The sequence below is a fragment of the Girardinichthys multiradiatus genome, chromosome 12 (genome assembly GCF_021462225.1).
Source record: "Girardinichthys multiradiatus isolate DD_20200921_A chromosome 12, DD_fGirMul_XY1, whole genome shotgun sequence".
Taxonomy (NCBI): domain Eukaryota; kingdom Metazoa; phylum Chordata; class Actinopteri; order Cyprinodontiformes; family Goodeidae; genus Girardinichthys; species Girardinichthys multiradiatus.
In genome coordinates this window covers 53333030-53454925 of record NC_061805.1, presented here as the reverse complement: position 1 = coordinate 53454925, position 121896 = coordinate 53333030, and the positions used below count along the sequence as shown (strand labels likewise).

The 121896-nt window shown below is 43.2% G+C and overlaps 3 protein-coding genes across 6 annotated transcripts; 2 read left to right on the top strand and 1 right to left on the bottom strand.

The window, feature by feature from the left end:
* The first annotated feature begins 702 nt into the window (after positions 1 to 702).
* On the top strand, positions 703 to 69395 carry LOC124878284 (netrin-G2-like). 3 transcript variants are annotated; one of them, XM_047382151.1, is made up of 14 exons: positions 703 to 879; positions 7856 to 8271; positions 55419 to 55677; positions 55994 to 56139; positions 56247 to 56485; positions 57181 to 57353; positions 57433 to 57456; positions 60528 to 61514; positions 62471 to 62539; positions 62700 to 62774; positions 64929 to 65096; positions 68575 to 68718; positions 69022 to 69111; positions 69198 to 69395. In XM_047382151.1, the coding sequence occupies exons 2-14, from the start codon at positions 8026 to 8028 to the stop codon at positions 69326 to 69328; spliced, it is 2751 nt and encodes a 916-aa protein (XP_047238107.1). In that variant the 5' UTR covers positions 703 to 879; positions 7856 to 8025; the 3' UTR covers positions 69329 to 69395. The 3 variants fall into 3 exon arrangements, with proteins under 3 accessions (XP_047238107.1, XP_047238105.1, XP_047238106.1); XM_047382149.1 differs by having other exon boundaries at positions 59652 to 61514; XM_047382150.1 differs by lacking the exons at positions 62471 to 62539; positions 62700 to 62774 and having other exon boundaries at positions 59652 to 61514.
* A 6128-nt stretch (positions 69396 to 75523) lies between these two features.
* On the top strand, positions 75524 to 78701 carry endog (endonuclease G). 2 transcript variants are annotated; one of them, XM_047381462.1, is made up of 6 exons: positions 75524 to 75845; positions 77365 to 77558; positions 77649 to 77772; positions 78021 to 78130; positions 78244 to 78325; positions 78402 to 78701. In XM_047381462.1, the coding sequence occupies exons 1-6, from the start codon at positions 75666 to 75668 to the stop codon at positions 78597 to 78599; spliced, it is 888 nt and encodes a 295-aa protein (XP_047237418.1). In that variant the 5' UTR covers positions 75524 to 75665; the 3' UTR covers positions 78600 to 78701. The 2 variants fall into 2 exon arrangements, with proteins under 2 accessions (XP_047237418.1, XP_047237417.1); XM_047381461.1 differs by having other exon boundaries at positions 77631 to 77772.
* A 117-nt stretch (positions 78702 to 78818) lies between these two features.
* Positions 78819 to 96783, bottom strand: LOC124877865 (transcription termination factor 1-like). The gene is made up of 11 exons (XM_047381460.1): positions 96651 to 96783; positions 92661 to 93452; positions 91515 to 91639; positions 91082 to 91267; positions 90789 to 90867; positions 90546 to 90670; positions 90278 to 90473; positions 86138 to 86230; positions 85667 to 85732; positions 85463 to 85548; positions 78819 to 79152 (listed from the first exon to the last, which is right to left on the bottom strand). Exons 2-11 carry the CDS (start codon positions 93449 to 93451, stop codon positions 78974 to 78976), a joined length of 1926 nt encoding a protein of 641 aa, XP_047237416.1. The 5' UTR covers position 93452; positions 96651 to 96783; the 3' UTR covers positions 78819 to 78973.
* Between the last annotated feature and the right edge of the window lie 25113 nt (positions 96784 to 121896).

The window sequence follows — 121896 nt, the reverse complement described above, 5'->3', positions numbered from 1 at the left end:
GGGTCCCTGGCCACCCCTGATTTAGAGGACATAATTGATGGAAAATATTTGAATTTGGTAAGGACACCTGGTGGTGGAATAAGGAAGGACAGGAGTGGATATGGAGAAAGAGATCAGCTGAGAAGAAGTGGGACACTGAGAGGACTGAAGAGTCTCCAGGAGAACAGGGAGACTCAGCATAAAGTGAAGGTGGAGATAGCTAAGGCCAAACTAAGTAAGGACAGTAAGGAGGGAGAGAAGGATTTATACAGATTGGAGAGGGAGAGAGATGGAGATGGGAAGGATGTTCAGCAGGTCAGGGTGATTAAAGACCAAGATGGAGATTAACTGACAGGTGCAACAAGTGTGATGGGAAAATGGGATGCTCCTCCACATCATTAGGGTGATCCTAAAGGTTTATTCATGTTAGACCCACTGAAAGAAAACTCTGGGGTAGACCTTAAACTCTATGGCGAGATGCTGTATTCCAGAGTGATACATAAATGGACAGAGGGATGGGTAAATGAAAGAAGACATTCCTCTCAGTTTGAACAATTTGCTTAACAAAAGAATCAATGTAGCAAGCAGAAGATTTAACCAGGAGATAGAGAGAGAGAGAGGGGAGAGAGACTTAGAGAGAGAGAGAGACGGAGGTTTAACCTTTTGGGGGGTTAGATTATAGAGTCAGTAGAGATTCAGCCATCAGAGCATTCAAAGCTCTGAGGACAGGAGGAGGTGGAGGAGGAGCAAAAGGATTAAAGACACAAAGTGAGGATGAGGAGGATTAAACAGGAGGAAGAGAACAAGAGAAGATAAAAAACAAATGAGAGGAGCAGCAGGAGGTCGAGTTTATATCAGTTTATCAAGATTCAACCTGAAGATCGTCAGAGAGACAGACAGGTGCGTGACAGATTGACAGACAGACGGGTGGGTGACAGACGGGTGGGTGACAGAGAGACTGGTGGGTGACAGACAGACAGACAGGTGGGTGACAGACAGACGGACAGGTGGGTGACAAACAGACAGACAGGTGGGTGACAAACAGACAGACAGGTGGGTGACAAACAGACAGACAGGTGGGTGACAAACAGACGGGTGGGTGACAGAGTGATTGATAGACATGTGGGTGACAGAGTGACAGACAGACAAGTGGGTGACAGACAGACAGGTGGGTGACAGACAGGCGGATGGGTCACAAACAGACGGGTGGGTGACAAACAAATGGGTGGGTGACAGACGGGTGGGTGGGTGACAGACAGATGGGTGGGTGACAAAGTGACTGACAGACAACACACTTTGATCTTGGTTCAGTTAGTGAAGGAGGTCCTCACTTCTGTCTCCAGTGTGTAACGGATCTTTAGCTTTCTTGGACCAACTGACCTTAGGTCAGGTAGAGAGGCAGTTCTTGAACTTCTTTATCTGGTGTCTATTAGATGTTTGGTTCCCTTGGACCCAGCAATCTTACTCTTTTTAATGAGGCAGTTTGTAAACCTTTGTCTCCCTGGTTTGAATTGGACCAACGGCTCTGATTGACCCCACTAACATCAGATGGGTTCAGGTTTGGTGAGCCAGCTCTTCTGATGCTGATTCCTCAGATCCTAATCCAGATGCTGATCCTGATTCAGGTTATAAGTGACCGACACTGGTGTGATGAGGAGGAGAAACATTTTAATAATGATGAGTGTGAGCACGCTGGTTTTCTTCATTTTGGCTCTCAGACACAAACCGGCAAACAGACAGATGACACTTTCTTCTTTCTCAGTTTAAACTAAGGCTTGGTGGGTTCCTGTTGATGTACCTGATGAAAAATATGGTTTTGTTTTTATTCTGGATCATCAAACAAACATTTAGAATCGGTAGACATTAGCTGTTTCTCAATAGGCAAAATTGTGAAACGTATTCAACGGCGGCCCGAGTACTGTTCGAATCCTAAGAAGCAAGTACCTTCAATGTGTTTTCCCTGTTATCTGTGGCTGAATATGATATGCAAAGTGTTTGGTTCATTGTTTGGTTGAAAGGTGCAGGTACCAGAATACTCGTACTCGTACTCGTCGTCTTCCGCTTTATCCGGGACCGGGTCGCGGGGGCAGCAGACTCAGCAGAGATGCCCAGACGTCCCTCTCCCCAGACACCTCCTCCAGCTCTTCCGGGGGGAACCCAAGGCGTTCCCAGGCCAGACGAGAGACATAGTCCCTCCAGCGTGTCCTGGGCCGTCCCCTGGGCCTCCTCCCGGTGGGACGTGCCTGGAACACCTCCCGAGGAAGGCGTCCAGGAGGCATCCGGTATAGATGCCCGAGCCACCTCAACGTAGCGGCTCTACTCCGTGCCCCTCCCGGATGGCCGAGCTCCTCACCCTATCTCTAAGGGAGTGCCTGGCCACCCTACGGAGGAAGCTCATTTCTGCCGCTTGTATCCGGGATCTCGTTCTTTTGGTCATGACCCAAAGTTCATGGCCATAGGTGAGGTTAGGAACGTAGACCGACCGGTAAATCGAGAGCTTCGCTTTTCGGCTCAGCTCTCTCTTCACCACAACGGATCGGCACAGCACCCCCATTACTGTGGCAGCCGCACCGATCCGTCTGTCGATCTCCCGCTCCATTCTTCCCTCACTCGTGAACAAGACCCCGAGATACTTGAACTCCTCCACTTGAGGCAGGAACTCCCCTCCAACCTGAAGAGGACAAGCCACTCTTTTCCGGTCGAGAACCATGGCCTCGGACTTGGAGGAGCTGATCTTCATCCCTGCCGCTTCACACTCGGCAGCGAACCGCCCCAGTGCATGCTGTAGGTCTTGGCTAGAGGGGGCCAGCAGGACCACGTCATCTGCAAAAAGAAGTGATGAAATCCTCTGGTCCCCAAACCAGACCCCCTTTGGCCCTTGGCTGCGCCTAGAAATCCTATCCATAAAAGTTATGAACAGTACCGGTGACAAAGGGCAGCGCTGCTAGAGTCCAACATGCACCGGGAACAGGTCCGACTTAGTGCTGACAATGCGAACCAAACTCCTGCACCGCTTGTACAGAGATCGGATGGCCCCTAGTAAAGGGCCCCCGATTCCATACTCCTGGAGCACCCCCCACAGGGCATCACGAGGGACACAGTCGAATGCCTTCTCCAGGTCCACAAAACACATGTGGACCGGTTGGGCAAACTTCCATGAACCCTCGAGTACCCTGTAGAGGGTATAGAGCTGGTCCAGTGTTCCACGGCCGGGACAAAAACCACACTGCTCCTCCTGAAGCTGGGGTTCGACTATCGGCCGGACTCTCCTCTCCAATACCCTGGCGTAGGCCTTACCAGGGAGGCTGAGGAGTGTGATCCCCCTGTAGTTGGAACACACCCTCCTGTCACCCTTCTTATGTAGGGGGACCACCACCCCAGTCTGCCAATCCAAAGGCACTGTCCCCGACCGCCACGCAATGTTGAAGAGGCGTGTCAACCATGACAGCCCTACAACATCCAAAGACTTGAGGTACTCAGGGCGGATCTCATCCAACCCCGAAGCCCTGCCACACGGAGCTTTTTAACCACCTCGGTGACTTCAGGATTGAGGAGATCCTCGAGGTACTCCTTCCACCGCCCGATAATATCCCCAGTTGAGGTCAGCAGCTCCCCACCCCCACTGTAAACAGTGTTGGCGAAGCACTGCTTCCCCCTCCTGAGGCGCCGGATGGTTTGCCAGAATCGCTTCGGGGCCAATTGGTAGTCCTTCTCCATGGCCTCACCGAACTCCTCCCAGGTCCGGGTTTTTGCCTCTGCCACCGCCCGGGCCGCGGCACGCTTGGCCCCACGGTACCCGTCAGCCGCCTCAGGAGTCCCACAAGCCAACCACAGCCGATAGGACTCCTTCTTCAGCTTGACAGCGTCCCTTACTGCCGGTGTCCACCACCGGGTTCGGGGATTGCCGCCGCGACAGGCACCGCAGACCTTACGGCTGCAGCTACGGGCAGCAGCATCGACAATAGATGGAGAACATGGTCCACTCGGACTCTATGTCTCCAACATCCCCCGGGATCTGGTCAAAGCTCTCCCGGAGGTGAGAGTTGAATACATCCCTGGCCAAGGGGTCCGCCAGACGTTCCCAGCAGACCCTCACTATGCGCTTGGGCCTGCCGAGTCTGTCCGGCTTTCTCCTCCCCCAGCGGATCCAACTCACCACCAGGTGGTGATCAGTGGACAGCTCAGCCCCTCTCTTCACCCGAGTGTCCAAAACATGCGGCCGAAGGTCTGATGATACGACAACAAAGTCGATCATCGACCTCCTGCCTAGGGTGTCCTGGTGCCAAGTGCACTGATGGACACCCTTATGTTTGAACATGGTGTTCATTATGGACAATCCGTGACTAGCACAGAAGTCCAATAACAAAACACCGCTCGGATTCAAATCGGGGAGGCCATTCCTCCCGATCACGCCTCTCCAGGTGTCACTGTCGTTCCCCACGTGGGCGTTGAAGTCCCCCAGCAGAATAATGGAGTCCTCAGGAGGGGCACTATCCAGCACCCCCGACAGGGACGCCAAGAAGGCCGGGTACTCTGCACTACCACTCGGCCCATAGGCTGAAATGATAGTCAGAGACCTCTCCCCAACCCAAAGGCGCAGGGATACAACCCTCTCATCCACTGGGGTAAACCCCAACACGAGACGGCTGAGCTGAGGGGTAACAAGCAAACCCACCCCAGCCCGCCGCCTCTCCCCGTGGGCCACTCCAGAGTAGAAGAGAGTCCAACCCCTCTCAAGGAGATGGGTTCCAGAGCCCACGCTGTGCGTGGAGGTGAGCCCGACTATTTCTAGTCGATATCTCTCGACCTCCCGCACAAGCTCAGGCTCCTTCCCCCCCAGCGAGGTGACATTCCACGTCCCTAGAGCCACCCTAAGCATCCGGGGATCGGGCCGCTGAGGTCTCCACCTTCGTCCGCCGCCCAATCCTCTTTGCACCGGTACCAGAATATAAAATTTATAATCTTTCTGAAGAAATATGTGAAATTTTATATGAATATTAGGTATTTTAGTTTAATCAAAGTGTTTCCTCACAATACAAACTAATTTTACTTGGCTAGCTAGCTATTATTTTGGCATGTAAATTCATAATGAGCTTATATTTTAATGCAGGACTTAATGATCAATCATAGCACTTTAATCTTGTAACAGAAAAATGCCTATTAAGATTAACTGTTAATGTAAACCTGGTGGAGTATAAACTCTTCATTACTGTGCATTAAATAATGAAAAATGCTGACAGCTGTAGTAGGAGAGCCCATAGCTCAAGGTGGTCCGGTCACACATAATCTTCTGACTTCTTCTACTTCACCGTCTCCTTATTCTGTTTTAGATTTTTAAATTACATGAATACTAAATAAACAAGAAGAAGACAGAATAAAAGACAGAAAACAGCAAAGGTAAAACGGAGAAACAGTTCCATTACCTAAAATAATAAAAGCCCAATAAGGTTAAGAGCAGCTCACACTGGGTCAAAGGCCAAGGAATAAAAGCCTGACATGTAGTGGTATCATTCCACACTTTTGAGCCTACAACGGAGAAGACTCTGTCACCTCTGAGCTTGTACCGTGTGGAGGCATCAATAAAAGCACCTGCTGACCTCAGGGAGCGCTGACGGACATATGGCTGCAGCAGATCAGAGAGATAAGAGCATGCAGAACAGTTAATACATTTAGAAACATACAAAAGGATTTAAAAATGTTTACAGATGTGAACCGGAAGCCAGCGAAGGGATGTCCTAAACTGGAGAAATGTGCTCTCTTTTTCCTGTACCAGTTAAAACTGAAGCATTTTGAACCAATTGCAAACGTGCACTGGCGGTCAGATTGACTCCACAAAGAAGGGAGGAGTGAATGCTGCAAGTCACTGACTGGATGCAATCTGCTGGGTTTCCTTAGATAGAAAAACTTTTTGTCCAATTTGAATAAAAATCTAACTCCGACTGCACTGTTCAATGATTAGGATTAATTGGAATGTATGAACCTGACTGTTGCGAAGAAACTTGAGACGACATGTGTTGTGAATTGGCGCTGTATAAATAAAACTGAATTGAATTGAATTAAAAATTGAAAAGAAGTGAATTGCAGTAGTCAAGCCTGGATGTAATAAAAGAATGTATCACTTTCTCAAGGTTTTTAGTAGGCTTCCATTGTAATAGTCCCCTCTACTGTAAAAAGTAGGATTTAAAGATTAAGTTTACATGACCATTTAGTTTAATGAAAGGGTCCATTTTCACTCCCAGATTAGTGACAATCTGTTTCTAAAACAGGGCCAGAGAGGAATAATTTATGCAGAGGTTCCCATTTGTGAAACTGGATGGAAACAGCATGACTTCAGTCTTCTTCTCATTAAAATGCATGATTTTTAAAGCCCTCCAATTCCTGATGTCGACTAGGCAATCAAGGAGAGGTTGGTTAGAGCCTGCACCAGAGTGTTTCAGAGGGAAATAAATTTGACAGTCACTGGCATAGAAATGAAAATGGATGTTGAAGTCAGGATCTGCCGTTTTGGGTTTTTTGTTAGTTTAATTTTTCTCTGTCAGGTGTTTTTCTGTTTCTTCTAGTTTAGTTGTTTACTTAAGTTAAGTTCTCACTGCCTAGATTTTTGTGTTCATGTGTTTCCCTGTAGATGTATTTTTCTCAGGGTGTTGTTATTTCAGTTCAGTTCTCCTTTGTTCAGTCTCTCATGTTTATTTCCTTTCTGTTAGGTCATTATCTGTCACTGACCCCAGGCTGCAGTGTTCCACATTGCACTTCCCTCTGTTTAAAAACTCACTGATTCTCATCGTCACTTGCTGGTTTTTCCCGTTTACTACCTTCTTGTCCCTGCTGATTATCCGCGTCTTCTTTTTGTTAACCCATGTAAGTTTTTGGAAACACTTTCATTAAAAGAAGAACCTTTTCCTCATCATGCTGCTGCCCAGTGTTTGTCTGCATCCCTCACAACCTCAAACCTTGAGAGTCATGTTTACACAAAATAGCACTTAGAGGCAACAGGTACAAAGAAAAAAGAAGAGGTCCAAGAAGGGAGCCTTGTGGAGCCAAGAAGTCTTTGTTGTATTTGGAAGGACAATAAATCACTGCAGACGACAGCGTGGGATAATGACTCAGTTCAAAAAGACTCATTTAGATACTGGACTCAAGAACTGGGATGATAGCGGTTTACAGCCAAAGCTTTAAATGTTGTGACTAATCCATCATGGCGGAAAATTAAAACACCGACAGTCAGTTGGCCATTACCGATGAAGAGTTGGTCAAGGTTTTAATGCCCTGCCGGCTGCTGGCCAATTATTTGTTTTGTTTTTGTTTTTTGGTACTCTGATAAATAATACATTTACTATAAATAAGTGTAAATATCTGATATGAGTTTCCCTGATGACAAAATAGAAATGAGTTAGTCTTTATCATTGTTTAGTAGATTAGTAGTAAATGATTTAGGCAATTGTAAAGCAACAACTCTGGCCAGATGCAGGTTGGTAAACAAATAAATATTAAATGATTATAAAATGCTTTCTTACTTATGTATCCAGTGCAAACTAAGGAAATAATGGATTGAATTCATGAACTTCATAACTCTAAAGCTGCTCATCATCTTCTGTTATTTGTCAGTTGAGCCAGGAAATAATTTATTAGCCAGTAGTCCTCTAGTCTTCTGAAGGTCAAAAGGTTTTCCATTTTTAGAGGACAACCAGCACATGAAACCGTCCATGGTGCCGCTGATAATTCTGGGATCAGGTCCTGCACAGACCAGCTTAGCTGATGGTACAGAGGGAAGTCCTGGTGGAGCTCTGTTGGCTCCACAGATGTGTTGTCCCAGTTGAACCTGCTGGGCGTTAAGGTTGTTCTTGGGGTTCTGACTGTTTTTGTTGTTGTGTTTCAGGCCTGAGGGGAGCGCTGCTTCAGTCTGATGTAAACCTACAGCCTTCAAATTTTGAATCTCACTGGATTGTCATGAGAACCTGGTCGAGGTAGATGTGGAGGAGCGTAACTTCAGGAGAAAAAAATGAAGAAGTCAATGTACTTCCTGTCTAGCTGACTCTGCTACCCACCATGTCTCCCCTCTGCTGGCTCCCCCAGCTCTTCATCCTCCTCCTCATCATCTCTCTGCCTCTGTGCTCCTGTCAACTCAGCAGTCCATTCGACACCTGTAGCTCTTTGCCTGGCTTGGAGGCGGGGCCACGATGGCAGTTCTCCCCATGTCAGCCCCCTCCCACCAACATGAAGGAGTTCATGCAGATCAGAGTGGATCCCCCCGGGATCACCTGTGGAAACCCACCTGAGAGGTTCTGCACATTGGTCAGTGTGATACTCAAATACACTCAGACACACCTATAAAAAATGCTGTAAACAAAGAATGCTTTCAAAAATATAAATGATGATTTTATCAATTTACAAAATGCTAAGTGAGCAAACCCAAACATACAGCCAAAGTCATGAAGAACTATCTTCAGCGTAAAGAGGAACAAGACTTACTGGGAGTGATGGTCTGGCCCCACAGAGCCCTGATCTCAACATCATGGAGTGTCTGGGATTATATGAAGATACAGAAGGATGTGAGGAAGCCTCCATCCACAGAAGATCTGTGGTTAGTTCTCCAAGATGTTTGGAGCAACCTACCAGCCGAGTTCCTTCAAAAACTGTGTGCAAGTTTACCTAGAAGAAATGATGCTGTTCTGAAGGCAAAGGGTGGTCACACCAAATATTGATTTGATTTAGATTTCTCTTTTGTTCATTCACTGCATTTTCATTGCATTTTGTTGATTGATGGAAATAAATGATTAAAATTTTCATTTCTGAAAGCTTTCTTTGTTTACAGCATTTTTTCACACCTGCCTAAAGCTTTTGCACAGTACTGTATATACAACCTGAGGGAAGAAACTGTCTCCGTGGCGGATGTATCGACTTCCTAATGATAACCCTAAGCCGTTAATGATGCTTTTAAACTCTTGTTTGTTTTTACAACAATTAATGGCCTTGCACGGCCTTATTTGCCTGAATTACTAAGCGTTGGTCTTCGAGGTATCTGAATCAGTTTTTATTAGATATACAGGACAATGTCAAAACACAGGGGTAATTGGGTTTCTCTGTGGCAGCACCCAGACTCTGGAACCAGCTCCTCCTGAATCTACGTTCCACCACTGATCTAAGGCTTGTTACATCAAATCTCATATATTCAGGATGGCTTTGAATAGCAAGTAGGGCTGCAACACAATATTCTTGTTTTTTAAACTTTTTTGTCTGTTCTTGTGGTTTCTATGCTATTTTTTATTTATCACTTTATGTTTTTTCAGAGTTTTTAATTGTAAAGCAATTTTGGCGCCTTAATTGGCTGTTGTTACGATCCCGGCTCAAGTTAGGGCAGTGGTTCCCAAATTGTTTCTCCTGGGCCCCCCTTTGATTTATAGGCAAATGTTGCTGCCCCCCTGCCCAGCACACATCGACCCTCCAACCAGACACACACGTATTTTGTTTTCAAACTCTATTGCAATTTATTTCACAACTCAGTAAACTGTAGTAAATTACAGGTTGCAATAAAATAAACTACAGAGTCATTTAAGTAACAAAACAACAAACCATCTTTTACTGTGTAAACATTTCAAATTTAATTTTTTACAGTATAACAATATTCAACATTGCTATTAACCTGTTTTTCAAAACTGTGTAAAATGGGTCTAAAACATGAACAACTCTCGAAGAGGAAAAATAAGGTTTCTTGTGAAAACAATATCTTTCATCTTCATATCTTTTTAGTGACTGGTGTGAACCTGCTTATTGCTGCAGATCTTCTCAAATCTGGGTTGCAATTGTGAGACTGCCACTCGAAGTTCGTTTTCAACGTCCAGCTTTGATCTGTATTTTGTCTTGATTGAGGCCACTGCAGAAAAACCTATCTCACAAAGGTAGGAAGTAAGGCCAGGGCACTCTTACCTAGCAGTGGATAATCTTTCTCCACTCCAATCCAAAATGCAGACAGTCCCAGTGTAGCTGCATTGTTCAATTAGATGTGACATCAATGAACTGTTCCTCCTCTGATGTGCTGACGTTTGTAGGTAGTTTTGCACTGAAAGGATCACGGATCCAGTCATATTCTTTGGAATCCTACACCAGGAAATATCTCAGGAGAAATTTCTGAAGGGCAGAGATGTGTGCTTGCATGCATGAGATCACTGTGTTCTGCAGCTTGTTGTCTTCAGTGAATTATTTCAAGATATGATTCGTCATATTTTCTAACCTTTGACTTGGAAGGAAGTTGTTTTGGAAGCAAAACAGTTTTTCAGTTATTTATACTGTGCCCCCCCTGCAATGGCGCTGATCCCCCCCTAGGGGGCGCGCCCCCCATTTTGGGAACCTCTGAGTTAGGGGAAGAAGGGGGAATAACATTTACAATCAGATGTTGAAAGGCTTAAAATTCAATGATTTATTGTTTGGTTTTCAGCTGCTGCAGACAGCATCAACACCAGAAAAAGAGAAACAAACTGACAAGTCATTTCAGAACCGCACTAGCAGATCGAGACAATCTAGTAACACATTCCACTTTTGTCACTCTTACGAAGTGTTACAACAAGGCAAAGCCTCCAAAAACATTGAAAGGATAAACCACCCAGAAAAGAGGCAAGCTGCTCAAACAAGTACAGCTGCCCTGGTTGTGAGGGAAAGCTGGCTTAAATGTGACAGAAAACAAAGGAAGACAAAACAAAAGAAAAAGGCCAGTGGCCATAACACCTGTGTAAAGGGCATTGTAAATAATTGATTGATTGACTGATTGGACAGAAGATGCTCAGGGGATACAGGATCTGCCAATATATTAGCTGTCCACTTCCTGACTCAAGACCTATACAGGTCCTTGATGGAGGGGTGATAAACATCATAGATCTTCACTGCAGACATGATGGGATGTCAGGGCGACAGGTCTGTATTCATTTAACCCTATGATGGTTTCATGGGGACCAGGATGATGGTGGAGGGTTTTAAGCATGAGCTGCCAGGTTATGGAGCTTGCCTGATCTTCTGAGAAGGGTATAACTGCAGGATGTAAGTGGGAGGTCCGACATTGTGTGCGTGTTGTTTGATTGGTTTGTTGATTTGACCTGTTCAATACTTATTTTTTTCCTTCCATATTTTTCAGTCTCGCTCCCTAAGGGATGGGTTAAATGCAGAGGACAATTTCTCCACTGTGGGATTGTCACACTGGGAGGTGTTGGTGTGGAAAAGAAAACATTACTCTGGCTTTGCAGTACAGTAAACAAAGCTGATTTTGTTTAATTTTCATGCCATCACAATGCTTCTCAAAATGACAGACCTTAAGTCAGTCCCCTACTACGTCCACCAGTCTTCTAATATACATTCCAGACCCCACCCTAATTCAAAACAGCCAATCATCTCCGTCTTCCAGACCAGGAAAAGAAACAAAGAAGTTAATTTTCAAATAGATATTGAAGACATTAACAATTCTTTATCAATAATAAAACATTTAGCAAACATGGTATGTGTACAGATACATATTTTACAAGTCAAATAATTTTTTTTAATTACTTTGACTTTCTACACAATTTCAACCAATCAAACTCCTGCTCTCATCAGCTCACTTCCTATATAAGAGCTGGGTTTGAGGCAGGCCTCCTCTTTAGCTGAACTCCGGATGGCTGCCACAGAAGACACACCCACATGGTAAACAAACAATTCAACAGCATATGAATACACAATGTTTGCAATTAATCCCAAACTGGAACTAATGTAAAGAGGTTAAAGAAGAACTTAGTGCTTCTTAACATTTACTAATTTCTTTCCCCTCTGGTTGACAAATCTCAGGCAAATGAGAAAGGTAGTCAGCAAAAAGGTTTTTCTTACCTGGACAATGTTGTATGGTGAACTGGTATGGCTGGAGGGCGAGGCACCAACGTAATATTCGGGCATTCTGATGCTGCTTGGAGTGCATCCATGTCAATGGTATGTGATCAGTTTGTAGAATAAACTCTCTTCCAAAGAGATAATATTTTAAAAACTCCAAAGCCCACTTTATTGCCAGTCCTTCTTTTTCTACTGTAGAGTACTTTTTCTCTTGGTAAAAGAGCTTCTTACTCAAGAAAAGGACAGGCATTTCTTCACCAGCCTGTCCCTGAGCCAATACTGCTCCAAATCCAACATTTGAAGCATCCACTTATACGACAAAAGGCTTGGTAAAGTCAGGAGCTTGACATATCTGATTCTTTAAGGTTTGAAAAGCATGTTCACAGTCATCATTCCACATGATCTTAGAAGTAGATTTTTTGTTAACTCAGTCAGACTAGCTGCCAAAGTTGAGAAATGGGGAATACATCTTCTATACCATCCAATTAAACCCAAAAATGACCTCACTTGCTTCTTTGCTTTGGGTCTGGGGATTGCTTGTATAGCTTTTATCTTTTCAACTTGTGGCTTTATTTGTCCATGTCCAACAAGTTATCCCAGGTATTTCACTACTTCTTGTGCCCAGGCACACTTGTTCAAGTTCAGGGTCAAGCCAGCATTCTGGATCTTTGCCATCACAACCCTTTAGGTGTTGTATGTGATCCTCCCAAGACTCACTGTAAATCACAACATCATCCAGGTAGGCAGCAGCAAACTTTGAGTGGTCACTAAGGATAATATCCATTAACCTTTGAAAGGTAGCTGGTGCCCTATGAAGACCAAATGGTACCACCATATAATGAAATAAGCCCATTCCTGGAATCTGAAATGCTTTGTATTCTTTACAGGATGGATCTAATGGCACTTGCCAATAACCCTTACATAAATCTAAGGTTGTGATGTATTTGGCCATTCCTAGTCTTTCCAGTAGCTCATCAATGTGTGGCATGGGATAAGAATCGAAACAGGAAATGCTGTTTAACTTTCTCAAATCTGAACAAAATCGAAGTTGAGTTGAGTTTTTCTTAGGAACAAGCACAATGGGATTTGGCCACTCACTTCTTGATGGTTCTATCACTCCCATTTCCAGCATTGTCTGGACCTCCTTTTTCAAGGGTTCCATCATTCGTTCAGGAATCCTGTAAGGTTTAAGATGAACAGGTTTTGAATCTTTCAAAGTTATTTTGTGAGTTATAACATCAGTTCGCCCAGGTGCATCTGCAAAGAGAGATGGAAAAGATTGTTTAACCTCAGTCAGCTGATGCCACTGATCTTCAGTCAGATACTCAGGAGCATCTTCGGATTTGGCCACCTCTCTAGATGGACATATCTCATCTTCTCCAACTTCCAAAACGCCACTGTCCTCAGGCAGAACATCTTGTACCATCAGGATGTGCTTCACACTTGTTTCTGAAAGATTTCTCTCATGATACTCCTTTAGCAGGTTTACATGGAGCAGTTGCTTTGATTTGCGTTTGTCTGGACAGATGATTTCATATGTTACTGGACCTGTTCTTCTAGCCACTGTGTAGGGTCCTTGCCATTTGCCTAACAATTTATTTGGTACAGTTGGCAAAAGTATTTAAACTTTCTGTCCAATCTTCAGCTCTCTTTCACGGGCATGTTTATCATACCATACCGTTTGCTTGTGTTGTGCCTTCTGCATATGGTCTTTAACTTTTTCTCTGTACATTTCCAGTTTGTCTCTCATTTGCAGTATGTAGGAGACGAGGTTTGTTGTTGGCAAAGCCCATTCAGTGGATCCAGGTGCCACTCCAGCCACCCAGTATGTCCAAAGGGCCTCTAACCTGTCTTCCATAGAGTAGCTCAAAAGGAGAAAAACCAGTTGAAACCTGTGGTACGTCTCTGTATGCAAACAAAAGAAAAGGCAACCACTAAGCCCACGTTTTGCCAGGGTCATCAATAAACTTTCTCAACATTTGCTTTAATGTACCATTGGAACGTTCCACCAAACCATCTGTTTCAGGATGGTATGGAGTAGTACGAATGCCTTTTACACCAAGTTGGTCATAAAGAGTTTTCATTAATTGTAACAAAATTGGTACCTTGGTCTGTTAGAATCTCCTTTGGAATGCCAACTCTGGAAAAAAGGTCTACTAAACACCAAACAATGTGTTTGACCTGTAGAGAACGTAATGGATAGACATCTGGATATCTGGTTGCATAATCACAGAAGACTAATGCATACTTATGCCCAACACTGCTCTTCAATAATGTCCATAGGCATTCTCTCATAGGGCACAGACATTATTGGCAAAGTTTGCAATTGGGCTCTGTCTGAAACTTTGGTGGGAGCTACAAGCTGATATTCATGACATGTTTTGCAATAGTCAATCACATCTGTGTATAATCCTGGCCAATAAAAACGTTGAGCCTGTCCTAGGTGACAGGCATCATTACGGATGGTGTTGAAGGCCGAGCTGAAGTCTACAAACAGGATCCTGGCGTACGTCCCTGGGTGGTCGAGGTGTCGCAGGATGAAGTGTAGACCTAAGTTAACAGCATCATCTACCGACCTGTTTGCTCGGTAAGCAAACTGCAGGGGGTCCAGCAGGGGGCCTGTGATGTCTTTCAGGTGCTTCAACACCAGCCGCTCAAAGGATTTCATGACCACAGACATCAGGGCTACAGGCCTGTAGTCATTTAATCCTACGATGGTGGGTTTCTTGGGCACTGGGATGATGGTGGATCGTTTGAGGCAGGAGGGGACCTCACATTTCTCCAGTGATTTGTTGAAGATCCTTGTGAAGATCGGAGCAAGTTGATGTGCGCAGGCTTTCAGACATGATGGGGAGACGTTATCAGGTCCTCCAGCTTTCTTTGTTTTCATGCGCTGAAAGAGTCTGTTTACATCTTCCTCGGAGATCTTTTGTGCAGGCAGAGGATCTGAAGGTAGGGGGTCGGATGCTTTATGGTAGGAATTTGTTCCTGAATGGGATGTACTGTAGAGGAGATGATTTGAGGTGTGAATGGCTTCTTGTCATGTCTGCAGTAGAAGCCATTCAGACGGTTGGCCAGGAGACGACTCTGTTCAGGATGGGTGGAGGGGCTCCTATAGGCAGTCAGGTTTCTCAGACCAGTCCATACACCTGAAGTGTCACCAGTAGAAAGGTTGTTCTTCAGCTTCTCACTGTAGCTTCTCTTAGCTGCTTTGATCTCCTTTGTTATAGTTTGTTCCTGGCCTGCCTGTACCGCGCCCAATCTCCACTGCTGTGAGCTTCTTCCTATTCCCTGCGCAGATTCCTGAGGTGTGGAGTAAACCATGGCTTGTTGTTCCCAAAGGTGCAGAAGGTCTTGGTCTGCACACTAGAGGCTGACATTTTTTCGGGAGTCCCACGGGTCACGGGATTCCCACGGGAAACCCGCGGGACGGGAGACAGCGTCAGTAAAGATCCCGTGATTGGGACGGTACAGGATAAAAAATGAACTGGAGCAGACGGGAGCGGGAGCTAACCAATAGGAGGGAAAATAAACTAGGATCAATTGTCCTTGGAAATGTAAACTGAGACTTTGTTACAAACTTTAAGAAAAAAAAACTTGGATCGACGCCGCCATTGTGTAGTTTTTTTCCAAGAAGCCTAAACTATAATGTGCGTCAAACGAACTACACGACCCACAAGCCAACAGTGCTTCTGATCGATGTTTTCCACCTGCGTTCAGAATGGAGGGAGCAAACGCAGGTGGAGAACTGGACCTGGTAAAATTGGATTTGTAACGTAAAGTCAGAAATAAGGACTTATCTATTAAACTCATAGAGCTGACAGGAAAGTCACAAATATTACCGAACTTCAGGAGAGTTGAATGCAGCGCTGTTAACACGCAGTCTGCTGCTTGTAAAACGTGTTTAGTTGTAATCAAGTTCACCAGTGATTGAGGGACACTTGTAAAACAGATTCTGGATTAAATCAGTCCTGCTTCTCTTCATTCATCAAATCAAAAGTACCATCATGTGTCAAGTCTCATCTGACCAACAAAACTGCTGCATGTGCTCTAAAGATTTAAGAGGTAAGGTACGGAAGCCCGTGAGGGGACATGGGGAAATGTATTACTTTTGCGTCTCCACGCAATACTTTTGCGTTCGGCATTTTGGAGCAAGAGCACAGATGACAAACTGCTCATAAAACAAACACTGATATGTCATTGATATGGTTTATTTGTCATATGCAGGTTAACACGCAGTAAACAATGCGATAAAATGCTTAGGATAAGAAGAACCGTTCAAATCACGATAAAAACAAAAACACTAATGGCGTACAAAAAAAAAGTACACATCATGCAGCAGTAATAAGGAAATAAAGTGTCACAGATGTGGTTTCGTGCAGCATTATTGTTCAGTAGTTTGTTTGACAGCTTGTGGATAAAAACTGTCTTTTAGTCTGATTGAAGATAATTTTATTTAATGCTGATTTCAAAATAAAACTCAATAAATCTCAAAACGGGTGTAGTGTTTGTTTCATTTTTGCAGTTATCTGGTTTGGAAACTATCCCACAAAGTATTGCGATATAACGCAAAGACTATTGCGTGAGAACACAAAAAAGAAAAAAATCCCCCTTGTCCCCTCGTGGACCTCATAGAAAGGCTTCATCAAGGGAAGATATTAAATAAATATGTTGTGAAATAGAAAAAAATTGAATGCACCATTAAATGTACAATTTATTTAATACATCATTAAATATTAAGTGTACCACTAATTACGTCATGTTGTCTTTAAAATTATACTTAATTATTCAGTGGCATATTTAATTGCATAATAGTTCATTTCATGATATAATGGTACATTTATTGTTTCTAATGATGTATTAAATAAATAAATGGTACCTTTAATTTAATGGTACATTTAATGTTACATTTCTTTCATGTTACATTTACTTCACTTATGGGACATTAACAACATTTATTTATTTAATGATGATTTTATTGTATTAATTTTGTCCAGTTTGACCCTCCATTCTTGATGCCTGTATAGGAGGTCATGTCAGAATTTAAATCAGGTGTTCTGGATCAGACAAACATCTAAAACTAGCAGGGAAGGGGTCCCTGAGGACCAGGGCTGTGAACCATTGAGGTACAGTTTCTAAATTATGAAGGTAATGCCTTTTTGTCCTTTTGTTCACCAAGTACAGTTCTCTTACTAGGTGCATTTTTCTTTCGTTTCAGCAACTTGAAACATAAAAGTGATGTCATTGTTCAAAGGAAACAATCACTTAATAAATAAGTAAAATACAACTATGTACATTTTGTTTATTCAACTAAGATAGACATGGTCTGTTTCCTTGTTTGATATTTTATTATTTCTTCATTATTATTCTTTTTACTTTAACTGGCCTTTACTACAGCTAAAAACAGGGACCTAACTGGTCCTTCAAAGAAAGAAATTGCCAAAAGACTAAATGAAGAAAACAAAAATGGGAGAGGCACAGGAGTGGGAGTCGTTCTGAATGGGAGCGGGATGGGAGTCAATTTACCAGGAGTGGGACGGGACAGGATTTGTTTCGTTATGCTGGCCTGGGATTGGGATGGGACAAGACATTTTTCTGTGGGAGCGGGATGGGACAGGAGAGAAAATCCACTCCCGTGTCACCCTCTACTGCACACACATGTCCTCACAGAAACTGATGTATGATGTCACCACATCAGTTAGTTGGTTTAAGTCAGTGGCTGAAGTTTCAAAAACAGTCCAGTCTGTGCATTCAAAGCAGGCCTGTAGCATCTGCTTTGATTCCTCAGTCCACTTCTTAACAGTGTGAACCTTGGGTTTGGAAGCTCTTAGTCTCTGTCTGTAGGTTGGGATGAGATGGATTAGATAATGATCTGAAAAACCCAGAGCAGCCCTGGTAACAGCATGATATGAGTCCTTTAAAGCTGTGTAACAATGGTCCAGTGTGTTTTTGTCTCTGGTGGGACACTTAATATGCTGTCTGTATTTGGGGAGTTCATTTGAGAGGTTTGCTCTGTTAAAATCTCCCAGGATTATGATGAAAGAGTCCGTGTATTTTTTCTCCAGGTCTGTAATCAGCTCAGCAAGATGTTTTTCAGCAGCAGAAGTGCAGCCATGCGGTGGAAAATATGAGCCGATTATTATAAACCAGGAAAACTCTCTCAGTGAATAAAACGGTTTACAGATTATGGAAAATGACTCCAGATCAGGACTACATGTTTTTCCAGCACTTTTACGTCTCTGCACCAACCTTCATTTATATAAAAGCAGATTCCACCTCCTCGCTTCTTCCCCAATAGCTCCGCGCTGCGATCCGCTCTGAGCAGCTGGAAGTCCGGCAACAGCTGCCGCGGTCCGGGATGTTTTCACTCAGCCATGTCTCGGTGAAGCAGAGAACCGCTGATCCGTGGAGGTCCGTGTTTTTACTGGTGAGAAGAAGCAGCTCATCCATATTGTTGTTGAAAGAGCGGACATTTGCCAGGTGGATTGAAGGCAGTGGTGTGCGAAGTCCTCTTTTGCGGAGCTTTACCAGCGCGCCAGCACGCTTTCCCCTCCGCCGTTTTCGGCGCAAAATCCCATATAGAGCCGCAGCTCCACTCGCCAGGAGCTCAGGGAACCTCGGGTCAATGAAAGATGGTGAAAAAAAACCAAGAGAGGACTCTCTGATGTTGAGAAGTTCCTCTCTACTGAATGAGACCACAGGATTGTGGCCCGACACCACAGAACTGTGACTCGAAAAACATAAAAACACACAAACTACAAAAACAAATAGAGAGCCAAGCTCCGAGGCTGCCATCGTCGGCGTCATCTTGAATCTTCAAAGGAGTGTCTAGGGCCAGGTGCCCACGGACTTGTAAAACAGTGGGACCGAATTCTCCAGAAGGAGGACCTCCTGTACTGGGACAGTTGGAGACCAGATGGTGTTGAAGAGGTTCTTCAGCTCCTTCTCCCAGAGAGTTTAATGTCAGAGGTGTTGCAGGAGCTTCATCAATGTCATGGCCACCAAGGGATCGTGAAGATGACTGATGTGGTGAAGCAGAAGTATTTCTGGCCAGGGGTGGATAAAGATGTAAAGGACTGGTGCCAGCAGTGTGAGAGGTGTACCCTTGTTAAGAACACCCAGCCAAGAGTCCGAGCTCCTATGGGTTACCTTTTTTGCTTCAAGACCAAATCAGCTGCTGGCCATTGATTTTACACTGTTGAAGCCAGCCCGTAATGGCAGGGAGCTTGTGATGGATGTGTTTTCGAAGTTCACTCAAGCCATCCCCACTCGTGATCAGAAGGCAGCTACAGTGGCAAAGGTCCTGGTTTGTGAGTGGTTTTACCGTTTTGGAGTGCCGGCTCGTATCCACTCTGACCAGGGGAGGAACTTTCAGAGTGTCCTGGTGCAACAGTTGTGTGAGTTGTATGGATTTCAGAAAAGTCATACTACGCCCTACCATCCGCAAGGGAATGGGCAATGTGAACGTTTTAATAGAACTACAGGGGTTGGACAATGAAACTGAAACACCTGGTTTTAGACCACAATAATTTATTAGTATGGTGTAGGGCCTCCTTTTGTGGCCAATACAGCGTCAATTCGTCTTGGGAATGACATATACAAGTCCTGCACAGTGGTCAGAGGGATTTTAAGCCATTCTTCTTGCAGGATAGTGACCAGGTCACTACGTGATACTGGTGGAGGAAAACGTTTCCTGACTCGCTCCTCCAAAACACCCCAAAGTGGCTCAATAATATTTAGATCTGGTGACTGTGCAGGCCATGGGAGATGTTCAACTTCACTTTCATGTTCATCAAACCAATCTTTCAGCAGTCTTGCTGTGTGTATTGGTGCATTGTCATCCTGATACACGGCACCGCCTTCAGGATACAATGTTTGAACCATTGGATGCACATGGTCCTCAAGAATGATTCGGTAGTCCTTGGCAGTGACGCGCCCATCTAGCACAAGTATTGGGCCAAGGGAATGTCATGATATGGCAGCCCAAACCATCACTGATCCACCCCCATGCTTCACTCTGGGCATGCAACAGTCTGGGTGGTACGCTTCTTTGGGGCTTCTCCACACCGTAACTCTCCCAGATGTGGGGAAATCAGTAAAGGTGGACTCATCAGAGAACAATACATGTTTCACATTGTCCACAGCCCAAAATTTGTGCTCCTTGCACCATTGAAACCAACATTTGGCGTTGGCATGAGTGACCAAAGGTTTGGCTATAGCAGCCCAGCCGTGTATATTGACCCTGTGGAGCTCCCGACGGACAGTTCTGGTGGAAACAGGAGAGTTGAGGTGCACATTTAATTCTGCCGTGATTTGGGCAGCTGTGGTTTTATGTTTTTTGGATACAATCCGGGTTAGCACCCGAACATCCCTTTCAGACAGCTTCCTCTTGCGTCCACAGTTAATCCTGTTGGATGTGGTTCGTCCTTCTTGGTGGTATGCTGACATTACCCTGGATACCGTGGCTCTTGATACATCACAAAGACTTGCTGTCTTGGTCACAGATGCGCCAGCAAGACGTGCACCAACAATTTGTCCTCTTTTGAACTCTGGTATGTCACCCATAATGTTGTGTTCATTTCAATATTTTGAACAAAACTGTGCTCTTACCCTGCTAATTGAACCTTCACACTCTGCTCTTACTGGTGCAATGTGCAATCAATGAAGACTGGCTACCTGGCTGGTCCAATTTAGCCATGAAACCTCCCACACTAAAATGACAGGTGTTTCATTGTCAGTTTCATTCTCCAACCCCTGTATGTTCAACCGGCTTCGGTCCCTGGCTCCAGATGAAAAATGAAATTGGCCAGAACACCTCCCACAGCTTGTCTTCCACTATAACATTTCTGTCCATCAGTCGACTGGTGAATCGCCTCACTTCCTCATCTTTGGACAAGACCCCCACCTGCCGGTGGATTTCCTGCTTGGCCATCTTCCAGAGCCTACTGCATTCAGAGTGTGCGATTGGGTGGCAGAACACAGGAGACGCTTAACTGTGGCCATTGACGTGGTTAGGGGCAGAATGGAGTTCTGTTTCATTCCTTCCTGACTGCCAATGGCAGTAAACAAAGTGGATATGTCTCCTCGCGCTCCGCGCAGGTCGGGATTAAATGTAAAGAATGTCACGCACGTGACACGTAGCCCACCTGGGCATGGTCTATAAGTAGCACGTGGAAGGCTACGTTCGGTCTCTTTGATCTTCTCGCTGTCAACCGTTGCGTGTTTCGCAGGTTGGTCGCTCCTATAAGTCCGTGTTTCGGTACTTATTGCAGGTCTAAGAGAGGTAAGCACACTGTTGGTGTGATTCGACGTCATCCTGCCTGTGACTTCTTCGTCGGAGTGCTCTTTGTAGCCCTCTAAGGCTGTGGTTGACATTTCTCTGTTTCTGTGTTAGCAGAACTCTAGTAGCCGGAAGCTTGATGCTGGCGCTTCTTTTCCCCTGTTGAGACTGGGTGGGGAGGAGCAGATAGCTGCCGTTTTCAAGTGAGTGGAAGCTGGATGTTCTGACTGCGTTCTGTGCTGCACAGTTCTTGCTCAGATTGCCAGGCTCGTATCTGTATTGAGAAGCAGTGGATTAAAAAGAGGCCTCTGATCGCGTTCTTCAGTTTTATTGAAGTCCTCGCTCAGTTGGCCTGGTGCCTGCCTGTATTTCCCACGTCTGTGAACGGGATGCTGGCGTGCGCTTCATGTGGGGCTCCTCTACAGGTAGAGGACGGACATGATCTGTGCCCCAAATGCCTGGGCGTGGGTTATCTCAGGGAAGTTCTGACGGACCCATGCTTGAACTGCAGCATTTTGCCGTTGCCTGTTAGAGAAAACAGGCTACGTCAGGTGGAGAATCTCCTCTTCGCGGACGAGCTGCCACCCTCAGGGATGCCTCAACCATGTTCCGGGAGGCGGAGGGATGCGCCAGCGGAAAAATGCCGCAGCCCACGGAGGAAGAGGCCTCGGCTGGAGCGCCCATCTCGGCTGGAAGTGGACTCTTTGAGGGCCGAGGTGGAGCAGCTCAAGGCTCTACTCAAGGCCCCAGAACCCACGCCTGCCTTCCAAGCAGCAGCAGCTTGGGAGTCGGGGGAGAACCTGGAAGATGATGGATTCTCTGTGAGGGCCTCCAATTCAGAGTTCCAGTCCCTCGAGGACCAGCGGACCCCTTCCCAGACCCTCGGGATCGGGAGGGGGATCCCCCGCGTATAGGAGGAAATGATGGCTCAGGTAATTCCCTTAGGAGTACAGTTAGCTCTGGCCCAGGGGAGGAGCCATGCCCGCTACGGGCAATTATTTTGGCAGCCTTGGCCAAGGTTGACCTGGACGATGCACCCGTGGCCCGGCCAACAGGAAACCCGTTTTTTCGCCGGGCTCCGGCAGCCCCTCCGTTCGAGGAGCCACCGTCGTCGGCCTTCTTGGAAGAGCTTCAGCGCTGCTGGAGGGATCCTAGAAGCTTCTCCCACCATGGTCGGGACACACGGATCCTGGCGTGCATGCGCAATCCTGGGGATCATAGTCTGGACCGTATGCCCCCTGTGGATCACTGCATCGCATCACTGGTTCTTTCCCCAGATGAGGCGGTCAGGGAAAGGGCCCGCTGTCCAAGCGCCCAGTGTTGGGTGACGGACGACTTCTTGTGCCGTGCCTACGACATTGCGACTCGTATGGCACGTATTGGCAATTCCCTCTCTGTCCTCCTGTTGGCACAGTCCCAGATGCTGCAGCCGGGCATGGTGGGAGCAGCACTGGGCGACACAAATGACGCAGCTCTCCAGGCCTTTGGACTCATGTCCAGGGAACTCGGTCGCCTTTTGTCCACTCTGGTGGTCACCCGACGCCAGGTCTGGTTGGCACAGGCCCCAATCTCGGATGACTGTAGGCAGAGCTTGCGGAGGCTGCCAGTGATACCGGGCCAGCTGTTTGGACCGGAGGCCGAGAGGGCACTGGAGCGCCGTCAGCAGTCCAGCCAGGCCCCTGAAGCTTGGGGTGGTCGCAGCGGGGCCATGGGACCCCCTGCTCCGCAACCCAGGAAACGTGACATGCGGGAACCGCGGCGTCAGTTTCGAACCGCCACTCCCGCACAGTTTGCGCAGCGGAGCTGTGCTGTGGCAGGAGCTTGGCAGCAGCCCGGGGTGGAACAGGCCCCCATCGGGGGTCAGGGTGACTCCCGTCACAGATCCTGCATGAACTGTGATCTTGCTGCAGGAAATAAAGACTCTGCTGGACAAGGAGGCCATAGTGGTGGTCCCGCCACATTCGCTGGTTGACGGGTTTTACTCAACCTATTTCCTGATCCCAAAGAAGGACGGTTCCCTTCGGCCGGTGTTGGACCTGAGGGGGCTGAACCACTTTTTGAAGGTGCTGCCATTTCGGATGCTCCGCACCTGCGACGTTCTTCGGGTAATCAGTCCAGGCGAGGGGTTTACATCCGTGGACCTGAAGGACGCATACTTCCATGTCCCGATCCACCCAGGACACAGGAAGTATCTGCGAGTCACCTTCCACGGCATGGCTTACGAGTTTTCAGTCCTGCCGTTCGGCCTTCCCTTAGCCCCTCGGATTTTCACGAGGTGCATGAAGGCGGTCCTGAGCCCTCTGTGCCTGTCAGGATTAAAGATCCTGCCATATTTGGACGATTGGCTCATCTGTGCCCCCACCTCCGGCGGGGTGGATCGGGCGACGTCAAAGGTCCTGGCCCACGTCAGAGCACTGGGGATAGCAGTGAACTATCAGAAGAGTTCTCTCATCCCGGCCCAGCAGATGGTCTTTATCGGCATGGCCTTGGATTCAGTGGCCATGCTGGCTCAGCCGATCCCGGACAGGGTGGACAGGATTCAGTCCCTGCTCCAGTCTTTTTGGGTGGGGGCGGCACCCCCAGTCAAACTGTGGCTGAGACTGTTCTGGATGCTGGTGGTGGCCTCGGCTCTGACGCCTCTGGGGTTGCTTTATCTACGGCCCTTGCAGAGGTGGTTCAACAGCCTCCACATGGACCCCAGGTTGCACCGGCAGGTCAAGGTGCGGGTTACACCCGTCTGCACAGTGCTCCTCCGTCGCTGGCGGGACAGGGCATATCTGCAGGGTGGGGTCCCCCTCGGTATGGTCCCTGCAAGACGGGAGGTGGTGACTATGGAGGCCAGCTCCCCACTGGGGATGGACGCCCTAGCGAACGCATGGCCAGCCGGCCTGATGTATGCCTTTTCCCCGTTTCCGTTGCTTCTGCCCACTCTCCACAGAGTGAGGTCGTCGAGCCTGAAGGTTCTGTTGGTGGCCCCCGAGTGGCCCATGAGGGTCTGGTTCCCACTTCTCCTCAGTCTGCTGGACGGGGAGCCATGGTGGCTCCCGGTCAGGGCAGACCTGTTGTCTCAGTTGGAGGGGAAGGTTTGGCACCCATCTCCAGGCCATCTTCTCCTCACGGTGTGGCCGTTGAGGGGTGCTGGCAGCCCCTGACGGATCTGGAGTCCTCCATTCAGCGGACACTGCAGAATGCCAGAGCTCCGTCCACATTGAGGACTTATGCCCGTTGCTGGCAGCATTTTGCTGAGTGGTGCAGACGCAGAGAAGTTGACCCAATTTTGTGTTCCCTGCATAATATTTTGAGGTACCTGCAGGGTCTATTGGATGCCGGACGGGCAGCATCAACCCTGAAGGTGCACCTGGCTGCCATTTCAGCCGGCCACGACGTCGTGGATGGCAGACGAGAGGGGACACGCTATTGGGTGTCACAGTTTCTCCGGGGTGCAAGGAGGCTGCGCCCCCGTTATGGAGACCGGTGGCAGCATGGGACTTCCCACTGGTGTTGAAAGCCCTGAGTGGGCCACCTTTTGAGCCTATGGGTGCTGCCCCATTGAAACTGGTGTCTGTTAAGACTGCTTTTTTGTTGGCGGTAACAACAGCCAAGCGGGTCAGTGAGCTCCACGCACTTGCCATCACCCCTACCTGCCTGCGTTGGAAGGCAGGCGGGTCCGGAGTAATGCTGTGGCCGAACATAGCCTTTCTCCCTAAGGTTCTGCCCCCAGGCTACGTGAATACAGCCATTGAACTGGGGGCATACTGCCCTCCCCTGTTTCAATCTGAGGAACAGAGGCTGGCTAACACGCTGTGCCCGGTTCGGGAATTGCAGCTGTATAAGGTGGCTACAGGCGCTATTTGCCAGTCGGACTAGCTGTTTGTGTGCCATGGGGGACAGAACAGGGGGCGAGCCCTTTCTAAGCACAGGCTGTCGCATTGGGTCGTAGATGCTATTGCGCTGGCTTATGAGTCTGTGGGGGCAGCTGCCCCTTCTGGTGTTGTGTGCCATTCCACCAGGAGTGTGTCTACGTCCTGGGCGGCACTGAGGGGCATGCCGCTGGGCGATATCTGCGCGGCGGCGTCATGGGCAACACCGTGCACGTTTGCATGCTTCTACCGCCTCAATGTGGCACATGAGTCCGCACTGTCCTCGGCAATCCTGCCTCTGGCCCCTTCTACTAACTGAGAGGTGCGTGACTACTGCATTCCTCGTGACATTGCTGGCATAAGTCATCCACTTTGTTTACTGCCACTGGCAGTCAGGAAGGAATTCACAGAACCATAGTTACAGCGTAACTTCCGTTGGCAGCCCAGAGGAAAAAAGGTGAGGCATGACGAAAAGATCCGGTGTGAGCCACTTGAAGTTGGACAAAAGGTGTATCTGCGTGATGTTGGCCCAGGGCATAGAAAAATCAAAGATGCATGGGGGCCCACTGCGTACCAAGTTGTGTGAGCGCCCAGTTCAGGTGGTGTTGTCTATTCAATTGCTCCAGTTGATAAGCTTCACCTTGTAAGACAAATGCACCTTACATCTGTAAAACCTGTCATACCACCGCCTGATGCTTGCCTTGATGTCTGGCCACCGAATGTGCCTGATGAGGCCAGTGAGGAGGATGATGTGGAGTCTGGCTCTTGGTTGGTGTTACAAGAGGTGGTTAGCTATTCACACATATCTGTGGTACCAGAACTACCAGAAATGCCTCCAGTATGTATGCCTGCCGAAGTGTCACAAGCTTCGGCAGCTCCCCAGAGCAGTAGTATTGGCCCCAGGAAATCCACCCGTAAAACTGCTGCCAAGAACTCCAATCCCCATCACCTCCCAGCACCAGCCAGGACCAAAGGCAGTAAGGCTGCTGTTTCTCTGGTGCCGGCTGGCTACAGCTGTTTTTCGGCCTTGGTCATAGTCTCGGTTTATCAATGAGCCACCGATCCACGGAAGGGGGTAGGATGTAACCGGGTGGTTTATTAGTGTTAGAATGGTGTTTATGTAGACGTGGCTGTGAATTCCCACCCGTGTAAGGTCCATGAACACATCTATGCCCCGTTTGCCCGCCTCTGTTTTTGGGTTCCAGTGTTGTCTGGCTAGTTAGTTTATATAGGCCCCAGGTGTGCACGCTAAGCAGTTTGATTCTTTAGGGTTTTGGCGGTGTGGTTAGTTGCTGCACATGTGAATCTTTTGCTGGCTGAGTGCTGGCACCCTGCTCAACAAGTTTTGTGATGAGCCCTGGCTTACATGTGGGATATTTGTGCTGCTAGTAAGGATGTATGGGAGTGAACCGCAACTGCAGCTGTTCGCAGTTACCTGCTAGTGGGGGCTGCAACTGATTCAGATTGCTGCTGTTGCATGTTATGCTCTCACCTATTGGTCTTTAGAGGCTCTCCTGTTTGAACTCATCTGTTGAGAGGTGATTCAGAGTTCGTGCTAGGCTGAATGTTGCATTTTAGAACCCACTTCGTAGTGCAAGTCCCCTAGAACCAGCACTTTAGAACTCTTTAGGTTGCTACCAACCATAACTATACTTCATATAACATCTTTTTACAAATTTGCTGATTAATATGGTTCCACAGGACTTTGGTTTAGGCAATTTGGGATTTATTCTTTTTCTTTTTTTCTCTTCTTCTTCTTCTTGTTTATTTGGGTTTTGTTATTTGTATTATTAATTTGGTTTCTTGTGGTTTGTTTAAGCCCCAAAAGACTCCAGCTAATGATTGCCTGTGGTTGCTGGGTTTTAAATTGGAATAATCTATTTTAAATATTGTAAGGAATTGTGTTAGGTTTAAACACCAAACACTTTCACAATTCTGCACAAAGAAAGACACAGAGAAGTTAGTTCATTTTAACCTGCAGGTGAGAGTGTCTCAGAGGCTGCTCAGTTACAAGCCTCCACACCACACTCTGAAACAGCCCCTGCTCTCTCTGCCTTTTATTCATAAGAGAAGAGGCCCTGGTTACAGAATGTTCCAAGCACAAAACAGGGAGAGATGCACACTCATATTGATTAGAAACAGCTGCACTGACAGAATGTTCTAGAACATCCTGTCTCTATCTTGCAGCTCTTGTACATATAAGATATAATCACTCTGAACAGCAAGCTTCACTTCTATTAAAGTTAAAACATATATAATCATTAATTAACCCTAACATTTTCCTCCTCTTTATAAATGTTTTAAACACTTGATACATCAATCATTAACCTTTTCTTCTCAGATTTTCAGTTAAGACATCATGGTGTGTTTTATCTGTACATGTCATTAAAAAAGTAGCAGGAGGTCTTTAAGTTTACTGTATACAACTAATTGTCGTCAGGGTCAAGATACAGATCAGGGAAATGCAGAGAAGTCTCTTCTTCTTCCTGGTCATCATCATCATCATCACTGGCTCCTTCTGTCTCCTCAGGTCTCAGGAGGGCATACATCTCTGACATTTCTGTTTTGACTGGCTGAATAGCAGAGGTTATTATGCGAGTGCACAAAGCTCTTATACACGGAATACAGCAACATCCACACAATGTGAGAATAGCTGCAAAGACTGCTATTGACATAAGGATAGACAACACTAATTGTTTATATTTACCAAACATTTCTCCAAACCCATCCCACATTGTGGTGTCAACTCCAGAATGATCTTTCATTTTGCTGTTAAGTGACCTAAGGCCCTCCAGGGCCTTGGTGAGGCTCCCATCAGCTGCGGTGTTATTTGGAATAAATGTACAACATTGATGCCCAAATATTGAACATACTCCACCTTTTTCAGCTAAGAGCATATCGACAGCAATTCTATTTTGGAAAGCCATTAAAGAGGTAGCTGACAATTGTTCATGGATGGCTGAGAATCCTTCTTCAGTTTTATTTCCTAGTCGTTGCACATTGTAATGGATGTAATTTATTCTGTCAACATTTTTATTTATTGTGCACCACCAGCATATGGTGGATTCAAAACCTGCTGCTACTTGATCTGCTAACTTATATTCATCAGGAACTCCTCTTGGTATTCCTATGCTATCTATATAAGTAGGGTCGTCTTTACTCCATCCTGATCTTTTTTCTCTATTTTTCCAGGTGTGTGGAAATATGCTGGCTACTGTACCCAACAAATCTGCTACTGAGAGTGGAATAACAGACACGGGAAATATTAATGACACTGATGCACACAATCCAGTTGTGTTGTATGGCAACCTGTCATACAGTTTATCGTCTCCACACCACCACCAGATGTCGCTGCGTGCTTTAGGTTTAAAGCTGACACCTACTGCTATGATGGAGTGACATTGATCTTTATTGAGTCTGCTTATGTTTGATCCCACACCTGTTCGGTTTATACAGGAAAAATTTCCTGGAGCAACCTTATTTGAAAACATCGGTTTTTGTTTTTCGGCGGTAGTCAAAGGATAAATCTTATCCCACATAGTACAGTTTGTTGAGAGTCTTGTGCTGTTCATTACTTCTACTAAGCATTTTTCTGTCAACGTTGAGGGAACCACTTGTAGCAGGGGTCTGGCTCCCATGCATACTACACAATCTGTTTTTACTGCCTGGGCAGCCTGTTCTGCCATTAAGAGCCAGTTGTTATCTATTTTAGATATTCCTGTAGTTATTTTGAACCAGTCATCCGGGGTTACTGGTTCTGTCTTAAACTCCACTAATAGTTTTAGCCCCATATGCCATTTGTTTGTTGTGTTTTCAGGTGTGGCGGCATCATGCCGTATTACCGCAAGTGGCTTAGTAATGTTTTTAACGCATATTTGAATCTGCCAGTAATATTGGCCTTGGCTAGAATCTACATATGGTGCCGCCACAAAATCTGTACATCCCGTGTTGTTGGGGGAGATTACAGTCAAGGTTAGACCTCCTCCATCTTTTATCAGGGTCAATTGTCTTCTCCATTTAATTGCTGGACCTGTGGACCAATCAGACCAGTCCTGTCCTGTTTCTGCTACTAAGTATTTCCAACTCCACCATTGCACATCTCCATAGGTCAAATACCAATCCCATTTCTTATACATTGAGGCTTGTTCATTTGTGCCATCACGTGCTGTTCCAAGCGTTCCCCAGGGTATTTTTACTGTAGTGGTTTTCTGTACTGGTACACATAGTTTTGTGGTTCTGATGCTTACATCATTTGGGCAGGAATTAACATTTATTTGTCTTTTACTCAAATCTTTTCTTTCTTCGTAAAAACGTTCCCATAGTAAAATAGCTCCTACAATTACCACTGAGATTATTCCAGCTACTAGCACTATTTTCTTGTGTGTGGGGGTGTACATCTTACTTATAGATTGGAACCTTTCCTAAGCACCTTTAAACAGAGTTGTGGAGATCTTCACCGGTTTGAGACAATTGTAAACTATAATTACAATTCCCTTTGTAGCCGGACTTTTCTCTGTAGGTTTGTTGAAAAGTCACAATGCTACAGCAGATACCACAATGCTATGACCACAACACAAATTATGATGGTTAGAATATACACTGCTATTAAGAAACTTATTTTAGTCATGTTCTATTATTCTTTTACAATGTGTCAGATGGATCCATGAGTTTCTTTCTGCAATCTTAATTGCAGTTCCAGTGGTCAACAACACCTGATAGGGACCTTCCCACTTAGGTGAATGCCAATGCTTCTTCTTTATGCTTTTTATCAGGACCCAGTCTCCAGGTTCAACTAATGGTTTTTCCTGTGTAGACACAAAAGGCTCATGGTCACTTGCGTGTTCATCTGTTTGTTGTTTTTGCTGTAACATTTTTCTCATGTAATCTGCTAGTGTGCTTTCATCATCAGTTTCCCATTTATTTTTAAAGAATGGTAATCTATATGGCCTCCCAAACAGGGTTTCATAGGGTGTTAGTCCTCCTGTGCTTGTGATGTTTATGTAGAGCTTTACTAAGTCTAAACATTTAGTCCATGGTCTTCCTGTTTCTTCCATGCACTTTTTTAATCGATTTTTTATTGTTCCATTCATTCGTTCTACTAGACCAGCGCTTTGAGGGTGATAAGCGCAGTGATGTCTAAGATCCATTTGTAGGGCTTCTCCTATTTTTTCTATCATTTGATTGACGAAATGAGTTCCATTATCACTATATATTTTTTCTGGAATTCCATATCTAGGTATGATATCTTTACATAGTGCTTTTGCTACGGTCAATGCATCAGGATTTTGTGTAGGAAATAACTCTATCCATTTAGAAAAAGAGTCTATTATTACTAAACAGTACTTTTTTCCTTCACTTTTATTTAATTCTATGAAATCCATATGTATGTGTTGGAAAGGATATTTTGCTTTGGGGAACTGTCCCCTTTTTGGTCTGAAGTTCCCTTGTGCATTGTGTTTGGCACAGATCAAACATGTTCTACAAAAATTTTTTGAATAAGAGTTAAATCCATATGTTGTGTATATTTTGTTCACTAATCCTACCATTCCTCCTCTCGAGACATGAGAAACTCCATGACTTGATATTGCTGCCCATTTGTATAGGTTTTTTGGTAGGATAGGTTTATTTTCTGGTCAGGTGTATATTCCTTCTTTAAGTTGAGCTCTCTTTTTTAGCCAGGTTTGTATTTCATTTTGGGGTGATTGTTGTTGCATTTCCAGTAATGTTTCATCTTTTAGTTCCATTGTTACTAGGAGAAGACTACTTGGTTGTTGTTCTGCAGCTGCTTTAGCAGTTTTATCAGCAAAGGCGTTGCCTTTAGTCACAGTGTCTGTTCCTGTGGTGTGTGCTGCACATTTGCATATTGCAAGCTTTTTTGGCAGTTGGACTGCTTGCAATAGCTCTGTTAATAGTGCTGCATGTGTTACAGGTTTTCCAGTGGAGGTAATCATACCCCTATTTTTCCAATGTTGTGCAAAAGTATGCGTTGTTGCATATGCATACTGGCTATCAGTGTATATTGTTGCACTTTTTCCTGTCATTAATTTGCATGCTTCAGTTAAGGCTACTAACTCAGCAGCTTGCGCTGAGTAGTGTGAAGGGAGTGCTTCTGCTTTTAGTACTTTATTAAGAGTCACTACAGCATATCCGGTTTTTGTTTTACCTTTCTCATCCTTTTTGGAAGACCCGTCTACAAATAATATTTCTCCTTCTGTCAAAGGAGTATCTTTTAAGTCTTTTCTGCTTTTTGCTATTTCCTCAGATAATGTTTCACAATCATGAGTTTCTCCATCCTCCTCTGTGGGGATTAATGTTGCTGGGTTTAGTGCTGTACACCGTTCTATTTTGAGATGTGGTTGTGACAGCAGGATAGACATACAGGAAAGATGTCTTGCAGGTGACAGAAAACTCATTTTAGTTTGCAAAAGCAGTGCTGAAACTGCATGGGGTACTTTCAAAGTGAGTGGATGGAATAGTACAACATCTGCGCTAGACGTGACTGCTAGGGAAGCAGCCACCACTGCTCTAACGCAATGTGGAAGGGCACACGCCACTGCATCCATTTTGGTTGAATAGTAGGCTACTGGTTTATATTTACTTCCATGTAGCTGTGTCAACACGGAGGTCATGAAATTTCCTTTGCAGTCTACCATTTGTACAAAGTCTTTGTTGTAATCTGGTAATGCTAACACACAACTTCCCACCATAGTTTGTTTCAATTTACAGAGTGCATCTTCTGCTTCAGAACTCCATTTTAGGTAGTCAGACATTTTAAGTTCCTCTTTGTACATCAGGCTTTGCAAGGGTGCTGTTAGCTCTGCATAATTTGGCACCCAACTTCTACAGTAATTAGTGAGTCCTAAAAAAGACATCATTTGTTTCTTTGTCAATGGTTTTGGTGCTTGCAGAATTGCAGTTTTCCTTTCTTCCATTATTGTTTTTCCCCCTGAACTGAGCTGATGGCCCAGATATTTTACACTTTCCTTGCAAAACTGTAATTTATTTTTGCTGACTTTATGACCTTCTTTAGCCAAATGTTTCAGGAGTGCTATAGAGTCTTTTTTGCATATTTCTTCGGTTTCAGATGCAACTAGTATGTCATCCACATACGTGAGCAATTGGCTCCTTTGTGGAGGGTCAAAGGTGGCCAGGCTGGATGTAAGAACTTGGGAGTAGATGGTGGGGCTTTCACAATATCCTTGTGGTAATCTGGTATAAGTGTATCTTTTCCCTTTAAAGGTGAAAGCAAACCAGTATTGACTGTCTTTGTGTAGTGGTACAGAAAAGAATGCATTGCTTATGTCCACCACAGTGAAGTATTTTGCTTTTGGGTTCAAAGAGTTTAATAACGTGTGTGGATCTGCTACACACGGAGATCTTTGTATTACTGCATTATTTACCGCTTGTAAATCTTGAACCATCCTCCATCCCACAGATGGGGGTGCCTTTTTTACAGGGAATATTGGTGTGTTACAGGGTGATTCAGCACACTCAATTAATACTCCAGCCTTCTTTAAATCTTCAATAACAGGTTCTATTCCCACCATTGCATCTGGTTTTAGAGGATATTGTTTAACTCTGGGTCTGTACTCTGTTTTTGGTCTTATCACAACAGGAAGTGCTCCTTTTACCAGGCCAACATCAGTAGGTCCTTGTGACCATAGTCTCTCAGGAACTTGTTTAAATAGTTCCTCTTCTTCTTTTGTGAAAAAGATGTGTCATTTTTGTTTTGGGTCTAGGTGCACTCCAGCCTGGACAGTTACTGTCCAGAACAATGCCTTTTTGGTCATTTCAGTGGACTGGCTATACCATGTGTTCATGCCGGTTACCACCCAATCCCTTGCTCTTTCACCTCTGTCCACTAGTTTTGCTAAGTCTTTCCATTCTTCCTTTTTGTCTTTGCATAAGGATATGTGTGGCCCAGAAAGTTGTCTGAACAGTGGTTTGACAGTTTCTGGCAATATTACTGCAGCTGCTGCATTTGCTTCTACATCTGAGTACACATATGAGACTGTTATCTTTGTTGGGGTCATCCTGTTCAGTTCACTCATGTACTTGGTGTCTGGCTTTGCAGTATACCACATTGTCACATGTAATTCATCTGGTGACATAACATCTTGTGGGCTCCGCATTGATTGTTTGCCTTCATCCACTAACGATGCCCCTGTTGCAGTTGGCGGTTTGTTAGGGATGTCTAAAGTGTAGTAATAATTTGGTGTTCCCGTCCCTTGTACTACATAGACTTCCTCAGGTTTGCCTCTGACCACTCTCAAACCCTCTGGGGTTGGTGTTAGGCTTAGGCAGAGGGCTATTAAGCCATCTCTTCCTAATAGGTTCACTGGACATTCTGGTAACATCAAAACTGATAACTGACATGTTTTTCCTTCTGGATCTCTGATCCATAAGGGTTCTGTTTCATTTACTTGTTCGATTTTACCTTGTGCGGCCTGAACTGTGGTACATTTCCCACTGGGTCTCACATATGGTAATTGTTCTCTAATTGTTGTCCTGCAAGCTCCACTATCACAAAGAAACGTGATAGGTGTGCCTTGTACCAGCAGGGTTATTTCAGGTCTTATTTTTTCAACATAGAATAGGTCATCTAAATTTAGTATTTCCTCATCTTCTGAGGTGGTTTTCTCTTGTATTAAATTTTGATCCAATTCTGTCCCGTTTGTCTCACGATCTAGTCATGCATTTTTAGTTTGTGGGGGAGGACCTCCCCTACAATCCCTGGCTAGATGTCCTTCTTTACCGCAGGACCAACATGCTCTAAGATTTTGTGCTCCAAAGTGTCCTCTACCTCTTCCTCTACCTCGGCCTCTGCCTCTTCCCCTGCCCTGTGACTGTTGATAGTACACAGTGTTGTCCTCCTCTTGGTAAAACACTGCGTCTCTGACTGTGTCCTTTTTACCCTTTTTACTTTTTATAACTTTTTCAGCATGCAGCGCATGATTTATGTAGTCTGCAAGCGAGCCCCCACTCATTCCTATGTAGTGCCGGTTCACCCAGCCATGTATGTCGGGTGTTGAGCCTGAGTGGAGTGCATTTTTTAGTTGCTGCTGATAAGCACCATTTTCATCCTCGCTTGGTTCCAGTCCACTGTGAACTTTAAAAACTTTCGCCATTCTTACTCTGTATTCATCAAAAGGTTCATCTGGTTTTTGTTTACATCTTCCTATTTCAGTGTAATTTGCTCTCTTTTTATATTTTCCTTTTACTCTATCCAGGAGAGGATCTAACTGGGTTGTTAGCTCTCCGCTACCAGCTGCAAGAGGTGCTCCTAATGCAGTTGATGGATTATAACCTCCCTTCACGTGATACCAGTCAGGGCCTAGTTTGCACATCCATGCTTGTTGGACTTCCATTCCATTCAGATGGTAGGCTTTTCTAAGATCCTCCATCTGCCTCACACTCTCATCCACATCCTCTCTAGGGTGTGGGATTCCTTCTACAGCCTTTTTAACATCATCTTGGGTCCAAGTTCGATAAACTCTAATTATGTCTGATTGGCCTTCTGCGCCTGCTCGTGGGTTAGGGAGTTCAATGAGGGGAAAAGTTTGCACATCCCCTCCTTCATCTAGGGTCATGGGACTAACCCTAGGTAATGGAGATAATAAATGTCCCAATGTTGCAGACCATTTACCCACTGCACCAGTGCTTCGAGTAGCAATTGGTGTTCGTGGTGTATATCCAGGTGGTGATGGTGGTGGTGGAGCAGTGGGTGCATCTATATCATTTCTCCCCACTGCCCCTCCCTGTTGCTGCAGTAACTGCTGTTGCAACGCTAAGTAGGGACCAGAATATTCATTATCTTCCCTTCTGTGAAACATTATGTTCTCATGTCCTGCTTCTTTCCATTTTGCTTCCTCTTTTTCTCTCTTTTGCTCTTCTTTCTCCTTCCTCACGTTGTTTTGCTATTTTAACCCAGACTTGAGTCTGTGCATAACCTTCCTTTCTCATTTGTTTTTCATTATTTTTGCATTTAATTTTTATTTTATTTTGTAATTCTGTTAGGGCACTTGTAGACAGCTTTCCATTATAATTATAGGTTTTTATCCAATAACATAGGGGTTCTACTGCATCTTGATTTTCTTTTTCTACCGCTTTCCAATCTTTGCATGTAAGGTTATCAAGTAACTTTTGTTTCTCTTTACTTTGCCCCTTTCCCATTTTGAACTAAATTTAGATCCAGTATGTTTTTTAATACCTGGTGTATTCTAAATACTGGATTTATGTATTTGAAAACAGGATGGTGATCAAGAAGTCAGTTGTGGTAAAATCCACTTCAACCCTGTTCAGGTGGGATTTTCTTGCCTACAAGCATCCACAAAGGCTCACCATTTACTATCTGTTTTCAGTTTATATGAAAAGTAAGGACCTAATGGTCATTACGATTCCATTCACTCTTCCACACGTTTTTCAGTCACACTTTTTTTACGCGTTTTACTCTTACTGTAATTACTTTCACAAAAACATAACAGAGGACTCCGCCGTCCTGTGTAGAGTTTAATTAGTCTATTTCAACTAAGGGAGTCTACCCTCCTGCGGAATTTAACTGTCTATTTTAGTTCAACAGAGGACTCCGCCGTCCTGTGTAGAGTTTAATTAGTCTATTTCAACTAAGGGAGTCTACCCTCCTGCGGAATTTAACTGTCTATTTTAGTTCACCTGATAGTGTCTAGAATTGTCAGGGTTTCTCTATACTGTACTATTTTAGGTCATTTGCATTTCATCACTCATTCCTTTTAAATGAAAGACCTACTCACTGGTTCTCTGTGTCCTCGGGAGTACCGTCAGCCGTCAGACCCCAGCCTGTCAGGGAGGGACCAGTCCCGGAAAGGGTATTAGTACTGTGGCCACAGATTTGTCTGGAATCTCACTCACCCACTGGGATCGTCAAGCGTCTTGGTATCCGGCTCGAAGGACCATTTATGTTAGGTTTAAACACCAAACACTTTCACAATTCTGCACAAAGAAAGACACAGAGAAGTTAGTTCATTTTAACCTGCAGGTGAGAGTGTCTCAGAGGCTGCTCAGTTACAAGCCTCCACACCACACTCTGAAACAGCCCCTGCTCTCTCTGCCTTTTATTCATAAGAGAAGAGGCCCTGGTTACAGAATGTTCCAAGCACAAAACAGGGAGAGATGCACACTCATATTGATTAGAAACAGCTGCACTGACAGAATGTTCTAGAACATCCTGTCTCTATCTTGCAGCTCTTGTACATATAAGATATAATCACTCTGAACAGCAAGCTTCACTTCTATTAAAGTTAAAACATATATAATCATTAATTAACCCTAACAAATTGTAAATAAAATATATTTTGTATATTACATCTACTTTTGTCGCTTGAGGCCAGACTTACCTGGGTATTTTTTTAATAGGAAGACCCTAGGCTATCTAACATCACTTGAAGCCTACCAGTTGGCTTTAGGGCCACGTCCTCTGTCACAATCCGGGTTCTTCCCCTGGGTTACATATTCAATTCAGTTTATTTCTATAGCACCAATTCACAACACATGTCGTCTCAAGGTTCTTCACAACAGTCAGGTTCATACATTCCAATTAATCGTAACCATTGAACAGTTCAGTCAGATTCAGTTATTTATTCAAATTGGATAAAAAGTTTTTCTATCTAAGGAAACCCAGCAGATTGCATCCAGTCAGTGACTTGCAGCATTCACTCCTCGTGGATGAGCATGTAGAGACAGTGGACAGTCACTGGCGTTGACTTTGCAGCAATCCCTCATACTGAGCATGCATGTAGCGACAGTGGAGAGGAAAAAGTCCCTTTTAACAGGAAGAAACCTCCAGCAGAACCAGAACCAGGCTCAGTGTGAGCGGCCATCTGCCACGACCGACTGGGGGTTTGAGAGAACAGAGCAGAGACACAAAGAGAACAAAGAAGCACTGATCCAGGAGTACTTTCTATGGGAAGGAAAAGTAAATGTTAATGGATGTAGCTCCTTTAGTCGTTTCATCTAGAAAGAAAGAACAGATAAACTCTGAGCCAGTTTTCAAGGTTAGAGTCTGAAAGAGAGAACATAGTGTTAGTTACAGTAGAAGCTCAGTCAGTAGTCATGTCTAGGAGAGAGAAAGGGTTAAACACTAAAAGACAGGGCTATGTGGATCATCGGTAGAGGGTGAGCATTAAGTTGTTGCCAGCAGAAGCTCGGACGATTCCCCTCTCCAGAAAGGTGTCACAGGTAGACACAGAGCCAGGCCAGGTGTAGCTTCTAGGAAGAGAAAAGAGAGAGAACAAAGTTAAAAGCTGAAATAACAGCAAATAATGCAAAATCGGAGAGTAGTATGAGAATGTAGCGGAGAGGGTGAAAGTGGTCGTTATGTCCTCCAGCAGCCTAAGCCTATAGCAGCATAACTACACTGAAAGTTTCAGTTCAGATTATTTAATTAAACGGCGCTTATTTACAACAATGTCGTCTCAAGACACCACACAAAGGGTCCCACTGATGGTCATTGTTATACTAAAAACCACAAGGATCGGGGGTACCTCCCTCTGTCAGACTGATTATAACCATTGGAAAAGAGAAGGGGTCATACAGGTAACAGAGGGTGTGGTTGCACCTCAACCATAACTGAGCCGGTTTAGGCTACACCTGACTCCCCCTTACTCCAACCAACAGGGAAGAAGGCTCCCTCCCTGATAAACTAAGCCACTCTAACTATAAGCTTTATCAAAAAGGAAAGTTTTAAGCCTAGCCTTAAAAGTAGACAGGGTGTCTGCCTCACGGACTAAAACTGGGAGCTAGTTCCACAGGAGAGGAACCTGATAACTATGCTGCCTGATAATTTGACCTATTGGAAGCATATATATAGTAAAGAGAATTGGCCCAAGTACTGAACCCTGTGGTACTCCACAATTAACCCTGGAGTTTAAAGATGATTTATCATTTACATGAACAAACTGGAATCTGTCAGACAGATAAGATTTAAACCAGCCTAGCGCTGTTCCCCTGATCCCTACAGCATATTCCAGCCTTTCTAAGAGAATATTATGGTCGACTGGATCAAATGCAGCACTGAGATCTAACAGAACCAGAACAGATACAAGTCCATTATCTGAGGCCATAAGAATATCATTAGTGACTTTCAGCAGAGCTGTTTCAGTGCTATGATGAGCTCTGAAACCTGACTGAAACTCTTCAAACAGGTCATTGCTGTATAAATGTTCACACATTTGATTAGCAACTATTTTCTCAAGAATTTTAGATAAGAATGGAAGATTGGATATAGGTCTGTAATTTTTCATCTCAATTAAGCGAAGGTTTCTTAAGTAAAGGTTTAATTACAGCTACCTTAAAAGCTTGTGATTCTGATCCATTTACTAAAGATAGATTAATCATATCTAAAATGGGGCTGGTAATCAGAGGGAACACTTCCTTAAATAATTTGGTTGGGATTGGGTCTAACATACAAGTTGAAGGTTTAGATGAAGCTAATGTTTCTGATAACTCAGGAAGCTCCACAGGATCAAAACAGTCCAAACACAGATCAGGTTCTGCAGTTATTTCCAATGTTGTCTCACTTGCTGAGGAGGAAGTAATCATCTTGGAGAGTATGTCAAAGATTTTATTTTTAATAGAATCAATTTTATTTAAGAAGAATCCCATAAAGTCATGGCTGCTAAGAGCTAAGGGAATGGATGGCTCAACAGAGCTATGACTCTGTGTAAGTTTAGCAACTGTACTAAAGAGAAACCTAGGATTATTCTTGTTCTCTTCTATTAATGATGAGAAATAAGCTGTTCTAGCTTGGTGAAGTGTCTTTTTATACAACAGTAGACTATTTTTCCTTCTTTTTCAAGGGGGCTGCATTGTCTAATGAACCACGCAAAGATGAAGAAACACTATGAACAAAATAATCAATTTGTGAAGGGGCAGAAACAGAATTATTGCCCTCCATTGTGCTTTTCAGTGATGATGAGGAAATTAAAAGTGGAACAGATTCTTTAAAGGTTGTTACAGCATTGCCTGATAATGATCTACTATAATGAAATTTTCTTTCAGGTGTGGAGTACTCGGTTAAATTAAACTAAAAGATTATTAAGAAATGGTCAGACAGGACAGGGTTATGAGAAAATATTGTTATGTCTTTACACTCAATGCCATATGTCTGCACAAGGTCCAGAGAATGAAGATAAAGGTGGGTAGGTTTGTTAATGTTTTGAGCAAAGCCAATTGAGTCTAAGATAGCATTAAAGGCTATATTTAGGCTATCTCTTTCAGCGTCTACATGAATGTTAAAATCCCCCACTATAATAACTTTATCTGTATTTAACACTAAATCAGATAAAAGGTCTGAAAACTGATCTAAAAATTGAGAGTAAGGACCTGGTGGACGGTACAAAACAACAAACAGAAGTGGTTTTAGTGCTTTGCAATTTGGATGAGGAAAACTAAGGATTAGGAGACTAGAAGAAGATGGCGCCGCAGATGGTCGCCTTGGCGTGTTGGTGCGCATTGTTTTGTTTTGTTTTTTGCTTTAAAACGGTCTTCTGTGATGGTACCCGGAGCTCTCTCACCAGAGAAGAACTCATGAACATCAGGGCTACTACACCAGAGGAGTTATTTCTAACTTTTCTGCCTACTGCTCTGGAATTTGTGGACATTCTGGTCAAAGGTGCGCTCACCTTTGTTCACGCGGTGAAACGCCGGAAGAGAGGGAAACGGGCTGGGGTGCTGGTACGACTTCGCCAGCGTGGACTACGAACACCGTTACCTGGAATATTTATCTCTAACGTGCGCTCACTTCCCAACAAAATTGAGGAACTACAACTGCTGTTGGGGAAAAACTGGGACCTTTATTCATCGGCAGTTTTGTGCTTCACGGAGACGTGGCTGTGTGGATTAATACCGGACTCTGCGCTGCAGCTGGCAGGATTCCAGCTCTACAGAGCGGACTGAGACACGGAACTCTCCGGCAAAGCGAAAGGTGGAGGAATCTGTTTTTGCCTCAACAGTGGTTGGTGCAACGACGTGACAGTGATTCAGCAGCACTGTTCTCCAGACCTGGAAGCCTTCATCATAAACTGTAAGCCTTTCTATTCCCCCCGTGAGTTCGCTTTGTTCATCCTGGTCGGTGTTTACATCCCGCCGCAAGCTAACGTGCAGGTCGCACAGCGCATGCTCGCCGACCAGATACTGAGTGTGGAGCGGACCAACCGGACTTCTTAGTAATCGTCGTTGGTGACTTTAACAAAGGTAATCTCACCCACAAACTCCCCAAATATAGACAGTTTATAAAATGTCCGACCAGAGAGGACAACATTCTGGATCACTGTTACACCACCGTCAGAGACGCTTATCACGCCATCCCACGTGCTGCACTGGGCCAATCCGACCACATCATGGTCCACCTGATTCCTGCATACAGGCAGAAACTAAAGCTCGGCAAACCTGTTGTGAGGACGACAAGGAAGTGGAGCAGTGAGGCTGTGGATAATCTCCAGGCGTGTTTAGGCTGTACAGACTGGGATGTGTTCAGGACTACTACCAACAGTCTGGACGAGTACACAGAGGCTGTGACTTCCTACATCAGCTTCTGTGAGGACAGCTGTGTACCATCATGCACCAGGGTGAGTTACAACAACGACAAACCCTGGTTCACAGCTAAACTCAGAAGGTTAAGACTGGATAAGGAAGAGGCCTTCAGGAGTGGGGACAAAGACATATACAGAGAGGCAAAGTACAAGTTTGGCAAGGCAGTGAAAGAGGCCAAACGACTGTACTCTGAGAAGCTCCAAAACCAGTTCTCAGCCAACGACTCTGCGTCTGTCTGGAAAGGGCTCAAGCAAATCACCAACTACAAGCCGAAAGCCCCCCACTCCATCAACGACCGACGCCTCGCCAACGACCTGAACGAGTTCTACTGCCGCTTTGAAAGACAAAGGGACAGTCCTGCAACCATCCCCCACGACGCCCCCCAACAGCTGCAGCCACAATCCACCACTCCCATCTCTCCAACCTCAAGAGGGGCCTTGGCACCTCCAACCCCCACCCTGAAGTTCCCCCCCACCAGCCCCCTACCCACGCCGAGGACGGCTCTTTCCATCCAGGAGAGGGACGTCAACAAACTCTTCAGGAGACAGAACCCCCGGAAAGCTGCTGGTCCGGATTCTGTCTCACCAGCCAGCCTGAAGCACTGCGCTGATCAGCTTTCTCCAGTCTTCACAGACATTTTTAACACCTCACTGGAGACATGTCATGTGCCAGCCTGCTTCAAGTCCTCCACCATCGTCCCTGTCCCCAAGAAGCCAAGGACCACAGGGCTTAATGACTTCAGACCCGTCGCCCTGACCTCTGTGGTGATGAAGTCCTTTGAGCGCCTTGTGCTCTCACACCTAAAAGACATCACCGACCCCCTCCTGGACCCCCTGCAGTTTGCCTACAGAGCCAACAGGTCTGTAGATAATGCAGTCAACCTAGCCCTTCACTTCATCCTCCGGCACCTGGACTCCACAGGAACCTACGCCAGGATCCTGTTTGTGGATTTCAGCTCTGCCTTCAACACCATCGTCCCAGTTCTGCTACAGGAGAAGCTCTCCCAGCTGAGTGTGCCCGACTCCACCTGCAGGTGGATCACTGACTTCCTGTCTGACAGGAAGCAGCGCGTGAGGCTGGGGAAGCACGTCTCTGACTCCCTGACCATCAGCACCGGTTCCCCCCAAGGCTGTGTTCTCTCTCCTCTGCTCTTCTCCCTGTACACCAACAGCTGCACCTCCAGTCACCAGTCTGTCAAGCTTCTGAAGTTTGCGGACGACACCACCCTGATCGGACTCATCTCTGATGGTGACGAGTCTGCGTACAGATGGGAGGTGGACCATCTGTTGGACTGGTGCAGCCAGAACAACCTTGAGCTCAATGCTCTAAAGACAGTGGAGATGGTTGTGGACTTCAGGCAGAACCCAGCCCCACCTGCCCCATCACCCTCTGTGACTCCACAATTGACACTGTGGAATTTTTCCGCTTCCTGGGAACCATCATCTCCCAGGATCTCAAGTGGGAGCCAAACATCAGTTCCCTCATCAAGAAAGCCCAGCAGAGGATGTTCTTCCTGCGGCAGCTGAAGAAATTCAACCTGCCAAAGACTATGATGGTGCACTTCTACACAGCCATCATTGAGTCCATCCTCACCTCCTCCATCACCATCTGGTACGCCGCTGCTACAGCCAAGGATAAGGGCAGGCTGCAGCGTGTCATTCGGTCTGCTGAGAAGGTGATTGGCTGCAGTCTACTGTCGCTCCAGGAACTGTACACCTCCAGGACCCTGAAGCGGGCAGGGAAGATTCTGGCTGATCCCTCCCACCCCGGTCACAGACTCTTTGAGACTCTCCCCTCTGGCAGGAGGCTGCGGTCCATCCGGACCAAAACCTCACGCCACAAGAACAGTTTTTTCCCATCTGCCACCAGCCTTGTTAACAAAGCCCAGAAACCACCCTGACACTCTCCCTTTCACCTGTAACCTATAACTCTATGAGTTACATTAACACTCAGCTTGGACTCCTGCTTTACTTGCACAATGATCATCTGCACTGTTGTATTGCTCTTGCATCTTATACTGCTCTACTTTTACTCTCACTCACTTAAAACTGTGCACATATATTTATATTATATTGTAGATATGTTTATACAGTTTAATTTGTATTGTATTGCACCGACTATGCCAAAACAAATTCCTTGTATGTCCAAAAACGTACTTGGCAATAAAGCTTTTCTGATTCTGATTCTGATAAAGAAGCAAACAACAAAATATCTGGATGTAAAAATCAGCAACCAGGTTTCTATGAGGCAAAATAAATCAATATGATTGTCACAAATCAGGTCACTAACTAGCAAAGTCTTTGAAGAGAGAGATCTTATGTTCAGTAAGCCCCATTTAATTGTTTTATTTTTCTTTTTAGTCTGAGTTGTGTTTATTTTTATGAGATTTTCATGATTTCCTCCTTTTAGATTATTTAGATTATAGATTATAAGAGATGTCTTAATAGGGTAAAGGGTGGGTAGCAGTACAGAAGCTGCAGAGAGGAGTGTTAAACTACGACCCTGCTTCCTGGTCTGAACCCTGGGTTGTCAAATTTTTGGAGAACTAATAAATTCAGCCAGATTCCTAGAAAGAAGAACTGCTCCATCCAAAGTGGGATGGATGCCGTCTCTCCGGATCAGACCAGGTTTTCCCCAAAATGTTTGCCGGTTATCAATGTAGCCCACATTGTTTTCTGGACACCATCTAGACAGCCAGCGGTTGAATGACAGCATGCGGCTAAACATGTCATCACTGGTCAGATCGAGGAGGGGACCAGAGAAAATGACGGAGTCTGACATTGTTTTAGCAAACTTACACACCGAAGCAACACTAACTTTGGTGACCTCCGATTGACGCAACCGGGATTCATGACCGCCAGCATGAATAACAATCTTACTGTATTTACGCTGATCCTTAGCCAGCAGTTTCAGGTAGGATTTGATGTTCTGGCCCCTGGGAGACATTTGACTATGGTCGCTGGTGTCTCTAGTGTCACGTTTCTGACTATGGAGCTGCCAATTACCAGAGTTGGCTTCTCAGCAGGTGTGTCGCTGAGTGGGGAAAATCTGTTAGAAACGCAGACGGGTTGGTGGTGACCTGTGGGCTGGGATCTAGGACTATGCTTTCTATGTACCGTCACCCAGCCGGCCTGAGGCCCCGGCTGCGCGGACTCTGCTGGAGGACTGCTACGGGGAGCTACCCTCGGTGGTTCCACGCTGGCTAAGGGGCCTCAGCTATCTGCTGGTTTTTCAACAGCGCGGAGCCGGGCCTCCAATTCCGACACCCTCGCCTCCAAAGCTACAAAAATGCTAGACTTATTACACGTCCCATTATCACTAAAGGAGGCAGAGGAGTAATTGAACATCAGACACAGAGAGCAGGAGAGAGGAGGAGACTCAGAGAGAGAAACAGTAGAACGGGTAGCCAAGGTGGAGCTAAGGCTAACGCTAAGCTAGCGACCCTTTACCACTACTAGAAAAAACCGTGTAAAACACAGAGTCCCCAAACGTTAAATGCAGCAAAAGAAAGTATGTGTTTTAATGTGCTTATGTATTAGAACAAGTAAGAGATATCACAGAAGGGAGAAATCAGATCAAATGAGAGATATACATATATGTATATATGGCAGAAATTAAAAGCTTCGGCGTGGTGCTGGTGGTGTAGAGGCTGTAGTCCTCGATGCGGCTGTCCGGGGTTCGAGTCCCAGACCTAGCGACTTTTATCGAATGTCTCCCCCACACTTTGTCCTCTTTCCTGTCTACCTACTGTCAGAAAAATGAAAAAAAATAAAGCCCTCTAGTCCCGTAAAAAAAAAAGCTTCCAAACCTTTGGTTTGGACAGTTAAGAAGTGGACTGATGAGTCAAAGCAGATGTTACAGGCCTGCTTTGACTGCACATACTGGACTGTTTTTTAAACCAGCTTACTGAGGTGGTGACATCATACATCAGTTTTTGTGAGGACATGTGTGCAGACCCAGACCTTCAGCACATACAATAACAATAAACCTTGGTGCACTTCTCATCTGAGGCAGATGCGAGGGGATAAGGAAGAGGCTCACAGCAGTGGGAACCGGGCCCTATATAAGCAGGCCAGGAACAAACCGACCAAGGAGACCAAAGCAGCAAAGAGGAGCTACAGTGAGAAGCTAAAGAAAAGCTTCTCACATGGTGACGCTTCTGCTGTTTGGAAATATTTGAAAAACCTGACTGCCTACAGGAGACCTTCCCCAAACCCTTAGCAGAATCCTCACCTGACAAATCAGTTGAATGGCTTCTACTGCAGGTATGAAAATCAGCAGTTCACACTTCAACCCAACTCCTCCACATTCCGTTCAGACATTAATTCTTGCCGTACACCAACCAGGTGTGATGGTGTGGGGGTGCTTTGCTGGTGACACTGTTGGGGATTTATTCAAAACTGAAGGCATACTGAACCAGCATGGCTACCACAGCATCTTGCAGCGGCATGCTATTCCATCCGGTTTGCGTTTAGTTGGACCATCATTTATGTTTCAACAGGACAATGATCTCAAACACACCTCCAGGCTGTGTAAGGACTATTTGACCAAAAAGGAGAGTGATGGGGTGCTGCGCCAGATGACCTGACCTCCACAGTCACCGGACCAGAACCCAATTGATGGAATTATGAATCTGATAATATTATTTAATATTAATATTTTAATATTTTATCAAATAATATTTGGGTCTGTTAAGGGTTGTCCTGTGAATACCAGCCCAGTAAGGAGATGGTATTAGGACAAAATAGAAAGGTGTGAGACGAGCTCTGACATTATTGAACAGCATAAACTCTGCACATATATGGAATAAATTCACACAATTTCTTAAAATACAAGAATTTATTAACAAAAATAAGTCAACTCAAAGTCAAACATATTTCAATCAACAAACTCTTTACTTTGCTAAAACAATCCAACTAAACTACCAAGCAGAATTAAAGAATAATGAAGACTAATGGGCTATGTACAATAAAAACAAGTTGATTAAAGATGATTGGAAATTATAACCAAAAGAGTGATGCAACATTACCATGCAATGTTTATGTTTGAGAACCAAGGATTATCTTGAAGAATCTGGAAATGAAGTTAAGTTAGTCTTGGAACCAACTTAGGAAATAATCAGCAAACGTTTAGACAACCAATCACAATGTAAGATCAGATTAAATATTATTTTAATAAAATAATGTTTTAAATAATAATCTGCTGAATAAAACCAACCTTCTGGATGACCATTTCTCAACGGTGTCTAATTAGCTGCCTTTATTAAAATAATATTTAAAGAAATATTTTTAAGGGAATATTTTGGAAAAGAGCCAAATCTTTCTGGAGAAATGGGGCTTAATGGTGTTTACTTAGTTATCAAATTTAGTAAATGATGTTTAGGAACTATTATTCACTAGCTTGAAAACTAACAACTTTTCTGTTAAATACTCTTTAGTAGCTAGCACGTGTTCTAACCGGTTAGCCGTTAAGCTAACAAAAGAAGCTAATAGCTTAGCATCAGAATCAACACATACCTTTAAAATACCGTCAATAAAAGGGTTAAAATGCATAAGTGCGGACGGCGCGTTATGATCAATGTTCTGTTTAAAATCACCCTTTAAATAAAGTTTGTCTTAACTTTAAAAACACACAAAGAACACAACCTGAACACGTGTGCTGCAGATAGCGCGCTAGCACCAAGATAGCTGAGTTCAACACAAACAAAACTTCATAAAATGAAAAACGTTTCGATCATTTCATCCTAACTGTTAATCTGCCCAAACACTTAACCTCACGAACCGTGGTGATTAAACGTTGTCCAAGGGGCGAAGCTTGAAGAAACGTCCACAGTCAACAGGCGGTTAGTTTTCAGCTAACATCGGGGGTTGAAGGTGCGTTCGCTCTGGGAACAAAAGGGTTATCTCCGGAGCTGTAGCTGGGTGGCCCGTTCTATCCGTCAACCAGCTGTGCATTACCGTAAACACGGCGGTGCAGGCCATTGTCCTTCCTTCAGACTCGGCTTGTAGAAACAGCTTCTCTACTGGGGATTTCTCTGCGACAGTTTCGGCAGGCCTTGGAGAGAAAGTAAGCAATGCTTATATCTTAATTTCCCCTCTTTATGAATGAAATCACCATGTACACAAACAGTGCTCCACTCATACTTAACTTGTGCATATGATCGCGTGATCTTATGACACTCTTGGATCCAGTTTGAAGAGTTTGTCTTTTTGTCAGCAAAGAGACATCAGCGCGCTTTGTCCCCTCCTATCCCAATGATCACCAGTGGAAGAGGTCGGATGTAGCAACAGCTGTGCTTATATTCGGGTAGTGGCGTCACAGGAAGTCCGCAGTTATTCCGTTTCCTGGCTGTGCCGGAAGAATGTTAATGCACTTTATTTTGAAAGATCCAGAAAAGTCCGTACCGGAGTTTAATGTTGAAATCCATGGCTGTGGGTCCCAACACAATCGAGATGGTTTGTGGTGAGCTGGACCGCAGAGTGAAGGCAAAAGGGCCAACAAGTGCTAAGCATCTCTGGGAACTCCTTCAAGACTGTTGGAAAACCATTTCAGGCGACTACCTCTTGAAGCTCATCAACAGAATACCAAGAGTGTGTGGAGCAGTAATCAAAGCAAAAGGTGGCTACTTTGAAGAACCTACAATATAAGACATATTTTCAGTTGTTTCACACTTTTTTGTTCAGTATATAATTCCACATGTGTTAATTTATAGTTTTGATGCCTTCAGTGTGAAGCTACAATATTCATAGTCATGAAAATAAAGAAAACTCTTTGAATGAGAAGGTGTGTCCAAACCTTTGGTCTGTACTGTATATACTTCCAAAAGATCAAATTATCAGGCAGCATAGAATACATTTTCACTGTTACGCTGATGATACTCAGCTTTACTTATCCATAAATCCTGATGAGCCCAACCAGTTAGATAGACTACAAGCATGTCTTGAAGATATAAAAACTTGGATGACTTAAAATTTTCTGCTTCTAAATTCAGACATGACAAAAGTTTAATCTTAACCTGGATGGCAATAAATTGACCTCTGATAATAAAGTAAAAACCTTGGTGTTAACTTTGACCAGGACATGTTATTTAAATCCCATATTAAACAGGTTTCTAGGATCTCCTTCTTTCACTTCCAGAACATTGCCAAAATTAGAAATATTCTGTCCAGGAGTGACGCTGAAAAACTAGTCCATGCATTTGTTACTTCAAGGCTGGACTATTGTAATTCTTTACTATCAGGATGTCCACAAAATGCAGTTAAAATCCTTCAGCTGATTCAAAATGCTGCAGCAAGAGTTCTGATGAAACTTACAAAGGTTTATTATTTATTTGATTTATTTTTACATCCAGATATTTTGTTGTTTGCTTCTTTATCAGAATCAGAATCAGAAAAGCTTTATTGCCAAGTACGTTTTTGGACATACAAGGAATTTGTTTTGGCATAGTCGGTGCAATACAATACAAATTAAACAGTATAAACATATCTACAATATAATATAAATATATGTGCACAGTTTTAAGTGAGTGAGAGTAAAGTAGAGCAGTATAAGATGCAAGAGCAGTACAACAGTGCAAGTGATCATTGTGCAAGTAAAGCAGGAGTCCAAGCTGAGCGTTAATGTAACACATAGAGTTACAGGTTACAGGTGTCCTGTCAGCAAAAAAAAAGGGGGGGGGGGGGGGGGGGGAGAGTGTCATGGTGGTTTCTGGGCTTTGTTAACAAGGCTGGTGGCAGATGGGAAAAAACTGTTCTTGTGGCGTGAGGTTTTGGTCCGGATGGACCGCAGCCTCCTGCCAGAGGGGAGAGTCTCAAAGAGTCTGTGACCGGGGTGGGGGGGATCAGCCAGAATCTTCCCGGCCCGCTTCAGGGTCCTGGAGGTGTACAGTTCCTGGAGCGACAGTAGACTGCAGCCAATCACCTCAGCAGACCGAATGACACGCTGCAGCCTGCCCTTATCCTTGGCTGTAGCAGCGGCGTACCAGATGGTGATGGAGGAGGTGAGGATGGACTCAATGATGGCTGTGTAGAAGTGCACCATCATAGTCTTTGGCAGGTTGAATTTCTTCAGCTGCCGCAGGAAGAACATCCTCTGCTGGGCTTTCTTGATGAGGGAGCTGATGTTTGGCTCCCACTTGAGATCCTGGGAGATGATGGTTCCCAGGAAGTGGAAAGATTCCACAGTGTCAATTGTGGAGTCACAGAGGGTGATGGGGGCAGGTGGGGCTGGGTTCTGCCTGAAGTCCACAACCATCTCTACTGTCTTTAGAGCGTTGAGCTCAAGGTTGTTCTGGCTGCACCAGTCCAACAGATGGTCCACCTCCCATCTGTACGCGGACTCGTCACCATCAGAGATGAGTCCGATCAGGGTGGTGTCGTCCGCAAACTTCAGAAGCTTGACAGACTGGTGACTGGAGGTGCAGCTGTTGGTGTACAGGGAGAAGAGCAGAGGAGAGAGAACACAGCCTTGGGGGGAACCGGTGCTGATGGTCAGGGAGTCAGAGACGTGCTTCCCCAGCCTCACGCGCTGCTTCCTGTCAGACAGGAAGTCAGTGATCCACCGGCAGGTGGAGTCGGGCACACTCAGCTGGGAGAGCTTCTCCTGTAGCAGAACTGGGACGATGGTGTTGAAGGCAGAGCTGAAATCCACAAACAGGATCCTGGCATAGGTTCCTGTGGAGTCCAGGTGCCGGAGGATGAAGTGAAGGGCTAGGTTGACTGCATCATCTACAGACCTGTTGGCTCTGTAGGCAAACTGCAGGGGGTCCAGGAGGGGGTCGGTGATGTCTTTTAGGTGTGAGAGCACAAGGCGCTCAAAGGACTTCATCACCACAGAGGTCAGGGCGACGGGTCTGAAGTCATTAAGCCCTGTGGTCCTTGGCTTCTTGGGAACAGGGACGATGGTGGAGGACTTGAAGCAGGCTGGCACATGACATGTCTCCAGTGAGGTGTTAAAAATGTCTGTGAAGACTGGAGAAAGCTGATCAGCGCAGTGCTTCAGGCTGGCTGGTGAGACAGAATCCGGACCAGCAGCTTTCCGGGGGTTCTGTCTCCTGAAGAGTTTGTTGACGTCCCTCTCCTGGATGGAAAGAGCCGTCCTCGGCGTGGGTAGGGGGCTGGTGGGGGGGAACTTCAGGGTGGGGGTTGGAGGTGCCAAGGCTCCTCTTGAGGTTGGGGAGGTGGGGGTGGTGGATTGTGGCTGCAGCTGTTGGGGGGCGTCATGGGGGATGGTTGCAGGACTGTCCCTTTGTCTTTCAAAGCTGCAGTAGAACTCGTTCAGGTCGTTGGCGAGGCGTCGGTCGTTGATGGAGTGGGGGGCTTTCGGCTTGTAGTTGGTGATTTGCTTGAGCCCTTTCCAGACAGACGCAGAGTCGTTGGCTGAGAACTGGTTTTGGAGCTTCTCAGAGTACAGTCGTTTGGCCTCTTTCACTGCCTTGCCAAACTTGTACTTTGCCTCTCTGTATATGTCTTTGTCCCCACTCCTGAAGGCCTCTTCCTTATCCAGTCTTAACCTTCTGAGTTTAGCTGTGAACCAGGGTTTGTCGTTGTTGTAACTCACCCTGGTGCATGATGGTACACAGCTGTCCTCACAGAAGCTGATGTAGGAAGTCACAGCCTCTGTGTACTCGTCCAGACTGTTGGTAGTAGTCCTGAACACATCCCAGTCTGTACAGCCTAAACACGCCTGGAGATTCTCCACAGCCTCACTGCTCCACTTCCTTGTCGTCCTCACAACAGGTTTGCAGAGCTTTAGTTTCTGCCTGTATGCAGGAATCAGGTGGACCATGATGTGGTCGGATTGGCCAAGTGCAGCACGTGGGACGGCGTGATAAGCGTCTCTGATGGTGATGTAACAGTGATCCAGAATGTTGTCCTCTCTGGTCGGACATTTTATAAACTGTCTATGTTTGGGGAGTTCGTGGGTGAGATTACCTTTGTTAAAGTCGCCAACGACGATTACTAAGGAGTCCAGGTTGGTCCGCTCCACACTCCGTATCTGGTCGGCGAGCATGCACTGTGCGACCTGCACGTTAGCTTGCGGCGGGATGTAAACACCGACCAGGATGAACGAAGCGAACTCACGGGGGGAATAGTGCTGCTGAATCACTGTCACGTCGTTGCACCAACCACTGTTGAGGTAAAAACAGATTCCTCCACCTTTTGCTTTGCCGGAGAGTTCTGTGTCTCTGTCCGCTCTGTAGAGCTGGAATCCTGCCAGCTGCAGCGCAGAGTCCGGTATTAATCCACACAGCCACGTCTCCGTGAAGCACAAAACTGCCGATGAATAAAAGTCCCTGTTTTTCCCCAACAGCAGTTGTAGTTCCTCCATTTTGTTGGGAAGTGAGCGCACGTTAGAGAGAAATATTCCAGGTAACGGTGTTCGTAGTCCACGCTGGCGAAGACGTACCAGCAACCCAGCCCGTTTCCCTCTCTTCCGGCGTTTCACCGCGTGAACAAAGGTGAGCGCACCTTTGACCAGAATGTCCAAAAATTCCAGAGCAGTAGGCAGAAAAGTTAGAAATATCTCCTCTGGTGTAGTAGCCCTGATGTTCATGAGTTCTTCTCTGGTGAGAGAGCTCCGGGTACCATCACAGAAGACCGTTTTAAAGCAAAAAACAAAACAAAACAATGCGCACCAACACGCCGAGGCGACCATCTGCGGCACCATCTTGGATATGTACCATTACTGTAGCATTTATTCTGTGTTCGACACATTGGTCCTGTGCTTGTTTGAAGTGCTATATGGATAAAGCTGGTATGGTATAGTATACATATGTAGAAGAAACTGTCTCTGTGCCAGCTGGTCTCTGCTAATAGAGCTCTGTAGCACTGACATGAGGGTAAAAGTCTAACCAGTTTGTGTGCAGGGTGTGTGGGGTCTGCAGAGATGTTAGCTGCCCTTTTTCTTGACCCTAGACCAGTCCTGGATGGAGGGAAGGTCAGCCCTGATGAGCCTCCATGCAGACCTGATTGTTTGTTGCAGTCTGGACATGTCCTGTTTTGTTGATTACAAGTAAAGCCATAATTAAGTCATACAATGTTCCTTCCTTTAAAAGAGACTATCGGATTTATTTTATTCTTTGGTTTATTTATGATTTGTATTGAATTTAAATGAAATGTAACAACGGAAAAATAATCTCCTGTCAGTCATCCAGTGACTTCCTGCAGGGTCCTGAGCCACAGAGAGTGCATGTGTCCTGCTGTCTGTCTAATTGTTCCTTTGGGACATTAGTACTTGAATAATTAATACATGCTAAATATAATAAATTTACAAAAACCAAATGTTAATAATTGATTTGAAATGGCATGAAAAAAGGTCAAACAGAAAACGTTCAGTTTAATCAGTCTATAATGAAGCTGGTTAGTTCCCTCAGTGGTTGTTGGCAAAGGGCTGCAAGGTGGCACACTTGGTAGCGCTATTGTCTTACAGCAAGGAGGTCCCGGGTTCAAATCTTTCTTTATGGAGTTTGCAAGTTATCCCTGTGCATTGCCAGGTTCTCTCTGGGTACCCCAGCTCCCTCCCACAGCCCAAAAACATGACTGAGGTTTACTGGTCTCTCCAAATTATCCTTAGATATGTTTTTGTGTGCATGGTAATTGGTTCTGTCTGTCTCTGTGTTGTCCTGTGATGGACTGGAGACTCTACCTCTCACCTAATGAGACTCTGCAAGACACTGCAAGGACCAGTGGGTATTGGTGATGTTAAGCTGGTATGTGTTGGACTTGGTTAGGTTCATCACTCTGTGTGTGGAGATTAGTTAACCCGGGCTGTGTTAGATTTCATTAGTTAAATCATTGGGTGCTGGACACAGTCAGCTAATTGAGTTTTGGAGCTGTAGTGTGACAGTTGGCACCAGCAACTGACGTTTAGAGATAAACCTCTAACTCACTGATCAGATTAGTGTCTATGTTAATCTGTTACTTGGACCATATTACAGAGATTCTTCACTTCTGTTGTGTGTCCAGACAGCTTGTCTCTGACTGAGAGGTAACCACACCGTTCCCTCCTCAACAAGTCAAACAACCCATGATAAATCTGAAAAAAATCATTTCGTGGTCCATCTGTGATCATCAATTGTGTTTTCACTCAGGTTAGCGAGATTGTGGTGATCTATGGGTACATCTTTCCTCATCACTACAGCTGGGGCCACACTACATGATGTTTTGCCCTGATTCCCAGTTAGGGAAAGTCTGCGTCCGTTTGTACTAATTGTGGTCAGTCGGTTGTGAGGAGTAGCTCTTGGAGTGGACCCAAGAATGAGATCCGGTGAGCAAAAAATGGGTTTTAATTTCAAGAGAACAAAACTCACGCAGGCAAGGTGAAGAGGGCTTGGCCCGACAAACCAACATGGCATGATTAACAGGCAGGGACATGAACAGTATGTATCCGCGAGGAGTAAACGGAACAGTAGTGTATTTAACGGGCATGACCCAGGTGAAGACAGATACTGATTGGCATGAACAGGTGGACCGGATGAAGCTGATTACTGAGGCATGGAGTGGAAACAAAAACATGAATGGCCTAAATCCAAAGACATAATCTAACCAAAGGAAACTCTTGGAAATGTGACAGAACTAAAATGCACCATAGACAGAAATGCAAGAACAATAAGAACCATAATCAGACCAATGAACTAAACAAGTATCAGAAACAAGACCCAAAACAAAACAAACACCATTTAATCATGACATCGGCACAAAAATCTGTTAGTGTGAGAGTGGAACTGATCTGACCCAACCTCAGCCGCAATCAAACTAACATGTTTGAGTTTTTTAAGGTGGCTCTGGATGAAGTCGGGTCATGTGAACGGTTCTCAGATCCCACTGACTCTGTGTTTAGCTGTGACACCTTCCTGGATGGGTACATCAGCTGAGCTTCTGCTAGCAACAACTTAATGCTCACCCTCTACAGATGATCCACAGAGCCTTGTCTTTTAGTGTTTAACCCTTTCTCTCTCCTAGACATGGCTACTGACTGAGCTTCTACTGTAACCAACTTTATGTGCTCTCTTTCAGACTCTAACCTTGAAAACTGGTTCAGAGTTCATCTGCTTAGCTGTCCTTCTCTCCTAGATGAAGCCTCTAAAGGAGCTACAACCATTAATGTTTCACTTTCCCATAGAAAGTACTCCTGAATCAGTGCTTCTTTGTTCTCTTTGTGTCTCTGCTCTGTTCTCTCAAACCTCCAGTCGGTCGTGGCAGATGGCCGCTCACACTGAGCCTGGTTCTGGTTCTGCTGGAGGTTTCTTCCTGTTAAAAGGGACTTTTTCCTCTCCACTGTCGCTACATGCATGCTCAGTATGAGGGATTGCTGCAAAGTCAACACCAGTGACTGTCCACTGTCTCTACATGCTCATCCAGGAGGAGTGAATGCTGCAAGTCACTGACTGGATGCAATCTGCTGGGTTTCCTTAGATAGAAAAACTTTTTATCCAATTTGAATAAATAACTGAATCTGACTGAACTGTTCAATGGTTACGATTAATTGGAATGTATGAACCTGACTGTTGTGAAGAACCTTGAGACGACATGTGTTGTGAATTGGTGCTATAGAAATAAACTGAATTGAAAACTGAATTGAATATGTAACACGGGGAAAGAACCCGGATTGTGACAGAGGACGTGGCCCTAAAGCCAACTGGTAGGCTTCAAGTGATGTTAGATAGCCTAGGGTCTTCCTATTAAAAAAATACCCAGGTAAGTCTGGCCTCAAGCGACAAAAGTAGATGTAATATACAAAATATATTTTATTTACAATTCCTTACAATATTTAAAATAGATTATTCCAATTTAAAACCCAGCAACCACAGGCAATCATTAGCTGAAGTCTTTTGGGGCTTAAACAAACCACAAGAAACCAAATTAATAATACGAATAACAAAACCCAAATAAACAAGAAGAAGAAGAAGAGAAAAAAAGAAAAAGAATAAATCCCAAATTGCCTAAACCAAAGTCCTGTGGAACCGTATTAATCAGCAAATTTGTAAAAAGATGTTATATGAAGTATAGTTATGGTTGGTAGCAACCTAAAGAGTTCTAAAGTGCTGGTTCTAGGGGACTTGCACTACGAAGTGGGTTCTAAAATGCAACAATCAGCCTAGCACGAACTCTGAATCACCTCTCAACAGATGAGTTCAAACAGGAGAGCCTCTAAAGACCAATAGGTGAGAGCATAACATGCAACAGCAGCAATCTGAATCAGTTGCAGCCCCCACTAGCAGGTAACTGCGAACAGCTGCAGTTGCGGTTCACTCCCATACATCCTTACTAGCAGCACAAATATCCCACATGTAAGCCAGGGCTCATCACAAAACTTGTTGAGCAGGGTGCCAGCACTCAGCCAGCAAAAGATTCACATGTGCAGCAACTAACCACACCGCCAAAACCCTAAAGAATCAAACTGCTTAGCGTGCACACCTGGGGCCTATATAAACTAACTAGCCAGACAACACTGGAACCCAAAAACAGAGGCGGGCAAACGGGGCATAGATGTGTTCATGGACCTTACACGGGTGGGAATTCACAGCCACGTCTACATAAACACCATTCTAACACTAATAAACCACCCGGTTACAAAGTCTGTCCATAGACATTCCCACTGGCTGCTGAGTCAGTATCTTCATTCTTTTATTTAGTTTAATCCGTGTTTTATTGTAACTTGGCTGCTGCCTTACCAGGTCCCTGTTGGAAAAGAAATGTTTTATCTTAATGAGGATTTACCTGATGTTTTCATCTTGCTTTATGTGGTCTGATAAATCCTGTAATCTGTGATCCTCAGCAGATCCAGTTCTTCAATCTGGGATCCAGTCTGTTAGTGGTCTGCCAAGACTTTTCACAATCTGGTACGACCGAAGTTGTGTCGTATTATGTTGCTGTTTGTGTTCACAGGAAAACCCTTACCTGTGCAGTGATGAGTGTGACGCGTCCAGCCCTGACTTGTCTCACCCTCCTCAGCTTATGGGAGACAGGGAGAGGGGTGGGCTCATCACCTATTGGCAAACAATCACCTGGTCCAGGTATCCTGAGCCACTATTGGCTAACATCACTCTGTCATGGAACAAGAGTCTGGAGGTGGTTGATGACATCATCATTACCTTTGAATATGGGAGACCAACCAGCATGGTTCTGGAAAAATCTATGGACAAAGGTAACTGGAGGGAGCGTAGCTGCTTCATATCTGATCAGTCTGTGGGTGTAATTTATAGGAGGGAGCTTGATCTCAGTTATTTAACAGACGGCACCATGAAATCAGCAAAATAAGAAAAACTAATCGATGTTTTAAGTTTGGGATGTTATTAGTAGGAATGGTTTAAAATGTTAATGTAACATTAAAAAAAAGAAGCACACCAATATGTGCCCTATAGGAACCGTGTTGGTTTCTGTTTATCAGATACTTTTAGACCTGCTCTGTGATCTGAGCTTCAAGCTCCAACACACAGAAAATGCGGCTGTTTGTCCTGCAGGTGCAACATGGCAGCCATATCAGTACTATGCTGACGACTGCCTCGAGGCCTTCGGCATGTCACCTAAGCAAGTTTCTGATTTAGCACCAACTAACTTAACCCGTGTCATCTGCACTGAGAAGTACTCCCGCTGGGTTGGGGCTAAGGTGAGTAACTGCATCTCAAACACATCTCATTGGGTACAACCTCAGGAAGGTGCTTGAAACTCTCTGTTGGAGATTTATGTGACTATTTTGAACTGAAACTGCTCCAGGAGGAGAAGAACGTGGTGTTTGAGGTGCGTGCTCGATTTGGCGTGTTTGCTGGTCCAAAGCTTATCAACATGGATGCCCTTTACATACGGATGGAGACGATGAAAGGTCTCAGAGACTTCTTTACCTTCTCCAACCTCCGTCTGCGGCTCCTCCGCCCTGCTCTAGGAGGAACCTACGTCCAGAGAGACAACCTACTGAAGTACTTTTACGCCATTTCTAACATTGACGTTCCTGCCAGGTAAACAAACACCTGAACCTGCTGACATGTTAGAAACATCTGAAGCATTCACAGACATAATCCACTCATTCCACCAACAGTAACCCTCCATAAATACAAGCAAACGAATGCATCTAAATTCGTACCCAGGACCAGCTACAACCATTAACCAGGCAACATGTACTCCACATCTGAAAGTGCTCAGCTACATTATAAACACGTGGTCACAGAGTGTGATAACTGTCAACTACCAACAATCCAACCAACTTTAAAGGGAAAGCACCACAATGACCAGATCCACCTTACTCTCAAAGATGCGTGGTGAAGAGACTCACCTGGTTAGTGGATGCTCTGAGGTGGTTTGCGATCACACAGATTATCTAGTGCAGATAGATGGACTCCATAGCTGCTACGAATAAAATCTGAGCAAATCAACATTAAGAGTCCATAGCAATACCATCCACACGTATTCAGAACTCCCAGGATGAATCTTTGTGCCAGGCCTGGATGAGCCTTGGATGTGAAGTATGGATCTTTTGAAGCTACAGCAGGTTTTAGATTTCACTGAAAGGTTTTGCTGAGAGAAGGCCAAGAAAATGTTTCATTTCAGTAGAGAGTTTATGTTTAGCAGAGGGACAGGTGGGTTAACAGAGAGGCCAGATGTGATTAAGAGTCTGAGTTGAGGTCAGTCTCTGATTTTGATGCTTGTTTCTCAGGTGTAAATGTCACCTGCACGCATCTCAGTGTGTGTTGCGAGATGCAACTCTGCAGTGTGAATGCAAGCACAACACAGGTGGACAGGACTGTCAGCGCTGCCGGGGAGGCTTCAGGTCCCGCAGCTGGAGACCAGGCTCATACCTGCCCCTGCCCAGAGGCACTGCTAACACCTGTATGAACCACCTAACACCACCACACACACACACACAAAGTGATTTTGAAATCCATCCCTACCTTTGTATCTTTAACAGGTGAAGCAGCTGGAAGCGTAGTGCGTAAGTAACATTGATCTACCTGTTTCTTCACCTGTCTGCTCCACTGTCAGTGTTGCATCATTTTTTCCACATCTTGCTGTAAGGACTTTGTGTTCTTGTTGTTTTATTAATCAAATAGCTGAACTTACTTTAAGTTCAGCGTAGTTTTTCCATGTGGGAGAGCTATATGAGGCTTCTGCTGACTGGTTGAATGATCATGAAATTCAAACTAAAATCAGATTTCTGACCTTGATGGCTGCCTTCTCATGGGAGTGAATGTGCCAGCAGATGGTGGAGTTTAATCTGTTTTAATGGGACTTCACCCTAACACACACACAGCGGTCCTTACTTAACCATCAAGTAAACATCAGTTGATGCTATTTGTATATGATATACACTGTCAAAAACTGCTAATTTCCTCTGAGTCTCATTAAACATTAAAAATATATTTTTCACCAATGTAAATTTTTGCTCATTTCTTAACATAAGACACTCTGTAAGATGCAACAGTGGCAGAAATCAGATGTTAGATGTGAGTCAGTATATCGTGGATGTTGTGGAGCACAAGTAACAGCAGCTGGAAGCTCAAACCTCTGGATAAATATGGAGTCTGGTCTCTGAAAAGCTGGATTCTGACTGGATTCATCCAGCAGTGTTTGAATTCTGCTGCAGTTACAAAACATGGAGGTCTGAAAAGATCTCTGCAGAACACAGACTGGAGGATTGTTACCATCTTCTAACGGAACAATAGAGCTGCTGCAGAACCTCAACCAAATGCTCTGGAGGTTGTGCAGATTTAATATTAAGAGGCAGGTTGTTCCAAAGTTTGGGACCTGCCATACCAAAGGCTCTGTCTCCCCGAGAAATAAGTTTAGACCTTGGAATGGACAGCATCAGTTGTCCGCTAGACCTGGTGGTTCTTTTTGGAGCAGCTCAGACAAATAAGAGGGGCTTTACCGTGTAAGGATTTAAAAACCAAAAGTACATATTTAAATTGGATACAGTTAAAGACAGGAAGCCAGTGTAGGAATGCCAACTCTGGGGTAAGATGCACAATGCATTTTGTACCAGTCAGCAGATGAGCAGCAGCATTTTGGGCTACAGTGAGGAGATCAAGTATTTGATACACTGCTGGTTTAGCAGGTTTTCCCACTTTTCCCACAGTAGAAGTTTTTTATTTTTATCATAGGTTCTCTTCAGCTGTGAGTGATGGAATCCAAAACAAAGTAGTGAACAGGAGGGCTTCTTAAAGGACAAACAGGCCTGAGAGAGACGGCCATTCTTACTAGTTGTTAGTTGATCAAATACTGATGTCATGCAATAAAATGCAAATTAATTACTTAAAAATCACACGATGTGATTTTCTGAATTTTTGTTTTAGATTCCGTCACTCACAGCTGAAGAGCACCTATGATAAAAATTAAAGACTCCTACATGCTTTGGAGGTGGAAAAACTTGCAAAATCAGCAGTGCATCAAATACTTGTTCTCCCCACTGTAAGTGGAGACCTTGAATAGAGGACTGGTCCAAGACAAAGTACAGAGTTACAGTAGCCCAATCTGCAAGTAACGAGCAGATGAATGATATGCTCAAAGACACCGGTTTGAATGTATGGCTTAACCTTAGCGAGCTGTCTTAGATGGACTGGACCTCTGCCCACATAGTTTAAGGAAAGCATCAAGATGGACACCAAGGTTTACGGCAGGAGGATAAGTGTAAACCAAGAGTGCTCTGTGCTCCAAAACATGGATCTGGGGGAGTGGTGGCCTAGTGGTTAGAACAGGAGGTTTGCGTTCCGAAGGGGACACAAGGGGCTGGGTTCGTATCCCACAGATTGCCACTCTGGCTCCCTGAACAAGACCCTTAGCCCCAGAATGCTACCCGGGTGCGTACAATTTAACCTATCCCGATAAGGGAATGCAGAGGACAAATTTAGTTGTAATGTACATGTGCAATGACCAATAAAGATGATTTAATTTAATTATTAACAGTATCAGTATGCAGAAGGAAGAGAGATGGAGGGTACCATTGGACCTTATCAGGAACAGAACCTCTCAGTATGGCCCATAAACAAACAAAATTACTCTACATTAAGACATGAAACATCTATGAAGTAAAGGAAACTGGAACGCTCCCAGTTTAATGTTCTGCAGAGTTCAGTCAGAGTTTGTAGACAGCAATGTCACTAAAGAGTCGTAACTCTTTTTCTCTGACAGCGGCTGGTGACTCTAACTCAGCAGCATCTGATGGACCCTCTGCCTCATCAGATGGAGTGACTGACACTACTACCACTACCACTACTACGACTACTACCACTGCTACTCCTTACATTGACAGTTCTACCATGTCTGCAGTCACTGACAGCAGTACCAAAACTGATATGAACACTGTTGTTTGGACATCACCCATACTAACTGACTTTACTTTTACTGACAATCCAACAAATTCTAAAAGCGCCACTTCTAGCCCCTCTACCACCACAGATGGTATTTTGTCTATGTTTTATTATTCACTGACTACTTTTACAACCACAAAAAGTGCTCTTACACTATCAGATGCAGATAGAGGTTCTATTGCCACTAACCCACAGAGTATTACTGCTGCAGAAACAAGTACTACCACTGATAGTGTTACTACTACTGATACCTCAGTATTTAGTAGGACTAGTAGTATTTCAGTGTCTGACATGACCAGTACAATGTACTACACCAGTACTACAAATTCTGCCATGGATGTAGATGTCATCACAACATCCGACACTGGTGCTGTAGTTTTTACTGCTGTGAGTAGTACTCGTAGTACTAGTAATGCTGGTGAATTCTTTGACTCAAGCAGTACAACAGGACCTTCAGCAGATATTTCTTCATCAATTAGTACAGCCCAGGGAAAAGTTATCAACACTTCCTGTACCACCATTAGCAGCTACGGTCTAACCAGTAAGAGGTCCACAATCTCAACCAGGAACAGCGACCCGGGGGTGTCTAAGAGTCACTCGATGACAAGACCATTTGACTTCACTGCAGACTTCCCCTTGTCAGGGACTGGTAATACTGACTTGGTGACCAATAATGTTCCACCTTCTGTTGGTGTAGTGCCATCAACCAGGGCGCAGAATCCAGCAACTATTCAAGAAATCACTCCACTCAGTGAAAAGGTGTCTTCAGGAGATACACTGCCAACTGGTTCTACTCCAGCCACTCAAGAAGGAGATGGTCCACCTTCAGTCAGAGCTGAAACTTCTGTTTCTCCAGACATTCTAGTCATTCTGTTACCACCTTCAGATGTCCCATTAGATGTAAAAACTCCCCCTGATAAACCAAACCCCAAAACACCTAATGCGCTTCCCCCTGTTGTACCTCCTGAGGACCTTACCCTTTATCTACCTTCAGCAATATTACCAACTTATTTAACATCTTCAGATGTTCCACCAGGTGGCCTATCATCAAAAACTAGAGAAATTTCAACTTATTTACCCTCTACTGAAATACCCGTGCCAAAAGAACCTTCTCCTGAAGTACCTCCTTTAAAAATACCTCCAGAAATGTCATCATCTAGAGCTTCTGACAGTTTAATGGCTGTTCCTTCTCCTGATACAGTTCCAGATATACCTTTTCTGAATTTACCTTCTCCTAATACACCTTCTGCAGAAACACCTCTTCCAAATGCCCTTTCTACAGAATTGCTTGCATCAGATGTGACCCCTTTGGAAGTGTCTCCTCCAGGTCTTCCAGAACTCTCCCTAACCCCAAAAGTAGTGTCCTCTATAACTCCTGGCATATTGACAGATGCACCTCCTTCTGATGCACCTCTTCCCACACTAATTACTTCTGGTGCCCCCCCTCCAGATCCTGATGTTAATGTAGAGTCATTACCAGTTCTTGAAACCTTGGATCAGTCTAAACCCAATACTAATCTAGGTTCAGATGAATCAGGTCAAAATCCAACTTCTAGTTCTGGACAAGTGTCTGCTGGTGACTCTAAAACCCAGCAAGAAGGAAAGTCTTCTCAGGTGAAATCAGCTCAACCATCTGGAGAGTCCCCATCTGAACGAAAGGAGCCAACAGGAACAAAGGACAAAGGTATAACAAACTGTGCCTAATTGTATTAGAATAACTGCAATTCATGTTGTGTACTCGTACCACAAGAGTTTTCTTGTCAAAGTTAAAATTGTCTCATGATGTGGTCTAGTATCCATCAGTAGTTGCCTGGTAAAGTATGTAAGAATGGTTATTATGAGCCCTGCCTAGAAACAACAGTGATTTTAGCTTAAAACCCTTTGTATATGTTTTTAGACTCTTATTTTGAAGTCAGAAATGAAGTACTTCCTGCTTTGTTGCGTCGCTTTGATACAGTCTTGCACTTTTCATCGAGCTGCACGACTCACAGAAGAATCTTCCACCGGTTTTAAATTATTTGTCATAATTTTGAAAACAGAGAACATCTGAGGCACCGTTAGCTGCTAATGATGCTATGCTTCAGAGTGTGTCCACTTTAAAGGTCTATTTCATAGTCTCAACTCCATTTCATTGTCTTTCAAATCTAAAACGTGTTTCAAATGTATTATTCTGCACTGAACAGAGATTAATTAAATTTATTAAAACACATTTTACAGATAACAGCTTTATTGTATTTGTGAAAATACAAAACATTGCATTTTAAATATATTTTTTTCTGTCAGGAGGGCCATCTTAACAAGCAAAATAAATAAAATATATGGACTAGTCAAAACTGGACTGAATTATTATAATATTTGTCTTGCAGATTATTTAAAAATGGTTTGGGATTTGTGAAACCATTGTAAAAAAGGATTCCTAATTTCCCAAAAATATTGATTAAACCCTGTCTTGATCTCGTGAATCCAGTAATTGTGTATCTTGTCATCTTGTGAGGTGGATGTATTGTCACACCCCTGGTTCTGATTGAATTTAGGTGGTTGGGTGTTAAGAACTCAATATAAAGATCTACTTCAGCGGACTAAATATATCCTGAAAACTTTGAAAACTCTAACAGACGTTTTTTTGTCTGTTCACACAAGCAATCACAATTTCCAAAGAAGAAACAAATGTGAAAAGCAAAGAGGAAGAGAAAGACTTTGGGAAGAAAGGTACTAACTATAGAAACAACTGTAGTGATTGGTAGGAAGAGTTGGCAGCTGGTTTTTATATCTGCTAATGTCAGTTGTCATGACTGGTGAGATAGCTTTTATAGGTCCTGACCCTTGATCTGTTGTTGCCATGGTTACACTGCTTACTCCGTGTTTTAAGCAACCCAGAAGATTCTGATTCCCGGAGGACCAAAGTCTACTCAGCTGTCTAAAATCATTTACATCAACTTCCAGGGTAAGAATAGTTTCCATCACTGATGCTTTGTCTCTACTTGATCTCCACACCCCAGCTCCTCCCCTCTAACAGCCTCCTTCCACCATAAAAAAAACCCCACAAGACAACATCTCCTTCCTGTCCCTTGTTCCATACTCTGTAGCCCAAAATAAAACTGATAAATAAATCCAGACAGCTAAAAGGAACAGTCGAAAATTAGAAACAAAATGGAGGAAAAATACATTTTCTGTAAATTACCAAAATTTCTGAAAAAAACAAGAACTTTGTTCTCAATGTTCGACAGACTAACCAGAGCAATTCTCCCAGTATCCACCAGTTTATTCACAAACCTCAGAAGTGATAGAAAATATTAGATCTAATTCATGTCACTGCCAACATAAAAAATATTATGAGCTCAGAGTCAATGTTGGTTGGTTGATGCTGAAATCAGAACTATTTCTTTATTAAAAGATGTATCTTAAACCCAAAACCAACATCTTTTATTAATAATGTAGTCAACTGTTTTAAAACATGATGTTCTTAATTTTGTGAATTCATCTCTTCAGATGGGCGTGTCCCTACGGTTATTTAGACAGCTGTCATAAACCTTTACCCTTTAGGTCCAGTTCTAGACAAGCTTGTTCTGACTCAATTAACTCTCACTTAGACTCATTACAGAAAACAGTATCTGGCTTTAGATCCAATCAGAGCTCAGAAGCTGCATCACTAAAGATTTTAAACAACCTCAGATATAATGTGGATCAGAACAAACCTTCAGTACTGATATTATTGGACCTTAGTGCAGCTTTTGATAATGTTAACCTCACCATTCTACCAGAAGAGTTCAGGCAGATTGGACTTCCTGGAAACGTCCTGAAGCAGTTCGTATCTCAGCAACAGAAAAGGTTTTGTAAAAATAGGAAACTGTTCATCAGAATTTTATGATTCAAACTAAGGTGTTCCACAAGGCTCAATTTTAGGTCCCACTATTTGTAATCTTCCAATGCCGCTATTGGGTGAAGTCATCAGGAGATTTCAGCAGCTAGTATTCAGGATCTAGTTCTTCAGTCATGACCCAAACCTTGTGCCCATAGGTGAGGGTAAGAACGTAGACCAATGCAAACCAAACCCCTGCTCTGCTTGTAAAGAAACCGGAAGGGCCCTATTGAGGGCCTCTGGCTCCATACTCGAGGAGCGTCTCCCATAGGGCACAATGAGTGACACAAAACACATGTTGAACTTACAGCCACAGCTACGGGCAGCAGCATCGACAATAGAGGTGGAGAACATAGTCCATTTGGACTCTGTCACCAACCTCTTCCAGAACCTGGGAAAAGCTCTCCTGGACGTGGGAGTTAAAACCATCTCTGGCAGAGGGCTCTGTCCAGCTTTCAGCAGATCCAACTCAACCAGGTGGTGATTGGTGGTCCCTTGAGTCAGTTTAAGCATCCGGAGATTGGGTCATCGAGGACTCTGCCTTTGACCATCGCATGATCCCCCTGTAGATTGTGGGCCCCCTGCTGGATGTCCTCGTGTCTCCCATTCGGGCTTGGACTGGCCAGGTCCCATGTGGAGTAACCCGGCCACCAAGTGCTCACTGAAGAGTCCCAACCCCAGGCCTGGCCTAGAATGGGCCCCTGGGTTCGCCATACAGGGCGACATCACGTACTGGTCCTCATGAAGGTTTCTGAACCGCTCTTTGTCTGATCCGTCACCCAGAGATTGTTTACCATGGGAGACCCTACCAGAGGCGGGGCATTTAAGCCCCGGACAACATAGCCTCTAGGATCATTTGAGCACTCCTCCACATGTTTCCTCCACAGGTTCTCCTCAGCATAGGCAACCCCTCCACCACGTTAAGGTGGCGGTTCTAGGAGGGGGCCTTCCTAGAAAAAAAATCATATATTTCCAGTGTTTCCACAGTTCCTTCTCCTCTATAATTGATTGATTTCTCTATATTTTCTTTGGTTTTGCAACAAATAATTTTTTTTTTTAGGTGTTTGATCATGTTGGTCATTCATTGTTTGTGGTAAAATGTCTGTCTTTATGGTTTTAACCTCAGTAAAACCAGTTCCACTGAGAGCTTTATAAATACACTTTGACTTGATTGATGGTTTGATAGACACAGGAACGGGGCTTCAGGTTAGTGTGTTTTAATGTGTGTCTCTTCGTTAGACTGCGAGTGTAACGGTCACTCCAACCGCTGCAGCTACATCGACTTCATCAACGTGGTGACGTGTGTGAGCTGTAAACACAACACTCGAGGACAGAACTGTCAGTACTGTCGACTTGGTTACTACAGAAACACCTCGCTGCCACTCGATGACGACAACATCTGTGTGGGTTAGTATCACTGAAAACCTAAACACATTCTGTGATGTCTGAGTCAGCTGACCAATCAGAACCACAGAGAGAAAATGAAGTTCTTGCGACGCTCTGCCAATTTTATTCACTCTTGGTTTACAGATGAGCTCCTGTTTTAGATTCTTTTCATGGACAGTTCTGGCAGACCAAGTGGACCCACCTTCAGGTTTATTTTATTACGCCTCAGTGGTTCGATATTTGGCCTTTTGGTGCTTTTATTCAGTTCTTGGATGTATACAATCATTCAAACTACAAAATCTACATTTTACTGTTTTGGCAGAGAACACTGATCATGACTGGAATAATAAAATCAGTGTGAAAGACTCCCAGTAGAACCATTCCAGCAGTCCTAAATAAGAGGGAGTTAGATGTCTGAGTTCGCTCAAGGTGTTTAAACAGGAAGGGAGAAAAGAACCTGCTATTTTGATAGCAATTAGCAGCTTGTTCCACCATAGTTGACTGTCTGGTCTCCATGAAGTACCAGATGACAGAATTCAGCTGCATTATGGGTTTGAACAGCTACTCAATGAGGAACTGAAGAAGTTCTGGTTACAAATAGGTTCAAAACCATCCTTAGATGTTTCACTGAGCATGCTTGGAAACCTGCTAGAAAAGTTGAGAGACCATTGGCTGGAGTCAGATACAACCTGATTTTACTGCGGATCCGTTTTGTTTTTTGTACTTTCAGAAAGGTGACTCCTCCCCCATGATGACTTCATTCAGTATAAGCCACCTGCTTGAAAAACTGTGCTTAGCACAAGCACCTTACCCTACATTAAATTTTTGGTATAGATTTTTCAGGGAGGGTTCTGTAAAGTTTTTATTGCATCACTTCCTGTTTTCGCCATTGTAATCAGTGGAGTACAACAGCAAGAACTCTCTCGACCCGATCTGAAATCTCTTGATTGTGACTTCTCTGACTTATTCTAACACATAGGTACATTAAACACATTTGCTGTTGCTGCACTTTATGTTTGTCTCACACAGTTTTTCTCATCGTGGAAAGGGGTCACCAGCTTAGCTAGCTTCAGCTCAACAAAGGCTAGCCATTCTGTCTCTGTTTTTTCTTCGTCTCTCTCTGTCTACTCCTCTGCATCCTTTAATAATAATGCATTTAGCATTTTTGTCGATTTTATGGGGGAATTGGAGGTCCGGCTCGACGCTGTTGAAAAACCAGCAGATAGCCGAGGCCCCTTAGCCAGCGCGGAGCCACCGAGGGTAGCTCCCCGTAGCAGTCCTCCAGCAGAGTCCGCGCAGCCGGGGCCTCAGGCCGGCTGGGTGACGGTACGTAGAAAGCATAGTCCTAGATCCCAGCCCACAGGTCACCACCAACCCGTCAGCGTTTCTAACAGATTTTCCCCGCTCAGCGACACACCCGCTGAGAAGCCAACTCTGGTAATTGGCAGCTCCATAGTCAGAAACGTGGCACTAGAGACACCAGCGACCATAGTCAAATGTCTGCCAGGGGCCAGAACGGGCGACATCAAATCCTACCTGAAACTGCTGGCTAAGGATCAGCGTAAATACAGTAATATTGTTATTCACGCTGGTGGTAATGACACCCGGTTACGTCAATCGGAGGTCACCAAAGTTAGTGTTGCTTCGGTGTGTAATTTTGCCAAAATAATGTCAGACTCCGTAATTTTCTCTGGTCCCCTCCCCGATCTGACCAGTGACGACATGTTTAGCCGCATGCTGTCATTCAACCGCTGGCTGTCTAGATGGTGTCCAGAAAACAATGTGGGCTACATTGATAACTGGCGAACATTTTGGGGAAAACCTGGTCTGATCCAGAGAGACGGCATCCATCCCACTTTGGATGGAGCTGCTCTTCTTTCTAGGAATCTGGTCGAATTTATTAGTTCTCCAAACCTCTGACAACCCAGGGTTCAGACCAGGAAGCAGGGTCGTAGTTTAATACTCCTCTCTGCAGCTTCTGTACTGCTACCCACCCATTACCCTATTAAGACAGCGTCTCGCCCACGGCCAAAATTGAATAGATTAAAAAATAATCTAAAAGGAGGAAATCCGGAAAATCTAATAAAAATAAACACAACTCAGACTAAAAAGAAAAATAAAACCATTAAATGTGGCTTACTGAACATAAGATCTCTCTCTTCAAAGACATTGCTAGTTAGTGACCTGATTTGTGACAATCAGATTGATTTATTTTGCCTCACAGAAACCTGCTGCAGCAAGAGGATTATGTTACTATAAATGAGTCAACTCCTACTAATTATTTAAATTTTCACATTCCTTCAAATACTGGGTGAGGAGGAGGAGTAGCAACCATCTTTCAGTCCGATTTATTGATTAGTCCCAGACCAATCAATAGCTACAACTCTTTTGAATATTTAATCCTTATTTAGTGTTAAATACAGATAAGGTATTATAGTGGGGGATTTTAATATTCGTGTTAACACTGAAAGTGATAGCTTAAATATAAACTTTAATGCTATCTTGGATGCAGCTGTTTTGGCACCAGAGTGAACCTACTGCTGTGCTTCTTTCATAGTCAGGGACTGTAGTGTCATTCCCACAGAATCCATTTATGTTTACAGTCAACTTTTGTGTTTAAGATTTAAGTAAAGTGATCTTCTGCAGTAGGTTGTCCAAGATGCTGTGGAGATTTTTCACAGAATATGGAAGCTTCATGTTGCTTTTTTGCTCCATCAGCCGATAGTCAGCTGGGAACTGGATTATGAGGCATAAAAAGTCCAAAAAAATAGAAAATGTAATAAAATTAAAGTCTAAAGGGTGCAGCGGTGGTGCAGGGGTAAAACATGCAACCCATATTCAGAGGTTTCAGTCTTCAACGCAGCCCTTGCAGGTTTAACTCCCGCCCAGCCGGCCTTTGCTGCATGTCTTCCTCCGTCAGCCAAACGTCTACGGAGCTGAATGGGTTATGGTCCAAAGAGGTGTCTGGATGAATGTGGGCTCAGGGGACTGGTTGGGGCCAGGCTGCCAGGTGCTCATCCAAGACCTGTTCACTGACATGAAAGCAAACAACGTCCATGTTTCTGTGTGAAGTTAGACCGCATCAATCTGCCTGACCAGCTGACCTGTTTGCTCCAGCTCCCCTGGAATGGTTTGATTTGGTTTCAGTCAGTTCTGCAGCAGCATTAAAGGTGGTTCCTGCGTCTTTCAAGTGTTCTAGTTTAAAAATGTATCCTGGTGAACTCACGATCAGGTGATCTGCCAAATACAGCATTGTCTGACTTGCTGTTGCCTTCCAACACACTGAGGATTGATGTACTTTCCACCAAGGTGATGTGGCATCTTCCTACTCAAGGTCTGGGAACTATCACCAATAATAACTTCACAGTAACGTGACTAAAACAGGCAGCAATGTAGGAGTGGGGCAGGTCTGTTACACTCAAGGTTTTCCGCAGCATGACAATGATGATGTAAAACATGATGATGTGGAAGATGATGAAGATTATGTGTGTTCTCTTAGAATGTGACTGTGACCCAGACGGCAGCGCATCTCCTCACTGCTCTGATTCTGGCCTCTGTCGTTGTAAACCTGGAGCCACTGGGAGGCGCTGTGATTCCTGTCTTTCTGGGTTCACCTGGCGGGAAGGCGGAGCTGGATGCACAGGTATGCACTCTGTTTAACCTCACCTGACCCACTTCATTTTATCAATAATTGATATTAAAGACAAGGCAGCTATTTGTGTAGCACATTTCAGCAAGAAGACACTTCACACTTAGCAGTGGCACAATAAAAGAAAGTAAAGTTGGAGTACAGACTGAAATTAAGGATGTTTCAATTAATAGTTTAAATGAAGGAGCCAAAGCAACTTTAAACAAATGGGTTTTAACCTTAAAAAAACTCGTCGTTTTTACAGTTTTCTGGAGGTTTGTTCCAAAGATTCTTGCTGAACAATGATTTGTCCCTCAGAGAACATATGTGACCTGGAGCGTCGGATCTGTCAGAACGGTGGAACCTGCATTGATTTCCAGCGCTGCGCCTGTCCAGACAACTCCACAGGTAAATCTTCAACCGTATGATGACACAGCTCAGGTGTTATGGGTGGGGTCTGATCAGTGCAGGTGTATTATGCTATGGGTGTGCAGGTCAGTTCTGCGAGCAGAATGTCTGCATGAAGAAAAACGGCTGCATCACAAATGCTTCGGGCTCCTCCTCCTCGGTGACATCACAGCTCTACCTGGTGGCCTTCAGTTTAACCACCTACACCTTCAGCTGACCACGCCAACCTCACAAACCCACCGCCACTATGACATCACAGGTGGAATAAACGATCGTAATGAAAAGTTTCCTGGGTCTTTATTTATTTTTTATTTAGAAATTTACAACAAAACCTAAAACATGCTGGCAAAGGTAATCTTTTGCATTTTATGGCACATTGCAAACAGTGACTTGCATTATACGCACACATGCACTTTTATACATGCCCTCTTTCTTTTTTTATTTTATTATAAATATTTTGAATTGAGAACGGCGAAGGTTAAAAATGTCAGTCATCTTCAGCATCTACTGATCTTTAGTGTATTTAATAAATGGACCCCAAATACCTTCAAATGCCTGCTGCTTACCCTTCAGTTAAAAAAAGCTTTTTCTTTAAAGTAGATCGAGATTGTAGCTCCTCAAAGCACATCATTATATTAGAATCTGGTAAGAATGGACCTTGGATCATTTTTATTCCCTTATAATACCATACTTTAAAAGTGAGATCTGCTCTTCCTGGTGAAAAGTCTTGGCTGCCCCATACTGGGCTGTATTGAGACAGTCTGTCTCCTTTAAGTACTTTTTGTTTTCAAACCAAATCTTTATCATATGCTTCACAATGGGATTATTTGTTATTTTACCGAGTTTTCTTTCATTATCCGAATATAGGTATAGAGGAAAAGGTAATCCTAGCTCAGCCCCTTCCATTTCGGACCAATAAGGTAGGTTTGCATTAGAGAAACAGAACATGATGGTCCCCAGCGGAGCAGCCCAGTAGCACAGCTTATAGTCAGGGCATCTTAGACCTCCTGTTCCCACCTGTTGTTCCATATAAATCTGATATAAATCGTTATTTTTTTTTATTTCTGAAAACAAGTAGAGTCGTTTAGGCAAGAAATAAATTTTCACTGTATTTATTCTTCCTATTGTAGATATTTTAGAGGCATCCATCGATCAACTGATTCCATTATTTCATTAATTACTGGTCTGTACTTGGCTGTAGCAATGGTTTCTAATTTTGGCAAGATCTCTGCCCCCACATATTTAAACTGATCCATTACTTTAAACTGGCTTATATCAAAGATCCAATTTGTTCTTTCATTTGCATTAAGTAACAGCAAAGCTGATTTAGTGTTATTTATTTTAGAACCTGAAATTTTACCACATTTTTCGATCAAATGTTGTAGATTGGAGATTGATTCTTTTAACTTTGAAATCATTAAAATTACATCATGGGACAGTATTTTTACTATAGTATGGCAGGATGTGACATCCCTGGTTTATGTTATCAGACTGTTCCGTCTATCCGGTATTTAACGGTACTTAAGAGAATAAACACTACAAACATGAGTAAAGAAAACATGTAAAACCCATCCAACCTGAACACTACATTACCCAGAATGCTCCTGTGTCCCACAGCTAAATGAGGAAGAGGAGTATGAAGGCAACACTGTGATTAACAGGGAATTCTCCTCTGCAGGAGTGGATGCTGCGTAGATGTTTTCAAAAATATGGCCCAACAGGACCAAAACAAAGCTTCACACCATGAGCTTCACCTCCTGTCAGGGTTTTAGTTGCTCGATTGAGACTAATGATCACAGCAATGCAGTCTTTTTTATGGATATCTGAACATTTGCAGAAATTATTTAGATGGTTCTCTGGTCAAAATATAAAAAACATGTGAAGGCATCAAACCAGCAAACAGTTGATACCAGCCTCGACCCATCCCTGAACCAAGAATCTAGATACTGAAGCCAAAACTGGCAAAGAGGACAACCAGTAGCACCCACTCGCATGTGTACATTTTTCAGTTCAGTCTTCTTCTTGTTGTAGTCATGACCATCTTTGTATTAGTGCTCAACAGCCTCTCTCTGCTGCTGCAGATTTATGATGTTCAGTAGAGCTGGGTGGGGAGATGACTGAAAACTGGCCCAGGTATTCATCGTCATTTTCAATTCAGTTTATTTATATAGCACCAATTCACAACACATGTCGTCTCAAGGCTCTTCACAAAGTCAGGTTCATACATTCCTATTAATCGTAACCATTGAACAGTTCAGTCAGATTCAGTTATTTATTCAAATTGGATAAAAGGTTTTTCTATCTAAGGAAACCCAGCAGATTGCATCCAGTCAGTGACTTGCAGCATTCACTCCTCCTGGATGAGCATGTAGAGACAGTGGACAGTCACTGGCGTTGACTTTGCAGCAATCCCTCATACTGAGCATGCATGTAGCGACAGTGGAGAGGAAAAACTCCCTTTTAACAGGAAGAAACCTCCAGCAGAACCAGAACCAGGCTCAGTGTGAGCGGCCATCTGCCACGACCGACTGGGGGTTTGAGAGAACAGAGCAGAGACACAAAGAGAACAAAGAAGCACTGATCCAGGAGTACTTTCTATGGGAAGGAAAAGTAAATGTTAATGAATGTAGCTCCTTTAGTCGTTTCATCTAGAAAGAAAGAACAGATAAACTCTGATCCAGTTTTCAAGTCTAGAGTCTGAAAGAGAGAACATAGAGTTAGTTACAGTAGAAGCTCAGTCAGTAGCCATGTCTAGGAGAGAGAAAGGGTTAAACACTGAAAGACAGGGCCATGTGGATCATCTGTAGAAGGTGAGCATTAAGTTGTTGCCAGCAGAAGCTCGGACGATGCCCCTCTCCAGAAAGGTGTCACAGGTAGACACAGAGTCAGGTCAGGTGTAGCTTCTAGGAAGAGAAAAGAGAGAACAAAGTTAAAAGCTGAAATAACAGCAAATAATGCAAAATTGGAGAGTAGTAGGAGAATGTAGCGAAGAGGGTGAAAGTGGTCGTTATGTCCTCCAGCAGCCTAAGCCTATAGCAGCATAACTACAGCGATAACTCAGGATAAACTAAGCCACTCTAACTATAAGCTTTATCAAAAAGGAAAGTTTTAAGCCTAGCCTTAAAAGTAGACAGGGTGTCTGCCTCACGGACTAAAACTGGGAGCTGGTTCCACAGGAGAGGAGCCTGATAACTAAAGGATCTGCCTCCCATTCTACTTCTAGAGACTCTAGGAACCACCAGTAAACCTGCAGTCTGAGAACAAAGTGCTCTGTTAGGAACATATGGACCAATCAGATCTCTGATGTATGATGGAGCTAGATCATTAAGGGCTTTATATGTGAGGAGGAGAATTTTAAATTCTATTCTGGATTTAACAGGGAGCCAATGAAGGGAAGCTAAAATAGGAGAAATATGATCTCTCTTTTTAATTTTCATCAGAACTCTTGCTGCAGCATTTTGAATCAGCTGAAGGCTTTTAACTGCATTTTGTGGACATCCTGATAGTAAAGAATTACAATAGTCCAGCCTTGAAGTAACAAATGCATGGACTAGTTTTTCAGCATCACTCCTGGACAGGATATTTCTAATTTTGGCAATGTTCTGGAGATGAAAGAAGGAAATCCTAGAAACCTGTTTAATATGGGATTTAAATGACATGTCCTAGTCAAAGTTAACACCAAGGTTTCTTATTTTATTATTGGAGGTCATAAGGTACATTGTATACATATTTCTCCAGATCAATAGGTTTCAATATTTAAATAAGAAAATCTGAATTAATGTCAGAATAGTACTGACTCTGACTTTATCACTATGGTTAATTTCTCCAAATTTAGACCGTTTCACACCTGCATCCTCACCTAACGGTCCTAACCCCTGGTCCAGCAGGTTCTCGGTCAGAGGGAATATCAAAATAAATCCATCAAAATTAGTTTATCGTATGGTGATTGTACACATCATGGAACCAAATTAAATTAATTACAGTCATTAATCATTGTTCAAAACCAGCAGTAAGACGAACTAACAAGACCCGGTACCTGGATCACACACAACCACCATTCATCCCATCAAGATTAATAAAACTCAGTGACAGGTCAGCTACAAACAGTTCTAATAAGGTTGAAAATAAAACTGAAAATAAAATATTTAGAACGTATTCAAGAGAATGGAAGGAGTTTCTGACTTAAGAGGAAAATTTTATTAATAAACCCAGATGATCAGAACCAGGAGAAGAAGACGTTTCTGTCTGTGGGGTGAAATTTTGACCAAGAAGGAGAGTGATGGGGTGCTGCGCCAGATGACCTGGCCTCCACAGTCACCGGACCTGAACCCAATCAAGATGGTTTGGGGTGAGCTGGACCGCAGAGTGAAGGTAAAAGGTCCAACAAGTGCATCTCTGGGAACTCCTTCAAGACTGTTGGAAAACCATTTCAGGTGACGACCTCTTGAAGCTCATCAGCAGAATACCAAGAGTGTGTGGAGCAGTAATCAAAGGTGGCTACTTTGAAGAACCTAGAATATAAGACATATTTTCAGTTGTTTCACACTTTTTTGTTCAGTATATAATTCCACATGTGTTCATTCATAGTTTTGATGCCTTCAGTGTGAAGCTACAATATTCATAGTCATGAAAATGAAGACAACTCTTTGAATGAGAAGGTGTGTATATATATATATATATATATTTATAGGGCTAGGTTAACATATCGAATGGAGTGAGATCCTGTTAGCCAACATACTCTTCAAGGTTCCACCCTCACACAAGCAGAACCTAACCCAGCCCTAGAACTTGTGGCTCTGATCCGAGAAGCACACACCAAGAGGCAGGCTTCGTCTAAATTTCTTCAGAAATGTTCTAGTTACATATTATTATTGTCTTTAGATGAAAGTCACCAGGGTTTACACTTTATGAATAGTTGTTGGAATTAGAAGTTTTAATATAAATTAGGTCTGTTTTTCTTGATGAAGAGATTGATCTGTGCTTCACACTACAATGGGTCGTCAACCCGATCCCTAACCCTCACACACTGACTGGGGTCCAAACCGGCCCCAGTCTCATTCAAAGAGTGGGGTCCAAACCGGCAACCCACCAGTCACAGGACGAAACCCTACCATCTGAGCCACCATCGCAGGATGTGATGGGAATAATGTTGCAGGAGAAGCGGTTGATTATCACAAGTTTATACTCCTGTCCACTCCTCTGAGTGTGAATATTGATGTTTCTATCTGTTAGGTTCAATAAATGTTTGAAATGAAATTTGTTTGTAAATGAATTTAAGGATCATCAGCCTGTAGCGTGAGAATTAGTGTCAGAGCTGATGAGCCTCAGCTAGATGCGCAGGAGTAGTCGGGACGTAATATGACACACGGTGGATATGACTGGGTCTGCAGCGACCTAGGTCAACACAATTGGTCAAAAAGAGGTGTGAGTCGAAGGAAGACTAACACTTTGGCTCCATCATTTTAGAAAATAAAGTCTCAAAAAGAAATGGTGAAGACACAACAATATTTATTGAACCCAGGAACGCATCAGAGGTAAAACTTCACCCATTCTTTGCATGGGTCTCGGTACATCTAATGGTCAGATTCTGAGCTGTTTTACTGCTAATAATTTAATTGCATTTTATTTTAGTTGGAAATTATTTTAGATTTTCTATGTGCCGTATAACACTCACTCGTTAACATACCTCTACTGCCTAAAAGTATTTGTCTACTTCTACATGAACTTTGATGATGTCCTATTCTTAATCTCTGAGGTCGAGTTTGTTGATGGACCCACCGTTGCCAGCAACATCAACTCCAGCAACATCAACTTTTAACTATTCTGTAAACATCTCCCAGGTTTAGGAGTGTCTTAATTAGTTAGATCACAACCAGAACTTTAGCTATCGCTCTAACTCATCCCAAAGGTGTTCAAGGAGGTTGAGGTCAGGTCTCTGTGGAGGACAGTCAAGGTTCTCCACACATGCAGCTGTGGAAATGATTGGACCACCAAAATTCATTGATTTGGTCTTGGGACTTAATACTTTTGGCTCTATAATACAAGCATTGAATTTTAGACCTCTAAAGCATGACCTTTACTGTGGTAACAGAAAAGTTGAAATCAACCCTGTAGGTCCTGAGAGATCTTCAATTAATTTGGGGCATGTCATTTTCAGGTAAATTTCTCCGAAAGGGGCCTGGGAATTAAAGGGTTAAACTGCGTGGTTGGCTTGACTGAATTGTAAAAGAAAATATATTCACTTATCAGTAATATTTGAATTTCTTACCAGGTCAAACAATATTTGGATCTAACCAGCCTGGTGTTTAATGTCGGGGGTGGAGTCTGAGGTGGAGTGGCGGCACTCTACCCCCACTTTTGACTCCGTCTCCTCTCTGCGCCGGTTGAGAAATGATGCGGACCCTCATGTCAGACCAAACACCGGAAGTTACCTTACAGTGCAACCTTCAAAACAACCTTCCTGGACTTATAGCTTCTGGACCTAAGATTTAAATTCAGATTACTTCAACAGTGGGGCTGCAGAAGCGGTCCGGTTCGGCTGATCCTCCGAAACCATGAAGCTTCTGCGGCGAACCGGAGCCACATTGTTGTTCGGAGCGGGACTCGGAGCAGCAGTAAACCATCTGCTCAGTTTCAGAGGACGGGCTGAGGAGGAGCAGAAAGCCGGTCTGTTGAGATTGGTTCCGGTCCTACCGGTACCGGAGCCTCTGACCGTCCGGGCCTCCGAACTCACCGTGAGTGAATAACTGTGTATGTGAGTCGCTCAGGAAGGAGCGGATCAATTCAGTTTATTTATTTAGCGCCAATTCACAGCACGTCGTCTCAAGGTTCTTGTCCGTGTTAGGAGAACAGAAACCTCCTCAACCTTCCTGTCTTCATTCTCTGGACCTTGTGCTGACATGTGGATTGAACCCTGTCCTGTCTGACCATTTCTTAATAACCTTTGAGTTTAATTTAACCGAGTACTCCACATCTGAAAGAAAATTTCATTATAATAGATCATTATCAGGCGATGCTGTAACAACCTTTAAAGAATCTGTTCCACTTTTAATTTCCTCATTATCACTGAAAAACACAGTGGAGGGCAATAATTCTGTTTCTGCCTCTTCACAAATTGATTCTCTTGTTCATAGTGTTTCTTCATCATTGCGTGATGCATTAGACAATGATGAAGAAGGTAATCATTAATAGGAGGCTCCTTGGTTTAATTCAGAGCTGCGTACTTTAAAGCACAATGTTAGAAAATTGGAGAGAAAATGGCGCTCTACACACCTAGAGGATTCCTACTTAATCTGGAAAAATAGCCTACTGTTGTATAAAAAGACACTTCACCAAGTTAGAACAGCTTATTTCTCATCATTAATAGAAGAGAACAAGAATAATCCTAGGTTTCTCTTTAGTACAGTTGCTAAACTTACTCAGAGTCATAGCTCTGTTGAACCATCCATTCCCTTAGCTCTTAGCAGTCATGACATTATGGGATTCTTCTTAAATAAAATTGATTCTATTAAAAATAAAATCTTTGACATACTCCTGAAGATGATTACTTCATCCTCAGCAAGTGAGACAACATTGGAAATAACTGCAGAACCTGATCTGTTCTCTCAAACCTCCAGTCGGTCGTGGCAGATGGCCGCTCACACTGAGCCTGGTTCTGGTTCTGCTGGAGGTTTCTTCCTGTTAAAAGGGAGTTTTTCCTCTCCACTGTCGCTACATGCATGCTCAGTATGAGGGATTGCTGCATGTCAGGGACTAAACCCAAGCAGCTGGGTTTCCTTAGAAACCAATCTGAATAATAAACAAAACTGAAACAGATTTTTGAAGTCTGGAAGTCTCAGAACCCACCAGTCAACAGTGAACCGCTGTGAGAGTCGAGACTAACTGCAGGTTTCAGTTGGTTAATAGAAGTGAAAAGTTTATTAATCCGATTGTTTCGTGTTTGAACGGATTCTGTTCAACTAGGAATAAAAAAGATGAAGACAGGCAGCGATGAATGTCTGAACCGCTTTTAAAGTGACACAGAGAGCATTTGAGGTTCCTGCGGTTCCTCACAGACAGAACCTAAAACGGCTCCAGGCGTGACCTGCTCAATAACTGTTATCCAAGACATTTTGGACATTTTAACTTCAACCCAAAACTTAGGTTTTTCTGCAAGGACAGATCGTCCGATGGTTGAGTCGGCCCTGAACTGGAACTGATTGATGGTTCTGATCCAAACACTGCACTGAATGGTTTGTCTCCTTCTGAGTCCAGGTGAGTCCAGGTAACTCTGGAGCTGTGATGAAGTACGGCTTCCCCTCTTTGGCCAATATCAGATCCAGAGAGTCCTACATCACGTCGTATGATCCTCGCACACGCACTGCATCCTGGGTAATAGAGAGGCTAAACCCCGCCTCGCTGACAGGTGCGTCAGACAGGAGACTCTGTGAGTTCAAAGAGGACGACAGGTGAGGACCTCTGTGGACAGGTAAATCGGGGCTGCTTGGTAGAGTTTAACACGTGATGTGTTTCATCGACAGCGTTCACGTCTTCCACAGAGCCACCAATGCAGACTACAGGGGGAGTGGCTTTGACAGGGGTCACCTGGCTGCTGCAGCCAATCACAAGTGGAGTCAAAAGGCCATGGAGGACACCTTCTACCTGAGCAACGTGGCTCCACAGGTAAAAGCACACCTGACACAGGTTAGAGGCAGGAAGCATAATGTCCTGCTGAGTCAATAATCAATACTCCAAGTGGAAAGCAGTTCCTAAGATGTTTGATCACTGATGGATCAGTGAGGCCAGTTCGAGACAAACCTGGAGAGCAGCACAGATTACACCTGCCCAGCTCCATCCGTTGGATCCTACCCACCTAAAGTTCTAAACTGGTCAGAATTATTGAATTTACTCCACCTGCTGTGTGTCTGCAGAACCCTAATCTGAACCAAAACACCTGGAACAACCTGGAGAAGCTCTGCCGCTCTCTGACCAAACACTACCTCAATGTCTATGTGTGCACGGGCCCCCTCTACCTGCCCAGGTAACATTACCGCACCCAATCACAACCTGCCCAGGTAACTCCACCTAGTCCTTTGAAAACATTTCAGTGCTTGGGGGTGGAGTTTAAAGACTCTAGATGTGATTGTATTTCAGGCAGGAAGATGATGGAAAACTCTATGTCAGGTACCAGGTGATTGGCTGTAACCATGTTGCCGTGCCTACACACTTCTTTAAGGTAAGACTCAAATCTCTGTTGATGTTGTCAGCACACCAGTCTGTCTTCTCAGTCCACCCCACCCTGGTCTCCTCAGGTGCTGATTCTGGAGCAGGCTGATGGGAAGGGGGTGGAGCTTCGCTCCTATGTTTTACCAAATGAACCAATCGATGAGAAGGTTCCTCTTGAGCGTTTTCTGGTTCCAATAGAAACCATCGAGCGAGCGTCTGGACTCCTGTTTGTTCCAAACATCATGAAGAGGACAAGTAGCCTGCAGGCCATCAGCAACAAGTGAACTACAGTATCCAGGATCCCCTGCTGCAGTCTGTCATGGGGATGTGTTGTCACTTCCTGTAGTTTTGCTGCTATTTATTTTATTAAAGTCTGCTAATCTGAATGTGTGCAACTGATTTGATACATTTATTTTAATTCATATTCTGCCGTTACTGCAGTCAGTCCCTGCGTGATCAGCCAAGCAGGTCAAACATGTAAATGTATTTCTTTCAAAATAAAATCTTGAGAACAGAAACATTTATTCAGTTTGGTAAATACATGTTGAATTTCACAATAAAGGCATCTGCCAGTCCACTTCCTGTCCAGGGTTAAAGCTCACCCCGTTCGTGGATGGAGGCAGGTCCTGTGAACCAATCAATGTGTTCCGATTGGAGGTCAGCTGTTGTTCACTTCCTCGTCGTCGCTGTCGTCTTCCACGTCCGAGTTAAAGATGTCTATTAGCTGATACCTGTCCTGCTGCTGCTGCTCCCGTAGCCCCACCCACGACGTGCTGTGGGACCTCAGCCTCTTCTGCAGGAACGGAACCACGTGATGGTACAGGAAGTCGATGATCTCTAAGGTCGGAGATGGAGAGGACGCATAAGAAACTAATCCTTGTTCTAACACCTGAGGATCATCTCAGCTTGTACTTGGACAGAAAGTTTCCTCTGCAAAGCAAACTGATTTTTAGAGATTTCACAAAGTAAAATCTGTAGAGTTAATATAAATTGTTGACTGGTACATATCAAGACACCTTTATTCATTTTTTATTTATTCAAATGTTTATTGAAAGACGAAGCAGAACCCATTTCATTTTCAGAAGTTGCAAGAGTTTTGTGTATATATACATACATGGGTATAATACATACATATTATAGACAAATATTAATTAATAAATAATAATTAAGAAACCATACACAAATGGGTGCAGACATTTTTCAGAATTGTTTGATTTTTATTTTATGTAAATGTAAGTTTCTCCATCTAAAAAATATCTTGGATCACTTTTATCCAGTTTTTTTGTCTATTTATGAGTGCTTCGTTTCTGAGTAATTACCTTTTTACTGGCAGCTCACGTAATCTTGAATATTTATCTTTTGCTGATTCCTTTCACACCATTTTTCCCAGAAGAGGTTGGAAAAATTGTTAAGTTAGTTTCAAATTTTAGGGGCACTTTCGTTTTAGTGACCTCATTGACACTTTGCCTAATTCTGCTCCAGTACCAGGACCATTTCGGGCAAATCCAAAAGACGTGTGGAAGCTTAAAGCTTTGTTTGATTAGATTAAAAGTGTTATTGTTTTTAGCATTACAAGATGAATTCTGTGAATAATTGTTCACTCTGAGTAAACATGCAAGCCGTCTGGAAACAGATTACAGTTCATCCAAGTCAGAGTGACATCAATTCAGCAGTCCAGTTTAGCTCAGGAATGAGGAGTTGACCAAAATAATGAGAATCTTATTATAAACTGTCACGTAGGCTAATCTGATATTTTCCAGATGTTCGGCTGGAGTTGGATTCCCGGAACCCCAACTGAGATTTAATGTTGTAGATGCCAAAAAGTTTTACGTAAATGAGTATGATGATTCCAATTGGTCAAGAGGACCCCAATACACATCAATGCTTCGTATCTGTATAAAAACCGCCCTTTAAGGACTGAAAAACAGGTATTGGGATTTTGATGAAGATGTTTTTGTGCGCTGTGAGAAATAAAAGTTCCCTCCCGTGATGGCTGTGAAGAGAGATATATCTGAGTTCTGTGTTAATCATTTTAGCTCAGTGATAAGACCGCACTCTCCTACACATGATATTAGTTAAACAGTTAAATAGAATATTCGTCACATCATCAATATGGATATGAATTTTACCTTCCTTCACCCATTTTTCTTTAATATCCAGCGTATTCTCACCTTCTATGTTTTGCAGTATTTGATATCAACTTGTTATTGGGACTTGGATATTTTTAGAAATACCTAAGATATTTAAAATATCAAAAAAGGGCCTATGTGGGTTCGTTCGTTCGTCATCTTCCGCTTATCCAGGACCGGGTCGCGGGGGCAGCAGACTCAGCAGAGACACCCAGACGTCCCTCTCTCCAGACACCTCCTCCAGTTCCTCCAGGGGGAGCCCAAGGCGTTCCCAGGCCAGCCGAGAGACATAGTCCCTCCAGCGTGTCCTGGGCCGTCCCCTGGGCCTCCTCCCGGTGGGACGTGCCTGGAACACCTCCCGAGGAAGGCGTCCAGGAGGCATCCGGTATAGATGCCCGAGCCACCTCAACTGGCTCCTCTCGATGTAAAGGAGCAGCGGCTCTACTCTGAGCCCCTCCCGGATGGCCGAGCTCCTCACCCTATCTCTAAGGGAGTGCCCGACCACCCTACGGAGGAAGCTCATTTCAGCCGCTTGTATCCGTGATCTCGTTCTTTCGGTCATGACCCAAAGTCTATCTAAATAGTGTCTAATCTGTAAGAAGCAGAAAAAGTCTGTATTGTCAAGACTATGGGTCTGTCTGATATCTTAAAAAGTCCTTAATCCGCCTATATGTAAAAGGTCGCTACAGTTCACCAAACCCAATTGGATCCATTTCTTAAAATGTGTTATCCGTTTTATTTGGAATAAAGTTCTGGTGGTTTGCTATCCATCTGATCAACAAAGATTCCTTATTTATCTTAACTCATTTTGTCCAGACATTAAATGCTGTTTCTGAGCATAAATTCAATTCTCCAAGATGTTTTATGAGATCTATATTTTTAATTGCTGATGGCAGAGGATTACTCTACGTTGCACTTTTAATCTTCTTCCATTTTGCTGTATAAGTTGGATTGCACCTTTGGACTTATATATTTATTTGTGCTGTCCTATGGTAACTTTTCATGTTGGGGAGAGTGAGGCCTCCATTATTGTTGGTTCGCTGTAAAGTTTTAAATCTGATCCTTGGGTGGTTTCCTTGCCATAAAAATCTGAAAATGATTTTGCTGCTGGGCTCTACTGGTATTGTTTGAAATAAATATAATAATTTTGACATTGTTATAATTTTTATAACTTCTACTCTGTGTAAAACAGGGCAATAAAGTCCACTATTAATGGGTCATAATTAACCTGGATAGTATTACTCATATCTTTTGGGATTGTTACTCTCAGGTATGGCATTGTTTCCCTTTTCCAATTTATTTGAAAAATCCATTTTTAAAATAAAACATTATCATCAGGTAAATAATCAAATGACAATGCCTGAGATTTGTGTGAATTCAGGCTATGGTGAAAACTGACCGTATTCCATCAGGATTCTATGTAATTCTGGTGAGCATTCATGTGGTTTCGCCAAGTAAATTAAAATATCATCTGCATAAAGAACTAATTTTTGTTCCTTCCAATTTATCTCAATGCCATCTATTTTAGAGTCCTCTCCAATCCATTGTGCCAAAGGTTCTATAAATATAGCAAACAGTAATAGTGACATTTAACATGCTTACCTACAACCTTGTTCAATATTTATAACCCTGATAATTCCCCATTCATTCAGATTTTCATATTGGATTTATTATTATTATTCTGCATTACTTTTGAGGAATTTAGAAGATAAATTAAATGGGAATAGGACTTTATATAGAAAGAACCAGTCTACACTGTTAAATGGTTTTTGAGCATCTAAACGTAATAAAACTGCTTGTTTGTGATATATTTTAATATAGTTGATCACCTGTGTTGTTCGCCTGGTCCGTCTTTTCTTTATAAATCCTGTTTGGTCTAAATCTATAACATTTGGGAGAATACAATTTTACCTCTTTTCCACTGGCTCCATTTGGCCCTACTCGACTCAACTCGGCCCGCTTTGGGAGCGTTTCAAGTACTGTTTTTCCGTACCGGTACCTAGTTTTTTGGTCCACGCTCCTGAGCAGGTCTGACTGGGACTGAGTCGGGACAACATGTGACACAAACAGACTGCTGTTCACTGATTGGCTGTGGATCCAGGAGGAATGAGAAGGTTTTCCAAGAGGCAGAGCAGGGAAAAGGTAATAAAACTCAATACACTATTATAATAAGGACCACAACGGCTGGAGTGGGTCAAACCCAAATATAATTTTACTATTTACTAATCATAAACCAGCCTGAAGGCTGAAAGAAAAGAAACAGGAGACATCAGCTGTCTGAACTACATGCAGATAGGGGGCGCTGTAGTTAATAACATCCTAAACCAGCTGATCACACATAAAATCAGCTGTTCAGACACAAACATTTCCCCCAAAACAAACCGCCATGAAACAGCGTGTTTGATTCTGACATTTACTGACGGTCCTTCAGAGAACCAGCGTCTGCCACCCCCCTCACATCAGAACCACTGAGCCTTATTTATAAGTTCCAGCTGGGCTGTGGTCCAGATAATTATCCCAGTGGATCATTTCATACATAAAAAACATATAGAAGATATTCTAGCAGATAAAATAATACAAACATTATTAGTATTTTTTTATTTTCTATTTATTATTTTCTATAATTTCGTGCTGATTACTTTAATAAGACACTAGCTATGTTTGCATGCACAACATTTCACGATCGGTTTAAAGAATCAGAGTCAGAATCAGCTTTATTGCCAAGTTCGTACAAACAAACAAGGAATTTGACTCACACTTTGCTCTTTGGTTTTGTTTTTGTATTACAGAATATAAATATTTACAATCTACAATGTAAAATGTATTCAGATTAAAAAACAAAAAATAATTGGATTATACTGTTTATATGGACATAAGTAATCAAAATAAAATGGCTCATCGGACTAAAAATGTGTTGTGTAAACTTGCTGATCAGAATATTCTGTTAGCATCTAGCCAGAGCGTTTAGCCATTCAAGCTGGAAATACGTCACGCTGATGCGGGGTGCACATGCGCACTTAGGTCACCTCGCCTCATTCTTAACTTGATCCTGTAGGGTTAAGGATCGGATTGTTAATCGTCATAAACCACCCCTCTCAGTCGATCCTGCCGAATCCGATCCGAATAGAACGACTGACATGTTTACATGACACATTTTTACTCGGATTGGCCGTTTATTCCGATTATTTATGTCCATGTAAACGTAGCTAATGCCACACAGCAACATTAATAGTGCCACAGTGCACTACACTGATGTCTTCAGCCACCATAGCTCCAGCCGTCAGCGGGTCGGGGAAAACTGATCAGGTACCGAGTAGAGCGAAACCGAGTGGATTGACATGTTTTTTTAAGTACCACAAGATAACATTTGTTGTGAATTGGCACCATATAAATATAGTAAATTTAATTTAAATATGAATACACGACATGTCACAAGTGCTGGTCGCACCCTATAACCACTGGATAGACTCCGAATCATCACCAAAATTAGAAATATCCTGTCCAGGTGTGACGCTGAAAAACTAGTCCATGCATTTGTTACTTCAAGGCTGGACTATTGTAATTCTTTACTATCAGGATGTCCACAAAATGCAGTTAAAAGCTTTCAGCTGATTCAAAATGCTGCAGCAAGAGTTCTGATGAAAATTAAAAAGAGAGATCATATTTCTCCTATTTTAGCTTCCCTTCATTGGCTCCCTGTTAAATCCAGAATAGAATTTAAAATTCTCCTCCTCACATATAAAGCCCTTAATGATCTAGCTCCATCATACATCAGAGATCTGATTGGTCCATATGTTCCTAACAGAGCACTTTGTTCTCAGACTGCAGGTTTACTGGTGGTTCCTAGAGTCTCTAGAAGTAGAATGGGAGGCAGATCCTTTAGTTATCAGGCTCCTCTCCTGTGGAACCAGCTCCCAGTTTTAGTCCGTGAGGCAGACACCCTGTCTACTTTTAAGGCTAGGCTTAAAACTTTCCTTTTTGATAAAGCTTATAGTTAGATTATTATAGTTAGATGGTTATTCTGCTATAGGCTTAGGCTGCTGGAGGACGTAATGACCACTTTCACCCTCTTCGCTACATTCTCATACTACTCTCCAATTCTGCATTATTTGCTGTTATTTCAGCTTTTAACTTTGTTCTCTCTTTTCTCTTCCTAGAAGCTACACCTGGCCTGACTCTGTGTCTACCTGTGACACCTTTCTGGAGAGGGGCATCGTCCGAGCTTCTGCAGGCAACAACTTAATGCTCACCCTCTACCGATGATCCACATAGCCCTGTCTTTCAGTGTTTAACCCTTTCTCTCTCCTAGACATGGCTACTGACTGAGCTTCTACTGTAACTAACTCTATGTTCTCTCTTTCAGACTCTAACCTTGAAAACTGGATCAGAGTTTATCTGTTCTTTCTTTCTAGATGAAACGACTAAAGGAGCTACATCCATTAACATTTACTTTTCCTTCCCATAGAAAGTACTCCTGGATCAGTGCTTCTTTGTTCTCTTTGTGTCTCTGCTCTGTTCTCTCAAACCCCCAGTGGGTCGTGGCAGATGGCCGCTCACACTGAGCCTGGTTCTGGTTCTGCTGGAGGTTTCTTCCTGTTAAAAGGGAGTTTTTCCTCTCCACTGTCGCTACATGCATGCTCAGTATGAGGGATTGCTGCAAAGTCAACACCAGTGACTGTCCACTGTCTCTACATGCTCATCCAGGAGGAGTGAATGCTGCAAGTCACTGACTGGATGCAATCTGCTGGGTTTTCTTAGAAAAGCATTTAACCAACTTGAATTAGAAACTGAATCTGACTGAACTGTTTGATAACTAGCATCAATTGGAATGTTTGAACTTGACTTGGAATCTGAATGATTCGATTAAATTAACCTTGTACGATGCCTTGAGACAACATGAATTGGTGCTATATAAATAACCTAAAGTGAGACCTGGCCCCCAAGAGAACTATTTGAACTGTAACTACAGCTGAATTATAAAGTAATTGAGTAGGATGACAAAGTACCTCAATACTCACCTTGAAATGACAAAGAGTGGGAGTGTGGAACTTTGCGTTGCTTCAGTCTGTTGAACATTCGCTGGACGCTCCATGTAGTCACCTCACTGCAATGCAATACTATAGTCAGTGCTACACAATACTACAGACTGTACCACTCACAGCACTAAAGTCAGTACTCTGGAGTAGTTTCAGCTTTAGCAGCTATTTGACTTTTGACCTCACCCGACAGCCTGAGCAACCTCTTCCCAATTGATGTCTGCGGCATCCTCCACAGATGTGTTGTACAACCTGAGAAACAGAGACAGGTGGACACAGACACACAATTGGAGTTAAAACCCACTGTTGCAGTTAGAACACACTACTAGTTACAACAGGCTCCTTCAGTTAGAACCCAGTGCTACAGATAGAACAGGATTCAAAAGTAAGAGCTAGATTACGGCTGAAAATATGGCAGCACACTTTTGGTTCTGATGTTGGTTTTGTGTGTACACAAATTAAAGCAAACAAGGCATCCCATGATGCTTAAACATTTAGAACTGCTGATGCAAGCACCAGTTCCTTGCATCCACATGCATGTTTCTGAAAAACTGGACCCCATCAAAACAGAGACCCATTTCAGTGGCTCACATGTTCTAGTTCCTGCTTTCAATCACAGGTGACTGGGTGTGTCTTGTGACTGTCGTGTGACCTTACGTAGTGATTAGGTGGATTTTGGCTTCATAACCATCAGCTCCTCTGTTGAAGACATTTCCGTACCATGTCAAGCGGTGCTCCAGGAAGAACAGCCTGCAACACATACAGTATGCACATCAAAGAACTGTGGTATATATTACTGGATTGGACATGGCCTATTAGCCGCTATAGTGACATGCACACCCAGGTACCATTGCAGGATGAGCAAGCTTCTGTCATAGCGCCCTGATTTCTTCTTCGATTTTTATAAAGAATGGCTCAAATTAAAGCTGAGAAGATTGCAGATGCTTTGATAAATATAAATATGTACTGTCCTTTAACATAAATCAGTAAGTAGTGTGGGAGCTGTGCATTATAGTGAATAGTGTTGACAGGTATTGCTGTGTTGCTGATGACAATGTCGACGTCCCGAAATGCAGACGGGGGGCAGGAAGTACATGCAGTTGTACACTAACCCGTTTCCTTCTGTTGATTCGGTGTCAACTGGCCTAAATTCTCTGCCGTGTACGGTTGATGCAACAGCTCCAATCAGGAGTAAGATAAAGCTTTTATTCATGTTCTGAAAGTAGTTCATTTAAAAAAAACCTACTTAAAAAAGATGACAAAGGTGGATCAACAATCTACAGCTAAAAACAGGAGGTGCGGAAACAGATAATGCAAGAGTTTGCAGCAACCTCTTTCTAACAGGTAAGGATGCTACCATTTATTCAATCATATTTTCAGATATTTTATTAGACAGTTACTTAGAAAGACAAGTATGTACATATACTGTAGATCTCTGCAAAAGGTTTACGTACATTGGAGAAATGTAGTGTCATCAACATAAACATTCAACTCTAGGACAAATTTGGGTTTACAGAAGCTAAATAAATTATGTACAAGTAGATCCAAGCACATAGAAATAACTGTGGTTAACTCGTTGATAGCGTTAGTGATACCATTGTTATCATTGGCTAATTACTTAAAATAGCACAACTCACTACTCACCCCGGCAGAAACAAGACAGCCATTTAAAGCTTCTTTTGGTCCTAAATGGTTGACCCAATCTGAAACAACATAATTGTAGGCTTCGAGGCTTTTGAAAGCTTTCATTTGGCTCGCCGTATAATACAAGGTCTGCAGAACCAGATAGTTTGTTATGTCAATCGCCTTGACGCCAGGTAAATCCTCCAGATTATATGACAGCCTGTTTTATTAAGACTATATGGGTCATATCCTAAATGTATGCATATTTTTCCGCGATATCTCATCTGCGGCAGCCTATTTAAGGCATTAGCATACCCGCTGTGATCCATTTCACTGTTTTTTGAACCGGAGGAAATCACTTCCTGCCCCCCATCTGAATTTCATGCGTCATCCGGTTCATGTGACTGCAACCCAGCAATACCTACTGTGCTATTAAATTCAATTTAATTAAAAAATACATTATTCACCCCAAAGGGAAATTAAATGTTGTTATATCTCATATTATGAAGGTTTCCTCAAAGAGTCGTTGTAGATGCTGATGGCTGTGGGCAGGAAGGATCTCCTGTAGCGCTCCGTCTTACAGCAGATCTGAAGAAGCTTCTGACTGAAGACGTTGTTGTAGGACAGTCTGATGAAGATGCTCAGGGTTCTCCATAATGTTAATCATTTTATAAAGAATCCATCTTTGCACAATCATCTCTTGGGGCTACAGAAGCATTTCCAGAACACAGCCAGCTTTTTAAGATCCTGGTTCTGATGCTGCTATCCCAAAAGAGATTACACTCCACAAGAGACTTATAGAAGATCTGCAGCATCTTGCTGGAAACACTGAAGGACCTAAAGTTCCTCAAGAAGTACAGTCTGCTCTGTCCCTTCTTGTAGATGGCTTCACAGTTGCATCTCCACTCCAGTCTGTTGTCCAGGTTAGAGTACCGTCCCCTGTGGTGCTCCTGTGCTGCTGACTACCTGGTTAAACTCACAACCCTTCAGTCTCACAAACTGTGGTCTGTTTGTCAGGTAGTCTTTGATCCAGGAGATTGTTGAGGCCTCTTCCTGAGTCTTCTGGAGTTTCTGACAAAGCAAATCAGGTTGGATTGTATTAAATGTTCTGGAGAAATCAAAGAACATGATCCTCACAGAGCTGCTGGCTTTGTCCAGATGACAGTGGGTTTGTTGAAGCAGGTGTTTGATGGCATCTTCAACTCCAACTCCACAGCAATAAGCAAACTGAAAGGTGGTTCTGATGGTTTATTATTTAATGGAGCATCAGCACCTTCTGGTTGAAGGCAAACGTAGAAGCAGAAGGGTTCATGGCTGAGGTAGAAGATAAAACATTTGAGGTGTGACGGAAAAGCTGTGGGCCAAAGGAAGATGGAATGTCTGTTTGGCTGTGAGCAGGAGAGGAGGATGCTGAGCTTGTTTCTGAACTGAACCTATTGAAGAATGTGTTCAGTTCATTGGCTCTGTCCAGACCTCCATCGGTCTGATCATCCTTCTGCTTGAAGCCTGTGATCTTCTTCATCCCTGACCACACATCTCTGATATTGTTTTGCTGGAGCTTGCTCTCCAGCTTCTTCTTGTACACCTTGCAGTCTCTTATCTTGACTTTAAGTTGCTTCTGTAAACTCCTAATAATAATAATAATAATTCTCTGTCTCCCTTCTGAAGGATCTTTTTTTCTTGTTAAGCAGGTCCTTCAGGTCACTGGTGACCCAGGGTTTGTTATTGGGGAAGCATCTCACGGTTCTGGTGGGGATGATGTTATCCACACAGAAGTTTATCCTCTCCATGTGGCTGGCACAGTGCGTTCCAGTCTGTAACCTCAAAGCAACCTTGCAGAGCTTCTTCAGATTCCTGTGACAATTTTCTCACAGTTAGTTTTATTACAGGTTGCCTCTGAACAAGGGCAGTGTCGGCAACAGCGGAAGATGGAACGTATACTGTTGCCAAAGTAACACTGGTGAACTCTCTGGGTAAATAATATGGACGACAACTTACTACTAACAGTTCAATACTGAACTGCAGAGACGACACTTCACAGTTACATGTCCTGGATTACACCATCTGTTGTTCACAAGTACTGCTAGTCCACCTCCTTTGTGTTTGCTGCTCCTCTTTAAATCTCTGTCTGCTCATATGGTCAGAAAGCCTGGCAGAGAGATGCTGGAGTCTGGGATATGATCCTGCAGCCATGTCTCTGTAAAACACATAATACTGCTTGCCCGGTACTCTGGCTGGGTCCTTTGTAGGGCTTGGAGTTCATCCAACTTGTTTCCCAACAATCTCGCATTGCCCATCGTGATCGATGGAAGAGATGGTTTGAATTTCCTCCTTCTCTCTTTTCTCCTGGTCTGCATCCACGGCGCAGAGCTCATCAGAGATTTGGGGTTATAGTTAAGGTATTATAAAGACCTCAATGCAGTCAATTGATTTTTAACAGGTCAAGCTGCATATTTGTGATTATTGTATCACAGTGTATTGGTTTCTGGCCTTGATGCTGAAATGTGTGAACTGCCGTATTAAAAGAAGGTTTGTTTGACTCCTGTCACCTAGGCTCAGGGGCGGACTGGCCATTGGGAGCACCGGGACCTTTCCCACTGGCCTGGTTTGCTCAGCTATCACTGAGGGGCAGAACCAGAGGCTCAGTTCAGTCTGCGTTTGATTTGTTTAAACAATCCATGCCGTTCACATGGCTGACTGAAGCTCCCAGACTGAAGACAGACACACCCTCCTTTCTTCGTCTGAGGTTGTTTGTCACAGCAGCACAGAGACACACAGAGACAGCCAAGGAGGAAAGGAGGAGCAGAGAAATAGAGGATAAAAAATAAGAAAGCACTGGCTGCCAATGCAGCAAATGCTGTAAATTAAAGTTTGTTCATAAGGGAGCAGGTAAGACATAAACATTAGTGGTAAAGAATGAAAACTCTAGCATAGCCTGTCTAGCAGAACTAGCTTAATGAGGTTAGTTTCACTTAACCAAAGGGGGCTGAAACAAACTAATAAAATTAATGTTACGTTTTTACGAGGATAATGCAAATTTTAGAATATGGTTAATGAATAGAATATGGAAAAAAATATTAGTATTAATGCTAAAATGTCGAGGAATTCAGATTTTGTGTACCCTTTATAAACAGCAGTATTATGTGGTAGTACAGCGGTAGTAAGGAAACTGACCATTTGGTGCGACACTGGATCCAGGACCGGGTCTGGACCTTTTGGCTGATTTCCCTCCAAGGAAGTTTTTTGCACAGTTGGTCTCTGCTCAGACCAGAACCAGGTAACCCTTTCCTGGCCTGAGCCTCCAGGTGCTCCCTGACTGCCTGCTTCAGCCGCCTTTCTTCGTCTGCACTCCAGACACCATGGCCAACTCCTGGACACCAACACAAGGGTCACATGACCAGTTCATGTCTGTGTAGCGAGAGCTTTAAATGTCATTTCGTACCGATTGTGGTGAAGCGTTTCTGCAGTGAGTAGGCGCTGCGGTCCATCTTCTCTGAAATCAGCTTCCAGTTGTTCCCATGGAGATTATGGAACCTGATCAGAGTCGCCAGCTCCTCCTCCGAGAACCTGATTCAAGAAAACAACATATGTTCTACAGCAAGCTCAGCTGTGGTTTATACAGTCAGTTTTACAGTGAAATATACAGTGGGGACTTCTCTAAAGAAATTAGGGTTTGATGTCTCACCTTCCCATGTGGTTCTTTTCATCAAACATCTTCAGGGCTCGAAGGTAAACCTGTTGGCATGGTCGAGGGATTTCATCCGCTGCACAAAGACAGACAGACGGAGGACAAAGACAAAAAGAAAGATGGAGTATCATCTCTCAATCAGCTGTTAGCTGTAATTTTGTTGGGTTAGAGTTAGGTTGCCGCAGCCCTTGTGGTCTGACAGTGTAACTGCACTTCCGGTTAGCTGTAGAAAATAGGGATAATGGAGAATTCAACATTGAGAACCTTACAGAAACAGTATGTATACATACCAATCCTTTCCATGAAGCGGTGTTCCTTCTTCAGTCTTGTGATGGTCACCTGCTCCTCTTTGAACCTCTTAGGAAACAGAAGCTTCTCTATAGAACTGATGCCTGTCAGAGCCATGAAGCCTGCTATGTTCTCTCTGATTTGCTGGTTCTCCTGCTCAGAGAACCTCCCAAAACGTGCAAGAACACCTGGAGGGGTATACAGAGCAAACACACACCTTTAAGTGCTGCTGACATTTTGGTGCCATCACCTTCAGTTCACGAGGAACGAAGATGCAGAAATCTTGCCCCAGCACAGCAACAGGAGTATGTAACCATTTAGCACAGCCAGTTTCAAAGACACCCTAGCATCAACAGGTCCACAAGTTCTCCCACAGGACAACTAGATACTTTTTTCTAATTAACAGGACATCTCTAGTGATTCCAGAACAAGTACCTTGCTGTTTGAATTTCCTGAAGCGTTGAAGGTCACATCTCAACATTTTCTTGATCTGACTGAGACATTTTTTCTTGATGTGAGGCATATATTCCTGCAGCTCCTCCACCAGCGCCCTGTTTACTCTGAAATACACCAGAACATTACTCAGATCCATCTCCACAGAACCACTTTACTTAACCATAGGTAACATACTGACAGGGCAGTAACTGACCATGATGTTCTGCTTGGGATGGGGGTTCTTCAGGTGGTTCCAGAGATAAACCAGGACCAGTGTTCTGTTGTTCATAAAGTCCACCTGGAAGCTTGTGTGGAACCGCCGTTTTGCCCCTTTTCCATTAGTACCTACCTTATTGGACTCAGCTTGGTCAGCTCTACACGGTTTGATTCATTTTTCTTTACATTTAAGTACCATCTCAGTGTGGGTGGGACCATCATAGCAAGCCAGCAACGTGATGTTATTAGTAGAGACACAAACACAACAATGGAGGACTTGCTACTCTTTGGCTGCTGTCAGACTCACAGTGGAAGATGATCCAGAGAAGGCTGAAGGCAGAAAAAAGAGGGACGCCATGGAGCGGTACCAGCTAGAGGACATGAGGGTAAGCTAACGCTACCTAACGCTAGCTTGCTATAGTGATCATATACACAATAAACCCAGCGTACAACGATTTAACGGTTGAAGATGTTAGTTATTAAAATATGCGGTAACTACTGACTCCGCCCCCTGACCAATCAGTGACCAACGGTCTTCAGATGTCACGTTTTCAGCACGGGTTGACTCGCTTGCCAGAAAACTGAACATCCAGAAGACCTGTCCCACAAAAAATGAGACCACAAGAAGATAGATCCAATAAAAGACATGTGGTGAAGACAGAGACAGATATTGAGATCTGATACGTAGTCTCTGTGTGGACCTCTACAGGAACTCAGAACACATCAGAGGAAATACACCTCATGTTCTAGAAGTGACAAACCTACTAACATAGCCCCGAGCTGGTTCTCCAAGTGGTTCTATGCTGGTTTTATGGAATCAGGTAAGGACAAACTCCAGGACAAGTCCTGGTTTAGACCTGGAACCATACTGCGGGAGAAGAACCACTATTGTGTCTGTTAGTTTTTTTTAATTTACCAATCATCACTCACTCTTCTTCATGGGTGCTTTTCATGTCTCCTTGCTTTGTTCTCTTCTTCTTCCTGTTTTCCTGGCTCATGGTCTCACCTCTCTTCTTCTTCGTCTTGGTGCTGCTGATGTTCGTTTCCTCAAAAGCTACAGCTGGAGTCATCTCCATCTTCTTCTTCTTCTTCTTCTTTTTCTTCTTCTGGTCATGTGTCGGTCCATCCGGAGGAGGAATCGCTTCTTCCTTCATTTCTTTATCCTTCTTCTTCATTGGAGTGTCGAGGTCAACAGCAGCACAAGGTTCCTCACAATGTTTCTTCTTTTTCTTCTTTTTCTTCTTCTGGTCATGTGTCGGTCCATCCGGAGGAGGAATCGCTTCTTCCGTCATTTCTTTATCCTTCTTCTTCATTGGAGTGTCGAGGTCAACAGCAGCACAAGGTTCCTCACAATTTTTCTTCTTTTTCTTGTCTTGATGCTGCATCAGTTCAGCAGTGGAAAGAAGGATGTTCTTCTCATCTGTGTGCCTTTTTTTCTTAGTTTTTTTCAGACATTGTTTCAGTCCACCAGAAGGAGAAAGGTTGACCTCCTCCTCTTTAAGGTCCTCGCCATGAGTGTTGGGGTTGACAGGAGCCGGATGTTCCTGTTGACTCGCTAACTTTCTTCTCTTCTTCTTTCTCTGACTTTCAGTCAGTTCATCAACATGATGAAGGCCCAACTTCTCCTCCCTTTTCCTCTTCTTCTTGTTATCAGGAGTGTTGCCAATGAGTTCAGCCGGATGTTCTTGCATGATCTCAGGCTTTCTCTTCCTTTCCATCATACTGTCAGGGAAGAAACAAACGGGTTAGGAGACATCTCTAAAGCAGAAGATGAAATGGACCCCTGGACGAGGAGGCGTTCACTTCCAGGGGTCCTGAGCCACAAGATCTGTTTCAGGAACATGAACAAATGTTGCAGTAAATTGGTTTTAAAGAGGCTCTAAAATTAAACGTTAGTCTAGACCTGTTTAATGACTGAATACCAAAAATGTGGGAATGTTGATTTTATCCAAGACGGCTGTGCTCTGACGTCGCTGACCAGGAGATCGACATTGTTGTAAAAACTTTCCACATAGAAACCTTTAAGAAATCCTGACAAATTTAAAAGCTTTCAGCTTCAGTTCTGTTCAAAGCAGAGACCAGTCATGTCACATTGGAGCTATCAGAGAACAATTCAGTTTCTTAACTCAATCAGAGCCAAGCTGAGCAGGCAGACTACAGTTCCCATCTCACCCAGGTGTCTGCATGATGTCAAAATGTGCTTTTCTTTTTCCTATTGCAAAAATTCACAATATTTCACTTTAACAGGTCCGGTTCTCAACTCCTTCAAGCTCGCTGTTGTTGATCCGGTAATAAAAAGGTGCCGTTTGGATCTGACACACTGTTTAGAAAATTATAGACCCTTCTCTAAGATTCGTTTACGTGAAGGTTCTTGAAAGTGTAGAAGTAGAGAAACTGGTTTCTGTTATGGAACAACAGGAGATTCATTCTGGCTTTCATCAGCCCCGCTCCACAGAAACCACCCTCCTAAAAGCTTCCAGAGAGATTTTGATGTCAATTGGGTCCAGAGCTTCCACAGAGATGGTTCTGCTGGATCTGTTTTTCACAACGCTGATCATAGTCAGTTGATCAGGTGTAGCTCTAGAGTGGTTTCACTCAAATAATTGTGGCAGAACATTCAGAGTTTTTGTAGACCAGATCAGGTCATGTGGTGTACCACAGGGCTCAGTCTTGGGACCTCTTCTGTTTGTATATTCCCCCCTAGGCCAAAAAATCAGGAAGGTTTCTGATGTGTCTTATTTTTATGCTGATGATATTCTGAAAGCAATATTTAAAGTTGTCCTCCTTAATAAACAATTGTGCCAGCATCAACAGTGGCTTTGTTTTAGGCTCCATACCTAATATCAAGCAATACCAGGGTGTACTGGGCTCTTCTAAAACCGTGGTGTTATCTTTGATTCGACCATAAATTTACCAAGTCCTTGGACATCTTTCCCAAAAATTAACCAGAACTCTGGTGTAAAAGCCATATAAGAGACGACTATTCATTCTTTCATCTTGACTACTACAACAGCCTTTTTGTGTGTTTAAACAGGAAGGTTCTTGACCATCTCCAGGCTTTAGGCAAACAAGAAAGAGACAATACGCCGGTTTTAATCTCCTTATATTGGCTACACGTATAGTTTACAATTCATTTTAAAATGTTACTCCTCACTTGAGGCCTGTGTTTTCAAGCTCCAGTCTTTATCTCCGACCTTTCAGAACCCGACGCCCTTTCTCGCCATCTGAGATCTTCTGGTTAAAGGCTGTTAATGTTTTCATGAACTCGTTTAAGACTAGAACAGATTCATAGCTGTGGCCCCAAGCAGCTGAACACCCATTGATTTTGACTGACTTGATTTGAGCTGTATGATTTAGGTTTTCAGTTCTGTTGTTTTATCTTTTGTTTTCTTATTTTTACTGTAAACGGTTTGTGGTTTTTGCTACTGTATATAAATAGTGGTTGCTTACTTACCTGAAATAAAACCTACACACTGCGTTTGTTTCCTTCATTTATAGCGATTCCTATAACGGAAGCTTCCTCTGGATGAACCAGAGGCTGAGAAGTGCATTGTGGGAAGATTTTAGTAGTTTCACTGTCTGGGCTAGGTTACCATGACAACATGGCCCCCAGGCACAAATGGTGCCAACCTGATCCAAGAGAACCTGGTTCTCAGCTTGGTGTTAGTCTGTCAGGTACACATACCCTGTATTTATGCATATTTTGATATATAAATACATTTCAATACTATAACAGCAGGAGCTGATGCATCTTCTCAGCGCTACATGACTCAGTTTGTTCTTTATTCCTTTAAACATTGACTCCTTTCATCACTGATAGCTGGACTTTATCAGGCTTTCTCAGATTTTTAAGAACTTTGGTTGCTTGATGTTTTGATGATCTGACTGACCGCTCTGCAATCATCCTTCTGTGTCCTTCTAACTGCTCAGAAGGTCTGGCCTCTCTCTGCGTGCTGTTGATTAAATAGCAAATCAGTCAACTAGTGATCCAAAAACCCGTTCCTCCACCCAGCAGAAGCCTGCAGACTCAAAGCAAGCCCACCTTCCTAGACCTCAACCAAGCTTAAACCAACAGTTGCAGGCAGCTCTGATCATTTGAATCTGTATCATACGCTAAAAATATTCTCATGGTAAAATTTATGAAAAAGACTTTCCTGAGACCATCTCTCTTCGTCTCCATGGAGACAATAAAACCAGAAGTCAGTGTTTTCTGAATTAAATATTTCTACTAAGGATGTTTATCTGTTTGAATGTAAATGTGTGTAACACAGCATGAGGGGCTGCTGTTGGAATCTGGAGGTAACAGGATGTAGGACCTGCAGAGGAGATAATCTGGGAGATGACTGCTCACCATGATTCTTTGGACCCTCACAGTTCTGAATGTTCTGACACAATCCTCTGAGTCTTGCCACTGTTACCCCAAACCACTCTGTGGGGACTCTATAATCAAATCTTCTGCTGTTCGCCCTCAGCACATAAGCTGTCCTCCATCTGATCCTAAAACGTTTATTTCAACCTTTAAAGAGGTAAAACTGACTTAGAACATCTCTGGAAATCAGCCATTTTGGATCAATTATGTCATTGTGAGGTTTCATATCCGGTTTACTTTAGATGAAAACAGTTGACGGGACGCCGACCTGCATGTTTGGAGGTTTTCACAGTTCAACATAACTCGCTGTTAAACGTGTTCCGCAGGGTTTCAGATCGGTTTGAAACCACATCAAACCGGTAATGGTTCCGCTCAGCTTCCCGCCACTGACTAGCGGCCTCTTCGTTCTGGTCACTGATCAGTCTGCTGATCCATTGTTTGCTAGACTCAAACTGGGTTGAAATAGATCGGAACCAGAACAGCAGTCTATGTTATCAGTCGATGACTGATCTTTGATGTGAACATTAAACAGGTTTAAACTTTTTTCTTACCTACTGAAAGCTCTGTCGCCGCACGCTGCTGCAACTAGTTTACTTCCTGTGTGAGGTCAGCGCATGCGCAGAGACAATCTTTCAACATCACGTGGCGTCATTCACAACCTCGCTAAGAATAAACGCCTTTTCCTCTTCTAAGCAGTGTTCTTCTTCTTCTGTGTTATTTTTGGCAGTTGGCAAATAACGTTATGATGTGCATTACCGCCACCTACTGGTATGGAGTGTGGTTCTTCATGGTTTTAAATCTTATTTACTATTACAACAATCAAATTCTATTTATTAATTTAGTGCTTTTGAAAAATCTAATTATAATTTGAATATGCTTGCTACCTAAACTTCTTTGCAAAGTATCTCTCAAAATAAAATTTTCTTTAATACCTACAAATTCTATCCTCAAAATTGTTCTTTCTTGTTCATATTTCTGACACTTCAATATTACATGTTCTATTGTTTCCTCCTCTCCACAATGATCACATTTTCCTGTATTATGTTTCTTCATCTTGAACAATGTAGAATTAAGTCCTGTATGTCCTATTCTTAATCTTGTAATTAATCTTTCCTCTTTTCTACTCCTTCCAGTTCTTACTTCTCCTACTATCTTGTTGATTCTGTAAAACCATCTTCCTTTCTTTTCTTCATCCCACCTTTTTTGCAACTCTTTCCTGATTCTCTGTTTAATTATATTTCTTGCCTCTGACCTATTAATATTAATTATAAAGTTAATGTTGTTTTGTGTTGCCTTCTTTGCCATCCTGTCCACCATCTCATTCCCTTCAACTCCTACATGTGCTGGTACCCATAAAAACACTAATATTAATCCCATTCTTTGTATTCTAAATAAAGTAAGTTTTATTTCCAACAAAATGTCTGGTCTACCCTCTGAATGATTATGTTTTAAACTTAATAATGCTGAACTTGAGTCTGAACAAATGATTGTTTTTAATGGTTTTATATCCTCCACCCACTGCACTGCTAACAATATGACTAATAATTCTCCTGAATATACTAATAATCCATCTGTAATTCTTTTTCCTACTTTTATTTTAAATTCTGGTATTATAAAAGCTACTCCTATTTTTTCATCTGTTTTTGATGTGTCTGTGTAAATCTGGACATAATGATAGTAATTGTTTATATATTCTTGTATTATACTTTAATCTAAAATACATTTCGTATCCTTTTTCTTTTTCATCAATGCCATATCCATCACTGCTTCTGGTAACAGCCACGGTGGCACTACTGGCAAAGGCAACATTGAACTTATTTCTTTTTCATATATTTGAAATTCTTCTGCTATATTATTGATAATCCAACCAGTGTTTTTTTTCTTTTTCCCAGCATGGTTTTAAAATATCACGTGTGGGATAATCCGGATTATTGCTTTGTAAGTTTATCCAGTAATTTATTGCTAACTGTTTCCTTCGTAGATCTAATGGCATCTCTCCCATCTCTACCTGAAGTGCTGCTATTGGACTGGTTCTGATTGCTCCTGTACAAATTCTTAAAGCTTGATGTTGTATATTGTCTAATTTTATAAGATGAGTGTTTGCTGCTGATCCATAAATTATACTTCCATAATCAATATTTGATCTAATTAATCCTGTATAAATTCTTTTTAATGATGTTCGATCTGCTCCCCAATCAATACCAGCCATACATCTCATACTGTTTAATATTTTTTCGCATTTATCTATGATTCTTTCTATATGTACTTTCCATATAATTTTTTCATCAAACCATATACCTAAAAATTTTATATTTTTTACTTGTTCTAAAACTTGATTGTATAATTTTAGTTTGATATTTTCTCTTTTCCTTTTCTGTGTAAACACCATTATTTTTGTTTTTTCCACTGAGAATTTAAATCCCCATTGTTCTAATCTAATAATCTCATCCTGTATTTTCTTTTCAATAAGTTTGATATTACGACCCCTTTTCCATATAACTCCATCATCTGCAAATAGTGAGCAACCGACTTCCTTACCAATATTTTTAAATACATCATTTATCATTACAGAAAACAATAACGGACTTATAATACTTCCTTGAGGAGTACCATTATCTATTATATATTTACCTGACAATTCTTGACCAATTCTTACTTGTATTTTTCTATTTGATAAAAAATATTTAATCCAGTTAAAACTTTTTCCAGTAATACCCATTTTATTTAACTGAATTAATAATCCTTCAACCCACATCATGTCATAAGCTTTTTCTATATCATAAAATACAGCTACTACATTTTCTTTGTTTATTTGTGCTCTCCTAATTTCATATTCTAAACATAATGCAGAGTCATTTGTGCTTCTCCCTTTTCCAAACCCATTTTGATTTCTAGATATATATCCATTAATATTTAAATAATATGTTAATCTATTATTAATCATTTTTTCCATTATTTCACATATATTTGATGTTAATGCGATCGGTCTATAATTTTCTGGTTTTGTGTTATCTTTTCCTAGTTTAACTATTGGAATAATTATTGCTTCCTTCCAGCTCTGTGGCAGCTCTCCCTCCTCCCAGACTTTATTATATAATTATAATATTTTATCATTAAGATGTTCTATCATCGTATAGTACATTTGATCTTTTCCAGATGATGTATTTTTTGTTTTCCTGGTTACAAAGTTCAACTCTCCTTGTGTAAATGGTTCATTTATTAATTTATTTGTATCTACATTATTTTGCATTAATTCTTTATATTTCATCTTTGTGATTTCCCTACCTTTCTTTCCCTCTTCACTAATATTATTTGAACTATGAATTTTACTAAATGTTTTAGCTAATATTTCTGCTTTTTCTTTATCTTCCGTTATAGTTGTATTATCTATTTTTAATATAAGATATCCATATTCTTTTCTAATACCCTTCATTACTTTTCCTTCTAAGTATCCCATTAATTCATCCATCAACTCAAATGATAATATTTTACATGGATTATAAAAATTTATTATCTTACATCTTTCGTTTTTATTGTAAATTTCAACTACTATGTATTCTAAATTTTTACCTTTTCCTAATATCTGATATTGTATCCCTTCTTTTATAAATATTCCACATCCTCCTCCACTTCCTTCTCGTCTATCCCTTCTGATAATATTGTATCTTTAAACACAACATCTAGGTTTGGTTTTATCCATGTCTCCTGTATACATATAATTTCTGGTTTTTCATCAATTCCATCTATATACCATTTAAATTCCTGTCCATTAGCGATTAAGCTTCTTTCATTCCACTGTAATATTATCATATATTTCTATCAGCTGGGTTCCTCCTTGCCTCCCATCTGTTTCCGACATTTTATTAATATTTTCCCAAGATCCTTCTTTAAATCCTAAGAACTTTTCTGCTCCTCTGACTATTATTTTAATCTTTTCTGTTTTGTGTTTAGCCTGTTCAGTGCAGTTAATGACATAAGCTATGAATAATATCAGTTTTTCCAGACATTGTAACATTTTCCTCTGATTCTACTTTTCTTTGTTGATAATCTGGAATCCTAATTTGACCTTCATCCCTTGTTCTTTCATTCTGGACATTTTTAACTGCTTCAGCATAGCTTATGTTTTTAATCATTTTAATTTGTTGGATTTCTTTTGCTTTCTTCCTTACCTCACATCCTCTGAATGTAACTCTATGTTTCCCTCCACAATTGCAACATTTTTCCTGCACTTCTTCCCCACAATCTTCAATTCTGTGATCTTCTCCACACTTTGGACATCTTTGTTAACCTTTTCATACAGCTGCTATATGACCATATCTCTGACATTTATAACATCTTAGTGGTGGAGGAATTAAAGGCCTCACAGAAAAACTCAGATATCCTATTTTAACATTTTGTGGCAACACCTTTTCTTCAAAGTCTATTAAAATTGACAGGCTTCCTACTCTTTCACCATTTACATTTTTTGTCAATCTTTTGAGATTTTTTATCTTTGCACCAACAATGCTTTTTTTTAACTTGTCTATATCTTCCTCCAGAGGAATGCCATAAATTACCCCCCGAATTATTTTCTCCTATAATCTTCCTCTCTGTCACCGTTTTCTTGCAAATGTTTTCAACTTGTAAAGCCTTTCTTCTTTGTTCTTCGGTTTTACACGACACCAGTAAATATATATATTTCCATCTCTCAAGACCTTCACCATTTCAACATCTCCTATCTTTTTTTTAATTTCTCTAGATAGTAAAATAGGACTCAGGTTCTCTTTTTCTTCTTCATTTTTTATCTTTAATATTATTTTACATTCTTCCCTTCCGATTTTCCTCCTAACTTCTCTCTCTTCTTCAGAACTGTTTTCTTCCAGCTCTCTTTTACTCCTTTGGCTGTCTAACAATTTCCCTTCTTCTGCTTTACCTCTTCTGCGTCCTCTCCCTCTACTTACTGGCGTCCATTCATTAAAGTCCATATTGTCCTCCTGTGTATCCATTCTGAACCATTTACATACCAGTTTATGCCTTTTACCGCCACTTCCAAAAGTAAATAATTTCTACCACTGTGGGGTTCTAAGTAGACCAGCGTTTTCAGACCGAAGTTTCGCGCTCCGCTCGTGCACCGCGTCGACCTCCTTCCAGCCCGCCCCTTTTTCCCTTCTAAGCAGTGTTTCCCCTTCTAAGCAGTGTTTCCCATGACGGATATACTTGTAGGGCTTAACCCCATACAACGTTTCTATTATTTTGTTTCTATTCCTTATATTTTATTATTTATTTTGTCCTGCTCGACCTTAGGATTGCTGAACTAAGATTGTGTGATAAGACTTCTCTCCAGCCTTGTCCTTCTATTCAGTTCAGTTTATTTCTATAGCTCCAATTCACAACATGTCGTCTCAAGGTTCTTCACAACAGTCAGGTTCATACATTCCTATTAATCGTAACCATCGAACAGTTCAGTCAGATTCAGTTATTTATTCAAATTGGATAAAAAGTTTTTCTATCTAAGGAAACCCAGCAGATTGCATCCAGTCAGTGACTTGCAGCATTCACTCCTCCTGGATGAGCATGTAGAGACAGTGGACAGTCACTGGTGTTGACTTTACAGCAATCCCTCATACTGAGCATGCATGTAGCGACAGTGGAGAGGAAAAACTCCCTTTTAACAGGAAGAAACCTCCAGCAGAACCAGAACCAGGCTCAGTGTGAGCGGCCATCTGCCACGACCGACTGGGGGTTTGAGAGAACAGAGCAGAGACACAAAGAGAACAAAGAAGCACTGATCCAGGAGTACTTTCCATGGGAAGGAAAAGTAAATGTTAATGGATATAGCTCCTTTAGTCGTTTCATCTAGAAAGAAAGAACAGATAAACTCTGAGCCAGTTTTTAAGGATAGAGTCTGAAAGAGAGCACATAGAGTTAGTCACAGTAGAAGCTCAGTCAATCGCCATGTCTAGGAGAGAGAAAGGGTTAAACACTGAAAGACAGGGCTATGTGGATCATAAACATAAGAACATAAGATCTCTCTCTTCAAAGACTTTGCTAGTTAGTGACCTGATTTGTGACAATCAGATTGATTTATTTTGCCTCACAGAAACCTGGCTGCAGCAAGAGGATTATGTTACTATAAATGAGTCAACTCCTATTAATTGTTTAAATTTTCACATTCCTCGAAATACTGGGCGAGGAGGAGGAGTAGCAACCATCTTTCAGTACGATTTATTGACTAGTCCCAGGCCAATCAATAGCTACAACTCTTGAATATTTAATCCTTAGTTTTCCTCATCCAAATTGCAAAGCATTAAACCACTTCTGTTTGTTGTTTTGTACCGTCCACCAGGCCCTTACTCTCAATTTTTAGATCAGTTTTCAGACCTTTTATCTGATTTAGTGTTAAATACAGATAAAGTTATTATAGTGGGGGATTTTAACATTCATGTTGACACTGAAAGTGATAGCCTAAATATAGCCGTCAATGCTATCTTAGACTCAATTGGCTTTGCTCAAAACATTAACAAACCTACCCACCTTTGTCTTCATTCTCTGGACCTTGTGCTGACATATGGCATTGAGTGTAAAGACATAACAATATTCTCTCATAACCCTGTCCTGTCTGACCATTTCTTAATAACCTTTGAGTTTAATTTAACCGAGTACTCCACATCTGAAAGAAAATGTCATTATAGTAGATCATTATCAGACAATGCTGTAACAATCTTTAAATAATCTGTTCCACTTTTAATTTCCTCATTATCACAGAAAAGCACAATGGAGGGCAATAATTCTGTTTCTTCTCCTTCACAAATTGATTCTCTTGTTCATAGTGTTACTTCATCATTGCGTGATGCATTAGACAAAGCAGCCCCCTTGAAAAGAAGGTAATCATTAATAGGAGGCTAGCTCCCTGGTTTAATTCAGAGCTGCGTACTTTAAAGCACAATGTTAGAAATTTGGTGAGAAAATGGTGCTCTACACACCTAGAGGATTCCTACTTAATCTGGAAAAATAGCCTATTGTTGTATAAAAATACACTTCACCAAGCTAGAACAGCTTATTTCTTATCATTAATAGAAGAGAACAAGAATAATCCTAGGTTTCTCTTTAGTACAGTTGCTAAACTTACACAGAGTCATAGCTCTGTTGAGCCATCCATTCCCTTAGCTCTCAGCAGTCATGACTTTATGGGATTCTTCTTAAATAAAATTGATTCTATTAAAAATAAAATCTTTGACATACTCCCGAAGATGATTACTTCATCCTCAGCAAGTGAGACAACATTGGAAATAACTGTAGAACCTGATTTGTGTTTGGACTGTTCTGATCCTGTGAAGCTTCCTGAGTTATCAGAAATATTAGCTTCATCTAAACCTTCAACTTGTATGTTAGACCCAATCCCAACCAAATTATTTAAGGAAGTGTTCCCTCTGATTACCAGCCCCATTTTAGATATGATTAATCTATCTTTAGTAAATGGATCAGAACCACAAGCTTTTAAGGTAGCTGTAATTAAACCTTTACTTAAGAAACCTTCGCTTGATCGAGATGACTTAATAAATTACAGACCTATATCCAATCTTCCATTCTTATCTAAAATTCTTGAGAAAATAGTTGCTAATCAAATGTGTGAACATTTATACAGCAATGACCTGTTTGAAGAGTTTCAGTCAGGTTTCAGAGCTCATCATAGCACTGAAACAGTTCTGCTGAAAGTCACTAATGATATTCTTATGGCCTCAGATAATGGACTTGTGTTTGTTCTGGTTCTGTTAGATCTCAGTGGTGCATTTGATCCAGTCGATCATAATATTCTCTTAGAAAGGCTGGAATATGCTGTAGGGATCAGGGGAACAGCGCTAGGCTGGTTTAAATCTTATCTGTCTGACAGATTCCAGTTTGTTCATGTAAATGATAAATCATCTTTAAACTCCAGGGTTAATTGTGGAGTACCACAGGGTTCAGTACTTGGGCCAATTCTCTTTACTATATATATGCTTCCAATAGGTCAAATTATCAGGCAGCATAGAATAAATCTTCACTGTTACGCTGATGATACTCAGCTTTACTTATCCATAAATCCTGATGAACCCAACCAGTTAGATAGACTACAAGCATGTCTTGAAGATATAAAAACTTGGATGAATTTAAATTTTCTGCTTCTAAATTCAGACAAGACAGAAGTTGTCGTCTTTGGACCAGAGTCTTTAAAAAAGAAACTGCTTAGTCAATCACTTAACCTGGATGGCATTAAATTGACCTCTGATAATAAAGTAAAAACCTTGGTGTTAACTTTGACTAGGACATGTCATTTAAATCCCATATTAAACAGGTTTCTAGGATCTCCTTCTTTTACCTCCAGAACATTGCCAAAATTAGAAATATCCTGTCCAGGAGTGACGCTGAAAAACTAGTCCATGCATTTGTTACTTCAAGGCTGGACTATTGTAATTCTTTACTATCAGGATGTCCACAAAATGCAGTTAAAAGCCTTCAGCTGATTCAAAATGCTGCAGCAAGAGTTCTGATGAAAATTAAAAAGAGAGATTATATTTCTCCTATTTTAGCTTCCCTTCATTAGCTCCCTGTTAAATCCAGAATATAATTTAAAATTCTCCTCCTCACATATTCAATTCAGTCAGTCAGTCAGTAATTTTGTACCGCTTATTCCATAATGGGTCGCGGGGAAGCTGGTGCCTATCTCCAGCAATCTGTGTGCGAGAGGCGGGGTACACCCTGGACAGATTGCCAGTCCATCGCAGGGCATATTCAATTCAATTCAATTCAATTCAAAAATACTTTATTAATCCCAAAGGGAAATTAAATGTTGTTGTAGCTCATTCTGCAGGTTTCTTCAAAGAGTCGTTGTAGATGCTGATGGCTGTGGGCAGGAAGGATCTCCTGTAGCGCTCCGTCTTACAGCAGATCTGAAGAAGCCTCTGACTGAAGACAGTTCTTTCAAGGCTCTTTGGAAAACCATTTCAGGTGACCTCCTCCTTCTCTCATGGAGAGAATACCAAGAGATCAAATCAGTAGAGGCAACTCTGGCTCAGGTTGTAAGAGTTCGTCATGTAACCGGTGGATTACCCATTCGAACCCCTGTTCCATCTGTTTCAATCGTTGGGTCCCTGAGTAAAACCCTCAGCCCTAGAAAGTTCCCTAGGCGGCCCCACAGTGACCCACTGCTCCCTAAGGTGATGAGTTAAAATGCAGATGTCAATTTCTCCATTGTCAGATCAATAAAGTCAAAATTATTATTGATCAAAGCAAAGGGTGGCTATTTTGAAGAATGTAAAATCTAAAAATGTTTAGAGTTACTTCACACTTTTTGTTTACTATATAATTCCATATGTGTTCATTCACAGTTTTGTTGCCTGTGGTGAGAATCTAGAATGTAAATAGTCATGAAAATAAAGACATAAAGAAAAGTGAGAAAGTGTATCTAAAACTTTTGACTGGTAACGTATATACACATATATATATATAAATATACAGGGGTTGGACAATGAAAGTGAAACAGCTGTCATTTTAGTGTGGGAGGTTTCATGGCTAAATTGGACCAGCCTGGTAGCCAGTCTTCATTGATTGCACATTGCACCAGTAAGAGCAGAGTGTGAAGGTTCAATTAGCAGGGTAAGAGCACAGTTTTACTCAAAATATTGAAATGCACACAACATTATGGGTGATATACCAGAGTTCAAAAGAGGACAAATTGTTGGTGCACGTCTTGCTGGCGCATCTGTGACCAAGACATCAAGTCTTTGTGATGTATCAAGAGCCACGGTATCCAGGGTAATGTCAGCATACCACCAAGAAGGACGAACCACATCCAACAGGATTAACTGTGGACGCAAGTGGAAGCTGAAGGGATGTTCGGGTGCTAACCCGGATTGTATCCAAAAAACATAAAACCACGGCTGCCCAAATCACGGCAGAATTAAATGTGCACCTCAACTCTCCTGTTTCCACCAGAACTGTCCATCAGGAGCTCCACAGGGTCAATATACACGGCCGGGCTGCTATAGCCAAACCTTTGGTTACTCATGCCAATGCCAAAGGTCGGTTTCAATGGTGCAAGGAGCACATATCTTGGGCTGTGGACAATGTGAAACATGTATTGTTCTCTGATGAGTCCACCTTTACTGTTTTCCCCACATCTGGGAGAGTTACGGTGTGGAGAAGCCCCAAAGAAGCGTACCACCCAGACTGTTGCATGCCCAGAGTGAAGCATGGGGGTGGATCAGTGATGGTTTGGGCTGCCATATCATGGCATTCCCTTGGCCCAATACTTGTGCTAGATGGACGCGTCACTGCCAAGGACTACCGAACCATTCTTGAGGACCATGTTCATCCAATGGTTCAAACATTGTATCCTGAAGGTGGTGCCGTGTATCGGGATGACAATGCACCAATACACACAGCAAGACTGGTGAAAGATTGGTTTGATGAACATGAAAGTGAAGTTGAACATCTCCCATGGCCTGCACAGTCACCAGATCTAAATATTATTGAGCCACTTTGGGGTGTTTTGGAGGAGCGAGTCAGGAAACGTTTTCCTCCACCAGTATTACGTAGTGACCTGGCCACTATCCTGCAAGAAGAATGGCTTAGAATCTCTCTGACCACTGTGCAGAATCAGAATCAGAATCAGAATCAGAAAAGCTTTATTGCCAAGTACGTTTTTGGACATACAAGGAATTTGTTTTGGCGTAGTCGGTGCAATACAATACAAATAAACAGTATAAACATATCTACAATATAATATAAATATATGTGCACAGGACTTGTATATGTCATTCCCAAGACGAATTGACGCTGTATTGGCCGCAAAAGGAGGCCCTACACCATACTAATAAATTATTGTGGTCTAAAACCAGGTGTTTCTGTTTCATTGTCCAACCCCTGTATATATATATATTTACACAATAGTTTGACGGTATTAAATAAGCAATTTGATGTACGTTTAATACTTACTTTCCGTTCACCATCCATGTTGACTTGTGTGATGGTATGAGGGAGTGCCATGTTGCGTGCAGTCTCCGCTCCCTAATGTACAAGATACGTAATGGTGCGTTCTTGGGCAGGAGAAGGAGAGTTGCCACTGACGTCACTCTCCTGTTCCACTTGGAATTGCGAAGTCAAATTGATTTATTTAACACATTCAGGGGCGCGGGCATGAAAACGAAAAAGCCTTTTTCTCTTAGTTATTTTTTTAGTTGTGTTACACAATGTCTTGGAGAAGAAAATTAAAATGCAGTTTGAAAGATCTATTAGCAATTTCATTTATGAGTCAAAAAATGCAGCTATGACTTTAAAATGAAAAAGCATTTTTGTTAATACATTTTAATTTTCAAATTTGACATTTCAAAAAGAATTTTGGTCACTTTTTGCTGAGACCTTTTGAAAATGAAATGTTGAATGTTATTTTATTTATCATTTTAATTAATTTACACATTGAGCAGTTTTGGAGAAGAAAATGAAAATGCAGTTTGAATGATTTATTTTTAATTTGATTCATAAGTCAAACAAATGCAACTTCATTTTGAAAATGAAAAAACATTTTATTAATCCATTTTAATTTGAATATTGGGACACATTTGCTTCCATATATGTAGGTGGATATCAACGAATAACTTTATGCGTTTTGGCAATTCATCCACACATAAACACATTTTACATCACTAAAAACGAATAATTCTGAAAACTCCGGCCAAAGTGGAGATTTATAAAAACTCAGTTTTTGAGCCTGCTTGTGTACATGATTTTTGTTTAACTTTATTTTCAACTGAAACAACATAACATTCAGACTAAATGTAACAACACACAAGTATGCCAGGGCTATGCCATAGGAGATGAGAAAATGTACATTAAAAAGACAAAAAAACAAAAAAACATTTATGCCAAGGAGTGTCAAATAAATATATATTCTAAGAGATTAAACTGTCCAAAATTTTAAGCTAGAAACAAACTGAAATGTTTTTTTTTTGCTTTTTGGTGAGTGGAAAATGAATAGTACGCAAATATTGTTTAAGTTCAATTAGAAAGACATTAAAGTTTGGCTTTTACTTTAAACATTTTACATTTATGCAAGTGAAATTTAGCTTGGATGATAAATAGGTTGATAAAGAGAACCTTTGGATACATTTTGCTGTTTTGTTGAAATCCAAATATAATGTTTTCCAGTAGTATTTTAAACTTTTCTAAAATATTTGACTCCATAGAGTAACAGAAATGTAACTATATGGAGCTTTAGAGTATGGACATAACCAGAACAAACGTATAACAGATTCTGTGAGAAGATCACAAAAAGTACAGTTCACAGTAATGTCAGAGTTGAAGTTCTTCAGGTAGTCTTTGGCAGGAAAGGTCTTGGGTATGAGTTTAAAGGACACTTCTTTTACCTTGTTAGTGAGGAGAAGGTGATTGGGCAGCAGCCAGGTATGTTTCCAGGACACATCAGTCCACAGCAGCAGGAATAGATGTCTCCTCCCTGTGAAAGATGGATCTAGTTGATATACTGTTCTTGCGAACAGGCGAGGTAAGACAAATGTTTCCAACAGGAGAGTTCATGGGAGTCAGAGTAGGAGATGGAGAAGAATAGAGTTTGGCCTCTGTCTGAATAACACACAGATCTCAGTAGAAATAACACCAAAAACCTTTGCATGTTCTCCAGAAGAAACAGGAATATTACACCTAGAGAGAAACCCCTCATAACTCAATAAAATGCCAGCATTGTCAAATAGTTGATCTATCAGATTAATGTTACGATTGAACCAGGAATCCAAACACAGCGTTCTTCTCTTAAACAGAATGTCTTTATTGTTCCATTTGAAATAACATTGAGGAGAGAAGTTTGCTTGTAGATAAGTGACCATGACAAAAAAGCCTGACAGTGAAAATTGGAGAGTTTGATAGGAAGTTTGTGTAGATCAAAATTACAAACCAATGAAACGTGTAAGCCCCCAAATTTAGAAAAACTATGATAAGGAATAATATACCTGATAGAAGCTGGAGATGCAAAAATCTGACAAATCCAGATTATCAGAATCAGCTTTATTGCCAAGTTCGTACATACAAACAAGGAATATGACTCCAGTACACTTTGCTCTCTGGTTTTTGTTTTTGTATTACAGAATATATATATATACAATGTACAATATACACATATATAAATAAAAAGGTGCATTTGCAACATCTGTATGCTGTTGTTTTGTACTCTATTAAATGTTCAACAGAGAAACAGCCTGGGGGAAGAAACTGTCTCTGTGGCGGCTGGTTTTAGTGAACAGTGCTCTGTAGCGCCACCTGAAGGTAAAACTCTAAACAGTTTATGTGCAGGGAGTGTGGGGTCTGCAGAGATTTTAGCAGCTCTTTTCCTGACCCTTGACCTGTATAAGTCCTGGATGGAGGGAAGGTCAGCCCTGATGATTCTCTCTGCAGTCCTGATTATTCGTTGCAGTCTGGACCTGTCCTGTTTGGTGGATGATCCAAACCACACTGAGATGGATGAAGACAGGACAGACTGAATGATTGCAGTGTAGAAGATGACCAGCAGCTCCTGTGGAAGGTTGAATTTCTTGAGTTGCCTCAGGAAGTACAGTCTCTGCTGGACCTTCTTCTGAACAGTGTCTATGTGTGAAGACCATCTCAGGTCCTCAGAGATGGTGGTTCCTAAGAACCTGAAGTGGTCCACGGCCGATACAGTGTTGTTGAGGATGGTGAGGGGGGTGTATGGGGGTGGTGTTCTCCGAAAGTCCACCACCATTTCCACAGTCTTGAGTGGGTTGAGTTCAAGGTAGTTCTGACCGCACCAGTGTACCAGCCGATCTACCTGCTGCCTGTATGCAGACTCATCACCATCCTGGATCAGTCCAATGACAGTGGTGTCATCTGCAAACTTAAGGAGTTTCACGGACGAGTCCGATGAGGTGCAGTCATTTGTGTACAGAGAGAAGAGGAGTGGGGATAGAACACACCCCTGAGGGGCACCAGTACTTATTGATCTGGATCAGGAGAAGATGCTCCCCAGTCTCACCTGCTACTGTCGGTCCGTCAGGAAGCTGTTGATCCACTGACAGGTGGAGGCTGGGACGTTGAGCTGGGTGAACTTCTGGTGGAGGATGTCTGGTATGATGGTGTTGAAGGCCGAGCTGAAGTCTACAAACAGGATCCTGGCGTACGTCCCTGGGTGGTCGAGGTGTTGCAGGATGAAGTGTAGACCTAAGTTAACAGCATCATCTGCCGACCTGTTTGCTCGGTAAGCAAACTCCAGGGGGTCCAGCAGGGGGCCTGTGATGTCTTTCAGGTGCTTCAACACCAGCCGCTCAAAGGATTTCATGACCACAGACGTCAGGGCTACAGGCCTGTAGTCATTTAATCCTGGGATTTAATCCCAGTTTATCTCGAAAGTGTTATGTAAAGTAGAGAATGATAAACTATTAAATCCTCCATTTTCATACGAATTTATGAGAGTAGATTTCCAAATATAATGAGTCTCATTCTTCTGTAACGGGTTGTTCAGAAGACCCAAAATATTTTCCGGACACAACTGATAAGTTTTAAGAGATTTATTGAGCTTTCTGAGAGGTGTTCTGCAGGAAACCACCAGCGGTAGGCACAGGAACCTCTGGAGACAGACATACTGGTTAGTGGCTGAGCGAAGAACTGAGAATATGGCAAAACTCAGAAATAAAGCCACTAACCTCTTCAGAATCTGTGAGAGGATCAGGAAACTGAATTTCAGCTCCTCAGTGCGATCGTTAGGAGGCAGCAGGGCAACGTCACACTGGCTGTCCGGTTTGCAAACCCAGTGACTGAGCAGGAGGCGGTGGTCAGGGGACAGAAACAGGGTCAGAGCCAGGAGGACAGAATCACCCTCCATTTCTGCTACCTGTATGACCCCTTCTCTTTTCCAATGGTTATAATCAGTCTGACAGAGAGAGGTATCCCAATCATTGTGGTTTTTAGTATAACAATGACCATCAGTGGGACCCTTTGTGTGGTTCCTTGAGACGACATTGTTGTAAATAAGCGTCGTTTAACTAAATAATCTGAACTGAAACTATCTGTGTAGTTATGCTGCTATAGGCTTAGGCTGCTGGAGGACATAACGACCACTTTCACCCTCTTCGCTACATTCTCACACTACTCTCCAATTCTGCATTATTTGCTGTTATTTCAGCTTTTAACCTTGTTCTCTCTTTTCTCTTCCTAGAAGCTACACCTGGCCTGACTGTGTGTCTGCCTGTAACACCTTTCTGGAGAGGGGCATCGTCTGAGCTTCTGCTGGCAACAACTTAATGCTCACCTTCTACAGATGATCCACATGGCCCTGTCTTTTAGTGTTTAACCCTTTCTCTCTCCTAGACATAGCTACTGACTGAGCTTCTACTGTAACTAACTCTATGTGCTCTCTTTCAGACTCTAACCTTGAAAACTGGCTCAGAGTTTATCTGTTCTTTCTTTCTAGATGAAACGACTAAAGGAGCTACATCCATTAACATTTACTTTTCCTTCCCATAGAAAGTACTCCTGGATCAGTGCTTCTTTGTTCTCTTTGTGTCTCTGCTCTGTTCTCTCTAACCCCCAGTCGGTCGTGGCAGATGGCCGCTCACACTGAGCCTGGTTCTGGTTCTGCTGGAGGTTTCTTCCTGTTAAAAGGGAGTTTTTCCTCTCCACTGTCGCTACATGCATGCTCAGTATGAGGGATTGCTGCAGAGTCAACACCAGTGACTCTCCACTGTCTCTACATGCTCATCCAGGAGGAATGAATGCTGCAAGTCACTGACTGGATGCAATCTGCTGGGTTTCCTTAGATAGAAAAACTTTTTATCCAATTTGAATAAAAAGCTAACTCCGACTGCACTGTTCAATTGTTAGGATTAATAGTATGAACCTGACTGTTGTGAAGAGCCTTGAGACAACATGTGTTGTGAATTGGCGCTATATAAATAAAACTGAATTGAATTGAATCAGGCATCAGGACCCGAGGGAGAGGACGAGGAGGCAGATACAGGCATTCGGATCCAAGGGTTAGGCAGAGAGGGATGGTCAGGAGGCAGAAGCAAGGTCGTTTGTCCAGAAAGCAGAATCCAATTAAATATCCGACGTGGGCAAGGCAGAGCAGGAAATCCATGAATCAAAACGACACCAGATCAGGCAGACAGGTAAGGAAGGACCACTGGATACTACTCACACAAAGGATCTTGAAAATCTGGCACTGGTTGTCTGTCAGAGAGCTGCTTATAAAGGCAGGAGCACAGGTGGAGCAGATGAGGTGTAATTAGGGAGTTGGCTGGGAAAGAGCAGGTGAAAACCATCTTCCTAAAAGCTGCAGCACAGAGCTGGCAGACAGAGATGATGCAGACAACCACTGCAGAATCATAACATCTTCCTAATGATGTTAAAGAGCAATTTGTCAATTTCTTTCTCAGTATTGTTATCAAGATCTAAAGCCTGGCAGCATAAGTAAGCCTGGAGATACCTTCAGCCTTACTAAGCAGGATACGACCTTGCAGTGAAAGATTTCTTAATAACCACTAATTAAATCTTTTTCTAGTCTTGACTGCCATAATCCCATACCTCTTAAGATTTAAATGCAGTCCAGAGGCTTTAAAAAAATTATTTATCACTTGGATAGCTAATGAAATTTGATCCTTGTCCTTTAAGAACAGGGTAGTATCATCTGCATATTGTATTAAAGTAAGTTCCTTATCAGCAACAGATAACCCTTTTAAAGGACTGGCTTTAATGTGGTCAGCCAGAAGCTGAGCTACCAAAACAAACAGACAGGGAGAGACAGGACACCTCTGTCTGATTCCTCTGCAGATGCTGAATCTGGGTGAGGAGCCACTTCTTAGTTTAATAGAGCTGTTATTATTCCCGTACAGAATTTCAATGTGAGAATTTTCCAAATTCAAATTTTTCTAGGCTTTGAATTATAAAATAGTGCTCTATGCATCAAATAATTAATAAAAGTCTAAAAATAAAATAAAATCATCATCAAGAACCAAATCAGGGTCATCTAAAATATCAAGAAGTCTTATATTATTTGTGATTTACACGTTTTTCACAAATCCTGATTGGGTTTTGTCAGCGATTGAATGAAGAACTGATTTTAATCTTTTAGCAATCCCTGAGGCTAATATTTTAAAATTGTTAATAAGAAGTCATATGGCACATCAATTATCGAGAAGTGAAGGATCCGTCTTTGGTTTTGGTATAAAGGTGGTTAAGCCCTGAGTGAGGATTGTAGGCAGAGACCTGTTTTTATACCTTCATTAAAAACCTCTAATAAAAAGGGGCAAGGTCACTGAGAAATGTTTATAGAATTCAGCACATAGACCATCGATCCAGGGGATTTGTTGGTTTTAAAATGTGAAATAGCATCAGGAATTTCCTGAATGGTGATTGGCTCATCACAGTCCTTCTGATCAATGTTTGAAATCAGTTTAACTGTAAGATTGTTTAATAGGGAATCTATTGACAGAGGTTAGAGTGATACAAGTTCTCCGAAATAGAACTACAGTATTCAGCTCTATGATCACGGTCATCTGTTGTACAATTGTTCATTTTTAGTCTTGCTAATAGAGGTATTGGTTGCATTACATTTTTCTAGATTAAAAAAGTATTGTTAATCCTAATTCTTCTGAATAATTTACCAGATTCATATTTGCAAAGTTCCCAATTAGGACCAAAGCAACTATTTCTCTGGAATCTATTCCAAAACTGATTAATCAAGATAAAAATATTTGTAGTGACTTCTTCAGGTACTGTCCATTTTCCAGTATGATGGAGAGCGAAAAGATTGCTTTTTGTCAGAAAATTTTAAAATCAATTAAAGATGCTATGTGGTCAGTAAGAGTAGGTAGGATATTAACAGTTACATCTCCTTTGTTTACAGTATTTGAGATTAACCACAAATCGATCCTAGACAATCTAGTTGAGGATATCTTACTCCAGGTGAATAAACAGTCATGTGGATGTATAGGTTTCCAAATATCAATTAAGTAGAATTTTTCCATAAAGCTTTTGACAGTTGAGTTGGAGGCATTTGGTAGTAGTTTTCCAATTGTGTGAAACATCTTATCATTCTCTCTTTTGTTGTGTAACCATAAAAATCGGCACAAATGAAGTGATAATTATCAAAAATAAGAACTTGACAAATATAGTATCCCATTAAGTCATATTCAGAAGCAATAATTGTTAGAGTTAGAACGCTGATAAACACAGACAAGTGTAAAATAAGACACAAGGTGAACCAAGTAAGTTTGACCTGCAAGGTTGAGACAGTCCTCTGCAGAACAGCGACTTCCTTCTCACAAAGAGTGAAATCCTTGCACCAGCCTTTTATTTACAACTCACATTCCTACAAGCAAAAAGCGGGAATTGGTTCAGCCAATTCTTACAGAAATCTCAACCTAAAAGTGTAGACATTCCCATATATGGTATAAGCTTGTAATGTCCAGAGAGTGATCTACTCCAGACCGCATTCCTTAACCTTCCACAAACACTGTTTCACACTAAAAAGCAATCATACGAATTAGATATCGTCTTAACTATAGTAGAACTTCAGACATAAACATGATTTGAACTAAACAATGATAACTTAAATACATTTTTCCAACAATAATATTCCCATTAAATCTGTGTTTTAAAGTCATAACTCCTGCGGGGTGCTCAGAACCATGAGAAAACCAAACAGAATTCCCCCACTGGGTTTACCAAAGATAAACATCATTACCAGTGTCATGATTTTTACAGCCGACTTAACCCACATGCAGAGACTCTCAGAGAACTTTGTAAAAGGAATACGTTTTTATTGAAAGATTGATCAGGAACAACAGGAGCGACGAGTCTAATCTTCCTTACTGTGAAAACACAAAGAGAAAACATAAATAGCTGAACCTCAGAAACATGAACCAACATAAACGTATCTTACTGGAGATTCCGGAATAACCCTCCAGGGAGAGAATAAATGTCAGGAAAGGAGTTCAGCTTGCCATGCACAGACTAGATCAGGAAGTAACCTTAGCCACTACGGAGGACTGGAACAGATCAGGTAGGATTCACACCTGGAACAGGTAACACAGCAAGTTAGAGTTCGCAACAACAGATCCTTCAAAAGATATCCATGGTAAAAATCATGCAAAGATTTCAGAGCTGTCCAAAAATTACCACGGAGGCAAAAACACTAAGGCACCGAAGTGTTGGCAACCTTCCTCTATATGCTTCCCAGCTGATGAGTAGATGCACAACACCTGTCTCAGGTACACTCCTACTGGCGGCACCTAGTGTCGAAAAGGTGTAAGCAGCAGGCAGCAGAACTCCAAATCCTGACACCACCTCCCCCTCAACGGCCGCCTCCTGGCGGCCCACAAGACGCTGCTTGGTGGGCCCGGAAATCCCGGATCAAAGAGGGATCAACAATGAAGGAACCCGGAACCCAGGAGCGATCCTCTGGACCATACCCCTCCCAGTCAACGAGGTACTGATGTCCATGTCGTCGAGAGGCCACAATGCGGCGAACAGAGTAGACAGGGTGGCCCTGAAAGTCCTGGGCGGGCGGAGGGGGCAAGGCCGGAGGGCAGAGCGTGCTGGTCTGAACAGGTTTCAACTGAGAAACGTGAAAAACAGGGTGAACACGGAGACTAGGAGGCAGACGAAGGCGAACAGATGCAGGACCCACGAGAGAATCAATTACATAGGGTCCGATGAACCTGGGAGAGAGCTTTCTAGACAGGGACTTGAGTGGAATATCCCGTGTGGCGAGCCAAACCTTCTGACCAGGGAGGTAACTAGGAGCAGGCAGTCTTCGACGGTGTGCATAGCGCTTGTTTCGAGCAGCTCTCTGGTGAAGCGCCCGGCTGGCGGCGTTCCAAACCCGTTTACATCTCCGTATGTGGTGTTGTACAGTAGGAACCTTCTCCTCCGACGGGAACAACGGAGGTTGGTATCCCAACGAAACCTCAAAAGGTGAATAACCGGTGGCTGAGGAGACATGAGAGTCGTGGGCGTATTCGATCCACCCCAAGTGGTCACTCCATTCAGCGGGGCAGGTGGACGTCACGCACCGCAGGGCCACCTCCAACTCCTGGTTAATGCGCTCCACCTGGCCGTTAGTTTGGGGATGATGACCAGAAGGTAGCGCCACCTTCGCCCCTAGGGCTTCACAGAAATGTCTCCAGACACGGGAAGTAAACTGAGGGCCCCTGTCGGACAACAGGCAACAGGGGATGCCATGCAGGCGAAAAACATGTTTGACCATCAATTTAGCAGTTTGGAGGGCCGATGGCAGCTTTCTGAGAGGAACCAGGTGGCAGGCCTTGGAGAATCGGTCAATAATGGTCATAATAACAGTCATTCCGTGAGAACATGGTAGACCCGTGACGAAGTCCAAGGCCACATGGGACCAGGGTCGACCAGGGATGCTGAGAGGTTGAAGTAAGCCTGCAGAGGGTCGATTAGAAGACTTACTTCTAGCACATGTGGCACAGGCCGTCACGTACTCCTTGACGTCTTTGTGAAGGGACGGCCACCAATAGCGTCTGGTGATTGCGGCAATAGTCCTACTGACACCAGGGTGAGCGAAGAACTTGGACGAATGAAATCAGCCAATCACTCTGGATCGCACTGATGCTGGAACATAGGTCCTTCCAGGAGGTCCAGTTCCTGGCCCAGGATCATCAGGGAGAGCTCGCCGCACTAAGTCCTCTATCTCCCAGGTTAAAGAGCCCACGGTACAGCTAAGCGGCAGGATAGACTCGGTATGTTTCTCTGTATCTTCAGGTTCAAATTGGCGGGATAGAGCATCTGGTTTGATGTTCTTGGAACCTGGTCTAAAAGAAATAGACAGATTAAATCGAGAAAAGAAAAGAGACCAACGCGATTGACGTGCATTGAGACGCTTAGCTGACTGAATGTATGACGGATTTTTATGGTCTGTCCAGACCAACACAGGATGTTCAGCGCCCTCCAGCCAATGCCTCCACTCCTCCAGGGCCAACTTAATGGCCAGCAACTCTCTGTCTCCAACCTGGTAGTTTCGTTCAGCAGGGGTCAATCGACGGGAGAAAAAGGCGCATGGATGAAGCCTTCCATCTTGATCAGAAAGCTGGGAGAGCACCGCTCCCACCCCAGTATCCGAGGCGTCTACTTCCTGGGTAAACTGTTTTGTAGAATCTGGATGGATCAGAACAGGTGCTTTGGAGAACAGTCTTTTCAGCCGGGTGAAGGCGGTCTCAGCCTCCGAACCCCAGCTGAAGGTCGTTTTTGTGGAAGTTAGCGCATTCAATGGGGTCGCCACCTGGCTGTAATTCCTAATAAATCTTCGGTAGAAGTTGGCGAACCCCAAGAACTGCTGCAACTTCTTCCTCGAGTCAAGTACTGGCCAGTCCATTACTGCTCGGACCTTTCCTGGGTTGGCAGGAACCTGTCCCTCCTCCAGAACAAAACCCAGGAAACTGATGGTTGACTGATGGAAGTTGCACTTTTCCATCTTAACAAACAGTGTGTTTTCAAGGAGACGCTGTAGAACCTGTCTCACATGGTGGCGGTGTTCCTCTAGACACCTGGAAAAAATTTAATCATCCAGGTACACAAATACAAAAATATTTAAAAAATCTCTCAACACGTCGTTGACGAGAGCTTGAAAAACTGCTGGGGCATTACTTAGGCCAAAAGGCATCACCAAGTACTCGAAATGCCCCAGAGGAGTCTTAAATGCTGTCTTCCACTCGTCTCCCTGGCGGATTCTGACTAAGTGGTAGGCATTTCTGAGGTCCAGCTTAGAGAAAACAACAGCGCCATGTACAGGCTCAAACGCAGAAGCTAGCAGAGGAAGAGGATATTTGTTTTTAACAGTAATTGCGTTCAAACCCCTGTAATCTATACAAGGGCGTAAACCTCCATCTTTTTTCCCCACAAAGAAGAAACCTGCCCCTAAAGGAGACGAAGAGGGACGAATAACCCCAGCAGCTAAAGACTCAGCAATATATTTTTCCACAACTTTTCTTTCCGGCCCGGAGATGCTGTAGAGTCGGCTGGAGGGTAAAGGGGCACCAGGAAGAAGATCAATGGCACAGTCGTATGGTCGATGAGGCGGTAGAGACAGGGCCCGAGACTTGCTAAAGACCATCTTAAGATCATGATACTCGAGGAGTTCCTCCTCCATACCTTCCCTCACCAGGGGTTGTAGGACAGATGGTTGACTGTAAACATGAATTGAGACATCCCTCAGACCACGCTTCTACCCGTAATTCTGCCCAATTTATGTGGGGATTATGGCGCTGGAGCCAGGGAAAACCAAGTACTAACGTACTCTGAGCTATGGGAAAAACAATAAAAGATACCTCTTCTCGGTAATTACCGGACAAAACAAGCACTAGAGGCAGTGTTTGATGGGTGATCTCATGAAGAGATAAACCATCCAAGGCCAAAACCCAACATGGCTGGGTCAATCTTTCTGTGGAAATCCCTTTCTTTGAAACAAAATCAAAATCAATCAAGTTCAGATCACAACCTGAGTCAACTAGGGCAGATAAAACCTCCGAGTGATGGTTCACAAACAAAGTAGCCGGTAACGTGAAGCGTGGGGTCTTACTACTGGAGGATCGGTCCGTCGGTTGTCCCATCACAGCCGACGGACCCGCCCTTTTGGCTGAACCGGACAACCGGAAATGAAATGATCGGAAGCACCACAATAGAAGCACTGGTTGGCCTCTTGACGTCGTTGTTGTTCTCCAGGCGGAAAGCTAGCTCTCCCAATCTGCCTAGGTTTGGTCTCGGGGTGGCTGATTTGAGGCCCTAATGACACTGGTAATGGGGACGGAGGAAACGGAGAGGTTCGCTCCAACGCTCTCTCGGAGCGATTCCTCCTCCTTTCCCGTAGGTGAGAATCAATGCGGATAGCTAAATCAATGTACTTATCTAATTCTTCTGGTTCATCTACAAGGACTAGTTCGTCCTTTATGGGCTCGTTCAAAGACTGGAAAAATGCCGCCTTTAATGCGCTTGCGTTCCAGCCTGAGGATACAGCTAATGCACGAAAATCGATAGAAAAGTCCACTAAAGGACGATTCTGCTGTTTCAACGCCCACAATTTGTGGGCAATACAGGACTGATCTGAAGCTACATCAAACGTCTGTTTAAACTCCTTAATGAAATCCTCATATGACAACCCGAAACCATTGCAGTTGGAAAACCTTGCCTCCGCCCATCGGAGCGCCCTTCCAGTTAACAAACTCAAAGCATAAGAAATCTTACCCTCATCATGCGAAAAAGCTCGAGGTGACCGGTTAAACACCAACCTACACGGGAGTAAAAAACCACGACATCCACCCATCTCTCCGGAAAACCTCTCAGGATGAGGAGAAGAAACATCTCGAAAAGGTGGTGGATGTTGGGCCTCCAGTGGCTCAGCAGCACCCCCAATGGGTGCGGCAGACTCAGAACTACAAGCACCTTGAAACAGTGATGCTAAATGCTCCAGCTGCTGGTTTGTTTGCAGCTGTCTATCTAGGAGGGTTTGGAGAGTAGAACTGTGCGTATGAATTTGCTGACTGTGTTCAGATAAAGTTCTCTGAAGGTTCTCCGCTGGGTTAGGCTGGCCTGAGTGTTCTGTCATGATTTTTACAGCCGACTTAACCCACATGCAGAGACTCTCAGAGAACTTTGTAAAAGGAATACGTTTTTATTGAAAGATTGATCAGGAACAACAGGAGCGACGAGTCTAATCTTCCTTACTGTGAAAACACAAAGAGAAAAGATAAATAGCTGAACCTCAGAAACATGAACCAACATAAACGCATCTTACTGGAGATTCCAGAATAACCCGCCAAGGAGAGAATAAATGTCAGGAAAGGAGTTCAGCTTGCCATGCACAGACTAGATCAGGAAGTAGCCTTAGCCACTACGGAGGACTGGAACAGATCAGGTAGGATTCACACCTGGAACAGATAACAAAGCAAGTTAGAGTTCGCAACAACAGATCCTTCAAAAGATATCCATGGTAAAAATCATGCAAAGATTTCAGAGCTGGCCAAAAATTACCACGGAGGCAAAAACACTCAGGCGCCAAGGTGTTGGTAACCTTCCTCTATATGCTTCCCAGCTGATGAGTAGATGCACAACACCTGTCGCCTCAGGTACACTCCTACTGGCGGCACGTAGGGTCGAAAAGGTGTAAGCAGCGGGCAGCAGAACTCCAAATCCTGACAACCAGTAGAATGACACTCCTGAAAAAATAAAAACCTGAGTTGAAATTTTTGGCGAATAGAAACAGGACTTTTCTTTTTAGCATTTTACACATCCCCCTGGCATTGACAGAAATAAAAGAAAGAGTTAACATTTTAAGAACAAGAAAAAGAACACCTGATCAATGAAGGAAATATAAACTCGAGATTATTCCTCCATCAGGCCATAAACTGCAGGAATCTCCACGCTGTTGATGAAACCACAACCATCTGTGAAGTTGTCTGATGTTTCCTCCTCCCGAGGCTTTTGGATGGACAGCCAAAGTTTCTGCTGGGAGTCATGGTCTTCTTTACACAGATCTTTGGTAAAATGAAGACCATTTGTTTTCAAGAAGTCATTACCTTTAACTGCTTTTCCATATGTAATTTCGAAACCTTCTGGCGATGAAGCAAAGGATGATAGCACGAGGATGGGAGCTGCCAGCCATGAACAACATCAATGAAAAATTGGAGCCTTTCCCTTTCCCTCGGAAGAACCTCTTGGCAGACTCGGATCACATCCTCCAGCACGTCTTCCTTATCGGTGTCAGTGACTCCCTGAAGTCTGAGGTTCCAACAGCGGCCGTAACGTTCCAGCTCAGTAACTCGATTTGAGCAGGTTGTGGTAACTTTTTCATTGAGCTCTACACATCTTACAGGCTTACTTGGTGTTATCGGAAGCGGGGGAAAATCTTCCCTGTCAGCCTCAGTTTGTAGATCCACACCTACATTGTCATGGTCATTAGCAGCAGGAACTTTGTATAAATTCCTATTTCAGGTTATTAGAAGAAGAATGCCATTAAAAGTTTTGGTACAGAGAGCATGATGCAGGACGTCTTCCACAATCTTGCCCGGCGTGTGTGTCCATGATCAAACGGACTTTTATGGCTCGAAGCATCACTGTCTGCGACAAATATTGTGGCACTGACGTCAAATGTGCGACCATTGTTTATAGACCTGGCCATACAGTGGAGTAAAAATTTATAATGATCGATTTCCAATCGACACTATCTCATGTTTTATCAGCTTTATACTCTAAAACCGTGTTTGAAAGAAGTTCAACTTCCTTTTCTGTCCACACAAACAAACATCCTGGCGCCATGTTTTATACCTAACAGGAAGTCATGACATTCCTTGAACCGCCACCTTAACGTGGTGGAGGGGTTTGAGTGCCCGAATGATCCTAGAAGCCATGTTGTCTGGGCCTTAAATGCCCCTGGTAGGGTCTTCCATGGCAAACAGGCTCTAGGTGATGGTTAGACAAAGAGCGGTTCAAGACACTCTCATGAGGACTACACAAACGAGGCACTTGACGTCGCCTGGCATGGCAGGGCCGGGGTTCCACCCTGGAGCCAGGTCTGGGGTCGGGACCCGTCGGAGAGCGCCTGGTGGCTGGGTTGCTCCTCGCGGAACCCGGACGGGCCAAGCCCGAAGGAGAGACGCGAGGCCATTCCCCAGTGGGCGGAGTACCTGGCCTTCTTGGCGTCCCTGTCGGCGGTCCTGGATAGTGGCCCTCCCAGGGACTCCATTATTCTGCTGGGGGACTTCAACACCCACGTGGGAAACAACAGTGACACCTGGAGAGGCG

What these genes read in the sequence shown, in the direction of transcription:
- LOC124877865 (XM_047381460.1), bottom strand. Translation starts at nt 93,451, where the DNA reads ATGATGGAAAGGAAGAGAAAGCCTGAGATCATGCAAGAACATCCGGCT. An exon ending in CAGGAAATTCAAACAGCAAG is followed by an intron (nt 91,268 to 91,514) that starts GTACTTGTTCTG and finishes ATACCCCTCCAG; the next exon opens with GTGTTCTTGCACGTTTTGGG. An exon ending in AAAATCCACCTAATCACTAC is followed by an intron (nt 85,733 to 86,137) that starts GTAAGGTCACAC and finishes TCTGTTTCTCAG; the next exon opens with GTTGTACAACACATCTGTGG.
- LOC124878284 (XM_047382149.1), top strand. Translation starts at nt 8,026, where the DNA reads ATGTCTCCCCTCTGCTGGCTCCCCCAGCTCTTCATCCTCCTCCTCATC. An exon ending in AGCAGCTGGAAGCGTAGTGC is followed by an intron (nt 57,457 to 59,651) that starts GTAAGTAACATT and finishes TTTCTCTGACAG; the next exon opens with CGGCTGGTGACTCTAACTCA. An exon ending in CATTTACATCAACTTCCAGG is followed by an intron (nt 62,775 to 64,928) that starts GTAAGAATAGTT and finishes TCTCTTCGTTAG; the next exon opens with ACTGCGAGTGTAACGGTCAC.
- endog (XM_047381461.1), top strand. Translation starts at nt 75,666, where the DNA reads ATGAAGCTTCTGCGGCGAACCGGAGCCACATTGTTGTTCGGAGCGGGA. An exon ending in TCCGGGCCTCCGAACTCACC is followed by an intron (nt 75,846 to 77,364) that starts GTGAGTGAATAA and finishes TTCTGAGTCCAG; the next exon opens with GTGAGTCCAGGTAACTCTGG. An exon ending in TGAGCAACGTGGCTCCACAG is followed by an intron (nt 77,773 to 78,020) that starts GTAAAAGCACAC and finishes GTGTGTCTGCAG; the next exon opens with AACCCTAATCTGAACCAAAA.